General features: G+C 33.3%; 18 protein-coding genes across 24 annotated transcripts in view; 9 read left to right on the top strand and 9 right to left on the bottom strand.

The window, feature by feature from the left end:
• Positions 1-717, top strand: part of LOC126670313 (uncharacterized) — a 3,159-nt gene extending 2,442 nt beyond the window's left edge. For all 4 annotated transcript variants that reach the window (XM_050364016.2, XM_050364015.2, XM_050364017.2 and 1 more), the window contains 2 exons: positions 219-285; positions 379-717. In XM_050364016.2, the coding sequence (XP_050219973.1) occupies positions 219-285; positions 379-432 (121 nt within the window). In that variant the 3' untranslated portion in view covers positions 433-717. The remainder of the gene's footprint in view (positions 1-218; positions 286-378) is intronic.
• A 6,773-nt stretch (positions 718-7,490) lies between these two features.
• Positions 7,491-10,936, top strand: LOC126667685 (EIN3-binding F-box protein 1-like). The gene is made up of 2 exons (XM_050360731.2): positions 7,491-7,846; positions 8,317-10,936. Exons 1-2 carry the CDS (start codon positions 7,822-7,824, stop codon positions 10,194-10,196), a joined length of 1,905 nt encoding a protein of 634 aa, XP_050216688.1. The 5' UTR covers positions 7,491-7,821; the 3' UTR covers positions 10,197-10,936.
• A 934-nt stretch (positions 10,937-11,870) lies between these two features.
• Positions 11,871-13,775, top strand: LOC126667839 (uncharacterized). Its single transcript, XM_050360930.2, has 3 exons — positions 11,871-12,478; positions 12,681-12,853; positions 13,453-13,775. The coding sequence occupies exons 1-3, from the start codon at positions 12,005-12,007 to the stop codon at positions 13,601-13,603; spliced, it is 798 nt and encodes a 265-aa protein (XP_050216887.1). The 5' UTR covers positions 11,871-12,004; the 3' UTR covers positions 13,604-13,775.
• Positions 13,776-14,121: 346 nt separating this feature from the next.
• LOC126667838 (protein WVD2-like 5) lies at positions 14,122-18,119 on the bottom strand. Of its 2 annotated transcripts, none has more exons than XM_050360928.2 (9): positions 17,831-18,119; positions 17,109-17,321; positions 16,802-17,023; positions 16,663-16,703; positions 16,383-16,460; positions 16,203-16,302; positions 16,032-16,103; positions 15,331-15,441; positions 14,122-14,916 (listed from the first exon to the last, which is right to left on the bottom strand). In XM_050360928.2, exons 2-9 carry the CDS (start codon positions 17,313-17,315, stop codon positions 14,542-14,544), a joined length of 1,206 nt encoding a protein of 401 aa, XP_050216885.1. In that variant the 5' UTR covers positions 17,316-17,321; positions 17,831-18,119; the 3' UTR covers positions 14,122-14,541. The 2 variants fall into 2 exon arrangements, with proteins under 2 accessions (XP_050216885.1, XP_050216886.1); XM_050360929.2 differs by having other exon boundaries at positions 16,383-16,451; positions 17,831-18,118.
• Positions 18,120-23,728: 5,609 nt separating this feature from the next.
• LOC126666904 (putative L-ascorbate peroxidase 6) lies at positions 23,729-27,321 on the bottom strand. The gene is made up of 10 exons (XM_050359810.2): positions 27,081-27,321; positions 26,880-26,997; positions 26,333-26,454; positions 25,559-25,629; positions 25,369-25,411; positions 25,179-25,275; positions 24,960-25,043; positions 24,687-24,808; positions 24,461-24,527; positions 23,729-24,130 (listed from the first exon to the last, which is right to left on the bottom strand). Exons 1-10 carry the CDS (start codon positions 27,268-27,270, stop codon positions 24,028-24,030), a joined length of 1,017 nt encoding a protein of 338 aa, XP_050215767.1. The 5' UTR covers positions 27,271-27,321; the 3' UTR covers positions 23,729-24,027.
• Positions 27,322-27,700: 379 nt separating this feature from the next.
• Positions 27,701-30,933, bottom strand: LOC126670054 (G-type lectin S-receptor-like serine/threonine-protein kinase SD2-5). Its single transcript, XM_050363708.1, has one exon. The coding sequence runs from the start codon at positions 30,299-30,301 to the stop codon at positions 27,848-27,850; it is 2,454 nt and encodes an 817-aa protein (XP_050219665.1). The 5' UTR covers positions 30,302-30,933; the 3' UTR covers positions 27,701-27,847.
• A 9,810-nt stretch (positions 30,934-40,743) lies between these two features.
• LOC126667302 (uncharacterized) lies at positions 40,744-43,396 on the top strand. Its single transcript, XM_050360273.2, has 3 exons — positions 40,744-41,240; positions 41,339-41,500; positions 41,921-43,396. The coding sequence occupies exons 1-3, from the start codon at positions 40,857-40,859 to the stop codon at positions 43,211-43,213; spliced, it is 1,839 nt and encodes a 612-aa protein (XP_050216230.1). The 5' UTR covers positions 40,744-40,856; the 3' UTR covers positions 43,214-43,396.
• A 365-nt stretch (positions 43,397-43,761) lies between these two features.
• On the bottom strand, positions 43,762-46,419 carry LOC126670598 (uncharacterized). The gene is made up of 4 exons (XM_050364369.2): positions 45,675-46,419; positions 45,467-45,581; positions 45,148-45,262; positions 43,762-44,871 (listed from the first exon to the last, which is right to left on the bottom strand). Exons 1-4 carry the CDS (start codon positions 45,773-45,775, stop codon positions 44,066-44,068), a joined length of 1,137 nt encoding a protein of 378 aa, XP_050220326.1. The 5' UTR covers positions 45,776-46,419; the 3' UTR covers positions 43,762-44,065.
• Positions 46,420-59,772: 13,353 nt separating this feature from the next.
• LOC126670351 (glycosyltransferase BC10) lies at positions 59,773-61,135 on the top strand. The gene has a single exon (XM_050364059.2). The coding sequence runs from the start codon at positions 59,830-59,832 to the stop codon at positions 61,003-61,005; it is 1,176 nt and encodes a 391-aa protein (XP_050220016.1). The 5' UTR covers positions 59,773-59,829; the 3' UTR covers positions 61,006-61,135.
• Positions 61,136-65,880: 4,745 nt separating this feature from the next.
• LOC126667747 (probable clathrin assembly protein At4g32285) lies at positions 65,881-68,698 on the bottom strand. Its single transcript, XM_050360809.2, has 2 exons — positions 68,288-68,698; positions 65,881-68,177 (listed from the first exon to the last, which is right to left on the bottom strand). Exon 2 carries the CDS (start codon positions 68,147-68,149, stop codon positions 66,128-66,130), a length of 2,022 nt encoding a protein of 673 aa, XP_050216766.1. The 5' UTR covers positions 68,150-68,177; positions 68,288-68,698; the 3' UTR covers positions 65,881-66,127.
• A 7,122-nt stretch (positions 68,699-75,820) lies between these two features.
• On the bottom strand, positions 75,821-81,208 carry LOC126668687 (uncharacterized). Its single transcript, XM_050361870.1, has 2 exons — positions 76,562-81,208; positions 75,821-76,462 (listed from the first exon to the last, which is right to left on the bottom strand). The coding sequence occupies exons 1-2, from the start codon at positions 81,206-81,208 to the stop codon at positions 75,821-75,823; spliced, it is 5,289 nt and encodes a 1,762-aa protein (XP_050217827.1).
• Positions 81,209-83,546: 2,338 nt separating this feature from the next.
• Positions 83,547-94,923, bottom strand: LOC126668686 (probable LRR receptor-like serine/threonine-protein kinase At1g56140). The gene is made up of 22 exons (XM_050361869.1): positions 94,547-94,923; positions 92,179-92,541; positions 91,992-92,038; positions 88,502-88,678; positions 88,253-88,409; positions 87,277-87,348; positions 87,124-87,195; positions 86,952-87,023; positions 86,775-86,846; positions 86,622-86,693; positions 86,457-86,528; positions 86,301-86,372; positions 86,106-86,177; positions 85,947-86,018; positions 85,729-85,800; positions 85,556-85,624; positions 85,372-85,437; positions 85,230-85,274; positions 85,072-85,136; positions 84,598-84,977; positions 84,317-84,512; positions 83,547-83,875 (listed from the first exon to the last, which is right to left on the bottom strand). Exons 1-22 carry the CDS (start codon positions 94,906-94,908, stop codon positions 83,709-83,711), a joined length of 2,814 nt encoding a protein of 937 aa, XP_050217826.1. The 5' UTR covers positions 94,909-94,923; the 3' UTR covers positions 83,547-83,708.
• Positions 94,924-102,270: 7,347 nt separating this feature from the next.
• On the bottom strand, positions 102,271-105,993 carry LOC126670206 (uncharacterized). 2 transcript variants are annotated; one of them, XM_050363877.2, is made up of 6 exons: positions 105,518-105,993; positions 105,112-105,361; positions 104,937-105,021; positions 104,755-104,809; positions 104,140-104,278; positions 102,271-103,900 (listed from the first exon to the last, which is right to left on the bottom strand). In XM_050363877.2, the coding sequence occupies exons 2-6, from the start codon at positions 105,286-105,288 to the stop codon at positions 103,799-103,801; spliced, it is 558 nt and encodes a 185-aa protein (XP_050219834.1). In that variant the 5' UTR covers positions 105,289-105,361; positions 105,518-105,993; the 3' UTR covers positions 102,271-103,798. The 2 variants fall into 2 exon arrangements, with proteins under 2 accessions (XP_050219834.1, XP_050219833.1); XM_050363876.2 differs by having other exon boundaries at positions 105,112-105,339.
• A 618-nt stretch (positions 105,994-106,611) lies between these two features.
• LOC126670724 (UDP-N-acetylglucosamine transporter UGNT1) lies at positions 106,612-110,483 on the top strand. Its single transcript, XM_050364541.2, has 10 exons — positions 106,612-106,993; positions 107,473-107,549; positions 107,701-107,862; positions 107,961-108,094; positions 108,611-108,741; positions 108,856-108,900; positions 109,005-109,102; positions 109,556-109,663; positions 109,864-109,920; positions 110,036-110,483. The coding sequence occupies exons 1-10, from the start codon at positions 106,798-106,800 to the stop codon at positions 110,108-110,110; spliced, it is 1,083 nt and encodes a 360-aa protein (XP_050220498.1). The 5' UTR covers positions 106,612-106,797; the 3' UTR covers positions 110,111-110,483.
• Positions 110,484-111,637: 1,154 nt separating this feature from the next.
• On the top strand, positions 111,638-114,399 carry LOC126669606 (uncharacterized). Its single transcript, XM_050363108.2, has 5 exons — positions 111,638-112,606; positions 112,704-112,803; positions 113,179-113,278; positions 113,627-113,715; positions 113,851-114,399. The coding sequence occupies exons 1-5, from the start codon at positions 112,417-112,419 to the stop codon at positions 114,167-114,169; spliced, it is 798 nt and encodes a 265-aa protein (XP_050219065.1). The 5' UTR covers positions 111,638-112,416; the 3' UTR covers positions 114,170-114,399.
• A 409-nt stretch (positions 114,400-114,808) lies between these two features.
• Positions 114,809-115,676, top strand: LOC126669999 (ATP synthase subunit b', chloroplastic). The gene has a single exon (XM_050363651.2). It carries the CDS (start codon positions 114,917-114,919, stop codon positions 115,565-115,567), a length of 651 nt encoding a protein of 216 aa, XP_050219608.1. The 5' UTR covers positions 114,809-114,916; the 3' UTR covers positions 115,568-115,676.
• Positions 115,677-116,858: 1,182 nt separating this feature from the next.
• Positions 116,859-120,256, top strand: LOC126669371 (uncharacterized). Of its 2 annotated transcripts, XM_050362826.2 has the most exons (6): positions 116,859-117,053; positions 117,234-117,271; positions 117,386-117,766; positions 117,868-117,959; positions 118,041-118,514; positions 119,039-120,256. In XM_050362826.2, exons 3-6 carry the CDS (start codon positions 117,398-117,400, stop codon positions 119,985-119,987), a joined length of 1,884 nt encoding a protein of 627 aa, XP_050218783.1. In that variant the 5' UTR covers positions 116,859-117,053; positions 117,234-117,271; positions 117,386-117,397; the 3' UTR covers positions 119,988-120,256. The 2 variants fall into 2 exon arrangements, with proteins under 2 accessions (XP_050218783.1, XP_050218782.1); XM_050362825.2 differs by having other exon boundaries at positions 116,859-117,271.
• Positions 120,257-120,559: 303 nt separating this feature from the next.
• LOC126669650 (uncharacterized) lies at positions 120,560-123,638 on the bottom strand. Its single transcript, XM_050363173.2, has 2 exons — positions 123,476-123,638; positions 120,560-122,957 (listed from the first exon to the last, which is right to left on the bottom strand). The coding sequence occupies exons 1-2, from the start codon at positions 123,515-123,517 to the stop codon at positions 120,720-120,722; spliced, it is 2,280 nt and encodes a 759-aa protein (XP_050219130.1). The 5' UTR covers positions 123,518-123,638; the 3' UTR covers positions 120,560-120,719.
• Between the last annotated feature and the right edge of the window lie 5,487 nt (positions 123,639-129,125).

Genomic DNA, 129,125 nt, shown 5'->3' with positions numbered 1-129,125 from the left:
AAATGTGTTGTACTGCATTAATCAGTAGTATATAGTCCGCAAACAAAATTCGTAATATAACGGACTGCATTTTTATTCTTCATTTTTTCCTATACTTAACTATTTTTTCGTTTGCAATAGCTTTGAACATTGCTTACAAGAAATTTGCATTCACATTTGCATTTTGGCTGCAGCATTCTTTCTCATCTCATTGCCACTTAAACTAATGTGTTTTACAGTTGGAATGCTACGTATGAAAGTCTACTCGGGACAAGCAAGCCTTTCCCGCAACGTATTCCCCTAGCTGTAAGTTTGCTACTGTTCCTTAATTATTTTTTTTGCATTTCCGAGTTTTTCATGTAGCTCTCCGAGTCTGATTCTCGTGGTTCTCAATGGCAGGAAATGGTAGATTTTCTTGTTGATGTTTGGGAACAGGAGGGTCTGTATGACTGATTAAGCTGGAGTTTTACAGACTCGAGCTTTACGTTGGTATAGTCTCTTATGCAATACAGAGCCTTTGAATTAGAGCTGATCATGCCCTGTGAATTCTGTAGCATTTAATTTCCTCCAATGCCCGTTTTGATTAGCCAGAAAGATTGGTTATTGTTGTTGTATGTTGGCTGCTCTAATAGGAAATTTTTGTTGTTGACTACAGAAGTGCCAGTTCTCTGCAATGTTTTTAACCTGGATTTTGTGTTGCAAACTTCAATTCATTTTTAAAACTGAGGAATTTGTAAATCCAGATTCTCATCTTTGCGAAATATGGTTTATATTAACGTAGTAGTTATTTAATGAGGTTTATCGATGTTTTAAAAACCGAATCAGTGGCTGAATGTGTGTGGCTTACGGTTCAAGATTTGGTTCAAGAAACAATTAATATGGTTTAACCGGTTTAATAGTTTTCAGTCTTGTGATTTTTTTTATTCAAATAGTTTGAATTGTGTATTTGGTTCTTAGGAAATAATTGAACTAGAGTGACTTTTGATTTGCAGTTGAACTAGCCTATCCGTTTCGGATCTTACATTGATTTTTATATAACAACATAATAATTATAAAATAAAAAGGCAAGAATAACAAAAATAGATTAAAATCGGCTAATTTTGTTAAAAAAATTGTTTTTACAAAAAACAAATGTGTTTGGCATCTAAATTTTTTTCATCCAAATTTTTTTTATCCACAATTAGAAGTTGTTGTTTTGTACTTTGATCCTTTCTTTATTAGAAATGTATTAGTAAAGTATCTTTGAGGTATTTGATATGTATTTACAATGTCTTTTTATATGCAAAAGGAGAAAAATAAGTGGATTTTTCTTTTTAAATAAAAGATACAAAATTTAGACTACAAACTAAATTCAAATTCAAATTCAAATATTAACTAATTTGGCCACTATACATAAATATTTGAGAAATTCTGTAATGCCATTAAAAAAATGTTGAAACAATAATTCAAATTTTGACAACTCTAATGGGATGTATATGGATGGAAAAATATTGGTTTCTAAGTGTAGTTTTGTGGTAAATCCAAATAAAAAAAATGTTAGTGTAATGAGTGAGAAATGGTATGTTATTTTGTCAAAGGTGAAGAGAGAAACATTGAATTAGGAGAGCAATATTGTCTTGAAATTGAACCTTCTCCTTCAAACATTAAAAGTGGTTGTGGGCTATCATCATCTTCTATTGTTTCTTTTGTTTGAATAATATGCCCCCACACCCAACTCACCCTAACCATTTTTTTTCTTTCTAAACTTTAATTCATCTAATTTGAATTATTTTAATATAATGGGATCACATCACATGACTCTTTGTTTCAGCTTTACCTAACAATTTTATTTCAAAATGTTATTATGAACATTCTTGGTATTTTCCATCCATATTCATTCCATTAGAGTTATTAATCCTTAAATAATTTTATCTACATTTTTTAATGGTAATATAGAATTTCTCACATATTTTATGTATAGTGGCCATGTTAGTTAACATTTGAATTTGAAATTTAGTATGTATAAATAGGAGTGGGCATTCGCTCGGTTTTAATTAAAACAAAATTTAGTTTTTTTTAAATAAATAATTAACTTATTTTTAATCTTTAATTGAAGATATCAAATTTTATTCTAACCAAACTTAATTGTTGTTAATCAAAAAATTAAAGTGTATACACAAAATAAAATGAATAAAATAATCGGTTTATTTAGTCAGTTGAATCGAAATGATAAAGTCATGACATAAACTAAAAATATATTTATTTGATTAATTTGATCAGTTGGTTAAAAAATCAAAACTGAATCATTGATCGGATTAAATAAAATAAAAATTATACAATATTTAACAAATTAATTTATCATATAATCATTTATTTTGGTCTAATGGAAATTTTCCTCATCCGTATACATAATTTTTTCTCTTCCATATACTTTTTCTATGAACTCTTTTATAAAAAATCAAAATATTAATTTTTTTTATTCATTTACTAAACTAAATATTTTTGTTATAATTAATCATATAAATGTATATGTATAATTTAAATAAGAATAATTATTTTAAATCTAATTGTTTTTCTTAATTTTCAACAAAATTAAATTTCTACAAAACTAATTTATTTTATAATATTTTAATTTTAGTTGTAATTTTTTCTATGTATTTTGTATATTATATTAATGAATGTAGTTATTGAATTTGTGATATGTGTGTTTATATTTTAATAAAAAATTATATGAATAATATTAAATTTTATAAATTCATTTGAGGAACTTAATTTGAATAAAAACAAAATATTTACCGCGTATGTCATACACACATTAACAGAAGGACTGACTTTCAACAAAATTAAAGTGTATGCTTGTAGGTAAACAAAAAATAGTTCAAGATAAAAAATGAAAATCAAGAAAAAATACACGACGCCAGCTATGCATTTTTCCTTACTACAATGAATAAAAAGATCTAAAACCAAAAATTTTATATTTGAACACACTCCTATGATTAAACTAAACATGTGAAAATTTATCATTAGAATCTTTAAACGATCTAATCGAATTGATTAACTGTATAATTCCAATCTAATTAGCATTAATTAATAAAAATGAATCCTTACCTTCAACCAAAGCAAATCAATTGTAGAATGTGCAACGTGCATCATTTTAAAAAATAAAACAAGTGGGTTTAGTACAAATATGCAGTCAAATGGAGCAGACATGCATGCACTTGTTTATTAGATGGAGTGGGTTGCGAGCAAATTGGCCGGTTAAACCGAATTAATTGATATAATTAATTAATTTTAATTAAATCGCTTATTTCAGTCAATTCGATTAATACATTTGTTTGGTTCAGTTTTTTTGTTAGATATTTTGTTTGATTCAGTTATCGTTGATGTATTTAAGACCCGACTAATCAAATAACTTTTGTATTTTTATTAATTTAAAATAATTAACCGACTAATTTGATTGGTTTAGTTTTATATTTTTATATTTTTTGTTAAATTTATTTCAATTAAAATTATCAATTTATTCAGTTTATTTAAATAAATTTAATATTTTAGTTTTAATTTAAATTGATCGATTTTTATCCCGTACTGCGTCCAATGTATAATAGCCTCGTGAATAACATGAGATTGTTGTTATATTTATATAATAATTAAAGATGTTGCTAGTATTAGCAAATAAATTAAAGGTGACGATGCTTTAAGGAAAGAGAAGAAGCAATGCATCTAACCCATATTGGTCAAAAAGAGATGGATTAATTTATAATTCATTTGAAATTAAAATGTAAATGAAATAGAAGTACCAATTGGCCATACATTAAAACAAAAATTAACCTAGAAAGTTTCATTATTATTGTTAAGCAATATTTTCCTGTCTGTCATTGCAAGTTGCAATGGCAGCCAACCAATTCTTGCAGGCAGGCATCCATGCCTTTTCTCATGGACGAATTTTAGAAGAGCTTATTGATAAATAATTGTCCATCTTATAATTCTGAATCTTTTAAAAAATATTAATAAATATAATAAAATTATATCACTTTAAAATTAATAATTTATTCATCTTAAAATTTATATTTTAACAATTTTTTTAACTTTTCATACAGTCTTACTTATAAAAAAAATAAAAAATCGATCGCCGCTCTCATAATTCTTTCTATTCTATAAATAATTGAGATTATTTTTAATACAGTTCAATTTATTTATAATGAAAACATTATTATTTCCTCCGTATATAAAATTATATTTATTTAACGTATACATATTAATAAGTTTACTTGATTTAATTAAAATTTATTAAATAATTAACATTTCCATTAATTAGTTATTCGAAATAATTCATAAATACATTTAAAAATATTTTAATGTTGAATTATAAAAAAACTTTAATTATTGTAGTTATTCAAGTCATAATAATTTGGTACATTAAACTAATTCAATTAAAATTATTTTTAATATTTATGTAATTATTATTTTTAAATAAAAATACATTTATAATTTGAAACATTTGAAATCGAAATTAGTCTATTCTTTTATGAATGGAAATAGTAGAAAAAATTATGCCACACATCCTGGGATATATATCTGTCATCTTTTAATTAATAGCTCAAGTTGTGTGATTAAGTAATTAATAATTAAACAATTGGTTGATTAGCTCTGGTACAGTCGATTTTCAGAGGAAATGATAGCTGCTCGGTCTTTAAAAGCTATAAATCACAAGGTAAAGATTAATGGCTTAATTCCTTAAAAACCCCCCACTTTGCATTTTTTTTCGTTTATACCCTGACCTTGTAAAAACACCATTTGTACCCAATTTTGGGTTTTTATGTTTCATCCCTACCCAAAAGCGTTAAATTGTACTCTTTTCATTTGGAAAAGAGTTTAAAACATACTTTTTTCTATTTTAAAATATACAAATAAATCCTTAAACTTAAAAAAATAATTAAATACATCCAAATAATAATTAATTTTTTTAATTTTATAAAATAAAAAAAATTATTATTTTTTTTAATTTTTTTTCGGAAATATTTTTTTATAAAATTAAAAAAATATAAAATATTCGGAAATATTTTTTAAAAAGATTAAAAAAATTATTATTATTTTTAATTTTTTGAAGAAGATGGTATTTTTGTACTATTAATAATATTAATATCTAATTAGTATATAAGTTAAAAATGAATGATTGTTTTAAACTATTTTTCAAATGAAAAAAGTACAATTTAATGCTTTTGGGTAGAGATGAAACATAAAAACTCAAAACTGGGTATAAATGGTGTTTTTACAAGGTCAGGGTATAAACGAAAAAAAATACAAGGTGGGGGTTTTTTCAGGAATTAAGCCAAGATTAATTGAGAGTTTGTCTTTTATATTTTGAAATTAAATGATTGACATATTAGCATATATATTTAACATAGATAAATATTTTTAGTCAGAAAGTACAATTCATTTAAATTATTTGGGAATAGTACATAAATATTTTAAATTTTTCTGGGCCACATGAATCTTTAACTTTTTTAAATGGTGCAATTAAGCTCTCATATTTGAAAAACAAATCATAAATAACTAAAAATGTGAAGGGTTAGATGTCTAAAAAAATAAACTAAAAAGGTATCGCTATTTTTTAAAAAAATTAAAGAGTTTTGCTGCAACATTTAAACGTTTGATGGTCTAAATAGAAAAAAGAAAGTAGAAAAATTTATATGATTTTTTTTTTGAATAATTTGAAGAGCTTTTTTACCTTTATTTTAATTTTAATTATTTTCCTAATTTCTAATTTTATTTTTAATTTCACAAATTTGAATTTTTTTTTTTGAGTTGTATATTGACTAATAATAGTAAAATTATAATTTTAGTTAAATGTTAAAATTGAGTTTATAAGGTGAAATATTAAATGTACTTTATTTTTTTTAATCGTTGAGTTGTTTTTTCAATTATCGTGAAGGGGAGCGCTTAAGAGAATTCACGACCTGCTAAATTGTTTAGTTTATATCATTTGAATTATAGGTCATTGATTTAATTTTTGAGTTTATATTTAAATTATTTAATTGATACTATAAATATTGATGTATAATATCATTACTTTTTTTTTGAAAAAAACAGAAAGAAAATACTTTATTCTAATTGAGGACTTGGTAATAAATTTTGATTTTCATGAGAACCTGGTGGGTTGAGTATGAATCTGTTAAACTTGTGGTAGTAATATACGAAGATGAGAGAATAAGGAGGCAAAAAGGTTAATCAATTTCTATAATTGCACAAGCAAAAAATTGATGTACCTCTGCCAGCTTTTCTAATAATTAATGTAACATGATGCTATAAACATACAAAATTACCTAAGGACCAAACTGTTATGAAATTCTTTGAATCTGACCCATCAATATTACAATGTTTAGCTGAATACTTTATTTAATTAAAACATATAATTGTACCATTCAATGTATTTTCTTAATTGCCATCATTTCTGTTTCTTTGTTTGGATTATATTTCCATATCTTTGGCAGAATAGCAATATATCTGTTCTGGTTACAGGATACCCTTACTTTCTTACCCAAACACCAGGGAATCCAAATTTAACAATTTATTTTAGGATTAATTTCAAAAATAAATAAATTGGTTAGCCCATCCTTTTATATCTCCCATTTGAAAATTCATTTATTTACTCTTTTTATAATTGGATAATTTAACTAATTTTATATTTTGTATATTTAATGATTCGAGTATAAAAATAAAATAATTTTAATCCTTAAACATAATTTTTTTTAAATAAATTGAAAACTTTAAAATGAAATTAAATTTCCAAATAAAACAAAACTAGTGGGGATGTACCAAAATAAAATAAAAAGAAATTAATCAAAAATCATTATAATATCTACTATTTATAAAACAAATAATTTGAGGCGTGAATGTCACACCTATAGGGGCGCATGAAAACCACACGCTTTCAACAATGGCGGCGTACGCGAGTCATACGCCGCTAACAAATAGAATAATTTTTAGTAATGGTGCATGCAAACCGCGCGCCATTGGTAATGGCGGCGCATGGCATGCACGCATTATTTATATCATAAACAAATTGTTTTATATCTTTTAATTTCAAATTTAAAAATAAACAAATTAGTTTTTTTTTCTTAGAAATACTATGCATTTATAAAGTTATTTTTGAATTTAGATTTTTTTAAAATTAATCATTAATTTTAAATAATTAGATAAAATTTGTTGACAGTTCTATTACATTTTTAACAATATCACCGAATTAGTATTGTAAAAGTAAAATTATTTTTTAATGTTTATAAAAATGAAATATTACAAAAATTAGATTAAATTAATAATTTAAAAAATGAAATGAAATTAATGACTATTAAAACTAAATAAAGTTAGAATACTTGGAGATAGGAGTTTAGAAATAAACTCAAATAGAGCCAAATAAACCAAAACGTAAACTCACATCCAAACAAACCCAAAATAAAAAAAAAAACCCACTAAAACAAAGTCTGGTATTCGGTTTTGGTGGGGTTAAGAATAAAGAAAGAAATGGCAGTTTTGAATGGCAAATACATTGCATGTGGGCAACACTTGCGTGTATTGTCATGTACCATAACCTTCACTCCTAACTACATTAAACTTAATTGACTTGCTCAACTCATCCCCTTCATTCATTTCTTTTCTCTCCAAAAAAAAATCCATCTTTTTTTTTGCCCTATCTCAATAGGGTTTTGAAGCTCTAATCCCTCTCATGCATTCAGCTTTTCAAGCTCTAAATTGCGATTTGATTACGTTTTTGGCTGTTGGGTCTCTCTTTTTTGCTCTCTTTGGAGGGTTTTTTGGTGTCAAACGGTGCGGATTTTATCTCCCGGGGTTTTTTGAGCTGTACGGATGTCTAAGCTCTTTGGATTCGCTGGTGAGTTTATAAAGTTTTAATCTTTTTGTTTAATTTTATGTGGGTATTTAGATCAGGTGTAAAGATTTGATCTTTATGATGTTTAGTTTATAAAGTTTTGATCATTTTGTCAATTTTTTGCTTGGTTTATGTGGTCTTTTTTAGCTTGTTTTTGATTGGTTTTGTAGTAGATCAGGTGTAGAGATTTGGCCTTATATGATGTTTAGTATATTGTTTTTGCTTAATTAGACCGTTAAAGAACTTTACTCTTATGTGGTTGAGTTTGTTTTGTGGATTTGTTGTGTTTGAATTCTAGATTGAATTTGTTAGGGTTGTTTGTATCTTGCTTTGAATTATAAGTTTGATTAGAATTTTTGTAGTTGTTTAGATCTGATAGTTATTAGTTTATTTGTATAGATTTGATTGTTATATTGAAAGTATTGGATCTGAGAACATAAAGTTGATGGAAGATGGTGATTTTGGTTTTTCAGGAGATGATGATTTTTTCCCTGGGGGATCAATATACACAAACCCTAAGGAGCCGAGCCTCTTTTTGTCCCTTGGTCGCCATGTGGATGTGTATTTTCCTTCTAACAAGAGGTCTCGTATCAGTGCTCCATTTGTGTTCAGCGGGGAGAGATTTGAGCAGAAAAGGCAGACTTCTATCGAAGTTTTGCCAGATGAGTGTCTCTTTGAAATCTTCAGACATTTGCAAGGAGAGGAAAGGAGTGCCTGCGCTTGCGTTTCGAAGCGTTGGCTTGGTCTTCTGAGCAATTTGTCCAGGGATGAGCTTTGCAGCAAGGACAGTGCAGTGCAAGTTGAAGATCAGGAAATTGAGGGTGATGGTTTTCTCTCGAGGAGCGTGGAGGGAAAGAAGGCAAGTGATATTAGACTTGCTGCTATTGCGGTTGGGACAGCTAGCCGAGGAGGTCTGGGAAAGCTTTCCATCCGTGGAAGCCACAGAGTGACAGCTGTTGGCCTGAGGGCAATTGCTCGCGGCTGCCCTTCTCTGAAGGCTCTTTCCTTGTGGAATTTGCCTTCTGTCAGTGATGAAGGTCTCTTTGTGATTGCTACCGGATGCAATATGCTAGAGAAGCTTGATCTATGTGGATGTCCTGCGATATCTGACAAGGGTTTGCTTGAGCTTGCCAAGAACTGCCCTAATTTGACTGATATAACCATAGAATCTTGCTCAAACATTGGGAATGAAGGCCTACAAGCTATTGGCAAGTATTGTGCTAATCTAAAATCCATCTCAATCAAGGACTGCTCAGCTGTTGGGGATCAGGGAATTGCAAGCCTTGTATCGTCAACCACTTATGTTCTGACAAAGGTGAAGCTTCAGGCTCTGAATATTACTGATGTATCTTTAGCTGTCATTGGACACTATGGCAAGGCAGTTACTGATATTGTCCTCACCAGTCTCCCAAACGTGAGTGAGAGGGGTTTTTGGGTCATGGGCAATGGTCATGGCTTACAGAAGTTGAAATCATTCACAGTTACATCTTGCCAAGGAATGACAGACGCTGGACTTGAAGCTGTAGGAAAGGGTTGCCCAAATTTAAGGCAGTTCTGCCTCCGCAAATGTGCCTTCTTATCTGACAATGGACTGGTCTCATTTGTAAAAACTTCAGGATCACTGGAGAGCGTGCAGTTGGAGGAGTGCCACAGGATCACCCAGCTTGGGTTTTTTGGTTCTCTTTTGAACTGTGGTACAAAACTGAAGGCTTTTTCTCTGGTGAACTGTTTAGGATTTAGAGACCTAAATCTGGGATTACCTCAGCTGTCTCCTTGTGAATCTCTGCGATCATTGACCATTCGCAACTGCCCAGGTTTTGGTGATGCTAGCCTGGCTCTTTTGGGTAAGCTGTGCCCTCAATTACAGCATGTAGAGTTGAGTGGGCTTCAGGGAGTTTCTGATGCTGGATTTATCCCATTACTCGAGAGCAGTGGTGCCGGTATGGTGAAGGTCAATCTCAGCGGTTGTGTGAATTTGTCTGACAAATCTGTGTTAGCATTGACTGAGCAGCACGGTTGGACTCTTGAGGTTCTCAATCTTGAAGGGTGCGGAAAAATCAGTGATTCAAGTCTGGCTGCTATTGCAGAGAACTGTTTCCTGATCAGTGAGCTTGATGTCTCCAAATGTGCCATCTCTGATTCTGGGCTTGTGTTTTTGGCTTGTTCAAAGCAGATTAATTTGCAGATCTTTTCAGCATCTGGTTGCTCTATGATATCAGATAAGAGCTTACCCGCCCTTGTGAAACTCGGCCATAGCCTCCTAGGATTGAATCTCCAGCACTGCAATGCCATCAGCGCCAGCACCATTGACTTACTCGTGGAGCGCTTGTGGAGGTGTGATATCCTTTCTTAAACATGACTTATATCCGTTTCCAAACCACGGGGTTCATAACAATCAGCCTCGAGATCTAGTTAGCTTTTGTGGGTAGCCGCAACATGTGAAGTTTTTGGGTCCATCCACCATGGGTCTTCCAATCTTTTAGTGCCCAGTTTCCTTTTTCCTGGAGTTTTGGCCATCAATACCTTTTTTTTGCAGGCTTCCTTAATTAGGGAGAACCTGTTAAAAGTTTTTTTTCACCCATAGGGGTGTAACTTTCAGCATGGCCAGAGCTCCTGAGAATACAGTCTACTGGGTTCTGTTTCTTTAGCCTTTTTTGTTATCATTGTTTCCTGTTTCAGGGTTTTGACGGCTGGTGGGTCCATGGCCAGCGTCGAGTCAGTCTGTTGATTTGGAGTCTTTAATGTTTTTGTTATCATGTTTGAATCATGATGATGGCTCAGTCTTGTTTAGCTCAAACGGTGGAGCTTGAAAGTGCATTGTTGTTGTGGTTGCTGTAAGCAGTTGGAGAAATGGTGCCTTGTGGTATGTGGGCTTTGGTTTGGCAATGGCAGCAAATTATTGAGTCTGCCATGACAACCTTTCTTCTTCATGGAGAGGTTTTTTTTTTACCAAAGCCCTTTTTTTACAGGCATGATTTCTTCAGGAACTGTGTTTTGCAACCACTTAATTATGTAATGAAAATATCGATCCACCCTTTTTGTTGTATGCTTCTTTATTTAATAATATGAATAAAATCTATGTAGTTGTGTAAATGTGGATGTATCAAGTTTCTTCCTTTGATGTTTTTAACTGTTTATGCTGAGAAAATAAAATGATAGTTGGAATCTGATAAAGATGAAAACAGTAGCACTATGGTCAAATCATCATTGCTCATACAACTGATAATAGGGTCAGTTAAGAATATCAATCTTGAGTGTTTTTATACTTGCACATTTGTTCTTTAATGCTCCAATAAGAGTGTAATTTTATGCCCTACAATAACCAACCTTTAATATGTTTACGTTTGGTTCGTATTTAGTTTGTTCGCTTACATGTTAAACGAGCTGAATTTGTATCCTTTTGTTTAAACGAGCTCATTTGAACTCGGCTCATCTAGTACATAAATGAACGACCGATTTATTTATTTAAGTTCGGCTTAGTTAAATAGATAAATATAAAACTAAGTTCGAGCTCGGTTCGACCCTACTAATATATTAGCCATAAGACAAAAAAAGCTATGGCACCATCTCATAAGTAGGAAAACAAACCTTAATTGTAAATGCAATTAAATTCATAAATCACCTTTTTTTTATTTGAAATGAATCATAAATCACCTTAATTGTAAATACAACTAAATTCATAAATCCAAAGGCTTAGATGAGGAGTACTGAACCTTCAAACGCAGTGTTTAACCTTTCCTATTTTCATTTTGCTAGTTGTCTTTTTATTAGCAATTTTGATCGAACCGTCCTAAATCCCCATAACTCCAATTTAGTATGCCAATCCCACGGTGAAATACAACCCACGTCGGTTCATACATTACAGAAATAGTCAACTCTGTTTACCATAATTGGCTACGAACTTTATATCTTTACCTGTATTTAAACAAATCTATTTATACTCCACTCCATGCATGTCAGCCGCACGATCAAAATCATACGGCTACAATCATCTCTCAGAATGAACTATAAATATGTCATCTTCTCCATCTCTTTCAGCAGAAGAAAGAATCAATCTTTTCCGCATTTTATAATCATATCTCTGAGACCCATTACAGGGTTTCAAGAGAAGAATCAGAAAACAAAACACAAACAACAAATAAAATTTCATCAGAATCAAAAATGTTACTAAGAAGTTCTTCAACGCCAGTCTTGAAATCATATGGTCGCCAATTACCACCTGAAGCGGATCATCACGGCCACGGATATGGCTTCTCTCCAACCCGACATCATGTATCCATGCCCCTTCAACGGACAGTGTCGGAGAGCGAGCTGAAGCTGTGTTCTTTCCTCGGCAATGGCGACAAAGAGAAAATATTACCCGGAAGCTGTGTCAGGTCTGCAGTTATCGTCAGGGAGAAGGAAGAGATGAATGTTTGCATGAAAACAGCGTCGTCGCTTCTTTCTGATAACGAAGTTGTTGTTTCGGACGGCGGAGGATTTGGCGGCGGCGGTGTAAGCGGTGGTGGTGGTGGGAATGGTGGCGGATCTTGGGATTTTGGGAATGAGCAAATGGATATTTATTATCAAGGCATGATTGAGACGTATCCTGGTGATAGTCTTCTTCTTGCTAACTATGCTAAATTCTTGAAAGAGGTAGTAAAATTATTAAATTATGAATTTTAACGTGTTTTACCGAATGGATTTTAAATTTTGACAATATCATAAACGAATTATTAATCATTTTGTAATTTGGAAATACCGATTTGAAATTCGTATTGTAATTACGAAATACGTTAAAGTTAATGATTTGTTTTGAATTATTGCTTCTTGGTTTTGATGGAATTTGATTTTTAAGGTACGAGGTGATATTGTGAAAGCTGAGAAGATCTGTGAGAGAGCTATTGTCACCAACCGAAATGATGGAAATGTTCTATCCATGTATGGAGATCTTATTTGGAATAATCATAAGAATAGTGATCGTGCTCAGACTTATTTTGATCAAGCCGTTCGGTCCTCTCCTGATGACTGGTAACTCATTAATCGATTTCCCAAATGCTGTTTCGTTTTAGTTTTAAGACGATGTTGCTGAAAAAGTTACGGAACTTTACTTTATCGAGTTTTGCATTTCTGTAGGGGTGTCACGAACATGATTCTAAACTGAAAAGAATTATGAACTAGGGTTGAGGTTAAACATATTCGCGCCTTAAACGGATCAATTCGTTGATAACGCAACTTAAAACATGTCGTGTATTAAGGTTGATATGCGAGTTTATTTAACCTGTTGATGACGACTTAAAAGATATGTTGATATGACTCATTTTCAATTCATTCGTAATAAATGGGTTTGAATCACGTTGTTACTAGCTATGATTCGTAATGAATCAAATGAATTATGCAGGCTAACGCACATAACCTGCTTAATTTTCATGTCGTGTTCATGTTGACCCTAATCGTGCCATCGAATGGGTCAACCCACCAACCTGTTTCCACACCCCTATGGTTCAGTGTTTCATTTTCTAAAAACTCGAAACTTTATATTTATGAACGGGTTAAACATTCTTTCTTTGCTGGATGAAGGGAGTAGATTCTAGATTACAAATGTAACGGTTTGATATGTGTTATTGCAGTCATGTTATGGCCTCTTATGCTAAATTCCTGTGGGAAGTTCCTGATGAAGAGGATGAAGAAGAAAATCAAAAGAATGAACTCCCATTCAGCAAATACTCAACACCATACAATCTTTCGCAAGAACATACTCATTTTGCTGCTGCTTCTTAAAACCTGGACATGTACATATATTTGTTCTTCAACAGCACTGTGGCAGAAAATGATAGCTTCAAGAATAGTTCTGTGAAAGAGAGTTTCTATCCGTACTATTATTGTCGTGCTTCTATGGTTTATATTGCCATCTAATCTTAATATAAAACAAAAGTTTCAATCTTGTCTCTAACTTGTATCCTAAGTCTTTTTATTTAATTAAATCGCATCTGCATTGAGCTAAATTGGATATAAAAGAAACTATAGAATAAATGGTCACCACGTCCCTCAATTTATGTCATGACCAATTCACTCATGCTTGACCATTATTGCGGTCCCTAAACACATTTATTTTTGTACAATTTTGGGTTTCTTGATTGAAAACTAGAGTATCATTACTAATCGAGTAAAATGGCTAAATATGAGTTCATAGACATTTGACCATGACTCGCAAGTTTAGGGACCTCAATGACCCTTTTCCTGGCTATATAAGAAAACAAAAGTTGCAGTAAAAGAACAAAATGTAAAACAAAACATGATAACATCAAACAAGCCTTCATCAAAATATTGAGATGTTTGATAAAATGATCCAAATAAACATCACTTGTGATTTCAAGCTATCTAGCAGTAGACATAAGCAAAATTTCAAACAAATATTTTCAATCAGCAAGCAGAGATGAAGGGTGTTTAGCAACATAAATAAATAAAGAAAACTATTGGCAGATTGGTAAGCATACAGTGCTTCAAGCAGAACGAAGAATCCTAATGAGTGATCGCCAGCAGCAACCTTGAAAGCAGGCACACACCATCAATTTTGCTACCAGACTATTGACAAACACAACCGTCACAATTCATACCGCAATATCCTTTGTTGCGAGATGATTCAAATCTTGACCTCTTATTAAAGGACATGAATTCTACACTTCTGTAAGAGCATCGGATTTCTAATGCTGCTCTGCTTAATGCTCGGGCTGCAATTGCTCTCCAACCACTAGCTCCCCATCTGTTGGAGCCAAATCCTGCTCTTGCACAGGAAAAGAACCTTCGTTGATTTGATCACAAGAGGTTGCATTTTCCTCATTTGTACCTACAGATGATACAGTTTTTTCATCCGTAACCGCACTGGATAAACTTGTCTTCTGAGAAGGCAGTTTAGGGAGGGACTTCCGCTGAGGCTTCTTTGATTGGATAGGGGAGGGTCCTTTCACAGGGTTGTTCTGAGATAATTTCTGATCCAAACTTAACCTAGCCAATCGACCACTCTGCCCATCATTTTCTTCAGAATCCAACTTCTTTCGACCTAACTTGGGAGATTTAGGTCTTGTTATAGGAATCTGCATCGTGCAAATAAACATACTAAGTTGGTAACAAAATACTTTGCATGAAAATATAGCTCGTGATGCAAGAAAAGCACAAATACCATGAACACATAGCATGCACATCCTCAAACAGTTCACATTAATTATCTTAAGCTACTAACCTACTACTAACACTATTAACAAAATTTGACCGACAGTAGCAAAGTAAGAAGATGCAAGAAGTAATATGCTTTTGCCAAATAGCATACGCCATACAGTTACTTAACTATAAAGCAGAACCGCATAAACATGAGACTCTACATAAATCATAAACACGGATACCCAATTCCTGCATACTTGCATGAGCTATAATACTTCGGGTCTTTGAAAAAATAAATAACACTAGCATTACAAACAACCATGCTCTAGCAATCAGAAAAACAAACTTGCCTTCTTTAGTTCAGTCTTAGGTGGCACCGGCTCTTGATAGAAGCTGGGCATGGGTGTTGCTTTAAATGCCAACTTCTTCCTAAGCATCTTGATCTCAGCTTCTTGAGTTTCCTATAAGATTGAAATTTTGAAGGGCGTCTTAATGGAAAATTAGAGAGGATAGGCTCTACAAACTATTCGAGCTAAAACTGATAACTGTTCTATACAATTAGAGAACTGTTTATGAGAATATTAGACAAAAATTTAGACATTTCTAGTCAAAAAAAAAAAAACACCTACTTGACTTGTCTTACCATGTTATCAGGAATGGCTCACCTCAAGTTCAAATTCCCTCCATTTCCCTCAAGTACACTTAGATGAATGACACCTAAATTTTTTTATCTAATATAATATATTTTTTATCATGTTATCTATTGATAAGACAAAAAATGACAAACTAATTAATCCTTTTTTTGTTTAGAGTAAAAAAAGGAATCAATTTGAATTAAAACAAGAGTTCAAGTCCTTCTATCCCCATTATTTTTCCAAGTTCATTACAATTTACTCACAAAAAGTAAAATCCCTTTCCTTTTTTTGTTTGTCCACAAGTTTTTTTTTCTACATAGAAAAAAATGGAATTGAATTATACATATAATAAAAATTATAGGAATAACATTAACATGTATACTAAAAGACAATGCAATTATATAAGAATAGGATACCTTGGACTTTGCTTGCATGTTATTCTTTTCTGCCTCCTTTGCTTGAATCTTTTCCTCAAGTTTAGAGTAATACTGTTCAACATCAAAGTAAAAAAATTATGTTGACCTTGAAAGTCCTTACAGAAGACTCCTACTCCTACCAACTCAAAAACGTTCAAGTTCAAATCCAACCTCTTTCCTTTTCTCAGCCCTTTCGTCACACTTAAAGCTAAAACCATAATTTGGAAGGACACCTGCCTTCCGAGGTTTTGCGTCCTCTGAAGTTGGACTTCTAAATAATAATTAAAGAAGAGTTGGAAGAGATCGAATTAATAATGATAAAATATAAATGAAGACTACATAAAAGGATACAAAATAGTTTGTGTTTCCTCCTCCACTTTAGCCGGTTCTTTCTTCAGAGATCTCAATTTTGTTGTGTCCCTGTGTCCACTAACAACAGTTAACAAAGACAAAAAACATGGACAGAGGAGCAAAATCACAAAAAAATGTGCATATGCAAATTAACAACTACTTCAAAATAATCAGATTCTCGTTATCAAGTTTGGCAATGCGCACTTTCATATCTCTCTATCCCCCTCCTCTAGAAATTAATAGAGAAAAGGTAGAAGTAGAACTACAAACAATTACATACTTGAGGCCTTCAGAAGATGTCACATCAGACTTTGCAGAATGCTGTTAGGAGCAAACAACATCGGATATAAAGATAAGTAACATTGCACAATAATGATTTTAACAAAATACAGTAAGTTCTTAATAATGTGAACAATTACCTTTGATGCCTGTTCATTGAATGATTTGATTTTCAAAGGTTGTTTTGACTGTAAATTTGAATGAATTGAACCATTTGCCCCAGCAACTTTTATATCCTTGCTTTTCTTCAACAAATTGGCCGAGGCATTTTGGGGTTTTGATGACTTTTCACTTTTGCTCTTTCCAGGACCCTTCAGTGATTTGGAATGCTCTGAATGACCCTCGTTTTTTGTATCCCCTTCCTACAAAACATAGTTGAAAGTATTCTTATCATACACAGCTTAATCTCTTCAACAAACAAACAGCATCAAAGGATGCACTACCTACCTGAGATCCTGTCAATCCATTTGATCCTTCACTGACCTCCTCAGCGTACGAGTTCGCCTTATCTTCTTCCAACTTCGAAGCATTTTCTAAATTTCCATTTGAAACAACACCAATCTTCTCCGGAGATGCAAGACTTTGCTCATGAATACCATTTCGATGGGACGTCTCAAGCCCATCAACCAGCATAACATTACTTTCGAAATCCATCACACACTAAACACAAAATAAATACATAACACTCCTATTAGAAAAACATTAAACTAACAAAATCAAACTACTAGAACTCCACCTAATGATATTATTATAAAGATTGCTTCTTTAGTTCAAAGTTTTTAATACACAACTGCCAGCTACCTACTGCTACTACTAGATTATAGACTGTACCAATTAGGGTAATAAAAAGTTGAGAACTTTATACATAAACACATGTCCATGAAAAGAAAAAACAAAACCCTACTCCAAAACTCTTATATTTCACAACTTTCTAATGCTAACATATTTCAAAAACACAGCAGAACACATTCAACCAAGAAATAAGGGCAAATCTGTAATTTCAACACTGATCTGCTCATGAACATATAAACACACAAAGAGAAAAAAACTTGAACAAAACCTTACATTACAGTAAAAATAAAACCCAAAAAAGATAAAGGCTTTTTTCTTTTGGTTACTCTATTTTCTCAGCAGCCAAACAAAACCTTACATTATCTTTATCTCTTTACCTTGGAAAGCGTGCGAAAATCAAAATTTCATCAGAGAAAGGATCTGCAAGAGAAAGAAAGCTGAGTCGTGTTCCGGCGAGCTCAAAGGATCCGAACCCGAGAGAGAGGATCCGAATAATTAACCGTAAATAGTTAGAGTGTGAGTGTGGAATGCAAATGGGTAGTAAGATTTGGATTTAGAAATCAGAAGCGGACGATTTGAAATCCATGGTCACACTCGGTATTTTAGAGAGAGAAAGAAGAGAGAGAGAGAGTGAGAGAGTGGGGTTTATTACAGGACTGGATAAAAATCTTATTTAAGAATAATGCGGTTATTTCTTATTTTTACAGTTTTTTACTTTTTTTTGTTTATGTAGTAAATGGTAATCGTGGGAACGGTTAAGTAACGCCGTGACGGAGTGCTGTAAGCCTGTAACTCTGTAACTGCCTGTCTCTGTAACTAATTTATTCTTATTTTTTTTTGTTTTTATTTTGTCTTACCAAATTGTCAATCCATGCATGGCTCACGTTCTCGCATTTCAAATTAATTCTTTCAAAATTTGTCCAAAATTATTATAATATTCAATTTTAAAAAAAATTAGCAATTTTTTAGCCAATAATTATAATGATTTATAAAAAGAGTTGTTTAATTTTTTCTATATATAATTAAAGAAAAAAACGTTTGCAGGAGTAATTGAACATACGGCTTTAGCATCGGGGATGGGTCCAGGAGGTCGCGGAGGGTCGACCCTCCTCGCCGGAGAAAATTAAGGACTACTACTACTAGTAAAGCTATATTATAATAAAATACAAAAATAGGGATGGCCTACAAGTGTTAGTTGCGTTTTCTGAAACTGCACTTAAATTGTCGTTATTTACCGGTATTTGATTATCCGAACGCGAAAAATTTGGACCACCTGAGAGTTATAGTGCTGGTTGCACCCATAGCTTAGCATAATGTTTAACTTATTAATCCAAGCCATTGTGATTTATCGCATATTCATTTGAGTTTCTTCCATAATTTAATAATAACAAATTATAAAAAATACTTTATATAAATTTACTATGAGCAAAATCATATTATTTAAAATTTTGAATTTATGAAATGCAGTCCACGTTAGAAAATAATCAAAAATATGTACCCTTATCCATGTCATTGGAACCGAAACCAATTTAAGATTGTCATATGGGTCGAGTCAATTTTTGCATGTTTGATGACCCAAAGAAGAGGGTAAAAAAATAGTGAAACTCTTTTATAGAATGAGACCAAACTTAAATTGGATACAAAATTGTACATGAAACTTAATTACACAGCCAAAATTGCCACTTGGACAAGAATAATCAATAGAATAAATAAATTATTTATTCATATTTTTTCTTTTTTCATTTTGCCATACAAATATGGAGTTAAGAATTAAATGCAGATTAGGGAATTGCATGACGAAATTAAAAGCAAAAATGGTAATGTGATCGCACACCGACCACTTTGCCAATGCTGTCTGGGTTGGCGGTGTGCTTCAACAGACCACCGTGTTTTGCGGTTCACTACAGCCTCTTAGTTACCCATTTCTTTTGTTGGTAGCACCTTTGATTTCCAAGAATTTGTCTTGTGTAATTCAGATCCGATCCGCGTCGCGCATCTGGCATGTTGGATGAGTTTGCTAGCAGGAATTTTTTGCATTCACAATACTCAAATCAGAGACTTTGTTTAAGCGATAACAAACCGTTTACCACTTGTACTAACCCTTATTTCCCATTTTTAAAATTAGTTAGCCGTTTTTTACACCCTTTAAAGCTATGCCTGAACTGAATTTCAACTCGATTCATTTAAATTTTATAATATTTAAATTCGGCTCACATACACCGTTCAGAATTTGGAATGTGCTTTTGAGTGGTTGTGGTTTGTTGTGGGTAGCTCCCAATTCTGTAAATGATTTTATTTTCATTTGGAAAGGGTTTAGTCGAAGTCGTTATAATGATCTTTGGATAGCAATTTGCCTTTACTCTTGTTGGGAAATTTGAAAAGCGCGGAATCGAAGGATCTTCAAGAAAGAAAACACGGATATTGTTTACTTGGTCAATTCTAGCATCTCTAAAGCGGTGGATTTCTATAAGAGTGTTCATAGTCAATTCCCATACTCGGATAATGATGTAATCTGTAGTCTAGACTCTTTATTCTTTCATTAAGTTGTCTAGATAGTGCTTGACTTCCGTTTTAAATTTTTTGCTTGCCACGCCTTGTGGCTTTTAATAAAATCCTTGATTTATCAAAAAAAAAAATGTTAAACGAGCTGAACAGAAATTCATGACGGCCCAAAGTCGAATTCATTTATTTAAATAATAAACAAGTCGAGATCGAGCTTTTAAAAGTTAAACGAGTTGAGTTTAAACTAGTTCATTATTTGCTTATGTGACAGTCATATTATTGGTACATTAAATCTCAACGTTTTAAAATTTTGCAAATAAAATCCCAACGTTTTGCATTTTTGCAACTTGTAGTTTAAAAAAGATGACAAAATGGCTGGAATTATAACTGGGATTACAATTTGTAAAATTGAAAAGATTAGGATTTGTTTCGTAAAATTTTAAACGTTAGGTTTAAATCGTTAAAAAGGTGAAACGTTGAGATTTGTTTCGCCAATACCCCATTAGTAATTTATTAGACAATTTATTAGCTAATAATCGAATTCAAAAAATAAACCAAGTTGAGTTCATAATTGTGTTTATATACGAGCCCGAGTTCTTAATCAAGTTCATATGCAAATCAACTCGCAGAATTATAATTAAGTTATCTGCCGAACTCATAATCGACATCATATGAGCAAGATAACGAACTAATATACGAGTTGTTTATGAACATAAACGAGTTGAATATCAAATTTAACTCATTTAAATAATTCATTTACATAATGAACGATTTCATGTCGAAACTCTGATGGAACCTAGCACCGAATCACTCGAGCGGCTCAGTTTGTTTACGGTCACATCAAAAGCATTGCATTTACAAAGTTGGAAAAATAATTAAGCACGGTAAATTTTTACCTAGGGTAGATCCATAAAAAAAATGCATAAAAATATATTTACTTAATTTAATTCATATTTTTTTTTTAAATCTGGCCTCAATAAGAATTATGCATACTGACAATGCATATACAGATATACTATCATTTACATTACTAAATTGGTTGATCTTAATTTAAACATGAAACAAATTTGAAGATATCCTTCCAAAATGAGGAGGCAAAAACAATTACAAAGCATCCATCCTAATCTACACAAAATTGTGATTAGGCAGAAAGTTACTGTCTAAGTTGTAAATTAGTTGGCTAAACCAATCACAATAAACAAACAAATTCTTAGCTTTCAGTGCACTCTCCTCTAGAGGTTGAGCATAAAAATTATAGTCTTTTAAAAAAATTAGATATTAACAATATCAATTTATAAAATTATTGAATAAACCCATGCTCTTGTCATTTTTTTTTTCACAATTACAATCCATTAAAACAAAATCAAAGTACAATCAAGAAAGTCATATGATAAACTTTAACAATATAATCTTTCCACTCTACTTTTATCAAATATTTAATAAACAACAAAGGAATCAAGCAAAATTAATCGAAAATGAGAAGACTCAAGCCGTGGATCTCGCTAAGGTTGCCAACTTCGGCCACAAACGATGAACAAAGTCCCGTTGTGTGCGAGGGTCTTGATTATGAAACACTTCCGATTACACCTTCAAACCGCTAGATCCGTTGAAGTTTAGTATTTTTGATCATCTTGTCAATGAAATTCTACGAAATTAGATAGATAAACTTTCAAGATCTTAGATCTACAAGAAATTGACTATAAAACCCGAACAATCGCTATAGATTCTTAATAGATCTAAGAAGACAAGCATAAAAAAACACAAAAACATAAAATTTCAATCAAAGAACGATAAGATCCATCTCGGAAAAACTACCTAGCGAAGAACTTTTATTGAAATAAAAAGTAGATCTAGAAATTATGTAGTATTTATGGGCGGAGAGGAGGTGAGTTTCGATCGAAACCGAATAATCACCTCCTCCCACCCTTTAAAGGATGAAGATGAGAAGAAGGTTTTTTTAGAGAGAAGGAAGAGCAAAAGTTTTAGAGAGGCTCTTGTCATTGCTACATAGATTAGTTAGTTAAACACTCCAAAATTTTAAGAAATTGACTACTCAATTCCTTAATTTATTGTAATAAAAGATTAACTTGTCAACCTAAGACATCATATTTGTGCTTACCAGTTCCTGATTTCACCCATCTCATTCATATTTTTTTCAATTTACCATTAATTGAGGTCAAATTAGTATGCTGCTGATCCAGTTTATCTCCAAGACATTCTCTAAGCATTTGCACGTGTAGGGTGGGGGTCATTGCTTCCATCAAATTGGTTCCCAACACGTGGCTTGTTTCATCATCAAATAACCGTTAAATCGATAATAGTTCATTTTACTCCCTTAAATTGGTACAATATATCAAAAATATTCAAATTGTTGGTTTTGAACAAATAATCCCACAGTTTAGAAAAGTTGGATCATTTTACCCTAAACTTTTCAAACAATGGATATTCTGAAAATGTTTTGGTAGTCTTTTTGTTAAATTTGGAGTAAAATGATCTTGTTTTGCAAAGTTTTGAGTTTGGTTGTTCAAAACCACCAACTTATACATTTTAATATTTTATGCCATAAACTTGCACCCAATAGTCAATTAACATCAAAATTATTATTTAATCGATTAGCTCCTTGATTCTACCTTGACCAATTTTTGAAAACAATTGTAGGGGATAATTGACCTAAGATTTAGTTAATTTATCATAATTTGGGATAACTAAAAAAATTAACAGATTCATGGAACTATTTGATAAAAAAAAGTTAATTTAGTATCAACGCTCATAACATGCAAATTTAGGGGACGAAATAATAATTAAATCTTTGTTATACTATAGAAGATAATATTTCCATGCATTATGCTCGACTGAATCACAAAAGACATACATATTTATAGTATTTCAAAAATAAATAGACGAGTTAACAGACGTAAGGTAATTATGAAGGATCAGAATGAGATACAAATGAAAAAGACAGCAAAAGATTTTATGTAATTTCTCAAACAATTATCTATTAATTACAATTAAATCTTTTGCCAACTATTGAAGCAATAGAGAATTAAGAAACCAATATGTATCTTTCAGATAAGTTAATGGGCATGGCCCATTATATTCTTTTCTGTATTAACTTATGATTAAACAAAATATATTTTTAATCTAAATTATAAAAATACAAAAAAATAATGAATCTAATAAATAAGACTCTACAAATTAAATTTGATTATGATAAAAGACAATAAAGGAATCTGATAGCTTTTTCTTTCTATATGTATACTTAATTGTATTTTTGTGGATGTACATCCAAATAGCATTTTCTAATGTTCCTCAATATAAGGCAGAGGAGCCTTTAATCATATTTTTTTAAGTAAAGGGATTTATTCTATAAAAAAAAAAGTAAAGGGGTTTAAATTTAAAAGGTGCATTTTAATGTTCATTGTCTGCAATTTTTAGTTTTTTTAAAAAGTATTTACTTTCATAGAAAATTCCCAAAAATGAAGTGAAATATGTGGCTCTATGTTATTTCTCTCTTAACTTTGTTTTGTTTTCCAAGAGGAGATGAGTCAATGGGTTAATAATTATGTAATTTAATTGAAATTCTGAGTTTGAAAAAGATAAGGGTGTGAATAATTTATGATATTGAATAACCAGTTATAGTTGATTCAGTGGTTCGTACAAGTAAAATGCATACTTTGATTTCATAATTATGGGAAAATATATTAAATTATTGAATTACTTAATATTACATAACATATATGCTTTTATTTTAGTTAAAGAAATAATAGGAGATATTAAGCATGAAATATATAGATAAGAGACTTATAATTAGTGTTTGTGAACATCATAGAATGGGATTTGAACTTGAGCTTTTAGCCTTGACCCGCAAGAAAATAAAATTCTCACATGTTTCTTACAGGGAACCCTCCGATCCCGTTCTCGATCCAATGTACAGACAAGGTATGTTCGTCGTACCTTTCATGACTCGTTCAAGAATAAAGAGCTGTGGAACCGGTCCAACCGGCAACTACGGCTGTATTCATTATTATACGACATAATCTTAAAAAAAGGATTTTTTTTTTTTTTTAAAGTATCACAAGCTTTTCCACCTTGCACCAGAATTCACAAGTTTGATATATGCAGTTTTGAAATCTTCAAAAAACGAATTCTGATCATCCGCATACTTTTTGATCCATCTGCATCAAACATAAGTTATCTCTGAGTTGATCAATAACAAAAAATTAGAATATCATTTATGTTACAATTTCACGGAGACAAGAGTTTCTTTTTAGTTTCAGTACATGAAGTCTGATGCATATGTGGAGTGTGCAAAAATCAAACCTAACTGAATAACCAACCGAACTTACAAATTCAGTTCGGTTCGGTTTGAGAACATAAAAAATGTTTTTTCGGTTTGGTTAAGTTTCAGTCAGTTATTTTAGTACAAACTGAACTGAATGCACACTCCTACATATGCTGGATTGAAAAACTGGTATGAGTCGCGAGGTATTTGGAGTATAACCAACCTTAAACATTCATCATCCTCAACAAGTGCACGATCTGAAGGAAGTCCGATCATGCTCGACATTCCACCTACATTTGAAAATCAAAAGCAATAGATTAAACTCAGGCCAATAACTCGACCTCAGGATGATATTCAGATGCAAAAGTACGTAATAATTCGATATATCAAGGGGGAACCATCTGATACAGCTGCGTAATAGAAAAAATGTTTTTGTAATACTTTTTTACCTGAAGACATCCATGGCTTATCCAGAAGAATTTTATAGTAAGAATTGTCAAAAATAGTTGGATTTCCAAAGCCTTTGCCCCCTATTGTATGAGCTCCAGATAATGCAACAAGTTCTTGTGTTCTGTCAAAGAAGATTAGTTTTCTTCAGAAAAAATCACTATCCGAAACTAAATCATGGTAAACATACAAAAATTATTTTTCTTGCAATCATCATTTGACCAAAATTGAAATAAAAACAACACAAGATGTCGATGAAAATTCTGTACACTCACGATAATCCTTTTCTTTGAAAAGATTGTTTCAAACCAGCAGCAGCTAGAGTCTCCTCGGGAAGTTTGCCTTCAGCATCAGGCTCCCTGGGAGAAGGCATTTGATTTAGTAACCGGGAACGGGAATTTTTACGCAGGTTCTGAATTTATATTTTCTGTCACTTGGTATCAAATATTATTCCATGCAAAACTGTAAAGAAAGAAAGGAGCAATCCTTCTTACTGTGAATCTAGTCTACCCAATAAAATCGGAATTGTTGGACCTCCACAAATTGAAACAGCTTCAGCTCCAGCCACAACGATCATGTCTGCCCAGGATACTAATAAAGGAAAAATCCAATCGTGCATAAGAAAGAACCGCACTATTTAGCCTATAAAAAAAGCCTTTCACATAGCATCATATTAATAATCACCTTTTTGTACTGCATCCACTTCCCTCTTTGCTTTCTCAAGAATCTAAACAACAATGCACCCACTTTGGAGTTAGCTAGAAGGAGATTGCATAACCAGTCTGGATTTATGTCCAAGAAAACAAGTTCTTTTTAGCAGTTTACATGTTTGTGATAATTAGGAATGAAAGCACGAGAAGTTGACAAGACAAACCTTCAAGGATTTCTTTAAACCTGTATTTTCGGGTCTATCGAGTTCAAAAATAATAGAACCATTCATACCCCCTGCAGTATTAAACGTTCCAAAGTTCAGAGCATGTAGAACATAATTCACTACTGACACGGAATTCTTTAAAGAAAATAGCAGATTAGTAAGAGAGCAGATTGTGGTAAAAACAAATGTCTAATGCACTTGAAAATTGAGCTCAACAACTTCAGCAAAATACTTTGGATTATCCAGCAACATTCACTTACCAAACCCAACTAAAATTTAAAGTAGAGATCATTTTTGCCACGCCATGGCACCGTTAAATCAAATGCAAATGAAATTAACCATCACAAGCTAACTAGTTGCTTCTATAGCATTACTAGTAGTAGTGAATTAACTTGGCGGTCTACTAAAAGTGCTATAGCATCGTAAAAGTAGCTTTGGCTATATCTATTGACCAAGAATTCATCTTAACTGCAACTTTTGTTCGTAACCTAAAGCTGACTTTTTGTATTGCACGTAAACTTATGCGTCTTACGTTTTGATGTCTCATTTTTAGAAATGCTTCTGAAACACCGAAAGTTTATATTTACAACTTATTCTTATAAAAAAATATCACCTTGGCATTTTACATTTCGATGTTTTCCGTGTTAGAGTTTTTATTTCCATGTAACATGGCATTTAAGAAAACATTAAATCGAACCATAAGATGAAACTCCTTGATAATTTAAAATCATGTAATGATGTAAACTAGATAACTTTAAAAGCAAACATAAATACCTGAACTCTCAACCATGTCAAAGGTTCCCGCGTCATGAAAAACAAGACGAAGAACACCAGCCGCCTTGCCTTTGGACATCACCTTCCTCACCTCTTCCCTCATGAGGGCATATAAGGTATCCCTGGCATTTTTAAGCAACATTTGAATGTCTAAATTTGAGGATCACTTTGGCAATAAATTTATATAAGATAAATCTTCTTCTAATCTTCAACATTACTGAATTGTATTCAGATGCCATTTTCAGTTGAACTAATTCTTGGTGACGAGGACTCACTCACCCGAGCCGAAGCCCAGGATCACTCTCAAATCCTGGGAATTGGACCGCCCGCAAGCCCACATACCTGGCGATTCCGGGCTATAATGGCCAGCAATCCAGTACCAACCACTCCATTAGAAAGGGTGTAGCCAGGGTTTGATCCCGCTACCATGGTGCCCAAATGCTAAGGCTTATACCACTAAACCAAACCCGTCCGGGCTTCGGTTGAACTAATTATTTACGAATAACAGTTAAACACAATTGAAAATCTTAGTACTTTGTTCACTTACTCAGCTGCTGCCTTGGCACTAAAACCCTCTATGGATTCATGAAAATGAAGTAGAAACGGTAACGTGGATAGTGAGATAAGGATTCTCCTTCTACGAGAAACAGAGTCGCGATTTTTGACTGTAGACACAGAAATAAAAAACGAATTAGCATAATTGTTTTTACTATTTCTGGGTATAATTATAAAAATTGTTATTAATTACTTGGGAAAATGCAAGCTTGGAGAGGTTTGGCTCGAAATCTGACCGTTGAGAGACATGGGTGTCCTGATTTAGCGGGAAATTTGAATTGAAGGTGGGAAAAAGATGAGGAAGTGGAACAGAGAAGAGAGGATTTTGGGTCGAGGATATTCAAAGATGCCATCTTTACCGGATGGTTTACAAATTCTAACATTTTATTAAGTTGGAGAGATGATGACTGGCTGCGGTTGACTGTAGGAAACACTTTTAAAATCATTTTTTAAGTCAAAATTTATATTGAATATCATAAAGGGATGTAGGGAAAAAGATCCAACTGATTCAATCAAAAAATTATTATTTCATTTTAATTTTTAAAATTATTAACCCAAAATTAACTAAACTAATGAAGTTTTAATCTCAAAATTTACGATGGTATTCGATACTAATATTATAGCAGAGTACTAACAAGGTAGATAACTTTACTAATTTCTTACTAAATAATTATTCCATAGGGCGGTTATGCCACGTTAATTTTAGAACAAGTATTTGTAATATTGAAATATTTATTTATTGTTATTTTTTTTACCATTAGATTCTTAGCATTATAAATTATAATGTCTCGTTAGTTAGTTGCACAGATGATGTGACATAACCGTTGTATTGAATAATAATTCTTACTATAGTTATACAGAATATCTCACCATTAATTAATATACAGAATTACTATAAGTAGGTGTATACATTAGTAGTAGCTTAACTCAAAAATCTAATCTGAACAGACTGAACAAATGCTATCTGGGGCCAGAAAGCTGCACAGAAGACAGATATGCCAGACTATTACAGTCCGAAGTTCCTGAAGAAGTTCCTTCTTCACTTGTCGCTTTCAAGAAGCTCGAAAAAAGGCGATACCCTAACGGTGAAGAAGTTGGTGGCTGAGAAACAACACAGAGACCTTCGAGCATTTGTACAACTTTCGACATTGTTGGTCTCAAATACATATCTTCCTGTATGCACCACAATGCAACTTTAATAGAATTTGAGACTCGCTTATCAGTGTCATCCAAGTTCAGTTCAGAATCAAGAATGTCTCTCAGTTTGCCTTCTTCCATCATCTTAAACGCGTATGACGGGAAATACGATGTCTCGGAAGATTCGGTTGCTACAAAGTTTTTCCGTCCGCTTATGATCTCAAGCAACAACATTCCATAGCTGTAAACATCGCTTTTCTCGGATATGGCGTAATTCGTGATCCATTCTGGTGCAAGGTACCCTCTTGTGCCTCTCATGGTTGTGAAAACATGGCTTTGTTCTCGAGTCATTAACTTAGCCAATCCAAAATCAGAGACTTTAGCGATGAAATTATCGTCGAGGAGTACGTTTTCGGGTTTTATGTCGCAGTGGATAATCTTTACATCACAGTCTTCATGCAGGTAAGCTAGTCCTTTAGCTGTTCCTAATGCAATATTGAATCTTGTTTCCCACTCCAACAGCGGCTCTTCTTTGTTTCTCTTGAATATCCATTTATCCAGCGATCCATTCGCCATGAACTCGTAAGCAAGCATCCGGTGAGTACCTTCAGCACAGAATCCTTTTAGTCTAACCAAATGGTGATGGTGTATGCTGCCGATGATGCTGACCTCAGCTCGGAATTCTTTCTTCCCCTGCCCTATGCCTTCTAACTTCTTGACTGCCAATCGGGTTTTGTCTGGAAGAACCCCTTGATAAACTGAACCGAACCCTCCTTGACCTAGCTTCACCGAGAAGTTATTTGTTGCTGTTTGAAGATCCCTGTAGCTATATCGAAGTGGCATACCAGATAAACTCTCCAAAAAATTATCGTCTTCCGACGAGTCATGGGGAGATTCTGGATATCTTTTCTTATAACTATGATATCGAAACGCCACATAAAGTAAACCACAAATGACTAGTACCGTAGCAATGATTATTATAACAACATACGGAAAACCCTTTTTGCTGCTTTCACTGGCTCCATTGCTCGAGCCACTGCCTCCTCCATGGCTCGAGACTTTGATGTACGTAACAAAACTCGAGCTTGGGCCGGAGTTTTTTAAACTTCCTACTCGGTCAAACAGGAAACAATTTCCAGTACTGTTCTGGAAAAACAGAGCAACACACGAACAATTCTTGCTGCAGGACAATTTGCAGCCTTCGAAATCAGTTTTCGAAGAGGGCGGAACAAACCCTAACGCAAAATAATCAAGGCCATTCCCTCCACTCACTAGCTCCGTAGAACTCTGTGAGCTATCACATGAAGAGACAATACCTGTTTTGCAATTTGGGCCAAGAGACGAAGGGCATTGGCATACATTGTTATCAGAACAAACATAATATGCATCACAAGATTCCGGCCTACTACAAACATCACTTGGTATTTTTTCTGGTGCAGCATTGCCTCCATTATCGAGATTGTTGAAAGAAATAAAGCCATCATTTCCTATAACCGCAATCCAAGTAGCATTCCTAGATTTATTATCCGCACCAGCAAAGATAAACTGCCATAACAAGACGTTGTTTCTGTCATAAAATCTCCATGAATTCCCATTCAAAGACGCTAGATTTACCGTCCCGCCATCTTCATTAATCGTCTTGCGATTATCATTCTTCACAGACCAATAAGGCTGTGGAGTTTTATAACCAGCAGAAAGAATCATATCACCAGACCTAATCTCAAGAACATAGGTCAAATTATTCGGACTAGGATCACTAACAAGTTTCATTCCCTCACGAAACTCCTGGTTCGACAAAAGAGTATCCGTCGGATGGCTAAAACTCTGCCATAGTACACTATTCTCATCCCCAAGCATAACAAGGTTTCCTGAATCCTGCAATTCTATTGCAGAAACCTTTTTACCACTCGTAATAGGCGACCAGATCGGCTTTCCTCCCTTCTGTAACGACACGGTACCATCATCACCGAATAAGAACTTATCAGAATTCGAAACAGGGGAGTTTCTATTGGCAGACCATACAGGATTTAGGGTTTTCAGATGAATGATACATAGCATGTACAATGTGACATCTTGAGTAGCTTGGAAGCCAAATGCAAAATTTGAATTATTAGATATAAGAAACAAACCGTTCTTATCAATCCAATTCATTTGAGACCCTCCATACGGAGGGTAAATCTTGCCAAAACTTTGGATGCTAGCCGTACAATCATCGCATATAAAGAGAAAAACCAAGCAAATTGAACCTATAAAACAAGTGAAACTAGAAGAACCCATAATTGCACTACAAAACTCAAAACTCAAAACTTTTTCTTTAGATTTCAAGAAATTTTACATACTAAAATGAGCCCAAATCTTTAAAACTTCAGAATTCAGATAATTTTGAGAATTCAGACAAACCTTTAAGCCAATCATATATGTTTGTTGATGGACTTCAAACTCATTAATGAACAGAACTTCTGCACACAAAATAAAGTCTCAAAACTACTGGCAAACACCCAATTCAACTACACTTCATTTGACCATTAAGTTACAGAGAAAAACAAGATACAGAGGAGATGAATTCTGCTGTACAAATTAAATGAGAAAGAGACAAGTAAAGGGTAGTATTGGAAATACAAAAAGAAGTGAAATTGCAGACATGGGTCTCTGTTTTTGTTGAGGAGAAAGATCTGAGGTGGGTGTTTTTTGAAAAAAAAAATCTTTTTCTGGGTAGCTCAGCAACTATCAAAAAATTTGATTTTTTTAATGTTGCAAAATTGTACTAATGGATTGACACATTCATCAAAAATGGTTTGTTTCTGACTCGAGATACGCAAGTGTAAAAAGGGTTTAATGGTCTTTTTGTAAAGGTGACATGATCCCTTTGACTCAGGGCAGAAAATAAAACAGACAATGGCTCTGTTTTTTTATCAACAAGAAGATGTGAAAGGGAGACCATTAATCATAACAATGCTTATTTAGATGTATAATTACTATTTGTGTTTTTTTTTTATTTGGCTAAAAGGTCCATAATTATTTAATTTTGCTATACAATTAACTCTCAAATTTGAAAATTACTTCATAGTTACAATCAGCAATATGTCCAAAATTTTGGAAGTATTTTTGATAGTGATGTTTTTCAAAGGAAAAAAAACAATTGTATTTGAAGAAAAAGACATTATAACTTACTTTGTGTGATTTTTTTTTGAAAAATAAAAAATATAGATACCATTTTCATACCATTTCAAAAATGTTGTATTATATATATATATTTTTTAAAAAATAATTTATTTCATAATTTTAATTAATAATATCTCATAAATTGTGTATAAAACTGAGGCGTAAAAATAGTAAATTAAAGGTATAATTTGAGAGGGTAAAATTTATAATATGAGTTGATGTTGAATAAAACTAAATAAAATATTTTAAAAAGTAATTATAATAGACATAAAGTAAAAAAAATGAATTAGTGATATCGAGAAGTGTGGTTGATGATTTATTTTGAGATTGATAACTGTCTGACACGACAAATTTGATAATTAACTTTCAATTACGAATTGATAAATTATATGCTCTATAATTTTAGCTCAAGCATTTGGCATGATTAATTTTTTCCATAACTTTTTTATTAAAATTAGGGTTAATGAAAAAAAAAAGTCAAACGTTTGTCGAAGTTCTCATATTGTCCAAATTTTTAAAATGTTTTGATAATATCCGAAAATGTATTATATCATTTAAAAAATATCTCACTCCGATAAAAGATTATACTGATGTAGATGTGTCTCTAACGTGGACAATTAGTATTTGCCATGTATGAAGATATTTTTAAGGTTTGAATACAATGAAGATTTTCGCTAAACATTTAATTTTTTTTTGTTCATTATGTGCATTTTATACTTAATATTTTCATAAATGGTAAATAGGTGTTAGTCCAAATCAGTGATATATCAGTATCAACATATTCCTTTTTGTGTTGGGATTTTTTTATGTAATATAATATTAGTTATTATCAAGAAGTTTTAAAAATTTGAACAAAATCTAAATTTTTGATAAATTTTTGGCCTTTATGTCATTAGGCCTTAAAAATCAAAACGCTTTAACACTCACCCTTTTAAAATACTACTATAAATTACGTTACTGTGAGTCTGTGACACACAACATGTTGATATAACTAACAAGTTTGTCAAATGTCATTATTGCATCACATAGTGTAGGGTGGTGCACAAAAAAAATCCATATACTTATATGATGTAATCAATTTAATGTATTAAAAACCCATCAAGATAAGAAGAATTAAATAATTAGTGAGAGTTGAAAATTTGACATGATGACACCAATGGTTTTATATCATTTAAAGGGTGTGCAAGTGATTTGATTGTCATTTTTGTATTCATCTCCTACTGTTTTTTATTTATTTTTTTTATCATTTAGTGAGGGGATTATTTTGGACATTTGTATAAATATTTTTATATATTTAACTGTGCGCTTATTTAGTGGTTAAGTGAAATGGTTCTCTCCCTTTTTCTTTCATTATCTATTTTAAAAAAAATGAAATTCTGATAAATACAGTGATTTTTGATTAAAATTAATCTTATTTTCTATTAGTTTTTTTGAATAATCGAGAGAAGGGAAGCGTTTGTATAAAAAATTAAACTCACAGTCTAATAGAATTTTGATTAGCGCTTAGAATATCTGAACTACGACTCATCTGTTATTTCTTCTTAGTTATACGTAAATAATACGTTGGACAAAAACATATTAAGAATAGTTTATAACTTTTCAATAATATTGTTGTATGAGTTTTTGAACTTTTTTTTATGAGACTATGGTGTCTCCTTAGGAGTATATTTAATTGGGAAAAATTAAAAAATATTGAAAAAGGGGAAAATAATCCCAAAAATATGGATGTCCCTCATTAATTGGGGTTAATACTTAATCAGTTTTTTAAATTTCTTTTAACACGTATTTTTTTAAACCTTTCTCACCCAACACTTGTTTTTGAAAAACACAAATTCTCAAACTCAACAAACTCTTCTCAGATCAATTAAATTTTAATTCAGATTTTCCAAATCAATATGGAAAAATCATTGAGTAATCTTCTTTTTCTTTTTTAATTTTGTAATTTAAAAAAAGTGATTTCAAATTTTTCAGATCTAAATAAAGACTTGTAATCGATTTCAACTGAAATTGATTTCATAGCAAAGAAGCTAAAATTGATTTCAGCTTTGTTATATATTCTAATTGATTATGCCGGTGCTCTGTTGCTGAACCGATCAGCAACTTGTTGCGTCGAGGAGTCCCTGTAATTGAAGTTTTTTTGTGTTCTATGCAGTTTCGTCACCATTTCTTTGATTGAGGATTAGTAAATTGGCTCCATTTAAACAAGAAGGCTCACTTTTGGCTTTTCTTAAACAATCTTGCATAATCAACCACCGTGAAAATTCATTTATTTGCAAAATGCTGAAAACTAGTAGTATAATGACGATGCTAGTGGTTAAATTAGTTACCTTTTGTAACTTTTCATTATAGTTCTTTTGATAATTTTTTTTATACTTTAACATAATTTTCTGGACTTTTAAGATATAGAACTAAAACATTATTCACAGGATATTAATAAGGTGGAATTGGTTTTTCTTATTCCATATTATGAGCAATTATGTTCATAAGTTATGTTTAAATTATATAGCACGATAATAAAAAACGCAAATTTTTATTCGATGTCATGAGCAATTATGTTCATAAGTTATGTTTAAGCTATGTAGCACGGTAATGAAAAACGCAAATTCATAGTATATTTTTTGTATATTTTAAATCCACCATCATATAATTTTAATATATTATCTCTTTTGTAAACGTTACCGTAATTTAAAGATCAAAATGATAAATTATATCCAAATTAATTAATTTTAATATTATATCAAGAACATTGTTCGTATGATTCTCAAATTGCTATATGTATCGATTATTAAAAAAACTCATATTTGGTCATTATGCCATTAATAATATAGGTGTAGGGAAGGACTGAAAAATGAGTTATAGTTGCGATTTAATTTAATGCAAAGTTGTACACATGTGGACTAAATTAATTTTTGACACAGTTAATAATATTAATATTATATTGCTCCGAAGCTTCTTTGGTTCCTTGCAACCAAACCCAGCTCATTCCTCATAAGTCATGCCCATCCCAATTCCCAACAGGGTCTTTTATGTCATTTGATCAGTAGGTCCCAATTCATATCTTCAATATTCATTTTCACCAATGGACTCTCAAACTTTTCTTTTCCTAAAAAAATAAATGTAATTTATACTCCCTCCGTCCCACTTTAGAAGTCCCATTTGACTTTACACACAGATTAAGAAAATATTAATTATTTTTGTCTTTTCATGTTTTTTCATGGTTTGCCCCTATTAATAATAGTGGAATTTTCCATAGAGTTCTTTTAAGATAACTAAAATAAGGGTAAAATAGGGTATTCAATGCAAAAATATTCTAAAAATAGTAATTGGACTTTTTAAATGGGACATCCCAAAATAGAATATGAGACTTCTTAAACGGGACGGAGGGAGTATTTACGATTTCATTAACTTAAATAGTTTAGATACAATTTAATTAGCATTTACATTTTTAGTATGATTACATCTTCAATTCATAAATTTATATTATAAAAATTGAACCTTATTTTAAAATAACAAATTTGAAAGGAATAAAAATGAATAATAAGCATGTACTAATTTGGAATTTTTAGAAGGTAGTGACACAATGAATCGGGGTATTTTGGGGTCAATAACAATTAATACTAGCAAATTCTGCTCAACGAAAATACATCTGCAAGGAAATTTGAAAATTGAGTAATACATCCTCTGTTAAAAAACGATAGTTCACTTTTTTCTCACACAATATAAAAAAATACAATTAATAATCTAATTTTTTTTAACTTTATCTTTATTTTTTTATTATATGATTATTAAATGTTATGACTAATTTAATTTTTAAACTAATAGCATTAAATATTAAATTTCAATTAAAGGTAATATAAAAAAATCAACACTCTAAAGTGTAAAGATGTAATTTACTAGGAACATGGACAACTATTTGGAAAAAAGGAAAGAAGGGGGAAAGTGGATTAGTATTTTAACACAAATGAAATATTTTGTTAATAGAAGCAGAACTATAATAGAGTGACAATAGCTCCTTCTATTTTAGAGGAAGGTTTCGAGTTCGAACTCTTCACATATTTTAATTCTCATATCTTCAACCATTTATTATATTATCTAAAAACTAATAGTAACAATTATTAAAAGAACTCCACATCATAAAAATTATACAAATATAAAGTTTTTAGGCGTAATTTTAGAGTATTTGTTGTGAGGTTAATTAAATTCATAAATTGTTTGTTATAGATAAGTTTATTCGTTCAAATTGGGATTTACTCCCTCACACGCTCGTAAGTTCAGCAATTTGGTATTTAATTGTTATTATAAGACCAATAATTCGGTATTCATTGTTAGGTTCTTAATTAATTCTTATTCATAAAGTAGTACTGAAAATATTTTTATTTGCATTTTCGGTTCTTAATCCTGTCTAGAGTTGTGATTAAATTAATAAATGGAGATATCAGAAGCTGAAATGCAGTGCACACAACACAAAAAAGTTTTAGTATAGAAAACCTAAGCTTCATGCATTGATCTTCGTTCTTGTTCTTGGATCACTATAAATATTCTTTTATGTTGCGCATTAATTATTCCACCACAACTAATTTTATAATTTAATTTTATACAGTACTACTGATAATTAATTAGTTTCTGCCAACCAAAAATAATTACTCGTAAAATAGCCTACACTACAGCATTTTATGGGTTGGTCACATGGGTTGCTCATTTCATGCATCTTCTTAATTATTTCTCTCCTACTTTTTTTCTTTTTTATATTCAATTCATACAGCTTCTCTGAGAACGTACACATCCACTAGAGTGTTAAATGTTTTCCAATTATTGTGTAAGAAAAATCACAATATAACAACAATTCAATATAGACCATTATTTTTAAATTAAACATTTCTAGGGCATACTAGTTTTTTATTTTATTTTTGTGTATTTTGAAATAATATTTAAAGAAATATGATACTTAGACTATTACCTTAAATATACATTATGAATTTTATTATAGAAACAAACATAAATAGGAACAAATGTGAGCTTTTGATAATACAGCAAGGTGCAATATTCATATTCCCAGAATCATATCTTATAAATACATCAACATTTTGTTTGAATGTTATAGTAATATTAATTCACAATATAATATTGTTACTGAAAAAAAATAAAAATCTGTTGAGATACTATATATATATGCGAATAGAACCATATCATGTACAAGGATTTGGTGCGAAACATATGCATTATGCATTGCATATATCACTATGTAATTAATCCAACCATTTTAGACTATTTTTTGCTGATTAGTGAAGTTTGATTTTTTTTTTATTTAAAATTGATTACCGAAGATTTCTAATTGGAAAAAAAAAATCATTTCCTCCTAAACTGAACCAACAAAATAAAATCTGTCCAATTATGTTATTATTTGGGATTTGGGTATTTAATTAAGTAAATATTTGTAAAATTATTAACGTGGACTGGTAATGTTATTTTTACTAAAAGTTAATTGTAAATTGAAGCACAAACGTTAGCGTGATTTTCAACTACAATACGAATTTTGAAATTTGATAATATCAATAAGCAACTTTTATTTTTTGGCAAACTGGTACACCGAATTATCACGCAACAACACGTGACTGTATTTAACAGTGTCCAAATTAGTGTTTTTTTAGCTCGGTGTACCAATTTACCAAAAAACGAAAGTTGGTTATTGACATTGTCAAATTTTAAACTTCGTGTTATAATTGCAAATCAGAATAATTCGTGATTTAGATTGCAATAAACCCTTCTACTAAATCTCTTGTGAAATAAAATGTTGTTATTATTTATGTTAGATTATTCTTTCATTAGATGGACAGTGACACTAGTAGTACTAATCAACTTTAGTTATCAGTAGAAATGAGTTAGGTATTCTTGAATGCTTGCAAGTTTCAAAAAAGGGAGCAAAGTGGGTTTGAAATAACTGCAGAATTTGAAGAAAAAATCATGTGATATGACCCTCCAAATTACCTTTTATTACGTATGAAGCATATAAATGCGTGGGAAGAAACCTAAACATATAAAATCAGAACAAAGAATTATTTGGATCCTTAAATTTATGGAACTGAGTCAACTGACTCATATAAATTAAGTTTGTTTAATTTGACAACTTAGTTTATAATTTATGAAAATAAGCCCAAAATATATATTCTTTACAGCACATAAAAAAAACAACTATGAAAATATAAATAGAAATATATTAAAATTGATATAACATATTAGATAAAATCACAAATATATTTAAATCTACATAGAATATATAAAAAAAATATCAGAAGTACATATATTACTTCTAAGCAGTTATTGATGCGTCAAAAGCCATTTAAACGGAATATATTTAATGTCATCAGATCAGAAAGTGATCGTTAAATCGGGTTTTTAAGTCTCATAAAAAAGCAGCCCAAGAATGAAGTTAAAATAGTCTGCAATTACTAATTAAGTTTCTAATTTTTAATGTATAGTAGCAAACTAGCATTGTTGATTGGGATATCTCCATGACTCATACTCATCTTTTGAATTGGTCCAGTTTACCTAAAATATGGTATCCTGTTTATCTATGCTTTTCAAAAAATTTGTTGTTTTTTCTTTACCTTCTACACCACTTTCTAGTCCAAATTACCTAACAACTAAGTTATATTTCAATCAATATTTTATTGAAACATTGTTGATTGGAACATCTACATGAATATTTTATTTTGCCTTTTCAAAATTCTCAACCCCTTGCAGAAATTCATTAAATTGGTAATTATTTGTTTGTGACTAGTCACTATAAATGCAAACTAGGGGGATTACAAAGTGATCTAAAATAACCAGCATAAGAATTGTAATAACATTAATTGTAAGGATATTTTATATTTTCCTTAACAACTATTTCTTGTAAGGGTATTTATTTTATAAATTATGCATGCTGTGTTATATGTAGACCTAGTCAATAAACTTGTACACAAAGAAATTAAAATATTTTAATTAATACTATTTGATATTATTTAGTAATGTATCATAATTTTAGTAATTTCTATGAATAACGTAATTGACATAATCTATTTAAAAATTTATAGATATTTCTTTCACATTACGTGCTATGCACGAGGCTCGTAACGTGACTCGTAAATTCATATATTAATCAAATTAATTATAGTTATACCATATAGTTTATCTATAATCAATATTAAATTGATTAGAGCTTTTTGTTCTGAAATAACTATAATTACTTTAATTTTTTGATTTTTATAATTTATGACCTGAATAATATTTACTTATCATTCATTATAATAATACCAATGTATTTTATGTATAATAGTAAATTTCTTAAATATTTTTGTTAAACTAACAAATATCCTGCATTGGAATATTTTTTATATTAATTAAAATTATATAAATAATTATATATTTTATTTATAATTAATCTTAAATTAGTTAGAATTTTGATTCGATTATGAAATATTCTATGAGTTGGATTAAGACTATTAATTATACTAATAAATAAAATAGTAGGCAGTGAATACTATTGTATTAATTAAATTTATTATAATTATATTAATATATTTTAAAATAATAATCAATATTAAATTAGTTAGATTTTTTATTGGATTATTAAATATTTTATAAGTTAAATTAAATTTATTATAATTATTTTATTTTATTTTATTTATGATTTATACTGAATTAGTTAAAAACAATTTTTTTTTGAATTATAAAATATTTTATAAAATGAATTAGCATTATTAATTTTATTGATTAATTATATTCATTGAAAAGGTATTAATATATTAACGTCAAAGTGCTTAGTATGGATATAGATTAGGTTACAATTCCTCCACTGCAATCTCAATAGAAATGGATAGCTCCGACTAAGGCCCATCTTTAGCCTGTAAACCAAGTGGGGCAAAGTCATAAACCATGCGTTGGGCTAGAAAAGTTTTCGAATTCTTGAATAGCCCATTATATAAATAAATTAAATATAAATATTCAATAATAAGTAGCACCGACCACACTCGATGATTTGGTCGCTGAAATACACCTAAATGATTACTGATTGTTGTTATTTTAAAAATTCAATTTATTTAATTTGATGGAAATTTTAGAAAATTATAAATTTTTAGGTACATTCGGTCCATTTGCTTTTGAAAACTAAGAGAGTTATAACTTATACCGGAAAATGACAATTTTTTTCTCTTTTATTATCAAAAGTACTTTCTTTTTGGCTATTTTCTCAATATATAATTAAAAACAATTACCACTAAAATATGTTTTCAGGGGAATAACAATATAAAACTTATATTTTTTCTGTCGCCGTATAAAATTGTCTTTTTATGTGGAAGATGATATTTTTACTTTATTATTTATTGTTTTTTCTTTTTCTATTTTTAGTATTTTTAGTTTTACTGAAGAGTAACCTTTTTTTTAAGTTGATTATTAATGAAATAATATGTACAATTAGTGGCGAAACCACATGCGGGCATTTGCCCTTCTTATTTAAAAAAAATATACAAATTTCTATATAAAGTTAAATTTTATTTGTATTAATTATCTATAAAATATGATATATTGACCTTTTAGTTTTATAAATTTTACATATAATAGTATATTTTACTTCTCTTAGTTTTAATTTCTGGCTACATCCCTGGATTACAATATACTATAATTTATTTGATAAACTATAAAGCTTATTTTATCCATTAATAATATAATAAAATTTATTTAAATAGAGTATTTTAAAAAAATCAATTTATTTCAACCATCAACTTTTTTATCGTTTTCAACTAGTTCTTTATATTTTTAAGTGTTGTATTTAAATTTATTTCTATGTTATTTAATAAATTTATATATCATAATATTTCTTTTTTGATGTTGCTTAATTTTTATAATTCGAATGCAATTTGGATTTATCTTAGCAAGTATGTTTTGTTGCTTTAAATATAAATAAGATCAATCATTTTGTATGATTTTTTGTTCAAAACATATAAATAACTGAAAATATGATTAAAAAATTATAAAAATGTTGAGTATATATAATTTTTTCTCCTCATCTAAAATATTCAGCATATGAACAATGCTGTTTTTTATTGTCGAAAAACAAATGGCTATTTAGGCACGTGACTATATATCTATTCACACGTGTAAGAACAATATAAGTTTAAAAAACTGGGATTCTAAGATAGCAGATTTAGGACCAAACCCAAAGCTTAACCATAAGACAGCTCAAAACCACAAAAAAAAACAAACTAAAAATCCTTCCCGCCAAGTCTGCGCGTTTGATCAACGCGTCAAACGCTATCTGTTTCATGTTGACGTGTCAGCTTCCAAAAATCAACTTATTCGCACAAGCTAACCAATAATTAACCGCCACATCATACTAGAAATCTGTCATCGCGCGCGCTTTATTTATAGCATACCGTTAGATAAAAAAATATTTATTGTTAATATTAAAATATAACAACACGTATTTTGACAATTTAAAATAAAAAATGAACTCAGGAGTTGGTAAAATAATTTAACAAAATGTTATTAAAAATATTAACTAATTAAGAACAAGTCTCAGCTGTAACATACTTTGTTAAGGCATCTCTTCAATTAGTTAACTTAGCTACCTTATATATATACATAAATTGTCATTCCAGTTGGACCAACAAAAATCAGAAAAATTAACAAAAACATGAAGTTGATGAATTTATCGTCGTGGATAGCTCCGGCAAGCGGGAAACAGGCGACGGGGACGAAGAAACTACACGTTAAGGTGAAACCGCTCAAGCTCGAAGGATTAGTTATAAAGAATAACGGTCAAGATCTAGAGAAGGAAAAATTAGTGGTGGTGGAGATGAAATGGAAGGGACCTAATAGTCATAATAAGTTGTTTCTTCCATTAATTCATAGAGGTTTTTTAAATAAATATCTTCAAAGGAATTTTACCAGTCATAAGTTCTTGAACAAAGAAGATAATCTTGTTGAATGGGATGAAGAATTTGAGAATATTTGTAATTTCTTGGTTGATTCCAAGAATTGTTACTGTTCTTGGCGGGTGTCGTTCAAGATTTTTTATGTGAGTTAAATTTGTTTATGAATTTTTCCATTAATGCATGGTGATTATTTATTAGCTTGGGATTGATTTTTTTTTTATTATTATGTATAAATATGCAGGGTGAGGATGCAAAATCAAGGACTAAATTGACAAAGATTGGAAAAGTTTCGTTGAATATAGCAGAATTATTGGCTTCTTCTTCAAAGATTGATGCTTTGGTAGAGAAAAAGTTACCAGTTCTTCTACAGATGAATGGTGTTAAAACCCAAGCTACACTCTCGGTAAGTAAATTTTTTATCATTAAAATTGTTTAATTTTGCTGCATTTATTTTTTCCTTAGATTCATTCATTTTAGAGTGTTTCCAAAAGGTCTAAGTTGATTAATTTAGAATTTAAAAAGAAAAAGTTGATTAATTTAGAGTGTTTTAAAAGAAAAGTTTCATTTTAATAAAAATGCTTCAATGACCAATTCATATGCTAACATCAAGCATCTAGATGCTTTTTAAAAGATAAATAAATGGTGAAATATAATATTACAAGTGAATTATAGTCTTCAATTGGATAATCATTTTATAATAAATAATTTTCCTTAAATTTATTTTTAATAATTTAGTAAATTGACCCCTGAATAACAAATTAATAATATATGATTTGACTTTCGTTATTTTGACTTTGTCATGTTCTTGTTTTTTTTTATACAGATATTCATGAGTTTTGCTGAAGTCAGAAATTGTATTGTAGCATCAGAAATCGTCCAAAACTCGGCCGAGTTGTGTCATAATCAACCAATCACTAAAATTCCTAAAACTCAAAGGTCCCCAACACTCCCCAGTCAGAAAAACAAACTATATAACTCAGTGAGTTCATGCACCTCGAAAAACCCGACTCGGTATAACTCAGCCCACTGGCCTGGAAAAATGTATTTATCTAAAAGCAAGAATGAGAGTTCAGACAGACAATGCAACTCGGAACTCATAGTTAAGTTACAAAGTAAGAAACGGTGGAGTTTCGCGTTGTCGAAAAGAAAACGAGAATCTTCCATTGATCAGAAGGTTAATTTTGATCAGAAAAATGCTGAAGAAATGCAATTTCCTGATTCTCAAAACTGCAGTTCTTGGAGGGAAAAAGAGTTGGTAAGTAGAGATGGGCAAACGAAACTTAAAGCCAACGTGTTCTTTGCTTCGTTCGATCAGCGAAGTGAAAAGGCGGCCGGAGAGAGCGCCTGCGCTGCACTCGTTGCCGTCATCGCACATTGGCTCCAATCAAATCAAGACGCGATGCCAACGACATCACAATTCGATAGTCTCATAGCAGAAGGCTCTTCGGAATGGAGAAAGCTCTGCAACAATGACTTTTATACGAATTCTTTTCCGGATAACCACTTTGATCTCGAGACAGTATTGAGAGCTGAGCTTCGACCTGTCAACATATTGCACAATAAATCTTATACCGGGATTTTCAACCCGGAGAAATTCGAGAATTTAAAAGGAGCCAAGTCTTTCGATGAGATATGGGAAGAGATTGATAGCATCACCGAAGATTATGATCAAAGAATCTATATCGTGAGTTGGAATGATCATTTCTTCGTGTTGAAGGCGGACTCCAAAGCCTACTACATCATTGACTCTTTAGGTGAGAGGCTATTCGAGGGTTGTAGTCAGGCATACATCTTAAAGTTTGACCACTCGAGTTTGATGTACGGAAAGGCAGCAAAAGATCAAGAACTCGAGTCGCAGGAAATAACAGCAAATGCCTCGGAAGATGAAGACGGAAGCGAAAAGATTATATGCAAAGGGAAAGAATGTTGTAGAGAGTTCATTACAAGATTTCTTGCTGCTATACCAATTAGAGAACTAGAAGAGCAAGAGAAAAAGGGTTCAGTTCCTACATTTTCTCTTCTACAAAGATTGCAGATAGATTTTCATTACTGCTCTTCTACTTCGTCCTCTTCCGCTGCATCTCCGATTTCCTCTTTGTGCTCTAGCGATGAATGAACCAATCGGTGTACCCGAATTGTGTGTGTATATATAGCATCTAATTCCATTTTGCGCTGGAATTATTACATATCTCTTTAGCCACAGATAGCTAAACAGAAATGCCGGTATAGAAAATGCTGTAACAGAAAACGGCAAGAGTGTACTTTTTACAAGAAGGGTTATAAATTTAAAGTTTTGAAATATCGGAAGCGTTTCCAAAAATAAAAACGAAACTCCAAAACATAGAACTCGACGAATATTCTGTCAAAATTACATTACTTTTTTTTATGTTACAATTGACTGAAAATACTGAGAATGAACCTCCTCCATCCATATTATTTGACCTAACCTAACCTAATTATTGAAAGAAAATTCTTGCAAAGAACAAATGGCCCACAGATGGCCCTATATTTTTGGCTTCATGAGCACCTGATGGCTACAAAATATTGACCACCACTCATACAATCAAAAAAGGAAGGGAAAAAAGTATTATCCATATCCTTAATTAATACCAAAATAGAAATGGGTCCAGAATTAGAACACAATCCTAAAGCATAAATACAAAATCAGACCAAAATAGTATAGAACTAAGATTCTCAGATTTAAACAAAAAACAAACAAAAAATTTTATGCACATTGTAAAGAACAAGACTCTTCTGTTAATTTTTCTCCTAGATCAGTTCTTCTAATTTACATTTGTTATTTTTACATCTCACATTTGTACAACATTGCACCAAGCAACTTCACACTGCCGAGGGAAACTACAAGTACAGCTAAATTATAAAAAAATGCTTTAGTAAATGAACCTGCACTCTCCGTTCTGGCTAAGGAGAATCCATTAGTTTCATTTTGTGAGTCGAATAGAATTGGTCAGTCTAAATCCTTCCGCTTTTCATTTTGCCTCTTTAAATCACTACACGGAAGCTTTGAATGCCACCTGTATGCCTGATCATCCACAGGGTAACCAAAAACCGCCTTGCGCTTTTTCATTATCTCATCTACACTTCCACCTTCACTCAGTTTTCTTGAACGCGAATCTAGTGGAAAAGAGAACTTCTCATCTAAAACTGGCGTCTGATTGTTGAAATTGACTCCCTTTTGCGAAGAATCGTGACTGTTATCATCAATATCCTGGAGCTGCGGATTTTGAGCACTAGACAAAGAAGCAGAAAGAGAGCCCAATCGCAGTGATAAATCACATCCAGTTTCATGTTGTTCCATTGGACTATCCTGAGGATCGTGTTGACTCAATTTCGCAGCAGCATCCTCATCAATACCCACCTTTCCGGTTTCTATTGTGCTAGAAATAGATTCTGGAATAACTCCTAAACCTTGCTGGGCCTCTATGCAACTTCCATAGTACAAAGGATAAGTGGAGTACAAGTTTGATACAGGATAACGTTCAATAGGAAAAGACTGGTTATAGTGCGATAGACAGCCAGTATTAGTTGCCATGAGAAGGTTGTGTATTTCGAATCCGGGATGAGTAGAGTTCATGACTATGGGTTTTACAAAGTTTGAAAAGTTAGCTACGCAATGTGGAGCGCTTATCTGATTTGGCATGCCAGGAGTGAGAGTGTTTGGATCTTGACTGCCGGGAGTTAGGTAACACCTCGGATTACAATTCCGTTGGCTCCTAGATGTTCTTCTTGGAGTGCATCCCAAATTCAGTGCAGCTGAGCAGCATTGCAATTAAAAGAGACGAGGATTACACACACGACAAGTCACCAAATGGCATTCTTCAACAAACAATTACCATGGTATAATCAACTGTAGTAATCTAATCTCCCTCTCGACTTTATCAAGTCAAAAGGGAGGTGGGCACATTAATTCTACATTTTGATCACTTTTTGCATTGGACTGAAAATTAAGTGCACCAAAAACTTCCACAAAGCTCAATTAAAGGAACACATTTTGCAGAAAGGAAGTAAATGTCAGGGAGGGTAGAGTACCTTCAATGCAAGGTTGTAGAAGATCTCCAGTTTCGGTACTCTCATCTCGTCGAATGATTGTATTAATAGCATCATTTGTTCTATCCCAAAGAGTTTTAAGATCCATATACTCAGCCTATGCAGCATTTCAAAGCCAAATCATCAAGCTTTATTACAGCAAGAGTATCAACAAAACCAACTAAACCATCAGAAAATCTTAGGTTAGAGTACCATATATTGAAAAACTGTATAAAGTCTGAATCTTTATTCATAAACCATAAGAACCCAAGAACCACATAACACAAAATCAGCCTGATTAAGAGGATCAAATAAATTATACCTCAGAATTGGCTTTGGAATACATAATTTCTTCTGCTTTCAAAACAACAACAGGAAGTTTCTCCTGCCATTCTTTGTTCTTCTTAGTAGCTGAGCTATGAACCTCACTAGCAACTCTAATCAAAATACACATATAGCAGAATGAAAAAACTAGCATTTACCAAAAGTAAACCAAAGAATGACACAAACATAAAAAATAGAATGCAAACCTGAAAATTTCTTGAATGAGAGAGCCTCTAATGGGTTGATGTCTATCACTATGCCAAGCTCTTCTAACACATTCATAAGGTCTAGGGCCTGGTCTTGGCATCTTCACTAACCAGAGCTAACACAAATAAAAAACAGAGTCCTCTGTTTCTTGAAAAGTAAATGATTAACTTCTACTCACAAACCATGAAAGAACCAAAATATATGTAAGTGAGAAATGGACAGAAGGGTAGAGAGAGAAAGTAGAGAGAGAAAGAGATGGGGTTTGGTTTACTTTATTTTCTGTGAGAAACTCAATTATTTCAAAGGGTTTCAATTGATGAGTTTGGTGTGTCCCCCACTCATCCACATGCCTGCTTCCCCTAACCCCAAGAGTCCTTCTCTTTCTCTCTCTAACTCTTTCTCTCTCTACATTCTTTTATATTTTATTTAAATGGTTTTTTTGGCCCTTTTTTAAGCCTTTCTTTATCCTTTTTCTTCTTTAATATACTGTTCTGCCATTGTTTTGTAAGCCTTTACAGTGAGTAGAGGCTGGGGTTTGCTGAGATAGAGCCGACAGCGACAAATTTTATCAGCAACTCCCTCATCCCCTGCCACCACATCTCATGAATTGTCATCAAATACAAAAGAAAAAGATTATCATCACAATCTTTGTGGGCTCATCTTTTTATCTTCTTCCCATTCCTCAAGTTTCACTGCAATTTAATCCAAATTCAATCCTCAAATGTGTTAAAGTTTCTATCTTTGATCTAATTATAGTTGTTGGTGTGGCCAAAATCAAGTTTTAAACCTAAGGTATACCAAAGATTCCATCTTTAATCAAATTTTTGTGGTTGGTGTGGCCAAAATCAAGTTTTAAACCTAAAATGTACCAAAAATTCAATCTTCAATCAAATTTTAGTTGTGGGCTTGGCCAAAATCAAGTTTTAAACATAAAATATACTAAAGATCCCATTTTTAATCAAATTTTAGTTGTGGGTTTGGCCAAAATCAAGTTTAAAACCTAAAATGTAGTACTAAAGATTCCATTTTTAATCAAATTTAAGTTATGGGTTTATCTAGAATCAAGTTTTTTTTTCTGGGTTAACATTGATAATTCAAATATGTTAACCCAAAATGAAAGCAATTAAACTCATGCTTAGGCATTTAATTACTTAACCCAGAAGAAGTGAAAAAGAAGGGTTCTTTGAATTGACTAGGGAGTTAGGATGAGGGAGCAAAATTAAGCAAATGTCACATTCAAAACTTTTTGAAAGCATTACTGCGCTTAGATTTTCATGTGGGGTAAAAAAAATGTCATCAATTCTCTGCTCTAATCCAAAGCTAGCTCTGCTACTGGATCCTGCCAATAAAACAAATTATTAAAGTGAAGTAGTGAAAAAAGAATCATTTTTTTTTACTTAAGCATTGAGAATTGAGAAATTTCTTGCAAAATTTAGATCTTTGATTGCTACTATTTCTTCCCTTTTTCAGCAATCTTTTGCAGTAATTTTCTCTCATGCACCTATCAATATGCTCTGTATAACCCTTCAAAAATAAATTACATTCAGAGTCAAATTCCAACATTATTATCATATTCCGATTGGAATTCTAATCTTTGAATCTTCAATGAACATATTAAGAACTATAGCATAATTATTTATGATCATGGACTTTTCAGTTAATTTATCATTTGACAACTAGTTTTCAATTAATTGGTAAAGAAGGTTAAACCAACTCAAAATGTTGGAGTAAAATATCAAGATCACAAACATTAAATTTAAAAATTTCATGATGGACAAAAAATAATTTATTTTTCCTTTATGGGGAAGACAAGGACATGGCGGGGGATGGTGCAGAGAGAAAGCTAGTGAGTGATGATCTGAAAAAAGAAGGGGGGAAATGGTAGAATAAATGAAAGTAGGCGCATGATCGTCTTCGTGAAGATATGTGGTTGGTGGGTTCATATATAATTGATGATACTGTGGAACCATTCATTCTTACTGCCATTCTTTGGATCTTCTATATTATTTCTTCTATATAACAATTAAATATTTATCTTTTCTTTTTTATTACTTTTTTTTTGAGGAAAATTGCACTTGCATTAATTAATGAATCAACGATACAAGTTCATTGACGGGGAACGGAACTCTCCCATCAATCACGCAATCTTTACCGAAAAAAATTCCCCATTTAGCTAAGGCATGAGTTACATGGTTACAATCTCTTCTCGTATAAACGAACGCCACCTCACGATTGTTGCAGCTCGATATACAGTCTTCCACTATAAGCTGAGCATAGTCCCAAGCGTTGTGAGGAAATCTGAACCTGTTTATCACATTAAGAGCATCAGACTCACAACACACCTTAGCAAAAGGCAGATCTGCAGAAATACGAAGCCCAAGCTCAATAGCAGCAGCTTCAGCTATCTCTGCATTCACTATTCCATGCAGCACAGTAGTACCACAACGAACAACGGCGCCTGAAGAGTCACGGCAGACTGCACTAAGCACTGCTAAATTCTTCTCAGTCGATATAGCTGCGTCGGAATTTATCTTCAGAATTCCAGGTTGTGGAGGGCTCCAACATTGCCCAGGATCTGTCACAGGAGCTTTCTTTGTCTCACCAGGTGTCTTGAGCATGGAGTAAATTCCGCTGAACAGGACGTAGGGAGGAAGACGACGGTTTTCAAAGACGACATCATTCCGATCATTCCAAATGGACCAAAGACTCAAGACAAACAATTGAGCCTCATCTCTTTTAAGCGAATTCAACATGAACAACACCCAATCTCCAACTGAGGTGTGAGAAAAATTATCCACTTTTAAATTAAGCGGAGATAGCAACCACAATCCCCGGACTTCTTCACATTCCTTCAGACAATGGATAATCGTTTCCTCATAGCCTTTACACCTTGGGCAGTTTATGGAAACCGGCAACTGCCTCTTAACAAGATTCGAGTTGCACGGTAGCGAATTATGGCAGATTCTCCAAAGGAAGTGCTTGACTTTAGGCGGAACATCACAACTCCAGATCTTATTCCATATCCCACCATCAGTAGACAACTCGGACGGGCCAGCTGAATGTTGCTGAAGTAAGCTAACCGCACGGTAATAACCTGACTTAACCGAATAAACACCCGATTTATTGATAGGCCAAAACAACTTGTCCGGCGGTAATCTGCGGCTGATGGGGAGCTGCACAATGTCAGAGACCACCTGAGCAGAGAATGAGTTCCTGAGTTTGTCAACATCCCAACGCTTCAATTCCTTGTCAATGAAGAAACTCACAGTACAGTTGTCATCAAGGTTAACCGGGCCAATCGGTTTCAAATTATGAGAAGACACAATCCAGTTATCCTTTTTTGCTATCACAGATTTCCCATCTCCAATTCTCCACGCTATCCCTGAATCGATTACTCTTTTGCCTGCAAGAATACTTCGCCATACGAAACTAGCTTTACGGACAGGAGTTGCTTGCATGAAATCCTTCAAAGGAAAATATTTAGCACGAAACACTCTGCTGCACAAAGAATTCGGACATTGAATAATTCGCCAAGCTTGTTTGGCTAACATGGCCAAATTAAACGCTCTTAAATTGCGAAATCCCAGACCGCCGACCTTCTTCGCCTTGCAAATTGTATCCCATCTAACCCAAGGGATCTTCCGCTTATCATCTGAGCCACTCCACCAAAAACGGGAAATAGATCGCTGTAATTCATTGCAAAAAGAAGACGGTAACTCAAAGCAACTCATAATATACGTGGGAATCGATTGAGCTATCGATTTAATAAGAACCTCTCTGCCTGCTTTCGATAAGAATTTTTCCTTCCACCCAGAGATTCTCTTGTGCAACCTATCTCGCAGGAAAGCAAAAATGGGTTTCTTAGCACGACCCACCATAGTTGGCATACCGAGGTACTTATTAAACTTCTCCACAAGACGCACCCCTAACACTTGCTGAATTGAGGCTCGTTTGTTCTGAGGGACACCCTTGCTAAACATAAGTTCAGACTTATCAAAGTTCACACACTGGCCCGTGGCTTGCTCGAACTCACGGATGACATCTCTAAGCCGCAGACTCTCTACGTTAGTCGCTCTTGCGAAGAGGATGCTATCGTCGGCAAAGAACAAATGATCCACCCTTGGACCGCCTCGGCAGACCCGGCTCCCTGAGAGGTGACCCCGCTGAATTTCTCTCCGCAGTAATGCTGACAGCCCCTCCATGCAGATAAGGAAAAGGTACGGCGAAAGTGGATCTCCCTGCCGCAGGCCTCGTTGCGGTTGTAAAAATCCACACGGAGCGCCATTAATCAAGAACGAGAAAGTGACAGATGTGATGCATGCCATAATAACTTTAATAAAGCAACTTGGAAAACCCAGTCGCTTCATAGATTTCTCAAGAAAACTCCATTCAACTCTGTCATACGCTTTACTCATATCTAATTTGAGCGCCATTGAACCATTCTTACTTTTAGAGCGTTTAGTCATTGTGTGAAACATCTCGAAAGCCACAAGTGCGTTATCTGTGATAAGTCGTCCCGGAACGAAAGCGCTCTGAGACTCGTGGATTAACGAGGGGAGAACAACCTTAAGCCTGTTAGCAATAACCTTAGAGATCAGCTTGTATACGACATTACAGAGGCTAATCGGTCTAAAGTCCTTCATAGTTTCCGGGGAGGCTATTTTCGGAATAAGAGTCACAAAGGTATGATTCATATTCGTCGGCATCAGTCCGGTCTCGAAAAATTGCAGGATACATTTTACGACTTCATTACCCACAATACTCCAATAAGAACTGTAAAAGATCGCCGGCATACAATCAGGACCCGGCGCTTTCGTGGCTCCCATTTGCTTCAAAGCATGACGAATTTCCTCTTCCCTATAAGGCTGCTGTAACATCTCTGCTTGCTCCTCCGAGATGACGGAATCATAACAATCAATAATAGGATCCTAGTTAGAGGGATTAGCCGAAGAAAAGAGCTGTTGGAAATAATCTAAAACAATCCTTTGCACTGCTTGCCCATTCTGCCAATTTCCTTCTTCGTCTCTTAAACGATTAATGGTGTTGTTCTTCTTTCGGGTTGAAGCTTTCTGATGGAAAAACTTAGTGTTTCTATCTCCAAACTTTAACCACTCAGCCCGCGATCTTTGCTTCCACATAACTTCCTCTTGGTCTAAGAGATTGTCGAGATCAGCCTGCAATCTGGTTTCTTCGCTATCCCTACTCATCACACCATCTGAAGCTTGGACCTGCTTTAGCGCTTCGCTCTTTGATTTAATCTGCTTTCGAATACTACCCAGGTTTTGATCAGCCCAGCTTTTCAGATTCTCCCCACAACTCGCAATCTTGGACATCAGCGAGGCACCATCACTCGTGTGAGAACCCCAGGCAGCCACAACCCCCTCTCTGAAACCGTCGTGGTTCATCCAAAACTGCTCAAACCGAAAAGGTTTAGCTGCTTTAGACCTCAGAGCTTCCTCCCTTGAAAAACCGTCCTTTATCATGAGGATAATAGGACAATGATCCGACCGAAACCTTGCCAAATGGTTAACAGTCCAGTCCATGAAAGTGTCTTGCCATAGAGAATTCGCCAAAAACCTGTCCAAGCGAATTTGAATCTTCTGATCTCCCCCGCGCCGATTTGTCCATGTGAATGTTGAACCGGAAAAACCCATATCAGTAACGTTACATTCTTCAATGGAGTTTCTGAACATGTCGAGCTCCCTTGAGTCACTAATGCGCCCTCCTTGTTTTTCACTATGAAGCAAGTGCATATTAAAATCCCCAAACATCAAGAGAGGGAGAGAAACATTAGCACATATGTCTTGCATTAGCTCGCATGTCAAAACCTTATTATTTGATTCCGACCACCCATACAATCCGACACCCTGCCAAACTATGTCACGGCTACCATCTTTAACCTTGAACCCAATATGGTTTTGAGAGGAACCATCAACCTGAAGCTGTAACTTATTAAGCCAAAAAAGAGCTAGACCCCCCCTTCTACTGACAGGGTCCACAATAAAGGAATTAAAAAGCGGAAAACTATTGCGAATACTATCGAACTCACTACTAGCTAGTTTCGTCTCCATTAAAAAGAAAATGCTCGGGGAATTATTCTGAATAAAAAATTTTAGCGCACGAACCGTCCAAGGATTCCCCGCACCTTGGAGGTTCCAACTGATGATTTTCATTGCGTCCGGCGAGACTGTTTCACAGTCTCCGCCGATATCTCAATATTGTCGAATTTATCCAACAACCCATCTCTTGCTTTCTTAGAGAAAAGATTATTCGGATCACTAGAGATTTGAGCCTCAGAGAGGGTTCGTTTCGAGACTCCTCCGACACTAGAGCTCTCACTTCCTCCCTCTCCATTCCTTTTCAGACCTTTATTTCGAGTCCAGGTGGTTTTTTTCCCCATTTTCACGCTATCCTGATTATTGGTACTCGCAATATGTATAATCTGATGTGAACTTTGCACCTGAGACACATTGACATCCACAAACCCATAGTTATCAGCCATTGGGAAATTCTGTTTGGCCTGATTACTACCTTGGCCGTCCTCCATCAATGTGGCGCTCTTCTCCCCAACGTTCCACTGTGCATCTGCTACCTCATTACCATCCTCTATCCCCAAGTCCAGCTCTCTTCTAGCAGTTGGGTGCATACTAGCTTCATTACCCACATTGCCATCAATATCCGCTCTCCTACTTCTCATCTTTTCCTGGTTATTATGAACATCTTTCTTTTGGCCCATAAGAAGACGTTTTCTTGGCGTTGCTCGCAGCACAGGACCATATGGCCAGTCGTTTACCTCAGTTTCATCCGGCTTCGTTTCACAATCAGCCACCGTGTGATCTAAATAACCACACCAGTAGCAAAAATTAAGAATTCTTTCATATTTGAAAGATATCCAGCACTGCTCCCCCACCGGATTAATCACCTTTGTACCTCTTATCAGAGGCTTCATAACATTAATCATAACCCTAACCCTGCAATATCTGTTCCACAGCCCTTCCGCTTCACTGTTCCACTCTATGATATTCCCCACCTTACCACAAATCTTTCTAATCGCAGCTTTTCCCCTGCAGTTCAATGGGAGGTCGTATATACGGATCCAGATAGGGCACAAATCCAAGCTCATATTGTTCGGTTGCATATTGCCAACCATGGGTTCAAATATTATCAGTTGTTTATCAAAATGCCACGGTGCCTCACTCAAAACCCTAGCCCTATCTGTTTTGGAGAAAAATTCACACACGAATAGGTTATCCCCTATGTCTCGCATCTCAAATCCCTTCGCCATTCTCCACGCACTAGTAAGCGCGTTACGCATATGATTTAGGTTGTAGGGTTTTGTTGTAAGCAGCTTACCCACAAGGCTGAGGTCAACCTTAGTCTCAATCTCCTCATCAACTACGTCTTCTAGGTTAACAATCGTACATTCCTCCTCCGTTAATCTCAAGTTAGCGTATAACTCAGCCAACTCCCCTTCCATCCTCCACAACCACCTCAAGATAACCGAAAAGTAAACAAGATAACAGAAGCACGAAACTAGTTCGAACAGAAACTTCAAAACGAAGAAGAAACCTTCAGCGTGAAGGAAAAAACCCTAACCCTAGACTTCTAGGGTAGAGGAGAGAGCTCCACAAAAATAGGGAGAGTCTTTTCAAAAATGATATTTTTTCTTTTTTATTACTTTATTAGTTAGTATAAATTACTAGTAATATTTATATTTAATTCTTTTATATATTTGTCAAATATGTATCTTTCCATAATTTTTGCTCTTACTTCTCTCTAAAAAAGATCTCTTCTTCTTCATCTTTTAAAGGGCGGGAGAGGATGATTTTCCGGTCTCCGCCCATATTACTAATTATTATAGATCTATTTGTTTTAATTCAATAAATCTTAATTTAAAGTCTAAGTTTTTGATTTGGGTCTTGTTAATTCTCTTGTTGGAATAAAGTTAAGGTCTTTTATACCTCCTTTACTTAGATTTCTTAGATCTCACAAGAAATTTTAGTGTTTGTTTGAGCTTTAACTTTAAAAATCTTGTAGATCTAAGAAATTAAAAGGGTATGGATCTATCTTTTTAGAGTTTAAATGAAGATGAAGATCGAAGATCAGAAATAGTAGGTTTCAAAGGATCAAGCGGGTTGAATGGAAGATCGGAAAAGGAAAATATCGAAACACCCTCTCAACGGAATCGTTGTGTTAAAGTTTGGGGATTTATGTCTAGAATTTTCTTTTTTTGGTTATTTTTTGCTTGTATTTTTATTGTTCCCTATTATTTTATTCTAATATTTGAAAGATCATATATAGGTTCATTGTTATATGACTTTCACGTTTTGTAAGTTGAATCTTCATAATCGACTCTATTATTTGGGAAAAAAAATGTATCTTTCCATATTTGTTGCTTGATTAACTCTAATTATAGATAATACTTCTCCAACAATTGATTTTTTTCTCTCTCTAAAAAAAACGCTCCCCCTTCTCTCTAAACTTCAACCCAACACTCATAGCTTTGAGGGGGTGGTGTTCTTGGCCTTATGGCCGAAAAACCACCTCTTCCACCACCTTTCTTTGTTATTTTCAGTTTTAATTAGTTTTTATCTTCAGTAATTATTCCATTAATGGAATATTTTGTGTTTTTGTCGGTTCATTTTTAAAAGCTATTTAAAAAATCTTGATTTTTCAAGGTATTTTAATTTGCATGTTTAGAATTTATGATCCAAATAAGAATTTTTCAAACCTTTTGCCTTGCATGTCAAAAAAATTTGTTTAGATGATGATATATGAATCTCTAAATATTGAAGTTTTTCTTCAATATTATATATTATTTGGTTGTTTTTTATTTAATATTTATTTTATGCAATATATGATATTTTATCTTTTTGATCCAGCTTGAAGGACATGTGTTAAAATTTGAAATTTTAAAAAATTCAAGCGGTTTAGCGGCAATCGATCAAGGTTCAATTTAAGAACTCTGTACCAACAGGACTTTGTTCATCGTTGTGCGCCAAAATGGCATCTTAGCGGGATTTCGGCTTAATTTATCTTTTTTCGATTATTATCATTCACTTGTATTATTGCTTCATATTTTGTTTTTAGATTAAAGTTTTTAAAAGACCATATATTATTTGTTGTTATATGGATTTATTTTCTCTATATATGAAAAAAAAACTCTAATTATAGATGATCTTATGAAGTCTAATAAGTTTAATCACCTAAAAATGCCAACCTATACATTATGTGTTAATTATATCCAAACATTTAAAAATTACCAGATTTAGCCAAAATTTATATATTTTATATTATTTTTTAGTCATTTTTGAATCGAACTGATATTTTTAACACCCTATCGTGCATGTAACTGCTAACAAGCAATTGGCTGACATGACAACTGACTTGTTTAAATTGGGTTTGATTATAATTGACACAAGATGCATATTTTTAGTATTTTAAGGTGAATAAACCTAATTCTAAAATCAAACTAATTTTTAAATTCAATAATTAATAAATTAATTATATTATAATAAAATTTATATATATTAAAAAATTAACATTTTTTTATTTAAAGCTAATTAAAATCAATATATTTTTTACTAAACTGAATTAATTCTAATAAATTAGTTTTACAATATTTAATGGATATATAATTGATTTAAATTCTATTAAAAACAAAAAACGTCATGTTCATCTTAAAATGTTTTCAAAATTCCAATCCCTATTTCGTCGACATTGCTGCCGTTTGAACCCAATTGTACGTCTTCCGATGAATAAAGTAAGAGTAATATACACAAGAAACATATGATAATGTTCATAATTGAACTGCATACACATAAACAGAAAAGAAATTACTTAATAGACTGCTTAATTAAAGAATCAGTGTAATTTTTCCTCACTCCTTTTTCTCTATAAAGTGAAGCCCGTGATATAGAAATAATCAAATAACCAATCAAAACTTTTCATGGTGGTATAATCAATTTATACCATGATGTTTATAAAGTATAAACTCGTAAGTCATTTTATTATGCATAGTCAAAAACTAACCTTAATTTAGTATAAACTCGTAAGTCGTTCTATTATGCATAGTCAAAAACTAACCTTAGTTTACACATAACTATTATTTTTATTACCTAAACTCAACACTTATCAGTCATAACAAGATCTCAACTACATCAAAAATAATAAATCAACCTCATAATTATCATGAACATTATTGAATCATTTTTTTAATCAAAAATGGCTAAAAAAATAAAATTATCCTTTAATTTTAATTATTAATTAAGTTAATTACATATTCATGCAAATAAATAGCTTTAGTAAAAAACAGATTAATTTTAATTAGTATTAAATATAAAATATTAATTATTTTTTAAATATATATGAATTTTATAAATGATATAAATAATTTACTAATTATTGAATTTAAAAATTGGTTTGATTTTAAAATTAGGTTTATTCTTCTAACAATACCAAACCTATTTCTTTTATGTCAATTATAACCAAATTTAATTTAAATATGTCAACTATCATGTAAGCCAATTGCTTAGTTGACAGTAACGTGGACGATAGGGTTTCAAGAAAATAGTTTGATAAAAAAATGGCTAAAAGAAACATAATATATAAGATTTGGCTAAATCTGATGATTTTTAAAGGTTTGGTTATAGCAAACATAAGACGTATAAGTTTTTCATTTTTTGATAATTAATCAAACTGATATCGTTATGCAAAGTAAGCACTCGCATAATTGCCTCTAAAAGCATAACAGTGGCCACTAAAGTCATACTTCCAAGCACATCCGGTAGTAGTACGAACGTACCAACCGCTAAGGCAAGCGCTCCAGTGACCCGAACTATATGGAAGACTAGTGAAATAGTCCGTACAACTAGGAGAACACGACATACAGTATGAAACAAGACAAACAATGAAGACGTAAGCCTTAGGGAATTTCGTGGCGGAGCTCACAAACTATACAAGGCGGAAGTAAACCCAGATGTGCAGTGGTAGCTATACATAGATGGGGTAAAGAACGAGAAAGGAGCAGAAGTAGGAGTCATCCTAAAGGAACCATATAAGATACAAATCTACTACGCAATTAATTTAAATATTGCTGCAACAAACAATGTCGCAAAATATAAAACAGTCTTAATCGGATTACCATTGGTTGTAGAAGTGAGAACGGAAAAACATATGAAACCATGAAAACAATAACTAAGGATATTTGTTGCATCAAAACAATAATGAACAACAATTCATAACAGAGTATTAATGTTTACATTACCAAACAACATTACAGATAATTTCGTAAGTAACCGGCAAGCCACTAAAATTACAAAGATCTATACCAAATAATATTATAAATTTTTAAGGCAGAAGGTACAAAAAAGCCCTCAAGTTTTTCTCAAAAGTACAGATCGGCCTTTTTACTTTATCTGGGCACAATTAAGCCCTCGTGTTTTTTAAAATTGAACAATTGAACCCTTATTATTTTAAAATCGAACAAATAAACCCTTTTAATTTATTTTTGGGGACACTTACCCCCTCAAATTTTTGATAAATATTTTAAATATTAAAATTATTTTTGAACTTTTTTCCTATATGATTATGAGAGACATGTCAGCCATTAACGAGTGTTTCTAATGATGTTGGATGAAAGAGGTTATTTGTTCTATTTGAAAATGAAGAGGGCTTAATTATAACCCAAAAAAATAAAAGGGTTGATTTGTACTTTTGTGAAAACTACGAGTGTTTTTTTATATCTTTTATCAAGTTTCAACCCGTATTTTTGTAAAAATAAAATTTCAATTTGTGTTTTAATAAATTAAAGTTTAAATAAGTATTGTTTGCAACAACAAAATCTTATCTGTATCCATATTGTTTTTTTGAAATCACATGTTTCACTAATTTCCTATTTGATTTTAAATTTAAGTTTGAAGATCTCAATCACTTTTTTTCAATCAAAAAGTGTCGAGGACTTGTATAGTCCTAGCGTTTACTATATTTTGGCCCAAAATAAGATAGAGAAAATTAATTTAACATGATGTCATATAACGTTATGATTCAAAAAAAGAGTTATGAGGCGGTGAGAATAAACGAAAAGCAGTGGTCCTTCAAACAGGCGTGGATCTTCAAATTCTTCCTTGTTCCTGGTACGGCCATATTTGGTTTATGTAATATGTGCGGAATGGAATAGCAATTTCGTATAAAATGACAATTCTTTTCTTTAGTTCATGGAATAGATATTCCAAATAATTGCTATTATATGATTTTATGGAATAAACATTCCTCTAAAAAAATTAATAAATGACTATTTCATTTCTTATGTAATAACTATTTTATTTTATTTTATTTTATTCCATGAATAAAATATGGCATTAGTAATTTTGATGGTCGTTGAAGGTGATTTTTTGATTTTAGACCAGGAATTCACCTTCCAGCCATCTATATATACAATTCTATTAGGTTTTTTTTTGGTAAAACAAAACTTTCTATGTATGAAGTTTTGTGCGGTACTTTTTAATATCATTTTATAAGGTTTTATTAATTTTGACTGCATAATTCTTTGAATTGATGAAGACTATTACGCATTTGTTCAACTTTTAAATTAAATTTTTTTGATGATTTAAAGTTTCAATCTCATTGGAGCATATTTGGAGCGGGGTACATATGAAGATAAAAGCTTTAAGAATGCAAATTGCGTAAAAAAATTAATACTACTTGAATTCTTCTAATTTATTAGAGTTGTCAAAATTTCATTCTATTATTTTGTTTTATTTTTTATAGATCAATTTTTCGAGTTTAATTTATTTTTAATATTTTATACCGACTGATTTACAATGTTCATCGATATTTTATCAATATATGATCTATCTTTGAAAAAAAAGATACTTTATTCCTTCATTATTACATAATAAGAAAAAATAGAATATGTGGGCACAAGCACAAGCTTTTCTCCATCTCTTATTAACATAATGTACAAACATTCAACTACTCCTTCTACTTTTCATTATTATATATGACCCTCTCAACAGTAATATTACAAAATCTTGGTCTTAGATTTGGTAACACTATCTATATGCTTCGTTCTTTCAACAACAAATTAATATCAAATAAAATAATCTTACATAGATATGGTAATATATTATCGATGTAACATATTTAATATGAATACTATTATTATTCTTAAGTAAATTTTGAATAATGCTATTTAATTATTAATATGCCTTTTTATTGTACCGTCTTACATGATAATAAATAAATTGAAATATTTGTTTTAGCTATATTTTTTTTTTAAAATTGGATAAATAAAAAATTACAACGTTAGATGGTACAATAAAGACAGATAGTAGAGAGGATTAAAAAAGAATTTTCTATAAACTTTTTATAAAAAAGTGTTATCACTTTGTTTATTTCTTTCTTTCTTTCATTTTATTTTTTTTCTATTTTCTAAATAAAATTAACATTTGTATATATATATATATATATATATATATATATATATATATATATATATATATATATATATATATATCTTTAAAAACATTTTGAAAGAAAAAGTAAAATAAAAAGTGCTACTACAAATTAAGTGGCAGACCTAGACACAAACATTTTGATGAACCATTATAAATTATAGTTTCAATTGTAGTTTAAAAAATATCTAATTATATAAAATATATATTTATATTTTATTATTATTGTATTAAATTAATATAATTATATAAATTAGATATTAGATATCAAAATATAAGTTAAATATAATACAAAAGACTGACATAAGACATTGTATTAAGGAACTGAACCTAAATTTTATTACCAAATGTACTTTCTAAAATACATATAGCTATGATCAATCAAATTACTTATAAAAAATTACAAGGAAATACTCAGGATTTGTATGCTTCCAATCCAACGTCTCAATTCGCATCTGGCAAAATAAATGTTTTGATTTTTTTCCTTATAGTATTATCGTTTACATTAACTTTGTACCTTAAATAATAAAGTAATTTGATACTAATAGCTAATAAAGTAATTGGACATTAATAATATGTTCATAATTTGGACCATTTATTAACAAAAAAACTTTATTATACCAATAAAATGCTGTGGGATGTTACATAAATCAGCCTAAGCATAACTCATTCACTCTAACTATACCAAAAAAATCAAAAAATGTTCTCTCCCACTCCACTTTCCCTTTTCTGTGCTTTATTCCTTTTCTTACCCTTGACCTTTGTCGTCACTAATAATATCACCACCACCACCACCACCGCTAAAACCACCGCACCCATCTCCACCATCACTAGTCGGCGTTCTCTAGAAACCATTTCTTTGAAAAAATATCACTCTACTCAAAACCATCACCAAAAACTATTAATCAAAACTGTAATTCCACTTACACCGCCGCCGCCGCTCCCGGAAGATGACCGGTCGCTTCTAAAATTGGCGGCGAGAGTAAATCCGAGACCTCTATTACATCCTAAGAAAGTAGCCTTCTTGTTTCTGACCACCACTCCACTTCAATTTGCTCCACTGTGGGAACTGTTTTTTAGCCAAGCTTCAAAAAATCTGTTCAACATCTATATCCATGCAGATCCAACTCGTACATACGACCCGCCGTTTTCCGGTGTGTTTTTCAACCGAGTTATCCCTTCTAAACCTACTCAACGCTACTCCCCGACCCTCATCTCAGCGGCGCGTCGTTTACTTGCGCACGCGCTTTTACATGACCCTTCTAATGCTATGTTTGCTATTCTCTCACCTTCTTGCATTCCTCTGCACTCTTTTAAGTTCACTTATGAAACCCTAATCCGGTCGAGGAAAAGCTTCATCGAAATACTGAAAAACGAGGAACGGACGTTCGAGAGATGGGCGGCGCGTGGAATGGACGCGATGCTACCGGAGGTGAAACTGGAGGATTTTAGAATGGGGTCGCAGTTTTGGGTGCTGACACGTAAGCATGCGAGGATTGTCGTTGATGAAGAGAGGATATGGTTAAAGTTTAATCAAACGTGCGTGGAGAGACACGCGTGTTATCCAGAGGAGAATTACTTTCCTACCCTTATCCACATGAGGGATCCACGTGGGACTGTGTCGGCCTCTTTAACCCACGTGGATTGGGAAGGTAGTTTCGACGGTCACCCGCGTATGTACGAGGCGGATGAGGTGGAACTAGAGCTGATCATGGCCATGAGAAATAGTAGACCTAGGTATGGTTACGATGGAATCAACGGCTCAGATTTGCCTGTGACGAAACAAAACGATCCGTTCTTGTTCGCGAGGAAATTCTCTCCTGAGTCGATTGAAGGTTTGATGAGTATAGCAAAGGAGGCAATTTTAAAGGATTAGGATTAGGATAGAGGGGGGTGAATGGCATTGTTGTAAAACATAAGGTCCTGTAGTGTCAAATGTATAAAAGATATGGGAACTTTTGTAATATGCCATGCAATTGTACAAAAACCTTCAATTTTTGGTTTTATTTGTTTCGACTTTCGTGTTATGTATAGATATTAGAGAGTGTAATATTTCAAAGGCTTGTCCCCCCGAAAACTCCCCATTTTTTAACTTCATTTGTTTGCATCCTTACTTTACAGAAGAAAAAGGATCATTTTACCCATTTAATTTAGCATAAAATATCAAAAACGTTAAATTTAGTAAAATAAGATCATTTTTATTCTGAATTTGGCAAAATCTGTACAAAACTTTTCTCCCCACTCTCACCTAAGAAAGTGAAATACACTCCGGTTTTTAATAGTGGTTTCGATTTTTTAAAGTGATTTTTGATAGAAAAAGGTTTTAAATGATCCTAATTTTTTAAACATTTTAAATTAATACCTAATAATTTAAAAATTAATAATTTAATCCCTCTAATTTAAATCTTTATATAACAAATTAATCCCCAAATTTTACATGTATGAATTATCTCCCAGATAAAATTTGTAATAAAAAATTGTTTTTTTTTAAAGCTAAACAGACTCATGGGTTCATCAAAAAATTGATAATTGTTCATCAAATTGATAAATAATTTTTGTTCCTCAAAATAATAAACAAACCCTCTGGGTTTGTTAGCGAGGAGCGGAGCTGCTGCTCCTCTTCTGAAAAGAGGAATAACAACTCCCTTTTCAGACAAGTGTTTTTGTATCGGTTTTGTCAAGTTCAGGATAAAAGTGATGGTTTTTCTACTTTTGTTTGTGGGTGGGGTTGGGGGGGGGGGGGGTTAAATGATCCTTTATTCCTTTACAAAACTTCTAATTTTGCCCAAATATCACCTTTCGTCTTTCAATAAACAGCGTCTGATTGTCATATCGTTATCACTATGACGTTATCATATCATTATCATAACACTGCAGCGAAAAACGATTTTTTATTAAGAAAAGTGCTTGATTATCATTTCGGTATCACTAACGTTAGCATATCTATATCCTTAACGTTATCATATCAATATCATAATATTATACGGTTATGATAATAATATGATAAGATTATGATAATAGTATGATAAAGTTATGATATAGTACGTCATGATAATATTATGATAATATTTTTTGATACTGTTATGATAAATTATATTGTGATAATGCTATGATAAAAAATTACGATATAGTTATGATAAAAGTACGTCATGATAATATTATGATATAGTTATGATAAAAGATAAATAATGTTATGATAACAGTATGATAAATTTGATGATAATAATATGATACTGTTTGATAATAATATGATAAGTTATAATAAAATGTTATGATAATATACTATTATGATAACGTAGGTCATGATAATGTTATGATAATATACTGTTATGATAAAGTACGTCATGATTATGTTATGATAATATAGTGTTATGACAAAATACGTCATGATAATGTTATGATAGCAGTATGATAATCAAACATTATTTTCCATAGAATTTTTTTTTATTTTCTGCAGTATTATGATAACGACATGATAATGTAGTGATAATGATATGATAACCAGACACTGTTTTTTCACAGAAAATCGTTTTTTTTTTGCAGAAAATTATTTTTTTCAGATGAAAATCGTTTTTTCTACATATTTTTAGATCTGAAAACTGAAAAATTGTAAGATCGATATTTTTTAGGTCTGTAAGTTAAAAAATAAACTATAAAAATTACAGAATCGATAATTTAAATCTCAAATAATAGTGGAACGGCGGCGGAGGCGATGGCGGAGGTGATGGCGGAGAAATAATGAAGAAGGAGAGAACAAAAATGGAGGGAGAGAGAGAGAGAGAGAGAGAGAGGCTGTCAGTTATATGGGAGTAAAATTCTGAATATTTTGACACGGAGAGTACAAAAATAATTAGACAAAAAATCATGAGATATTTTTAATATCTTTTCCAAACTGAGGTAGTATTTTCTATTTTTTTCTTATTTTAGGTAAACACCTAATAAGCCCATATTAAAATCTCAACAATAAAACCATTTTCCTTAAGGTTATTTCAAAAATACTAAATTTCACATCAACTTTTATTCAATCTTACCGTTTTAGTTCCGCAAAATTAATTAAATTAAACTTTTATCAAAATATTCACCAATTTTTAACAAAAAAAGTTAATGAAAAATCGAGGTGTTCTTCAAGAAAGAACAGTCCAGATCTAGAATGTTCTTTCTTGAGAAGAACAGCCATCATCGGAATTGTTTTTTCGGCGGTTGGTTGGTGGTGGCTAAATTTCTTGAAAAATATTTTTATCCGGTTTAAAATCGAAGGATACGTAATTTTTTTAATAAATTTAAATTAAAAATAATATAAAATTTAATTAAATTAATTTTGCAGAGTAAAGGCGGTGAGATATGGTTTGATTCAAAATTTAAATTTAATTTTATATTTAAAAAAGTAATTTTTTTAAATTGATTTAAATTTAATATGAAATTTATTAACTTTTAAAATTTTAATGAAGATGGTTTTTTTTTTCATGGTTAATATCTTCACTTGCACATATAGCAGGTAGTGATATCTTAATCCAACAACCATATTAGGTGATCAATAACCTAATTTTGGTTTTGACTAATTACCCATTTTAGTTTTCTCCAATTTCTCATTTCATGAATGTAAACTTACAATTCTTTTGGCCCATATTGGAGGAGCCAGTACTTGAATTAGCGATGATGTAAAGTTTTTACACACAATCTTTGTTGCTAAAACTGACATGAGTTGTGTATGGATACAGTTCATGAAAAGTGGCCCCATAAAGATGACAATCCAGTTCTTTTTATGCCCACTACCACTACTTCCTTGCTCTCATCATTACATTGTGCTACACCCTACAGTTCATCTACGATATTTATGAAGATTTAGATTTATAAATTGAATTACTGATTTAATAGTATCTATAAAAATCATCTAGAAACATAATTTATTTACAGACAAATACATTTATTTAAATAGACAATATAAATAAGTGAAAACAAGGGAAAAATCAAAATGAACAAGCTTTTTGAACCTTTCAGGAGTATATAATCTCATACAAATCATGCATTAGCCAAAGCAAAACTTTTAATCGAAGCAAGATGATCGGGAGTAGAAACCCAAAATAGACCCTTTTATCGGAGTGTTTATCCCATACATTAGTTGTGCCATGTCATTTTTACAATAAGTCAATGAGCATTTACGATAGGAAATTTTTTAATTATTATTTAATTTTTTAATTATCAATTTTTCCACTGACTAACGCATCATTAGTTGTTGTACGAACGACACGCCGCAACGGCTGCGTGCAATAATTTTTCCTTTTATCAAATCAAATCAGATTAATACTAAACTCCCTCCATTTCTAAATATACGGCTTTCTAGATTTTTAATTTTTTTTTCCATAATGTATGACTTTTTAAGTTTTAAAATTTATTTTTATCAAAAATAAGCTTATTATTTTTACACTTTTCATTCTTAAACACGTGAAAAAGAGAGAAATATTTTTGAAAGAGAGTGAACCAATCTTTACTAGATAAGTGTATAAAATATATTTTTACCTTGTGATGAAAGAAAAAATAGCCTTTTTTTCAGGAGCAGACCTAGGAAGAGCGTAAGGTGGGCAATCGCCCCCTTATAATTTTGAGTCCCTTTAAAAAACGTTGATATGAAATTGAAAAATATAATTTTATCACCTTAAATTATATAGTTTGCCCACCTTAAAATTTATTTGTTTTCAATTTTACTCATCTTATAAAGTTTCAATATAATTTTGACCACCTTATAAAATATTTCTGGATCCGCTACTGCCCTTTTTAATATGCAAATGACATATGTATTAAATAGGAATAATTTAGAAAGTTTTGTATGTATTAATTGCATTTTTCATATTTGTGCCTTCTTCCAGAACGTCATACATTTAAAAATAGAGGGAGTATAATTTTAGTTTAAGTTTATATATAAATGAATGAAGTCAAATTAAATATTTAAAATTTAAATTATTTCAACTGTCAATATTAGGCATAATTGCGTTTTCATATATCCTATAGAATAACTAAAATTAAAATTTTGTTGAGTGGAATAAAATCAAATTAATTCAAATCCAACCATACACAACCTTAATCTATACCACCACCATCCACCAGACCACTCAGTCGTAGAGGGCTTGATGAACAAGGAATAAGAAAAATTAGGACAAGAAATTAACAAACATAAAAGCTTAAAGTAGATGGAATCCAATGCCCTTCTTTACAATATAAAAGTGCAATTTTTTAAGGATTTACAAAACAGATTATTACAAGTTTCTAGACACCTTTACATGGATTTAAGTCCCCTGTTTCTCAGAAACTATATATACCCGTTGATACTGCCCAAATAAAAGTACAAAAATGTAACTTCAATTGTTAATCACGCTGCCTTTAATCTATTTATAATCGAATCCATATCTACCCAAAACATAGTTTAAGTTTAAAAATCCAACTGGATTTTAGCAATGCCATATGCTTTTAAATTTGTCATTTTCCCAAATTTGTAACGCTAAATTTCAAAATAAAAGAACACACATCTACTTTTTCATAGAATGACCAATCATTTGTTTTAAAGGACAAAATTAGCCACGGCACATATGTCTAAATTTGGGTTCAAAAACATAAAACACAGATTGCAGTAGGGTACATTCAGCTCAAACCAAAAATAGATAATTTTTTTTAATCGTGTCAAATCGGCCGAAACGAATTTATCAGTTAAGTTCGGTTTTCACACACGCCTAGATAGCAGTAAGTTTCTAAGTTCGTGTTTTCAAACAAAGAAAATGCTAGTATTACAGATCACAAAATATGAATTACAGGTCTCCCAAAATTACCCACAATCATTAATTCATAGAATTTCAGTCTCTCCCTTCCCCTCTCGATCCCATTTTGTGCACAAATTGCAGGACATCACATCCTTGAAAAAGGACTCAAGGAAAAACAAAACAAAACTATAAAGATCATCAACATAACATTAACAAAGAGAATTCATCTATGGATAAACAGAATAAAAATCAGTAAGGATTGTAGTAATACCCGCCGGGTTGCCCCATTCCATTGACGGGCGGCATTCCGTAAGGCATCATCGGCATTGGCCCCGGATTGTAGTATCCGGCTCCATTGCCGCTGATTTTGGCCAAACTAGTTTGACCTTGCATTCCATCCCTAGCATACTGGTTCCAAACTCCTTGCTCCTGTACAAGTAAATGCTGCTTCTTCTCCATATCGGACATTTGCACGTAAGATGGCGGCGGAATGCACAACGAAGCAGCGAATGGATCCTGATTAAATGTTTCAACTGTTCCATCTGGCGCGGGCAGAGCCAACACAGGAGTTGCGCTCTTCCCAGTAGCCGGCAGCGCGACGCTGCTAGCACTACCTCCACTCAATTGTGCAGTGCTAACATGTTGCCTCACAATTCCTTGATCATACATGCCATTTAACAGCAGTGGATCAAGACCACCGCCCAAATCTGCCTTTTGCTTTGATAAATTACTTGCTGTCTCAACCAATGCCAATTCCCAATCTGCCTTGCCTTGTTCAGCAGCTGGGTTTTGCCAAGCTGAGGTCACTTGAGAATCTCCGTCGGATGGGAACGCTTCCCATGAGCCATTTCCGCTATTAGCAGCTGGCCCAGCAAACAAAGCCAGAGCAAATCTATTGCCTTGATCATCAGCAGAGACAGTTTCATCTCTTAGATTTACCAAATCGTCAGTAAACTGCGGTTTCTGAGGTTTAGGCTGCTCTGGCTCAGGAGGTGGAGGTGCCGGAGTGTAATTCTCCGGTGGAGGCAACGCCTTAATTTCGTTCATGTCAGGCACAGGCTCTTCCTCTTCTTGAGCAACAGGAGGAGGGGCCTCTATTTGTTTCCTCTCAGGACTCTTGGATTGTTTCGCTCTATCTCTCACAAACTCCTCCAAAGTCTCCAATAGTTTACTTGTGATTTTCTGCACATCAGGATACTCTGATGATCTCGCCACGCCGACATCTTTGCACCAATTATAGAACATAATTAGCTCATCGATCTGTTTTGCCGCGCTTGCATAAGCCTCAAAAGCTTTAACACAATCAGGATACTCCATATCAAAGAATTTATCAAGCAAAACAGCCAAAACCTCACAAATATCAGCATACAACTGAAAACTCTCTCTAACGACAGGATAAAGCGCAACCAATATCAGCCTACTGTTCTTCGCTAACCCCGTTGGCCGACACGACAACACCCTATCCAACAACCTTTGCAAATGTGTCATTTTACCGAAAATCCTCTCGACTTTCATTTCCCTCAATGGAGTCATCGATTTCCTCTCATCTCGCGAAACTGTATCACTCATGTCGCCAAAAGACCTAGATCTCCTCATTCCAGAATTACCTCCATACCCCTGATCACCACCCCCTCTATGATCACCGTAATCACTATACTCATAAGAACGCTGGGGCGGTGACCTAAAATCACCTCTACCACCACCGCCTCCACCACCACCATATCTTTCAATTTCATAACCATGTGCACTATTACCACCACTTCCACCGCCACCTCCTCCGCCGCCCGAGGGCTTTCCTTTATGGTCAAACAAAATCAATTCAAGTTTCTGATCCAAATACATAGCATAAGTCCTGACAAAAGCCGAGTGATCCCACGAACTAGAATGCGCTTCATCTCGAAAATCAGACATATTCAACAACCTAGTACCTCTCCTCGTGGCATACAAAATCTCCTCCTGAAGAAGCGGATCTCCTTCATTTAACAACCTATGAACAAGCATCAACGCTTTTAACGCAACAATCCAGTCTCTGGTTTTCCCCAGACGCTTCGAAACCGCAGCAACACACGCGTGAACATAACCTCGTGAATACGAGGTTAAATTTAAGATCTCACGTATGTACTTCTCGTTCGCCGGATCATCGTCGTGGCTTGTCGCTTTAACTATCGCAACTTCTAGCTCCGGCGCCATGTTGCTAGCTACTTTAGCTATTCCTATGCTGGTCTGATCCTTAACGGTCCCGATCGCTTTCCTTATCGTGCTCGGCGCCATCTTGACCGTCGGATCAAAACAAAATGATCTACATAATTATAATTAATGCAATTTAATTGAATTATTCTCAGTTCCAAATTCTAATCAAATAAAATTTCAGTTTATAATTAATGAAGATTTAATTCAAATCTTACTTACCTTCTCTGTTTTTTTATACGGTGCTCGGTGTAGATCCGGCAACAGAAATTCCCGGGTTCGCGGAAAACGGCGTCGGATCTACCAAAACACAGCAGTTAAGATGCCAAAACGGCGACTGGATTTTCTTTTAATTTCTTCTCTAGATTCTCTCGTCCGAAAACGAAAGGAAATGAAATGAAACGAGAGAAAAAAGCGGATTTGTATGAGGCTATGTCCGGAGAACACGTGGAGGAAAAGAAGCCGTTGATTTGATCAGAGATCTAGAAATAGATGAGGGAGACAGCTAGATCGCCGGAAGTGACGGGGATGTGTTTTGGGGAGCTTGTCTGAAGATTAAAAATGATGAGGAGAGAAAGGGGGAGGAGATTTGTTAGGATAAGTGCGGGATTATTTTAATTAGTGTACGATGCGTATGATGTTCGTTGATTGTGACTGTATTAGTATATTTTTACGGTTCAGGGGTTTCTATTTGTTGTCGGTGTGGAGGTTGATCTGGTCGATTGGCCCCACGTAGTAAGGTGGACAGCTGGCAGAATGGGTAAGTTTGGAAATGGAATTGTGGGGATTTGATTGATTATTCATCCATTTTCATAAGTCAAATATGGAAGTACTGGAATAACTTATGGTAATAATTACATTTGAAGATGGTCAGTAAATTAAAGTCATAGTTAAATTCATTATGAAATTAATACTCATACTTAGTGATACAAGTCGATCTTTAAGGGGTCGCCTGTACTATTTTTCCTGCACAAGTAACAAATATAAGCTCAAAGGACCTCAGGCTTGCTCAGCCTGAAAGCCACTCCGATGCTTAAGTCAGAGAGGGTTTTTTGGTAGGTGTTTGCACTGACCCAAAAAGAGCTCATATGGGCTAATTCGGGTTTTTTGAGCCCAAAAGCCATCAACTATCTTTTTGTTCCTATCTTAGTTTAATAGTTATCTTTTTTAGTCATTATCTTATTTTTAGTCATTATCTTTGTTATTTAGCTTAGTATTTATCTAAATAAGAGATTGTATCTCATTAGACTAAGTTTTCTATTTAGGGTTTGTTCCCTATAAATAGCTAGCTTTAGGTTTGTATTCTCTACAACTCAAATTATCAATCAAACACAAACTTCAAAGCCCTGTGCTTTTCTATCCCCAACCCCCGTGGTTGGTTAATTTAGGAGTAGGAGTAGTTCAAATATTAATCTCGCCTGGGTTTCTTAACCTCCAGATTAATGTTTTAATTTAGATAAATCAAACCCTGTTCAACTTTTCGGACCGAACCGGTTAAAGCATCGATCCACACAGTACCCATCTATAAATTCAAAGATTCGAGCTTGGAAATATTTTCCTGCGAACATCTTTTGGCGACTCCACTGGGGACGCGTTTATGGTGAGCACAAAAACCGGAACTACGAAGAAAAGTTACAGGTGCACTCGTTCAAATAGCCGAGTCCAATCCGAAGTAGGTTGCACATCGTCAGGAGATTCAGACTCAAACTTGGAGTAGATAATGACAAAGGGCGACAAGTCAGGGTTACAACCGCAAAAGGGGACCGACGTACCCCCCGTTGTGACAACGACCGTCGAGTTTCAGCCGCAAAAGGGGACCGACGTACCCCCCGCTGGGACGACGACTGTCGACCTCGGAGTCAAGCATCTGAACTAAGTACATGAGAAGGAGACAAATGACTATGTCTGTAGCTTACCTCCCATTCGCCCCTCACTATCAAGTGCCGATTTTATAACCATACGTGATGAGGTAGCCCAGAAAAATCGGCGGGTATTTGATAAGGCGAGGAATCGGATGGAAGGAGCCATCGAAACAATTCAGAGGGAGAAAAAGGCGGATCTTGAAAGTTTAACGAGTGTTATGAAATTACTGGGACAATATATCGCCGAGACTGCAAATAGAAAGGCCGAGTTATCTTAACACTGAATTAGATTTGGAGTTCAAGGAGTATCGGCCGAGGAAGGCGTGACATGATTATGGCGGTACAAAGTTGTTAATCGGCCTGAATTTAGAAGGGTACACAAATGTATCCTTGTTGGCCGATTAAAATCTAATTTTGACAAGATATTGATTCGAATATTCTTGATAAAATTAGACAATTTATTTGCATGGTTAAAAGGTCGTCCAATTAAAATTGAAGTCGAGATTGAAAGAATCAAAGGGAGAAATATGTGCAGCAAGTGCATGCCAACATGGCGATCAATAATCATACAAGTGAAATGATAGGCCCCCATGATGCATCAAAAAAGAATATGTAAGTGGTTTTCAACAATTTATTTTACAAAGTCTTACACTAGGCGGGCCATATTCCTCTTTTTGCATGGACCATGATTTTGAAAGTTGCTGAGTTTCATTTCTACGTTATGGACGGGTGATTAAATTTGGTAATTAATTTATAATATGATTGTCCACTTGTAAATCGGCATGAAGGAAAATTCTTTTGAATTTAGTGGCCAGTAAAATCGCATCAAATTGATACTTGGAAGTTCAATGTCTTTCTTATTCATATTATGAAGACGGTCAAATCATACATCGCGGTTGATTTATTTCTAGGATCGGCCAACTGTGTTTATTTTCATTTTATTATGGCCGATCTAGTGCAGTGATCAATTAATTTGGTTTTGTGATTGTACGTATGGAACAAATATTTTGATCGGCCAAATATTTATAAGTCTCAATAAGACCGATCAAATGTGCTGTTACAAATATCGCCCAAAACAAATGTGCTAGCGTTGATTCAGATTTTCGGTTTAAGTGACCGATTATTAAATGATTTTGACATGCGATAAAATTACGTCTCTTCGTTTTTTTTGACATCCAGCTAAAAAGACACGCGATAAAAATACGTCTTCTCACCTTACTTGACATTCAGCTAAAAAGACGTGGGGGGCATTGTTTGCACTGACCCAAAAAGAGCTCATATGGGCTAATTCGGGTTTTTTGAGCCCAAAAGCCATCAACTATCTTTTTGTTCCTATCTTAGTTTAATAGTTATCTTTTTTAGTCATTATCTTATTTTTAGTCATTATCTTTGTTATTTAGCTTAGTATTTATCTAAATAAGAGATTGTATCTCATTAGACTAAGTTTTCTATTTAGGGTTTGTTCCCTATAAATAGCTAGCTTTAGGTTTGTATTCTCTACAACTCAAATTATCAATCAAACACAAACTTCAAAGCCCTGTGCTTTTCTATCCCCAACCCCCGTGGTTGGTTAATTTAGGAGTAGGAGTAGTTCAAATATTAATCTCGCCTGGGTTTCTTAACCTCCAGATTAATGTTTTAATTTAGATAAATCAAACCCTGTTCAACTTTTCGGACCGAACCGGTTAAAGCATCGATCCACACAGTACCCATCTATAAATTCAAAGATTCGAGCTTGGAAATATTTTCCTGCGAACAGTAGGTAAATGAATGTAAGAGTATTTAAGTCTGATTTCTGCTTACCCTTCTCAGCGTTCGGTGGCTTCCTTTTATAATGAGTTTAAGGCGGTGGTTATCTGGTAAATCGTGGGTTTGCCCCACGATTATTGATAATGGTGAAGGCACGTTTCCGATTATCCCGGGTAGTGGGTGTCAGGGAACGGAGTGGATGAGGTCGCCTAGATGGCAGACCGGGATGAGTCCGCCCGAGATAGATATGGGCGATGGGAGATTTGGAGGCTCGTTGGGCGAGCATAGCATTCGTTAGGCGATGCTTGGAGTTCGAATATTATTAGGTCGGTATCAGATGTCCCCCCCTTATAATCTTGCTAAGTCAAAGACTTGAAGCGCCAATTTTCAAAATTCGAATTTCCGAAATTTTCGAAACAACTTGAATTTCAAACGTTTCCTGCAACGGTTACGAATCTGAAGCGTTTTTTGACTATAAAAGAACGCGACTTTTGGTTTTCCATTGATTATTTCGAGGAGTTTCCTGCTGTCAGGCATTCGAGTGTATAAAAGAGGTACATATTCTTTAATTAAAAGTTTTTTACTCTTAATTTTTCTCTCTGCTTTTCTGTTAATTTTCTCTTTGATTCTGTATTTCTGTTGACGTATTTCTCCAGCCAGGTTTTCTTCGAGTTACATAGCACCAGACTTTCTCTTTTAATCAGTAAGTGGTTTAGCTATTTTTGTTTGTCTTCTTGTTTCCTTCTTCTTGTTTGCCTTCAGATAGTATATTCTTAGGATGTCTACATTAAGGATTTCAATGTCTTCCCCTTCTTCTTCCTCTTCTTCTGAGAGTTCTGCCAGTGACCCTACTTACCCTGCTCCTCTTGCCACCCTTGTTGAGTTGTCATCTGACGAGGAAGGGTTGTCTCAGAAGGTGATCCCTGATAGTGAGGAGGGTGTTGATGACAGAGGGCCAGAGGGCGAGGTTCCCCTTGAGGACGTTGGTGGAGATGAGGGTGGAGATGGTGAACTGGGTGATGACGAAGGAGACGAGGAGGATTTTGTTTTTAAAAGACGTAAAGTCTCCTCTGGGACATCTTCTAGTAAGAAAAAGCCCTTGTCTGAGTGGCCTATCAATCTGGGTCAAGAAGCCCTAGTTTGGATTAGGGCGAGGTACGAAATTCCCCCCTTCATCAGCCTTCGGATTCCATCTGAGGGTTCGGCTGTTAGCCAGGTCTTGAAGGATGATGAACAGTTGCTTTTTGTTGACGATTTTGAGGCGGGTTTGAGGCTACCACTCGACCTCTTTACCCAAGAAGTGTTCGATAATTTTAAGATCCCCTTGGGTCAACTCCATCCTAATGCCCACCGTCACTTGACCGGAGTTTTTATTCGTGGTCTCCAACTGAAGAGACAGGTGGGCTACGAGATTGTTAGGGCGATCTATTCTCTGGGGAGGAAGAAAAGCGACGAGTTCTTCTACTTGCAACCCGGGAGATCTCCCTTCACTGGCCTTCCCAATTCTTTGAAGCGGTGGAAAGGTAACTTCGTCATCGCCAAGAAGGAAGGGGGTTGGGGCTCCATTCCGAATGTTTTTGTGGAAGGGCCCCTTAAGTTGGAAAAGGCGAACCTGAGCGAGGTTGATAAAGAGACGTTGCGTCTGCTTCGAGGTGGCGCTAAGGTGCACGTAGTGAATCTGATAAATTCCTATTTCGGCTGGGACCAAAGTGTCGCCTCCAAGAGAAATAAGAGAGTGCAGGGTGAAAAAGGGGGAAAGAGGAAGAAGAGTGAGGACAAGAGGGAGACATCGCCCGATAATGGAGACGAGTTCCCTGATATGGGCGAACCACTGCTTTCTTCCCCTCTTAATATTTCTTCTATGCCTCTTAGTCCTTCTGGTACCTTGTTTGTACCATGAAGTTTTTATTCCCTTTTAATTTTTGTGAAGCGTTTTTTTGAATTTTCTTTCCTTTGACTTTTCAGTGCCGAACTTCAAGGAACTTCAGCAGAAGGTCATGGAGGACAGGAGAGCTCGTCGAGAGGCTCGAGAGAGGGAGGCCCTTCCCCAAGCTGATCCCAAGCCGTCTTCTGAGGCTAAGAAGGCGCCTGCTAAGAAAGGAGGCGATGTTCCTTCCACGGCTGGAGGCAAGCCACCTTCTTCTCAGAAGGGTGATGATTCTGCTCCCACTCCTAGGGTGGTGCTACCGGGTTTCCAGATAAAGGAACCTGTCACTGGCCCTCCTCCTCCTGCTGTTCCCTCTTACACTGGTAAGGGGAAGGATAAGATGGAGGTTCCTGCGAAGGAGAAGCTTTCCCGACCCCTTCCTCCGGCTCCCCAAACTGCCCCGGCTGCTTCGACCGGTAGCAAAAGGCGAGCTCCTTCTTCAGGGGGCGAAGATACTGAGGGGGAGGGACCTTCGATGAAAAGGCCTAAGAGGGATGTGATGGTGACTCAGGTCGACCTGCTCCTTCAGAAGTATGGGGCCGATGCCACTGTACGTTGTCCTGCCGTTGCCCATGACATCTTCCGGGGTTCCTGCTGCCCTTCGGACGTTGACTATTATTTGAAGAGGCCGGACCACGCACTGATGGACGATTGTTTTTCCAACCTGGCAAAGGTTTGAATTTTCTATCTTTAGCATTTTGCCTTCTTCTTCCCGTGATGGTTATTTTCTAACTCAGTTTTATTTTATGTTTAGGTTGCCTATGCCATCCGTCAATACCGCTCCAACCGTCTTAACGACGATGAGAGGCAGGTGAAGTTGAAGACGGAGTACAAGCTGTTGAAGGGAAAGTATGACTCCCTTCGCAGCGAACATGGCGGGTGTACTCAGAAGCTGGACTCTCTTCGTGCTGATGTTGATAGATTATCCAGGGAGAGGGAGAGTGCTGTGAAGCAGCAGCGGGTGCTGTCTGAGGAGGTCGCCCGCCTTAAGAAGGAAAATAAAAATCTGGCGGCAGAGGTGGTGTTGAAAAGCACTGATTATGACGATCTCAAGAAGGAGTTCGATACCACCGTCACGGCCCTTAACGATAAAGTCTCAGTTGCTGAGAAGAGGCTTTATTTGAAGCGAGGCAGGCTGATTCGTGAGAAGGAGAGGCGTCGCCGTAACACCGCCCAGCTAGCCAATGATCTGACTGACTTCACTGAAGCCATCGTGGGTACCTACTTGGAGCGTCATCCTGATGGGGACGTTGAATTCTTATATGGCTTTCCCGAGGGGGTTAACAGTGAGAGTGAGCCAGATTCTCCCCAAGACTTGTTTGTCTCCATCAAGTCTGAAGATGGTGGAGGTGCTGCTGAGGTTGCCGAACAGTCTGCCCAAGGGGTCCAGGGACCTGCCAAGGCTGGCGAGAAGCCTCTTGTTCCCGGTTTGGGGGGTAGTCCTGAGGAGAAGGACTTCGGCTTGCTTATATCTTCGGAGCGGCCTTTTGCTGCTCTGGACTTATTGGATCGGCCTTCTGACCTGGAGTCCATCCTTCCAGGGTCCGATCCTCTTAGTCTTGCCGATGTCCCTTCTCCCACCCGTTCTGGCAACATTCATGTCGATGCTTCTTCTTCAGCCAGGCGGGATTCGCAGGAGGGGCTATCTGTCCCCAATACCTTGGAGGGGAACAAGGAGGCTGCCCCGGAGAAGGTTGAGCCAGAGATCATCAAGCTTTAGATTCCCCTTTTTTTTTTTTGTTGTGCACTTTGTACATTTGTATCTTTTCTTTTGTTAGGAATTTTATTTTCCTTTGTAATTTCATGAGGGGCATTTGCCCTCTTTTTAATATATATCTTTTTTATTTTTTTATTTTTGAGACAGTTAGCTTCTATGTTCTCTTTATTTTAGGCGATATATATATTTCGACTGTGTATTTTCCTTTTTTGGGAATGAACTCGTCAGTTCTCCTCTTTGGAAATATTTTAAGTAATCAACAACTATGGTAAAGAGATGATATCTGTGGAAATTCCTTGTCCGAGCAAGGGTAAATTAAAATACTTGCATAAATTCAAATACAGTAATGTGATGAAATATCACTTGTAGAAATTGAAATAATGCTGTGATTAAACATCACTTGGAGGAATTGAAATACAATATTGAAACTGAACACTGCTTGACTAATTATACTACTTCTTAAGGAATAACTAATCATGTCTGATGGCGACCCATTGTGACTAAATTTTCCTCAAGTTGTTGGCGTTCCATGTCCTTGGTATGATTCTTCCCATGGAGTTGGTGAGTTTAAATGTTCCTTCTTTGATGACCTCGCTGATGGTGTAAGGTCCTTCCCAGTTTGGCTGCAGTTTTCCACTTCCTGCTTCTCCTTTTTTGACTTCGGTTTTTCGCATGACTAGGTCGCCTAGTTTGAATTTTCTTTTCTTTACATGGCTGTTGAAATGTTTGGCCATCTTTTGTCTGTAGGCTTCCATCCTGATGTCTGATCTGTTGATTTTTTCAACCAGGAGATCTAGATTGTTCCTGAGCTCTTCTTCGTTTTCTTCTAGGTTTAGCTGGTTGTCTTCTGTCCTTGGCGTGGGTGCGCCGATCTCTACAGGGATTACAGCCTCCGTTCCATAGGCTAGGGCGAATGGTGTTTCGCCCGTTGATTCTCTAGGGGTGGTACGGTAATTCCATAGGACACTGTAGAGTTCTTCTACCCATCTTCCTTTGCACTCGTCTAGTCTTCTTTTTAGTCCGGCCAGTAGGATTCTGTTGGCCACTTCGGTTTGCCCATTCGATTGTGGATGGTAAACCGAAGTGAACCTTAGGTCGATTTGATACTCGGCACAAAACTTTCTAAACTTTGCTGAGTCGAACTGCTTTCCGTTGTCTGTGATCAGCACCTTCGGTATTCCAAACCTGCACAAGATAGATCTAAAGAAAAAGTTAGTTATGCGTTGTTGTGTGATTTTTGCCAGTGGTTCCGCTTCTATCCATTTGGTGAAGTGGTCGATTGCCACTACTAGGAACTTCCGTTGTCCTGTCGCCAAAGGGAGAGGTCCCAGGATGTCCATACCCCACTGGGCGAACGGCCATGCACTGCCGATGGGTTTCATTTCTGAAGCTTGCTTTCTTGGTACCAAGGCATGTTGCTGGCAAGGCCAGCATCCCCTTACTAGCGTTGTAGCTTGTTCTTTCATCGTGGGCCAATAATAGCCTTGTAGTAGTGCTTTCCTGACCAGTGTTGATGCTCCGTCATGTGCTCCGCAGGTCCCCTCATGTAATTCTTTCATGATGTACTCCCCTTCTTCTTTGTTCACACATCTTAGCCAGGGATGGGTGAATGACCGTTTGTACAGCTGGCCGTTGTATATTCCGAACTTTGATGAAAGTATCACTATCCTTTTGGCTTCCTTCTTATCCTCGGGGAGTATTCCATTAGCCAGGTATGCTGTGAGGGGGGACATCCAGGTTTCTTCCCCTTCTACCATCAGTACTTCGCCTTCTTCAACTTCTTCTTGAAAGCTAGGTTGTCGTTTGATTTCATGAGGAATGTTTCTCATTGGGTCGTAATTCTTCGTTGCTGCCCACTTTGCCAATTCGTCGGATCTTCCATTCATTGCTCTGGGTATTTGCTGTAGCGACCAGGATCGCCCATTATTGGCAAAGAAGGTTTTGGCCTGCTTGGCGTACTTCTTCAATGTAGCTTCCTTTACCTCGAAGTTCCCCGAGACTTGGTTCACGACCAGTTGTGAATCACTGCAGATCTGGACTTCGGAGATGTTGAGCTCTTCGCATAGTTGCAACCCTGTTATCAGCGCCTCATATTCCGCAACGTTGTTGGAGGCTGGAAACTCGAGTCTTGCTGAGTATTCCATTTGGATTTTTCCTGGTCCTTTGAGCACGACTCCGATGCCTGCTCCTTCTCCGCAAACTGCTCCATCGACGTGCATCTCCCAGGGAGTCGTTTTGTCCTCCATGGGTTCTTTGAATGTTAGTTCAGCGAAGAAGTCGGCTAGTGCTTGTGCTTTCAGTGCTTTCCGAGCTTCATAGATAACGCCCAGACTTCCTATTTTGACGGCCCATTCTGCTATGCGTCCACTTGTTTCTGCCTTCTGGAGGATTTTTCGTAGTGGTTGGTCGGTCCGTACAATGACTTGGTGTCCTTCGAAGTAATGTCGGAGCTTGATGGTGGCGGTGTATACGCATAGCGCCAGCTTCTCCAACTTCGGGTATCTCAGCTCCGCATCTCTGAGTACTTTGCTAATATAGTAGATCGGGTATTGTTCGCCTCCTTTTTCCGACACCAATACTGCTGCTATTGTTTCGTCAGAGCAAGAGATGTATAAATATAACACGTCGCCCGGATCCGGTCTCGCCAACAGTGGGGGCGAGGATAGGAAGCTTTTCAATTCTTCAAACGCCTGCTGGCATTCTGCGGTCCATGTGAAGTTCTTGATCTGTTTCAGGGTTTTGAAGAAAGGCAGGCATCGTTTTGCCGAGCAGGACATGAATCGACCTAGAGCAGTGATCCGGCCGTTGAGCTTCTGGACTTCATGTATGCTCCGTGGCGGTGTCATTTTTAAGACCGCTTCGATTTTATCTGGGTTAGCCTCGATACCCCTCTGAGAGACCATGTACCCCAAGAACTTGCCTGCCGGTACTCCGAACACGCACTTTTCCGGATTGAGTTTTAGCTGGTATCTCTTTAACGTCTCCAGGACTATCTTCACATCTGTTGGGTGGTCTTCAGCTCGGATGCTCTTGATAATCATGTCATCCACATAAACTTCCATGTGTTTTCCTATCTGATCTCTGAATATTGAGTTCACCAGCCGCTGATATGTGGCTCCTGCGTTCTTCAAACCGAAGGGCATCATCTTGTAACAAAATAATCCCTGGTCCGTTATGAAGGCCGTCTTCTCCTGATCTTCAGGTGCCATGGGTATCTGGTGATATCCCGCCTTGGCATCTAGGAATGTGTAGAGGGCGTGACCTGCTGTGGAGTCTACTAACTGATCAATGTGTGGAAGTGGGAAACTATCTTTGGGACATGCTTTATTCAGATCTGTGAAGTCCACGCACATTCGGTAAGTGCCATTGGACTTTTTTACCATCACCACATTTGCTACCCACTTGGGGTAATAGGCGTCTTTGATCACGTTTGCTGCTTTTAACCGGGCGATCTCTTCTGCGATGGCGAGTTGTTTTTCGGGCGAGTGCCTTCTCTTCTTTTGTATCACTGCCTTCGCGTCGGTCGCTATGTTTAACCGATGACATATGACGTCCGGGTCTACTCCGATCAATTCGTCTGTTGTCCAGGCAAAGGAGTCTCCAAGCGATCTGAGGTTTTCGGTCAGAGATCGTCTGATTTTTTCTTCCAGCTCATCTCCCACTTCTATCTCCTTTCCTGGGGATAATTCGATTTTCTCAGTTCGCCCATAATGCTCCGCCCTTTCCTTCTTCTCTGGAGGTTCCATTGTTAGTACTGGCAAGGTTATATGTACCTTCCTGAGAGCTGTAAAGTATGCTTCTCTGGCTGACTTTTGGCATCCTCTGACTTCGGCATCGCCTTCTCTGGTTGGGATTTTCATCAGTAGGTACCTCATGCAAATGGATGCGCATGTATCGTGCAAGAGTGGCCTTCCGAGAATTGCATTGTATGCGAAATCCATATTGACCACCATGAATTCTGCTCGGATCTCTTTGTAGATCTCTCCATCCCCCAGTTGGATGTTTATCTCCAGTGATCCTTCCACCTGTACAGATTTGCCTCCTAGTCCCACTAGTGGAGTAGTAACATGTGTCAAATTTTCTTTCTTGAGCCCAATTCTGCCGAACACCTCCATCGTGATCATGTTTACCGAACTTCCCGTGTCTACGAGCATCCGAGATACCTCGAAATTGTTGAGTCGCCCCTTGACAACTAGGGCGTCCTCATGGGGGACTGATAAGCCATGACTATCGACCTCCGAAAAAGATACGCTTCTGAATTTCTTAGCATTCGGTGCACCTGGGCTAACCGAGTAGACTGTTCTTGCAGCTTTCTTCCTTGTAGTATTGCTGTCTCCTCCGGTCGATCCGCCCATTATTACATTAACCACGCCTGCTGGCTCTGGTCTGGGTCTTCTGGCGATTTCTTCTTTCCGCTCTTTCTTTCTTTCTGATTCTGTCTCTCTGGCTTCGGTGTCCCTTTTTACGAACTGGGAAAGGGATCCCCTTTCTATCAATTTCTCTATCTCCTCCTTCAGGTGCCAGCATTCATCTGTGGTGTGGCCGTTGTCTCTGTGAAATTCACAGTATTTGCTATTGTCTCTTTTGCTGGCTGATGCAACGTTCATCTTCCTTGGCCATCTGACCTTCTCTCGGCTGTCTTTTACCCAAAACAGTACGTTGGTTCTGGTTGTGTTCAGGGGCGTATATCGCCTATCTTCGTCTTTTTTCCTTTTGTTTCTGAAATGGTCATTGCCTTTTTCTCCGAACCTATTTCCTATGGGCGATCTGTCCCCATTTCTTCTTTCTGCAAACGTTCGTTCTTCTACCCGTCCGAGGCGATTCTCTATTTCTCTCTGGCCATCATCCACCCTGATCTGTGTATGTGCGATGGTCATCAGTGTGGTAAATGATTTTGGTGATTTAGCCAATAATTCCTTTCGTAGGTCGGAGTTGGTAGTTCCATTGAGTAATGCTGTGTAGGCGATCTCCTGGCTCAGGTCTTCTATCTGCATCGCCTCCTTATTGAATCTTTCTACGTACTTCCTGAGTGTCTCTCCTTCCCATTGCATGATGGCCAGCAGATCTGTGGATAGCTTCTTTTGAGGGATGCATGCTACGAATCTAGCCTGAAAAAGTCCTGAGAATTGTTTGAACGTCAGTACTGATCCTGGCTTTAAACTCTGGTACCATTCCTGCGCCAGACCTTTTAAGGTAGTAGGAAAAAGTTTACATAGTACGTGATCCAAGTTTGTCTGAACATTGATCACCGCTTGGAATTTGTGAATATGGCTCTTGGGACAGCCTGTTCCATCGTACGACTCCAAATTTGGGGGGTATCTGAACTTTGTAGGGAACTCGTGAGAGATGATGAAATCTGCGAGTGGTGAGTCACTTCGAAGAGAGATGTCCACGTCTTCACATCTTATTCCAAGCCTGCTCATGACTTGGCGGACTTTTTCCTCCAGATGCTCTTCTCCGCCTTTGAGGGTGTGTTGTTCATCCATCCAACGTTCTTCGTCTGGAATTATGATGGGGGCATTTTGTTTCCTTGCGGAATTTTCAGGGGCATCTTCCTCTCGCATTGGTTCTTTTCCCTTGTCCATGGTTGACGTTGACTTCTGTACTGGTGATTTCGCTGATCCCTGTTCTGGCGATTTTAACGAGATACTCTGTTTGATATCTTTGAGTAGACTGGTGATTTCTAGGAAAGCCTTGAACATTGCTTGGTTGTTGATTGGCCCTTCATCTGGTGCTATGGCTATCGGAGGCATCGTCTGTCTTATCGCCAGGGGGTCGCTGGTTTCTCCTTCTTCGCTGGTTGGGGGAAACAGATTTAGGGCCGGTGGTTCTGTTTCCCTGTCTTCTCGGTTGGTAGCTGGTAGAGTATTATCTTGTGGGGGATCCATTCTTGAAAAAGCAAATTCTGAAAAGTATCTAAAAGGAACGACGAAACTAATAAGTTCCACGCTCACCGCACCAAATGATACAAGTCGATCTTTAAGGGGTCGCCTGTACTATTTTTCCTGCACAAGTAACAAATATAAGCTCAAAGGACCTCAGGCTTGCTCAGCCTGAAAGCCACTCCGATGCTTAAGTCAGAGAGGGTTTTTTGGTAGGTAAATGAATGTAAGAGTATTTAAGTCTGATTTCTGCTTACCCTTCTCAGCGTTCGGTGGCTTCCTTTTATAATGAGTTTAAGGCGGTGGTTATCTGGTAAATCGTGGGTTTGCCCCACGATTATTGATAATGGTGAAGGCACGTTTCCGATTATCCCGGGTAGTGGGTGTCAGGGAACGGAGTGGATGAGGTCGCCTAGATGGCAGACCGGGATGAGTCCGCCCGAGATAGATATGGGCGATGGGAGATTTGGAGGCTCGTTGGGCGAGCATAGCATTCGTTAGGCGATGCTTGGAGTTCGAATATTATTAGGTCGGTATCACTTAGAAACTAGTAGTAGAAGATTAAGAATATAAGTCATAAATCAATAGAATTACATGTAATAAAAGAGCTGAAATTCTAATTCCTTTTTCTATTTGAAGCTTTCTTTTACCAATAGCTTTTTTTGTTTATAACACTAAATATACAATGTGTAATTATTAAATTATTCAATATGAAAGGATTATAAGAGATAATATATGATATAAAATTATTAAGAATTTAGTTTATGAATATAAGATATCTGATATGGATAAAATACCATCACTATATATTACTCTTATTAACCATGATGATATTAAGAATTTGTGTCATCTCCATTTTTATAAAATAAAAAATAAAAACAAGAATGATAACTATTCAAGTGATATAAGTGTTGGGCAATAAACTATTAAAATTGCGAGTTCAATTCTTTCTACAAGTGCTAAAAAATGAGAACTATCGAAAATCATATTTTAAAACAAGTACACACATTACTCACAGAAGGCAACTTCTTTTGTACTTTTTCAGTTTTAATAAAAAAAATAATTAAAATTGTCAATTTTAATTTATTTTTAATAAATACATTTCAAATAAAAATTACATTTATGGTTTTGATGTTTTGTCATGAGTCTATTTTAACCTTTAATATTTTTTGCGCAAATATGGCTCTATTTTTTTTATTTCTCACTATTTTAACATCCGACTTAACAGATGTTAAAACACTAGCTAGTTTTCCTGATTGTAATTAAAAAATTCATAAGACATTGACATAGCAATAAGCAAATGGAGAAAACATGCATATATGATCCTAATATTTTACATAAGTCCACTTTGGCCCTTATGTTTTTTGAAGTGCAAATATGACTCCAATATTTTATTTTCTTCCAATTTTAACAAATGACTAGACGAGTGTTTAAATTATTATATTTAAATTTATAAATGTATTATTAAATTAACTTTACATTGAATTTTATAATTTATTTTTTATTTTTATTCTTTTAATAAGTTAATAAAGGATAGATTTGAAAAATAAATATATAAACACTCTCTTAATTTATTGACAAATTTTATGAACCAAAGACATTTCATCAAAGCGGCATATATTATGATTAAGAGGGATTAATATTCATATATTAATTTTTACTATTATACTAATACAATTATAATTAACTACAGTACTTATCCGTAGTAAAAATAAATAATGAACCTAAACTCCTTTTTAAGTTAGAGATAATTTGAACAAAAACGATTTAAAAATTAAAAGTAAAGAAAAAACACTTAAACACACACTTTTTCTTCAATCTTCATAACTCTATAATAAGGAAAATTAATGGGTGTTTAAACACATGTTAAGTCGGTTGTTAAAATTGTGAATAAACAAAAATTAGGATCATATTTGCACTTCAAAAAATATTAAAAGTCAATGTAGACCCATGATAAAATATTAGGATGATATATATGCACCTTTTTCCGTTTACTTATTGTCATGTCACCGTTTTATTGCCTTTTTTAATTACATATCAGCAAAGCTAATGAGTGTTTAAATATCCATTAAGTCGGATATTAAAATTGTGAGGAAAGAAAACGCTAGGATCATATTTGCGCTTCCAAAACATTAAGGGTCAAAGTATACCTATGATAAAATATTAGAGTAATACATGCACCTTTTCCCTTTCACATATAGTAAACACTCAATTTGAAAGTTATTCATCCAAAAACAATACTTTTTTCAAGTCTTTATAAAAATATTAGTCATTTTGGATGACTAGACCATTGAGTTGAATAAATGTCTATAATTAAAAGTCAAATATGGAAAATAGACTTAAATTGACAAATTTAAAAGCTTTAGTTAAAAATTAAAATTATAATATCAGTTTTCTCCATCACCTTAACATCTCTTATATTATACAATTTAAATAAAAACACACAAATGAAAATAAAAAACTGAATCTTGGGTATTGTAGGAGCCAATTGTTGCATTAAAATTGGCTAGGTAGGTTTCTTTGGATTTGGATGTGTTTTTGTAGATTGTTTAGTCCACAATAGATATATTATAGATGAGATGATCACTACCCCAGCTGCACATCCTACTGCTATTCCCACTATTTTTCCCACTTTTTTCTTCTGGCTCTTGGAAGATTCTTTACCATCAGAAACTGTAAAATGTATAGCAAAGTTAGAAATGAAAAGGAAAAACATTTATTCAGTAATGACCAAATATACAGTTTTGATCCTCATGTCAAACTCGATTTTTAATTTGAATTTTAATGATAGTTTTTCACCACGTTATATGGTACATTCGTGACATTTTATTCAGTTTTCAGTTTGGATGTAAATTATTTCTTCAATTTGAAATTTAAAGTCATAAAAATTACAAAATGAACCATGTGTCATTGTCACGTAAATGCTACGTATTGTTCACGCCGGCATGAGTAACAACAGAATAAAAATTTGTTAAAGGAGGGTCCATTTTGTTATTTTTTTAATAACGTCAGATGCCACTTTGAAATAAATAAATCATTATAATGCAATTTAAAAACCGACAAATTATTCTTTAATGGAAGTTGTAATCTAAAAAAAGGTGTAATTTATAGAACCTTGAGAAACATGAATTGCTGAGACTAAAGGTCCGTAGGTGCTTTGTTGTGGTATGCAGCAAGTTCCTTTACCAGCCCAAAAGAAGTGAATGTCCATGATTGTGTTCGTCACATTTGCTTCAAAGCTTTTAATCAATGCTCTTTTCGATCCTCCGGCTTCTTTTTGTATGTTCAAGTCTTCAGCCACTTTCTTCCCCTGTACTTAATCATGTCTCACTCGTTATATATTTATCGGATACTCGGGCTGTGCAATTGGTTAATTACTTGCAATGCAAGCATACCTGAATATAAACATCGAATAAGCGCCTGCCGAGGCCTTTCCAGGACCGGGAGTCATCATCATCCATTGCGATCTCTGCAAAGTGAAGCTCAATTCTGTATCTCCCATTCTTTAATCCCAGACCATAGTACCTAAGCGAGCTTGGCGAAATCCTAGCAGTTTGATACAGTTCAGACTCTAAAGTTCCTGTGATTTGAGACTGTGTCTGTACTATGTACTTCGGTGCAGGGTTCGAGATGAAATTCCCAGTATTGCTTACAGCCCACATATTCTGAGAGCTTGCGTATAGTGACGCAGCTCCGAGGGTTTCCACATCATCATCATATTTAACATCAGATGCAGATATTTGGCTTTTGCCTCCACACTTGATAGAAAATGAAGCTGCAATAAAAAGAGCATCAACTGAATAATTCTCAAGAACTTTGATAAATTTCATGTGTTTTTTTATGTTTGTATATAGTTCAACTTCACTTACTTGATGGAATTTTATAGCTGCATTGTGTATCAGCTTGAAGGCACCGTAACATCCCGGAAACCTTGCTGTTTCCACCGTTACAATATTAATTAAAGAAAAGCAAACAGAGAAAAACCATTTGATTTCAATGGAAGTTAAAGAAAGCAACATAATAGTACCTTTCTTGTAGACCATTTGCATTAATGGAAGTTCCAACAGTAACCCTGGAGAACACACAACATCATATCATATGTTCAGCAATCAGAGTTTGAGCATACATAAAGTGGTTTTATAAGAGAAGATAAATGTTTAATAACTTACATGGATAATCCAAGTTTTGCAAAATTCTGTGGCAGGTTTCCAGAGAGAGGATTGAATGAAACATCTCTGCCAGCACGTGATCAACGAAAAAATGTAGTTCATTCAAGTGGATTTGGTTGAATGATATTGGTTTAGGATGATACATTATCTTGCGTAAATTTAAACTTAAGCCGGGGTTACTCACAATGCAAGTAGCTGTGGACCGATGAGATCTGCAGGTAGCTCTCCGCTCAAGGTATTGCTTCCGAGATACCTAGGATATGATCATTTTTTTAAGACAATCTAATAGACCATACCATACAACTTCCTTAACAAGTAGAAGAACATATAAGTACAACAGAACAATCAAAACCTTACAGATATTGCAATGAAGTCAAATTCTGGAAAGAGGTTGGTACTCGTCCTGTCAATTTGTTGAAACTAAAGTCCCTGTCATAAATGAATAAAAAGGAAATTATTCTCTCTTAATGTCAAGAAAATTAAGATTATGATTTGAAGTTCAAAATTTGTTGCTGAAACAAAATCAAGCATATCAGTATCCATATATGAATAAAAAGAAATGTCTATACTCTTACAGTTGTTTTAACTTAGTAAATGTGCCGAGTCTTTCTGGAATTCGTCCAGAAATTAGACTGTTTCTCAAGATCCTGCAGCCAAAATACAGAAATTTCAACATTGGGGAGCTTTCAGAAGCAGGACGATTGTAGGAAATTTAAGATGGAAAAAAATCTTACAATACAGATAGATTTGTTTGGTTTGTCAAGAACTCGAGAGAAGAATCTTCACCGCTAAGATCACCAATTCTCCTAAAAACAACAAACAGGTATCATACTACTCCAATCACAACAAATTTCTGATGAAAAATGCAGAGTTGATGAGAACAAATAGAAATGAAAGATTAGATTTAAATCCTATTTCAAAGGCCTTACAGGTCTTCCAAGTTGTTAAGTGCACTGAAACTACTTGGTATCGGACCTTGAAGCAACGTACCTTGAAGTCTCCTGCGGATTTTCCAAATGCAACATAGTTAGCTAATCAAAATTTATCAATGTTGCAGAGTAAAGAAGAAGCTAAAGCATGCATACAGGACCCTGAGTTCTGTGAGAGTCCCGAAAAATTCTGGAAGCTTTCCGGTGAAGGCATTATCCGATGCCCATCTAAAAGACGAACATTTCAAAAGTGTACTGATGAGTAACTAAATCAAATTCACTTATCAACAACAATTTTCAATGATTTATAAAGAGATATACAGGATCTGAAGAGATTTCAGTAGTGCAAATTCTTGAGGAATTGGCCCTCTTACTCCACTGCTGTCAATATACCTGAAGAGAAGCACTAGTTAAAATTGATGTCTACTGAAACACCTACACCTACAGTTTCAGGATGTGTTCTATACAACTTACAATTGCTGTAAGGAGGTCAAGTTCCCGAGTGAAGTAGGCAATTGTCCGAAGAAATTGTTTGAGCTAAAACTTCTGTAAATGTGGCATGAAATTGAGTTAAATTCCAATTTATCAATCAGAGAATGAGTACAACTAAACATAAAGATTGAATTAATTATCTTGAAGACAAACCCTTACAAAGAAAGCAACTTGGTTAGATTTCCGAGCTCCGGAGGCAGCGGACCTGTCAGATTGTTGATACCTAAGCTACTGTTCGAATATCAAACACACAGAAGACAACTATGAATACAGAAAAAACAAGTGAAAGAACTTACAAGCTGTACAAATACAAAATTATAAGAATATTTACAGGTACTCCATATTTGATAATTGACCAATTTCAGCAGGGATAGCCCCATTTAATACATTTTGGCCCAGATTCCTGCATCATAATTACTCAATATTTATATATCATTCTCAGATTAAAAGGTAACTGAAAATTCTAATAAATCAGATGCCTTACAAGTCCATTAGCTTCTTAAGCACAAACAGTTCACTAGGTATCTCACCAACAATGTCCAAAGCATATATCTTCCTGAAATCATGGAACATAATTGTTTATCAGAAAAGCTCAATTGGTAATAAAGTCGTCTTCAGTTCGTGAACAAGTTGGGAAATTCGCGAGTCACTCGAGTCTACTCGAAAAATTAGATTCGAGCTCGAGTTACTCGAGTAAACGAGCCTCTGACACACATTAAATAATAATTTATTTACTTACTATGTTGGCTTTTCAGTTCTTTAAATTTAGCTGTATATTGTATATCATCTTAATTGGAGATGGATTCCATATTTATAGTAAAATAAATAAATCAAATGCATCAAATATGATAATCTTTTCAATAATTTTTTTTGTTCTTTACTGAACTCGAGTCGAGCTTCAGTAGCTCGGATGTCATTCGAGGTCGAGCTCAAATTTTAAGAATTTAAGCCAAGCTCAAACCCGAGCTAGAGCTTGTATATGTTAGATTCCATCTTAAAACCAATTGGTATTAAGTGGAGGTGCCAACTAATATATAAACACATGTCCACTCACACACACAACCAATGTGGGATTTCCCACTTTAACACTCCCCCTCACGCGTAGCGTGTACGGGCCGAGCAACAAAGTCCCCCCTCACGTAAATCTCACGTGGGCCGGGCCGAACTCAAATTGTGTGAATGGACAAGACTTTGATACTATGTTAGATTCCATCTTAAAACCAATTGGTATTAAGTGGAGGTGTCCAACTAATATATAAACACATGTCCACTCACACACACAACCAACCAATGTGGGATTTCCCACTTTAACAGTATAAAACATTCGAGCTCGAGCTCGAGCTAGGCATCACTCGGCCTCGGCTCGGCTCGACTGGTTTACAACCCTCTCCAGCCCGATGAATCAAACAAAAAAAGAATTAGCCATCATAAATAATTATTAAAGTGATTGTAAAACTGACAAGTGAGTGATGTGGCATGTAGTTGCAGTGCAGTCACAAGCAATTCTAGGATTTGCATTTTCATTAGCCCATGATGCATTCTGAATACAAGGATCAGTACTGATATTCAATTTGCTTCTCAAGTTCCAATAATCTATCAGTTTATTTAATGCAGCCACTGAATAACAAAAAAAGAAAATTAAAAACCATTAAAATCACAAAAAAGTTGGCAAAAAATAATTCATAAAAACAGAGTTAATTAAGACAAACCTTCATTAGGATCAGTTGCAGGCTGTGCATAAACAACCTGAACAAACATCAAAATCAGAAAGATACAGAAGCTTAATTTCTCCATTAAAAAGTCAGACATAAACCCAAGTAGAGAATTAAGGCTTTTAAGTATTAAATTATGAAAGCAACAAAACAAGAGAGTAAAGCCACGAAGTCAATAATTCGAACCTTGAATATGTAATTAAGTTAAAAAGTATTATCTTGACTCTTCCTTGAGGATGAGAATGAAGTGTGAACTAACACACAGGTTTTGAATACCCACAAGTTGCATCAACTTGTTGTTTCTTTCACTTTCAGTCTATGTAGCACGGACAGAGGAAAACGGGACACTTAGACACTCATACAGTGAAACGACGTTATTTTAAAGTTTTCTATAGTAAAACTGAATTTCCGTGTCCGAAAAGTCAAGTGTTCGACATGTTTTCAAAACGGAAAACGTTGATAGAGTGAAGTGTCAGTGCTCCCTGACTTTAAGTAATAGTAGTTAATTGTAGAATTCTTCCTTGAATGGTTTAGAATAGTCTACTTTGTTATGATATTATAATTATAAGAAAAGATCATTTTTGTCCTTTCTATTTGTATTTCTCTGTGTATTTCATGAAATTGGGTGGAGAAGTTTAGCGGAAAATCTGGCAATAATGTGACAAGAAAATTAATTAAATATTTGCAGGAGATTGTTTCTGAAAAGACTAATGCTATTTAACTTACCTATTTAATCCACCCGACGTGACATTAAGAAAATGAATAAATTAAAAGTTGGTATTTAAGATATATATTTTTGAAGAGTAATTATATGAATTAAATGTTTTCACATAAGAAGGGACAATAAAAGTGGTACAAAATAATGGGATAAATAATATTTTTTTTTTGAAAATGAAGCTCCTTTTTATATTAAAATCTTCCGAGCCTTGTTTTTTTTTTTTTTAAGAGAGTGAACCCAAGTAATCATGAACTTCAGTGCCATTAAGTTTAATTTTGCCAAAATGACTTGATTTATATTTAGAGGTAATGTTATAAAAATTCACTAACTTTACATGTTTTATCAATTTAATCACGTTATTTAAAATTTCTTATAAACATATACTAAATTTCATTTTTTTCCAAATTCATATATGGTGCTGATGTAACACAGTGCAATTTGCTGAAATGTAAATCATTTTTAATCAATGAATGACTGACATGTCAGCACCGTGTATGAATTTGGGTTAAAATAAAAGTTGGTATATGTTTATGAAAAGTTTTTAAAAAACGTGATTAAATTGAGAAAACCTATAAAGTTGGTGAATTTTTATTACAATAACTCTTACATTTATCATTTTTGTGCTAAAATAAGTTAATTTTTACTATTTTTCTTTATTTCTCTCTTGAACATATTCTAATTTTGAAAATCTCTAATCTAAATTCTGATCTTTATTTTTTTTATGGATCCAAACCAATATGTTAAAAATTGAAAAATTCATAAAAAAAAATGTGTAAAATTTTCTAATATCTAATTGATTGGATATATGAATAAATATTTACTAAATTTAGGTAAGAAGTCTTTATTTTAACCAATGCAATATTTATTTTACAATTAGGAGATAACAATAAAGTGACAGTAGGATTCCATAAAAAAAGGTGATAGTAGGAAATTAGGAATAGATTTAATTGACAACTCCTCGTTTTAAGATTTTTTTGGTTGGCGTTGAAACGGATTTCATGACTGTAAATTTTAATATGGGGTGATAGTAGAGGTGGCAAATGGGTGGGTTTGGGTGGGTATGGGTTAGGTTTAAATGGGTAGGGTTATAAATGGGTAATTTACCCATTTATGACCCGTTTTAATTTTATATGGATACCCATACCCATGTAACCCTATATGACCCTAACCCACCCATTAACCCACTTTATATGTGTAATGTTAGAAATTGTATCATTAAAAAAAATGTTAGAAATTGACTTTTTAAAATTTAATTGTACATTTTGTTAGAAAAAAAGTATTTTCCGACAAAAAAAAGTATTTTCTGGAAAAAAAAAATTTCCGAAAAAAAAATTTCTGGAAAATAATATTTTCCGAAAAAAAAAAATTCCTGGGAAAAAAATATTTTCTGAAAAAAAAAAAAATTCTGGAAAATAATATTTTCCGAAAAAAAAAATATTTTCTGAAAAAAAATAATCTGGAAAATAATATTTTCCGGAAAAAAAAAATATTTTCTGGAAAAAAAATATTTTCGAAAACAATATTTTCGAAAATAAATATTTTCTGAAAAATAATATTTTCCGAAAAAAAAAATATTTTTTGGAAAAAAAATTATTTTGGTTCTTTATGACTTTTAAATATTGATTTTAAAATTTAAAATTTATTTGATATTCTAAAAAACTTCAAATACTCTAAAATTGATATGTGTCATTCAACTAATTTTGCCTATTAAATCATTATGGGTAGAGTGTGGGTACCCATGTCAAACCCTTTTATAACCCTTATTTTAATGGGTAGGAAGATTTTTACCCATTTACTACCCATTTAACATATAACTACCCTTTTATAACCCATACCCTTTATATAATGGGTGGGTAAATGGGTATGGGTGAAAATTGCCACCTCTAGGTGATAGAGTGATTTTGACCGAGAGTGCATTTTATTAGCGAATTAGTTTGATAATTTATTTTTTATTACCGTAAGTAAATTTACAAACAAGATTGCATACTTATTGGCGTAAAACGTCTATTTTATGCCGGGTCATCAAATATAATTTTCTATTTTTGTTATAAACATTAATGATCTTAACATTTGTAATTCTACCAATTTATAAAAATAGCAATTACAAAAAGATGGATAATTGATTCCGACTATCATTGAACTTTTAAATTTTTTCATTTCAGTCACTAAACTATTTTTTTGTTCTTTTTTATCATTGAACTTTCATTTTTTTTTTATTTTGGCATTTCCGGTAAAAAATGCTTGGGTGGCAGTCGGAAATTGACATGTGACAATCGGATTTTGCTAATTTTATTTTGAAAATTTATCTGCATAATTTTACTTTGAAAATGAGTTTTTAATTAGGTAAATTATGCACATATGGCAAGTTTTCAGGTAAAAAATTAACTCTGATTGCTAGCTATTTTTAGCTGGAAAATACCAAAATGAAAAAAAAAATTATAGTTCAGAGATAAAAAAAAACAGTTTCGTGACTAAAATGAAAAAACTCAAAAATTCAGTGATTTTCAGAATCACTTAACCCAAAAAATTGAACATGACATTAAACTACCCACATGAAACTACATACTATAATAATCCATCACAAAACTCTTGTTAACAAGCTAATTACTTACTCCACTAAACTTTTACAATAATGCTTCATCAACTAATTTAACTTACACTCATTTACTACAACTAATACTTATTTATCCAAATTGATTAATTCCATAACATCTCTTAAATTTCTTGCAACTACATAAAATTACTAATTAAATTTCTTGCAACTTCAGCCCCTATTTCTGTGCAACTCCAGACATTGCACTGATTCAATGAAACTCCTGCAAATATAACATTACGCATCGTCAAAATTTGTATCGATCTATCACCATTCAGAATAATTATTATTATCCCGAAAAATATATAGAAAAATAATACTAATTTTTGACTTAATCTCGAGTAGTATGGAAAGTAAACATACTGCCAAGGAACATCTCCGGCGAGTAGCCAGTCTCCGTCTTCATCTTGGTACGTCATAGTATAGTTCGAGCTGTAGTCATTCTTGCATTGATAATCACCAAACATTCTAATCAAGAAATTTTGAAGTGTTTGGTAAGATTGAAAAAGCCTTAGATCAATTTTTCTAGCAATTCCTACTCCTTCCATTTTCACCTTCACATACTTGGAATTTGTCCCACATGCCGTACCATTATTCATGTTATTATTTTCATTTCCAGCGGCGGCAACACGGCCATCACCACCTTGTTGCCGGTGGTGGTGAAGTAGTTTCTTTCTCCATGATTTAATGGGCGGCCACCCCACTATTTGATCTTCTTCCTCATTCCTATTGATATTGAGTATCATTAGTTTCTGAATATAAGGCATAACTACTAAACAAAATCCAGATTTTATTGTAATCTACTAAGTCTATCACAATTGTTTAATTTAATCAATTTTAATTTGATTTAGCATGTTTTTCATTTTTAACACAAACTTTCATCTTTACTAATTTAAAACACGAACTATTAGTTATTTATAACTTAAAACACGGAGTATCAAATGATCAAATATATTGGTGATGTGTAGGGGTGAGCAAGAACCGAACCAAACCGAAAAACCGAACCGAACCGAATTTTGATATTTGGTTCGGTTTTTCGGTGAAAACGGTTTGGTTCGGTTTCTACTCTAGGTAAAGTTTGGTGTTCGGTGTTCGGTTTGGTTTGGGTGTTTTGAAAACCGAACCGACCGAAAAACCGAATTAACCGAACTTTAATATAAAATATATATATTTTTAAAAAATAATATACATATATATTTATATTTATATGTTTTTTGTATTTATATCTTAATTATTGTTGATATATAAGTTAATAATTGTTATTTAAACATATATGGAAGTTTATTATACTCTAATTATTTAATATTTCAATTAATTTTAATATAAAAATTTTAAAAAAAATAAAAAGTGGTGAAATTCGGTTTTAACCGAACCGAACCGAAATTTTCGGTTCGGTTCGGTTCGGTTTTTTCACCTCCAAACTAAAAATTCGGTTCGGTTCGGTTTGGGAATTTCCCAAACCGAAAACCGAAAAATTTCCAACCGAACCGAACCGAACCGACCGATGCTCACCCCTAGTGATGTGGATATCAATATATATATATAAGTATACATATATTATCAATACTACTGTTTCAACATACATATCAGTATACAGAGGCGGATTTAGGTTAGTGATGGTGGGGTCCATGGACCCCACCTTTTCTTGAAAGAAAAAATTTATTTATATATGTATTTATTAAAACCTATTAATATATCATATCTACTAAATTTAACCAAAATCATTTATACTAGTTTATCAAATCATATCATAATATTAAAACACAAAATATGATTATTCAAATCATTTATCTTTTACATAATTTAATATATTTTTTGTTAATTAAAAAAAATGTAATTAAAATTAAATAAAATTCTTTTAAAATCTTATGTTGTTGTATATATCAAATTATAAATTATAAATTTTTCTTTAAATTAAGATGCACATTACAAATTATTGAAAACAAACTAAAATTTTAGAAAATCAAATATAAAATTTTTTACATCTAAATTATTTATTAGATCATTTTTATAGTATAAACATATAGTAAAATTATATTTATTTGTTCTATTTTTTATTTGCTAATTACTACTAAAATTTAAAAGTGTAGATTTATTTAGTTATTTTATAAAAAAATTATAGTTAATTATGTTAGGATATTATATAGATAAAATGAATATACAGTTGAATATAAAAATTAAATATTTTAATTATCTGACTCCAAACAAAAATAAAATGACGAATAATGCTCTATTGATGTAAAAAATGAACAATGTAAATAACTGTATAATTTTTAAGCATTTAACTGAAATAAAAATTTATTGAGAATAATTATTTAAAAATATTATTTATTATTTAATATTATTTAATTTAAAATTTTAATTTTTAATATATACACGGACTCCACCATCTCAAATTTTTGGATCCGCCACTGTCAGTATAATTTGATCGGAAAACAGCTCGGTATTTGAATTGCAAAAAATTGATAGCTCATGTTTTAAATTTGCAAAAGTGAAAGTTCATATTAATTAACATCGCAAAAATACGCTTAAATTCATTATCCATATTGCAATTAACTCTTAAATACTTTATCTGAATTATATATGTGCTATAAATGAAATATAAATATTAAAATCAGATTAAAATTAATAAAACTTAAAAGTATAATTAAAATTGATAAAATCAATAAAAGTTGGATTTTTTTAAAAAGATTATGTCTAATTTTAATGATAATTAATTACAAATACATACTTGAGAGGGAAAGAAAATTTCTTTTGTTTGTGCTGATCATCATCATCATCTTGATCATTAGGTTGACCACTCCATAAAAGCAAATTAGGCAAATTAATACTTCCATTAAACTCATCATTATTACCATTCTTCTCTTCAAGCCTACGCTTCTTCTTCTTCTTCATGTCGAATACACATTCTTCATTATTTCTGCATGGTTCGAACCCTACCATCTTTTTCGGCTCGAACCGGTCGGAGAAATTGTGAGTCGAGAGTGAAAGAGCAAGCTCAAGCTCCATAATAAGTAAATAAAGGAACGTAAAGAAATGAGAAATGGAGGGGTGAAAGTGAATAATAAGTTGATGGTTGGGAGTGAGAGGCATTTATATAAGTGGGAAAGTGAGAAGGAGACAGAGGAATGAAGAAGTTAGAGACAGCATGGAAGTTGGGTCGGGGAAAAGGCTGGCAGTGATTCGGACAATTCACCAATCAGTGCACCAACGTGTTAAGACCGCTTAGCCCGTCTTGCCTTCTTCTCTCTTCCAAGTCCTACTTAACGATCGATTAAACACTTTTACGGAAAATTCTAAAACGTAAGTGAATTGATAAGACGCTTTTTTAACTTAAATGAGGTGAATTTGAACGGTACTCAAGTATGCATATGTTTAAAACTAATTAGGGCTTGAGTGTCTCCCACAATAAGCTTATACTACTCGAATTGAGATTAGTCTAAATGTGGAAGGTTTAAAAGTATCGTCTCACAATTGAGATCCGTTCAGAAAATATCATGGACCCTATACCAAAAACAAAAAACTTTTACAGGCTATTACAATTTTAATCAAAGTTTTTATTTTTATCATTTTATTACAATTCTAACAAATTATTTTCTAATAATTAGTTTAATTGTTCCGTTTTTTAAAATTTAAAATTTTAACTTCTAATATAAAAAATAGCGTTAAAATTTTATTCGAAATTCTCTAACTTTTCAGTGGTTGATGTAAAAAAACTAATTTGTAGCTAAAAATGGCAAAAACAAAACTAATTAAAACTAATATGTATTGTTGTATTGAGGTAAAAAAATTGAAAAAATAAACTAATTAACAAATGGCTAGAATGAAATGTTAAAATTAAGCTATTATTAAAAAAAATTAAAAAAATTAGTTTAAACTGCAACAGTCCGCTAAGATTTGTATATTTTGCTATTAGGCTTTTTAATTAAATTTGAATAATTTTAATCGATTAACTTTTTTGATTTAAAAAATTTTCAAAAAAATAAATTTTTTTTTTAAGAATTGAACTGTTGCCTAAAATTAAAATATGTTCGTCGAAATTAAATTAAAATTGGCGTCTTGAAATATTACACCATAAATGAAAAAATAGAAAAAGATTGAATAGTGATTGTAACTTAATTTTGACCTATAGATAGATGGTATAATTTCCACATGTTAGAGCAGGGAGTTTGAATGAGATGAATTAGGAACCAATTAAATTTCAGTATTTTTCAAAGTTTATAAAGTATATACCATAAGGTTTCTTGACTATAGTTGCATTTAGTATACCCCAGTTTCTTGATGACTGGTTGATTTGATTAAGCTCCTTCTTATTACATCCAAGAAAGTGAAAGGGAATAACAAATTAAGGTTTGATCTCATGGAGTGAAACGACTTTAATAATTAGAGACAAATATAAAGAGCAAGTTGATTAATTTATTAAAATCCAAAAGTAACCAAGATATTTTTTGTTATCCCTATTTTACTTTAGTGATTGATGGAAACCAAGAAGGATTGATTTCATATTTATAAGATTCAATTAAATTCACAAATCTTTTGATCATAATCGTTCAAAAAATACTAATTTTAAATTTACGTTAATATCAACGAGTTATAACTCAAATTCCCTTTCCAATTATAAAAAAATTATATTAATATATAAGAGTTTAATCATTAAAAAATTTTAAACTTTTTTTATTTTTTTTATTTATGGCACAACTTTCTAAAAACGTTAATTTTAACATAATTTTGATAAACACATTTATATTGTACTTATAGAGGCCTTTTTGCCTTTTCATTCATAATCATATATATTTAATTTTTTTCAATTGAAAGATACTTAATAAAATTAGACTATAATTGATAAAATTAAAAAAATTGTTCGTTATAGGAAAAATTAAAAAGCTGGCTAGAATTGAGTTTATTTATCGAAATTAGATCAAAATTAATGTTTTTAAATTTTTTAACTATAAATTAAAAAAAGTTGATAAGGTTTATATTTGAGTGATTATGCCATATATAAAAAACGTATCATAACTTGATGAATGTGATAAGCAAAATATCTCAGAAAGATATCAAATCTTCAATTTATGCTTTGGTTAAGCTTAATTAGTAATGCTAGCTAGCTTAATACTTTCATGACTAAAAAAGATTATAAAAATAAAACAATGTGTGCAAACTAACATAATAACTAAACTAATTTTTACATTAGAAACATATAGGAGTATGCACATGATTTGGTTGATAAACATGTCTTAAAATGTCGGGAGAAACATACCATGATGCATGAACTCTATCATTCAAGAATCTCCCAAATAATAGGTAAGCTACCCCAAAACATTCTCTTCATCTCCTTCTTCAATTATAATTCCATACAGAGTAGCCAGAAACTGTTTTAAAATAGATAAATTTCCTATTTTAGTATAAAATAAAACGGATTAATGGACCGGAAAATCTTTTTTTTTTGTAGTTCTAATTAAAATTTTAAAATTGTGCAATTTTAATCTAATTTTAACGCTCACAACTAATTTGCTCGAATCTGACCTAAATTATAAAAGGTTAAAGCTTTAGTTATAATTGCAATAGTAAAAGGTCAAAAAGAAACCCATAAATTCCACATAAGCATGGAGGTTGCGCCAATCAGTTTTTTAAGAACCGGACTGGACCGATCGGTCGAACGTGTTAAATCGAAAACCGGCCAGTGATCTAGTCTAAAACTGTAAAAACCAGATCTTTTGGTTAAACTTGGTTGGATCGGATTGAACCAAATTGAATCGGTAAAAAACTTGTGTTGAACCAGTAAATTATTTTTTTAATCTATTAAACCAGTTGAACCGGCCATTGAACCGGTTCAACTGTAACCTTGCGGTTTGGCCATCAGTTCAGTTTTTAAAACATTGGCACCAATTGAGCACATACTAAATGGACTGAAATCGCTGCAAATGTTTGAAATTGAGATAAAACTTATAGTTTTAAAGCTTAATTAAAATTACAAAAAATCGTAAAAGTTTAAGGTTTTTTTACTCCCAAATAAAAACATAAAATGACCTTTCATTTAAAAAATTTAATATTTGTAAACTTGGCTAATTAATATGATATTCCATATGAATATAAAAAAATACTATCAATTGTTCATCATTTATTGCTAGGGATTGCAATGGAAAGGGGATTTTCCATTTTCCGTGGGGACCCGCTCCTAATGGGACGGGGAATCCCCACCAATTACCCCCATGGATACGGGGATGGGGAAAAATCATACCCCAACCACATGGATGGGGAGGGGACGGGAAATATAGTCTCCATTCCCGTCCTCATGGAAACTCGATTTATATTTATGCATATTTATATTATGTTATAAGTTTTAGTATGTTATTTATAATTTTAAATAATTAACTTTTTTTATTAGTTTCTATTTAGTTATAAATATATAATATTATAAAAATAATGTGGTAATTTCCTAAAATACATGTTTTGGCATTTTATTTACAACTTTACATTACAAGTTTTGACTTTTCTTTTCTGACTTTTTTCATTTACGAAAAATACTTTTTTAATTTCATAAATACCTTTTTCGGTTTTTAATTTCGATTTTTGGTTTTTTCGGTTCGGTCGACCGAACCGACCGACAATTTTTTTATATAGTGTAAGATTAGTGTATACATAATGTTAATTTTTATTCTTTTATAGATTTTTTCCTGGAATTTTTTATTTTATTTTTTATAGTGTAACAGTAGTGTATATATAGTGTTTTTATGGTGTTTATATAGTATAAAATTAGTGTATAAGTGGTGTATAAGTGGTGTATAAGTAGTGTATTTATGGCATTTTGTAGTGTTTTTTGTGGTTTATACCATGAAACACTGCAACTATACCATAAACACTGCAAATACACCATAAACACTGTAAATGCACCATCAATATACTAAAAAACGACAGAAATACACTATTAATACACCAAAAATACACTAAAACATAAAGATATTATAAAATTATTACAAATACACCATAAATCAATATTTTCTTTACAAAATCAGTAGCAATAAACAAATCTATGAATAAGAGAAGACAAAATAAATAATTATATGAATAATAAAACAATTTTATAAATAAAAAATTATAGATCTACAATAATTTATTTACAAAATATTTAAATATTACAAAAAATCTAAAAAATTACACAAATCTAAAAACGAGTCGAGAAATCCATAGCGCGAACGGAAAAGACGAACAGACTAGCGCAAACGGAAAAGACGAACGGAAAAACGACCGAGAGAAATCTATCGAAAGTAGACGAACGGAAGCGCGACCGGAAAGATGAAGGGAAAAGACGAACGGAAAAGTAATCGGAGGAGATTAACTGAAAATCAAATGAAAAAAAAGAAGAAAAGAAGAGAGAAGAAGAGAGAGAAAAAAAAGGTGGCTATGTAAAAGTTTAACCTAAATTGAGATAAGACTTCTTTATATAGTGGGTATTTTTGATAAATAAGTTAGCTTATTAGATAACATAGGATAAGAGGAAAAGATGAGTCAAAATAGTGTAAATACTTTATCCAAAACAGGTATTAGAAAAATATTCCCAAAAATAATAGTATTTTTTATAATTAATTTTTTTTTAAAATATCTTATGAAAATAATAAAATTATTTATAAATTATATTTAATTGTAATGAGAACGGGAATCCTCATGGGGATGGGAAATTCATGGGGATGAGGATGATTTTATCCCCATTAATTAAACGGGGACGGGGATGGGATTCTTCATAGACGCGGGGATGGGGATGGCTTCTCCGTCCCCACCCTGCCCCATTACCATCCCTATTTATTGCACCTATTAAAAAAGAAAACTTAACTAATTGTCCCAACTCGATTTCTTATAGTAATAAGGATTCTTTTTGTCGGGATTAAGTTATGCAATTGTAGTTTCAATAATGTAAGAAAGAGAGCATAGAAATGAACTTAGACAGCATAACCCAACAGCACCAACACCAACACTACTAATAATAATGATGTAGTTTTGGTTCCACACCTCAAATTTAGAGTGTGAAGTTCACGTGACAGCCAGTGTGGGCACAAGGTGCTAGCCATCGAGCCCAGCATGGTTCGTGTGGGTCGACCGACAGGTTTAAACCAGCTATAGTATACTATATGCAGCTGTAAGTGTTTCTGATAACTATAATCAATCTGGCTCGTGTGCTTGTGGAACCCATCAACCTCTAACTTGTAGTAAATTAATGAACCAACGTTAATCTTTTATTTTTTGTATAAATATAGCTGGCATTTGGGACTTAAATAGTGTTATTGAAGTAGATGTGTAGATCACTTGGTAACATATTGGATCCATAATTAGTGAATGTAGGTAATAGAAGATGGAGATAAAGAGAATAATAAAATATAAAATGCAAAAAAAAAAACAATTGTACTGATATTTTGACTAGTAAAATTCTCTTTCTAATGATATCAATATCGACGTTGAGCTGCAATTTTCCGATTACACTTACATATGCGTATGGTGATATTTGTTCATTATATAGATAACTGTTATTTGAGTTAGCCGACAAAGTTAAGGTATTCATAATTATTAAAGGTCAAAGGCGCTCCGAGACGCCAAGGGATTCTACAAGCCCATCATACAATAATATTTTATTAAAGTATAAATGTACTAAATCCTCTTTGGTGAAGATGAAAAGCTAATGTTACAAGGTGCACCTCGTCGCTTCTTTGCAAGTGAGGCGTCCTGCGCCTGCAGCACGTCTAAGATAGCTATAACTTGATCAAATACCACATGAATGAAACTAAGGACATATATATGAGTTAATATTATTGATTGAATAAAAATATCTACCCGTGACAAGATATTTAACCGTGTGGATCTTTAGTTATGCATAAAATGTATAATTATTATATAGTATTATTGAATTTGAACAGAAAAAAGTTATGAGTTATACGGGAATGACATAATGGAGGAAGTTTCACCAATTCAGTACCCACATGGCTTTATATGGAGTGGTTATTGTCACTAGTAATAATCATTCTATTTTAGTGACATTTTGCATCAAACAAAGATACATTAATATGGCAATTTAATTATTTTTAGTGGAATCAAATGGAACCTAACTCCAAATTTTTGCCTAATAAAGATAAGCAACTTGAACCTAACTACATGATTTGTTTCTCAATAATCATCAACTAAAACTATGTATTGTCAATAAAATTGTCAAAACATAACCCCACCGAAATCAAACCAAACTCATTCAATTCAATCCGTGGGGTTATTTACTAAAAAAAATAGAACTATTTTTATATTGATTTTAGCCACTATATGTGAAGTTATGTCATATATTAGCTATAAAAGTTCAACTAATAATTAATTTTACTTCTAATTCAGTCTTTTAAGTGAGAGTTCCATTTTTTTTTAATGTCTTCCGACTCAAATGAGATTAAATTCATTAAAATGCACATTAGATAGGTCGGCTAATGTTATTGAATGATATTAAATTTCAAATAACATCTTTATTGATTATTTAACGTCCAAACCACAAAATTTCAGTTTCGTACTAACTATGCTCCTAGGAATTTAACCTATTTGTTTTAGAGGTTTAATTTAAAATTGAGAATGGTTGAAAGCTGATCAAACAGTTAAAATAAAAAGATTCAAAATTGAAACTATTGTCATTACCGGTTAGATTTTATACAACGTTAATAGCATTATTTGAACTAAATGGATACTAAATTACTTGTGCAACTATAAGCATAACACAATCACATTTACCCTATGGTAATTAATTGACAAATTGGATGACCCACATGCTTAATTCGAAACACAAGTGGGGAGCTTTTCGAGTCTCTGTACCCAAAAGCATTCCACCATATAAGGTCCCATTTTATTCCAAGGTATGACTAAAAAAGCATGCAAGAATAATGATAGCCCTTCAATAAAGAAATTTTTCTATTGTTTTATTTTTATAAAATTCAAGATATTTTATTGTTGCAAAATATAAATGCAACAATTTCATAATCACAAATTAAAATGAAAAATAGCATGTGGAAGCAGTGTCATGCACTCGAGGTGCGCAATAGGCGAGGCACCTAAGGCGCTAGCCTGGGTGCCTCATTTCCCACGAAGCGGGAGGCAAATTTCCAAAGGCGTACACTTTTTTGGCAATTTGAAAATAGAACAAAACCCTTATTTCGGACCTCCGTTGAATACTTATTCTACACTCCCTCAAATCCAATTACACCATATTATCCAAAAAAACTTAAAAAATCTAAAACCTTATAGTATTACTTTTTTTTGGTGGGGGTGGGGGGTTATGCTTGTTTTTAATATTTTAAATTTAAAAAGTACATTAGTAATTTTATTCTGGCACCTTAGGCCTTTAATAATATTGGTTGAGAGAGAGACGTTTAGCTACCATTGGTACAATTACCCCTCATTTTCCCGAGCTTCGAGTTCAAGGATAAGAGATAATAAAGATAGTTAACAAAAAAAACACAACTTTGATTGATCTAGACCGCCATACTTCTATTCAAATGTCATATTCAATCAAAGATCACCCAATTACTCACTCTCAAATGAAAACAACTCCTAAACTTGGCAGATTGATGCAATATGTCTACATATCTCCCTACCAATGTTTTATATCTCTTCAGGTCACACGTGGTGCAGTGGGGTTCTCCTGAAGGACACCTTCCTTTAACAATAGGGCTAGTCCTGCCTTATCAGTGGGTCTGTTTGTTGCTATCCTTATTAAGACAAGCTTTATCATCTCTCTTCATATTAATGCAGCAGCATCCTAGGCTACCCTTTGTGTTCCCTTCAACAAATAATGATCCATTCTCATGGATCTTTTGTATTTTCTTGATCTAATATAACATTGAAGCTAAAGGTTTTCCACCAATGGCCTAATTAGTCTCATTTACATCACTTGATTGTTTAATTCTTCATGACCAGCTGCAAATAAAGTGTCAAAACGGGTTGGTAAACCGTGTTCGTGTCGACCCATGCTGATGACATCAACATGATTAGAGCCAATACGAATACAACTAATTTAATAATCGTGTCAACACGAATACGGCATGGTATTTAAACAGATTATATATCACTGTAAGAATCCGTTCAAACTGATGGGTCGATAATGGATCATAACTGCACAATCCATTTAACTCATGTATTATAAATGACTTGAATATGGATCATATCAACACGACACGTTCAATTAACCAATTTATTTAAAAGGTTGAACATAAGTCGTACCAACACAGCATATTAACATATTTATTAATAACGTGTTGGATTGACATAAGACGTTTTATGTTGTGTGATAAATGAATTGAGTTTACATCTCACCCTTGACACAGCATGTTTTAAGCCGTGTCATAAACGGGTTGACTCGTTTACAAATATGTTTCATGTCAACCTTACTCCATTATGTTTCCGTGTTAGGTGAATTGTGTTCGCATGTCATGACAGATTTTGACACCCCTAGCTGAAAATATCTTTTCATTTTGCATTGTTTTTGCACATGATTTGGTTTGACTAGAAGTAAAACTCAGTTATTCATATTTTGATACTTCTCTTTCTCGAGTTAGAGTTTATCTTTCTCATTTCTATCCAAAGGTTCTCAAATAGTTGCTAATTTACAATCTGATATGACATTATTTTACAAACTACTGAAATGTTTTACATGATCAGGAACCCTAAACTTTAAAGAAATCACTATTATCTACCAGCCTATCAATGTTGGACCATCGTGCTACCATAGCAAGCTAAAGACAGTATCTACTCAAAATTCAGTAGTAAAGCAAGCTGAATGCAGATGTTCAATCAAGGGCATAATGTGGCTAAGAGAGTTCTAGTGAAAAAATGGCTATCGTGTATGATGTATCATGGTGTAAGAATGATATGAAATAAATTGATAGACAAAGCTATAGAAAGATAATGTTGAGGAGTTTCGAGATTGAGGTAAACATCATCACTTATCTTGATCTGAAATTCTGAGGTACTGTTAGCCATCTGTTGCGGATGTGCCTGGGTTTTCTTTGCAACCAGAGGAGCGACATAGGGCCTTCCAGATATGTATCAGCATCTTAACAGGCGGCCGTAATTCCTAAACGTGAAATTTGTGTTAAATAAACAGTAAAAGATTGTCTATAAAACAACAAAAGTACATAGACACCATTAAACATCAAATAAATTCCTATATCATTTCTCATGATCCATAAATTTTCTTGTAAAATGTAACTCCATAACACATTGTTTCATCTGCTCAATCATAGCTAATGAATGAGACAAAATCAGTAACACAATTTTAAAAGTTAGTTTCTTAGATGTTCAAAATTTACATACCTTAAATACCAATAATAGTTCTGCTTCCCCACGCAAAATCAAAGACAAGCTCCAGTAACAAGTAACTGGATTCACACATTCTATCAGCACGGGTTTCAAAATCTTGTCAATTGGAACAAAACGACGTTCAATTCTTCCACTGCGCACACAGTAATGATGTTTTAATGCAAGTGAAAGGAAATATTGAAATAAATTGTCTTTTGACAGATGGCTAATAGCTACTAAAAGCATAGACCAACTGTTTGGCATAAGTTAATTTTGCTTCAATGTAATGGCAGCAGAACAATATTTCCTCATAGTAAAAACACCAAAGAAACATCACTGGAACAAAAGATAAAGAAGTGACTGAGATGTTTGTTACAAGAGAACCAAAATCAAGAACAACAACAACAATGATTCTTGATTTCATATCATTGGATAATTTCTCCAACTTAAACTTCACTACAGAGCCAACTCATAAAGCATATGCAAATAATGCAGAATATTATCAGATCACTGAATACAAGTGTGTAAAGCAATACCATAAATGAAATTAGCAAAAGATACCATATGCAGCTTTGTACATAAGTAAAATTCAATGTGCATTCACATATATTATAGGCTTAGTAACGGTACCTCATATAGTGTGTTTCGAGTTGGACTCCAAAAGCTGGCATTACAACGACAGACTCTGAGCCATTCCAACAACAGATGAAAAATTAGGACCCAACATTGCAGGTATTCCATATTCCCAATAACATTCTAAAGTTTAAAACATTAAAGTAAAATGCACCAATATCACAAAATATCTCTCTCACCCTTCACAACAGGCTTCAAAACCAACAATTTGACAAAAATTGCACTTAAAAGAAAGATCCATAGAAGAATGCTGATTGATATATCCTATAAATCAATGGCCATTATATTAGTCAGTAGTTCAAACGCTAGAATTAACATGATTAGCTTAGTACAAACAAAAACATACACACACACCTTGACTTTAAAGAGAACTAAAGTGTTTACTAAAAGAACAAAAGCTACGAGGCAGATGATGAATCGCTTTCGATTGCTGCTTCCAAGAACGACAATGTGCGTGTCGATTGCTTCAGAAGGATATTTTGAATCATGAATGTAAGTGTATCTGTGATTTCTAATTGTGAATTCAGCCATTGTTACATATATTTGCTGGATTCAGATGATGATTAGACATACAAATTATACCTGCATTGAAGAAAAAAAATAACTGTACACACTCATCAACTCAGATTACTACTAAAAATAAATTTTCCTTTCTACAGTTGAACAACACTCTTTAATATAATTAATATAAAAATACTGAAACCATAAATTACACTAATTGATTAAAATAATAAAACCATGGCAAAATCAGTAATCTTACTCGTTATTCTCTCCGCCGTCGTTCTTTCAGCGTCGCCGTCAGTGAAGCGAGTGATTTGACTGGACAGATTAAAGTTTTTGATTGGGTGGTTTTTGTTAAGGCTTGGGTTAATGTCTTGGTGATAAACAGTTGATCAGTCTGCACAGATCAGATCCACATCAAATTTCAACCGAAAAAGGGTATTCTCGGCAACAAACGGCCGCTTTCTGGAGTGTCGGGTTTAAGATGTGAAAAGATCGAATCACCCTGAGAATGTGCAATTGATGTGGTGAGTAAATTGAAATTTGGGTATATTTTCAATGATGTTCAGGGGTTAAATCTTCATCATTATTTTGATATAATCAAGCATCCCATGGATTTGGGTACTATTAACAAGAAATTGGCTGATGATTCGCCTCTCCATTTTGCTGCTCATGTTACATTGAGTTTTGCTAATGAGCTGATTAAGAAGTGATTAGGCAAGTTTTTTATTAGGGAAAGTTTAATCAATTCAAATTCAAATAAATTGTGTTCAACTTAGGTAAGAATAATTATATTCATAGTTTTCTGAATTTTGTAATTTTCAATATTTAATTTAAATGTTAAAAATTAATTTAAAAAAAATATTTAAGAAAACATCATAAATTGTGTTTAAAATTGGCACTGCCAAATAAAAGAGTAATGTTATATAACCCTCCTTTTTAACCCACCTGACGTGGCAACAAACTAATGGATGTATTAAAAGTTGTTTTTTGAGATATACACTTTTTGAGGGGAATTGGACGAATTAAATGCTGTCACATAAGGAGGGATAATGAAGGAAGTACAAAATGATGGGTTAAATAGCATTTTCCCAAATAAAATTAAGTTGGTACCATTAAATGTGCCCATCGAATTTACTAAAATAAAATGTGTTTAAGTTTTTTTTTTTTGAATTAAGAAGACAAATAAATAATATATATTTTATTATAATTTTTTCTAAAACTACATAAATTAAATTATGTGAACAAAATTATTATTGATTTTCATATTAATAATAAATATTTTAATGTTAAATTGAAAAATTGCTAACCATTTCGCTATACTTACTCCTACTAGTAGCACCCAACTTTGAACATAACAAATATATTAACGAAATGTGAAATGATAATAAAATGGACTGCTGTGCTAACTCCAAACCGAGTTCCGAGTCAGACGATTTAACCGGCGGATTTGACAATAAAATCAAAGCATAAAATTCAATTTTTCTGGTCATCATTTTCTTTCAGGAAGAAGCGAACAAATCAACAAACTCAACAGAAATGTCACCAATGGCAGCAAATTCATCAAACAATTCAATACTCCCGTTGTCAATTACTCCGACCACCACCAGTAGCAACGACGACAAAGAAGAGAAAGAAAAGCTGATTAAAGGAATCGGAGACGACAAGCTTTTTAAAGGATCCGCCATGACTAAACGAGGAGCTTACGCTGCTATCTCTTACATGTCTTGTGCCGGTACTTAACTTAACCGTTTTTTCAAATTTTTTTCTAAATTTCCGTTCATATAATCGTTACCGTTCACGCTGCTGTGTTGATTTTCTGTTCTGACGTATATTGTTATTAGGTTTTGCAAATTTTGAATTTAATTTGAATGATTTTACAAGTTTTGGTTATACTTGAATTATTATCAAATTAACAGCACATAAACAATGTATTTAATCTGAATTATTTAGTCTTCTTGCAGTTTATATTTTATCTTAGGAGTTTAATTGGGAAAATTATACGGCACAACCGTTGCGCCATGTCAATAGTGCAACAAACTAATAACTGCCTTAGCCATGTAGAATATTTAAAGATAAAAAGAAATAAGTAATAATTAAAAGATTTTCTATCGCAAATACTCATTGGCTTGTTGTAAGTATGACATGACGCAACTGTGGTGTGAGATAAACTCTCGTCTAATTGATATACTTACTTGAATTTTGTTTTGGCAGTGCTTTTGATAATATTCAACAAAGCAGCTCTTTCTTCTTATAACTTCCCTAGTGCAAATGTTATTACACTCTTTCAGGTGCATGTTTACTAAATTATTATAACGCGTTTAGCGGTTTCTAATTATCAATTTTCTATGATTTAGATGTTTTCATGCCTTTTTCGATTGCCGAAGTTCTTTTTTTTTCCTGGAAAAATCATATTTACAGTTTTGTTTTGTGTTTTTATAGATGATAAGTTCGGTCTCTTTTCTATATGCGTTGAGACGCTGGAAGGTTATCTCTTTCAATGTGGGTGAATCTTTATCTAATTCCGATAGTAGCACCACTTTTGTACCGTTGCAGACATTGATGCACACCCTTCCACTTTCGGTTGCATATTTGCTTTACATGGTATGGATCTCACTATGTGTTTGGAACATTTTGCTAAATTTATATTCTTTTTACAAGTGACTAATGCCCACAGATGATTTCAATTTTCTCTTTGAAAGCTAGTCACGATGGAGTCTGTTCGTGGAGTTAATGTTCCTATGTACACCACCCTTAGGCGGACTACAGTAGCATTTACAATGGTTATGGAGTACTTTCTGGCAGGACAGAGATATACACCTCCCGTTGTTGGAAGGTAAAGTGGCATTGAGCTGCTGTTTATTTTTTCACTGAATATTGACACTCGAGAATAAAGATTTTAAGAGTATATTTGTGTGAGTTAAAACAACGATTAGGTTAGTGAACTGCAATAGCTTGCTTGGTGTAGCTTTGAGGGGAACGAATCAAAGCTCACTTTGAAGGAAGATCAAACCTATTCCAACATAAACTCTGGGCTTTTTAAGGACATCAACTGCATGAATTTTATACTTGAGTATATGTTTTCGTTCCAAAAATTCCATTATTTTCCTAATTTGAGACCTGCAAAATGGTCCATCTGGTAGAAAGTTTGCAATTTATGACCTTCAATTTTTGGCATCGCAAAAGGCTACGTGAACTCCTTAAACATTAGGTGTTTCTCTACTTGAAAATATCTGTTTGATGGCTATCAAGAAACTGAATCAGCTTTTGGTTGTGGAAAAATTCAATATTGTATTGTGATGTGATGCTTCTGATTGCTTCATTCAACTGAAATTGTTAAGGATTTTATCAGTGTGGGAGTGATTATTATTGGTGCATTTATTGCGGGAGCTCGGGATTTGTCTTTTGACTTCTATGGATATGGTGTTGTCTTCTTAGCCAACATTACGACAGCAATTTATCTTGCAACTATTAGCCGCATTGGTAGCATCCTCTCTTTGGCATTTTCTCTTTCTTTTCCTTGAAATTATAATTCCTTAACCATCTCAAAATCTCTATTGTTAAGCATCTAACATATCTTTTTTGTTTTTGTTCCAGGGAAATCCAGCGGCCTCAACAGCTTTGGACTTATGTGGTGCAATGGTTAGTCAACATATCTAATTTGAATTCCATATGATGCCATCTATGCCTTCTTAAATTCTCTGTTATATGTCTGAATACCTTTTCTTTTTGCCTTGCCATAATAGGGATTTTATGCGGACCAGTTTTATTATTTTGGACATTTATTCGTGGTGATCTGGGGATGACAATGAATTTCCCATATCTTTTTGCTCCTGGTTTTATGGTACAATAACTAATAGAATTGACTCTTTTCTTTCCCGCATTACTTTTCTTAATGCTTATGTTGCAGCACGGTAATTTAGCCCCATTTTGCATATATGAAGTTTCTTCATTGTAATTTTGTTACAAATCCTGGACTTTGTACATGTGTGCTAAGATTGAATCAATAACAAGTGTCAAGTGTGTCTCGACTCTTTATATAATTAGTAATTATCTACTCAAAATATATTGTATTGCAGCTACCTACTGCATGGAGGATATTTTTGTATAAAGGCTTAAATCTTAGCATTTGTTTTTAATTATTTTTATCCACGTTCTTGTAATTTTCCGTGGTGGACAACATTACCCTTTCCTAGTATTTATCTTCTTATTCTGTTGTTTCCTGTTTCTATGACTCTAAATACAGTTTGTGCATGATTCTGCAGATTCTGACCACATGACATCTTGCTTTCTGCAGGTTGTGCTACTTCTTTCTTGTATACTGGCTTTCTTCTTGAATTACAGTATTTTTCTGAATACTACTCTTAATTCAGCACTCACACAGACAATTTGTGGTAACCTGAAGGTATGTTTATTGGTTTTTTATTCTGCCACTTGTCAAACCCTGAATTCCATTGGAACCGTATTATAGCTGAATTGATTCTCGTACTTTTTTTGGACCAGTTTATGAAATTTATGGTTTCCTGTGTATTTGTCTTGGTCTTCTAATAAAATTCATATGAGCCTTGTCACTTATATTTCATGTTTCTTATTCTGTTACTATAGGACCTGTTTACCATTGGTCTAGGCTGGATGATTTTTGGCGGGCTTCCCTTTGATATTGTGAGTTAAACTCTCCTTACTTTCTTTCCGTTCCCCACATACTCTACAGATATCAGTTAAATATGCTTCAGTTCATTTTGTAAGTTAAGATTAATTAATTACGTGCTTCTTACAGTTCAACGTTATTGGACAAATGCTTGGATTTTTCGGCTCCGGTTTGTATGCCTACTATAAGCTGATAGGGAGGTAATGGTTGAAACCATGTGTACATACTGTAAGTTAATGGTTGTCGATAACTCTGCTCTAATTCCTAGCTACTGTTATTCATGAGTTGCTCGAAGAGATTATTTAGTTGCATCAAGGCGATTTCTAATGAGTAGGGAGTTACTAATCCGACTTTCTAATCAAGGCTTACGTTGGCAAGCATCGACATCACGAGAATGAAGCTTGCTTTCTTTGTTCTCATTTTTTTGTTACCATACAGAACATATAAAATGCAGAATATTTAGGAGACACATTACATTGTTTTACAATATAAGATTCTTTGCCTTCTCTAATGGACGAACATTACAGGCTATTCAGTACATGATCATGCTGATTTAATAATTATTCTTTCCTTATCATCCCTTTTAATTAATGTCTCCCTATCCCCATAACATACCTTTCTTTTTCCTTCTTATTTTCTCCTCCTTTCTTTCTCAATACTATGTTAATTGTGTTGATAGTATTATTTTTTGTCAATAATTTTCTAGTCATACCTCTAATTCAACCCACAGACTATGAGAATTGATTGAGAAACAAAATAAAATTGACAAAAAAGTTGAGTAAATAAAGAGTAATGATTTTAACTATTTTGTCCATATTTATTTCTTCTGTATGACAATTAGGATTAAGTATTAACTTAAAAAAGAAAAAAAATATTAGCATAAATACATAGCATAACCTATATATATTGTTTTAAAATCAAACAATGTCATTCTTCACTTTTTCTTCGGTTATTGTCTTTATTATTCCATTCATTTAATTCATGTTGTTAGTCAACTAAGTCAAACGAGTAAATTTAAATTTAGTTCTTCAATTCATTTTTAACATAAGTATAAACAAAAGTTGTTTATTTATGAAATTTAATAATTTTATTGATTTTATTATTATAAGGCAAAATATATTCTAAGGTCTTTATACTTTTCATTTTTTTCTTTGTGTCCTTAAGATTTTTTTTATTTGGTCTTAATATTTTCGAAAACAGTTTTGTGAGGTCCTTTTGTTAACAAAAATGCAAAAATGTCATAAACCAAGAAAAATTATTTTTAAAAGTATAAGGGCAAAGTAAAGAAATAAAAGGACTTTATAAAACTGTTTTTAAAAGTACATGGAGCAAGTAGATAAATAAAAACGCCTAAGGACGAAATAAAGAAAAAATGGAAAGTACAAGGATCTTAGGATAGATTAAGCCTTATTATAATGATTTTATATTTTTTTAATAATGAATATTTTAGTTTTTAAAGTTTTTTTTTTAAAAAGAAGTAAGCAAAGCTAGAAAATTGAAAAAAATTAAGAAAATATTTAAAAGTTAAAATAAAAATTTATAAAGTAAGTTTCATTTGAAGTCATCAAAATATAAGATCTCATAAAAATATTATATTAATATTTATGTTTAAAATAATTTTAAGGATTGTAGTGATATTTAATTTTATTAATTAAATTTTTTTGATTTAATTGATTGATACTAAAATAAAAAAATTACTAATATATTAAAAAAAATAAAGATAGAGGATAACATTGTTATAATTTTGTATAAAAACTGCAAATATGGATTATATTATATGTAAAGGATGTTATAGTATTTTTTTTTTTGATTTTATGTAATATATTAATTTGGAAGAAAGGGTCAATGTGCCCCCGAATTTGTTAGCCGGTGTCATTTAATCCAGTTTTTACTTTTTTTGGCAACTAACCTCAAAACCCTTTATTTTTTAGTCGGATAATCTTATAATTGTATTTTTAAAACGCGTGAAATACAAATAGATGGTGAAGGATGCGAAAAATAAATTAGAAAGTTCACTAATTGTTGCAATAAAATTATCCTAAACCTATTTTTGCAATAAAAATATAAATTATGGGTATGAGATTATCTGACCAAAAAATGAAGAATTTTTGGATTAGTTGCTAAAAAAAATAAAAATTGAATTAAATGCTTTATGTCATAAAATTAGGGGGCGCTTTGATCCTTTATTCTATTAATTTGTATTTTCATTTTTTTTTCTTTTCTTTTTTTACAAAAAAAGACAGAAATAAAATAGGCGCCATATCGACATTGATGAGTGATCTGGTGAAAGAAAATGAAAAACAAAAACCGTTAAAAACCGTCACCTTCTTCTTCACGCCCCCAACGATCAAAGCAATTCCAGATTCTCTCTCTTTTCCGACAAACATAAACTCGCCAAACAAAAACATTTCAAAAATCGAACAAATCCTTAACCTGTCGGTTTGCTCCATTTTTGCGTGTTCGTTTATTTCAAGAATCTACAACCTTAAACAAGCAATTTAATTATAAGAATGAGTCTTGTGGGTCTGGCCATCGACGTGGACGATAATTTTCCGAACAAACTTTCCGTCGGTCTTCAACGGCGGTCGAGTTCTTTGCCGTCAATGTCCCATCTTACATTAGTGGATAGTATTTCATATTGTATGCTACCTGAAGAGCCTCTTAAACTCTCCATTCTTAAATTGGATGGCTCCACTTTCGGTAATTTTTTTATGTTATTTTTGCTTGACAAATTTATATGAAATTATGATGATTTTGAAATTATTTTTGTTCTTGTTTTCTGGTTTTGTTATAATAGATATTGATGTTAAGAAAACGGCCACCGTAGCGGATCTTAAAGAGGCGGTTGAGATTGTATTCAGTCATATGCCTCAAAAAGGTCCAGACAAAATTTCATGGTAAACTATATAATATGCAATTATACATTTGTTTTCAGAATTAACTGCTTTTGTTTGTTTTCATCGTTTAAATTTTAGATACTTCATTCAAACAACGTTTTCTGTTTTGGAAACGTGTCGGAAACTTTACGTTTCAGATATAAACTTAATTTTTGTTCATAGAAAACCTTAATGTAACACTTTTTCGCTGTATCTGTATCTGTGTCAAGTGTCCTGTTTTTCCGTGTCTACTTAGGAGAGAAATTGCTTTTAAAAGTAAGTTTTGACTTGACTGATTTCTTTCATTCCGTTTTCTCCATTTTTGAGATGCTTTTGAATGTTTCTTCACCTTTGATTATGTGTTTCATTCTTTTCTTTGTTCTTGTTGGTATCAAGGCCGCATGTTTGGAGCCATTTTTGCTTGATGTTTGAAGGTCAGAAGTTAGTTACCGAAACTGACAGCATCAGATATTATGGCATCAGAGATGGTGATCAGGTTTGTATTTAATATTATTGCTCGTACTGTGTTATTATTGAACAAAAAGCTAGTTTCTAGACCGGATTCACGGAGGACCACTCTCACAAGAAGGAACTTTAGGGTATCATAGTTTCATAAGAGAGTTTCATATAGACTCGGATTTCCGAATAAATGTATGTTAGAGAATTCCTTGTCGTGTACAGCATTGCCATTTCGAAATGTTTTGTTTGAGTTTCAAAGTAGTAGGATTTACAAATTAATTAAGCTCATTAATGCAAATATAGTAGCTCTGTTCGAGTGTTTCTGCTTGCTTCGTATTTGTTACAATTATCAGAATGACTTGATGATGTCTTCATATTTCTGCAGCTTCAATTTGTTCGGCACATCTCAACGAGTTATAATCTCAGAAAGAAAAGATCATCGAAACACATTGCTGCTTCAGAACATCACAGAATGTAAGGCTCTTTATAAAGCCTATCCTGTTTTATTGAACATGTGAAGTATAGTATCATGCTCATCTTTTTTTCAGTTGCACAGAACTGTTCTTATCATCACCTAAACTATAAATTGATGCAATTGGTAATTTGCAGTTCTCTATCGAGTCGCTATATCTACGAAGAGAGAGATCATGACAACAAGGACGATGATGATCATTGTGATATGGAGACTGGAGTTTCCAATGAAAACAATGACATAGATGACATTTTTAAACACAAAGATTCGAGGTGGGCTGGATTCGTTCAACGATTGTTCCCATACTCGAGATTGCCCACCTCAGAAAGAAATTCAAAAGGTTCTTCCCCATCTAGATCTACATGTAGTTTGTTGGGCAATTTTAAAAAGGTGATACAGTTTTGTGGTGATAGAGATAGTCATTATTCTCAAAAGAATGAATGGAGAGGGGACTAAGTTATGGATCATCTTTTCATATGTATCTTTTGGTAATGTTGCTTCATTTGGATATATTAAATGTTTACATTTTAGATGATATGATCCAAGTCTCTCCCATCTATTGCCCAGGCCATGTTCATGTTAAAATTTTGACTATAAATGGCAAAACGCATATTTGGATCCATGTATTTATAAACTTTTTGATACTGTATTCGTCAATATTGAATTCTTACACTTTTGATTTTGTAGGCATTTGGTCTTTCCGCAACGAAAATTAAATGTGTGTACTTCTTTAACTTTATATTTTTATTTTTGTTGATATTAAGTCTCTAATTTATTTTTTATCGGAATTGTTCTCGTTAACGCTTTCCGTAAAAAAAGAGATCAATGTCCTTAGAACTCGGTATTGATAAATACATGGACCCAAATGGTTCTACTGTTGTTTAGATCATTCATTAAAACAGATTAGAGTTAATTATGTTTTTGTGAGAGTGAAGAGCTTGACCCAATGAAGAATCCGAATACCCATTTTTTATAATCCAATTACCCATTTTAGTCATACACACGTGTGCACGTGCAAACAAGGTGCCACTTCACACCCTCCACAAGATTTTCTCCATAATCAATTTGTGTGGCAAACAAATAAGATAAGCCCTTCATCTTAAATTTCCACACAAAAATAATTTCAATATCTTCACCATCTTTTCAATCTCAAAATCACCACCACATTTCCAATCTTATTGTTCAATTCCACCCCTACCAGCCATGGCCGCCGCCGTGATCATGGCCTCTACAAAACCACTCATCTCACTCTCCTCCACCCTCCCCACCACCACCACCACCGCCACCAAACCCAAACTCCACCTCCCCCACTTCACAAAACTACCAAAAATCACCAAAACCCAATTAACATCTCTGAAATCAATCTCCCTCCTCGCCGCCACCTCATTCACATTCGCACCGCCGTCACTCGCCGTTGAAATAGAAAAGGCCGCTCTCTTCGACTTCAACTTAACCCTCCCAATCATGATGGTCCAGTTCTTGCTACTCATGGTGGGCCTCGACAAGCTTTACTTCAGCCCACTGGGTAACTTCATGGACGAACGAGATAAGTCCATTAAAGAAAAGCTGAGCAGCGTTAAGGACACTTCGTCGGAGGTGAAGCAGCTGGAGGAGCAAGCTGCGGCGGTTATGAGGGCGGCGAGAGCGGAGATTTCGGCGGCGCTTAGTAAGATGAAGAAGGAAACTCAGGCCGAGTTGGAGGAGAAACTCGCTGAGGAGAAGAAGAAAATTGAAGCGGAATTGCAAGAGGCGTTGGTGAATTTGGAGAATCAGAAGGAGGAGACAATTAAGTCTCTTGATTCTCAGATTGCTGCTCTTAGTGATGGCATTGTTAAGAAGGTTCTTCCTGTTTAATAATTCTGTTTTTTTTTTAGTTTATGATTTGATGTTTATATGTGTTGTCCAATACTTTTTAATGGGTTTGTAATAATTATAATTAATGAGAGAATTTTAATTGTAATCACTCGTTTTTCTTTTGTGGGTTTGTCAAGATTTTGAGTTAGTTAATTAAGTATTGCTTTGAACCTAAAATCATGATTTTATGTTTTAGTCAATTGCTGTGTTTCTTCTTTATGATTAGGAAGAAAAACGCTTGTGAGAAGAATTGAACCTACGGTTTATTTCATAATTTGTATACTAATTTGTATATTGTTATCGATAGAGACAAAGAAACCATAGTTGTTAAGTTTCTATCTTTTGATTTTTTGCGTAGATTAATTATTTGATATGGTATTATAGTTTCTGTAATCGAGGTATGGACTTTGATCCTCGATTCCTCTTTTGATTAACTTAATGCAAGGGAAACGCTCATTCGATGAAATTGTAGTCGGAGCTTCACCTAGCAACTTAAAATTTTGGATGGATTGGTTATTCTACTTGGATCGAGTTTTTGAGTGAATTGGTTATTCGACGGATGACAAGAGGGTTTTGACAGTTTATTGAGCTTTGTTAACTTTGCATTGTTCTTTGTTTTCACAAATCAATGAATCATTCATCTTATTGTATATGCAATAAGTCTTGAAAAGGGTATTAAGTAATCCAAAGAGTTAGCCAAATTTGAGCAACTTTCGAACGACAGTGGCTGGTTCATAGAGTTTTCAGTTGGTAGAAGCCGTGAAGCAACTGCCATTGTTTAAGCTGATGCAGTGGCACTCTACAGCGACTGATTCTTCAAGTGTTTTTTGTGTAATTTGTTTTGGTAACTATGATACAACTCAAGAGCTATTAGAAACCGACTCAAAAAGATACTCGAGATCAAGCTATTCGAGCTAATTACTGAATCGAGTTTAAGCATCAAAATATTCATCGTGCATGCTTAATCAAATTTTTATTTATTTGTTTTCTTTACCTTTCATAATAATATATATTTATAATAATATTTATTCAGATTATCGAATCGAATTTGGTCGAATCGGATTTAAATCTCAATTATTCAACTCCGGTTCAAGTTCAAACTCCTGAATAAATTAAGACGAATTTCAATTTTAAAATTTTATAATTGAGTCGAGGTCGAGTTCGACGCTAGATTTCTGTTATCCTCCTAGCAATGCGAAGAAGTATTACCACAAAAATTCTCACTATTACTTTGCTAACTTTATTATTCACTAAAGAAAGATTGGATTATTTTATGAAAGAAAAAAAGATTCAAACATAATGTGATCTTATGATCCTTAATTTTATCAACAACTTCCTTGTCTGCTTAACATGTATTGAAGAACTCACTCACAAAACTCGGTTCATAAACAAATGAACTCACCCAACGTTGGAGAAAATCGAAAATCTAGAATCTAGAAACAGCCAAACAGGGCCCAATTAGAACGATTCAGATACCGCTACAGTAGTATCTCTCTCGCTTTCACTTTCAGCGACCAAAATAATTATTCTACTTCCAAAAAATTATTAATAATCTCTGTCTCTTCTCCTCTGCCCTCTAATTTTTCTCAATCCAATCACGTAATTTCAATTTTTAATTTATGGGTATCTAATCCTTAAATTAAATTAATTTTCTTTCTGTTTTCAGCTTAATAATTCGTCGACTTCTCTGCTCCTATTACCAAAGTAAGTATTTTTTCCCTTGTTTAATTCTTATTTCATGCTTTTTTTAGATATATAAATTTAGAAATTTGGAGCTGTTGAATTTGAATTCTGTTTTTTTTTTTCTTTATATGTCAGAATTACTGTAAAATGGCTGGAAAAGTTGTTCCTGCTCAGCCTGTTACCTCTTTTGAGTATGAACTTCTTGAAGATGATGATCCTGACCACTTTAGAACTGTTGTAGCTTCATCAAATCAGTCAACTCCTTGGATTGACCCTGCAAAATTGAAGCTTAGACACCGAATCGGGCGGGGTCCTTTCGGTGATGTTTGGTTAGCTACTCATCATGAATCAACTCAAGATTATGATGAGTTTCATGAAGTTGCTGTTAAGATGTTGCATCCTGTCAAGGAGGATTGTATGAGGGTTTTGTTGGATAAGTTTCGGAATTTGTTTCGAGAGTCTAGAGAGGTCGAAGGTGTGTGTTTGATTCATGGAATTTCTGTTATCAATGGGAAGGTGAGTGGTTTTGTTGTATATTGATGTGCTATGAGAAGTTTTGATTTTCATATGTGAGTGTTCAGTGTTAATTGTGTTGCTTTTCTTATATGTAATTGTAGATTTGCATCGTTATGAAGTTTTATGAGGGATCCATTGGCGATAAAATGGCTAATCTCAAAGGAGGGAAGCTGTCGCTGGCTGATGTGTTGAGGTTCTTTGAATTATATCCTTGCTCTTCTTTTTCTAATTAATGTTTATGGTAGAGATCCTCAGTATTTGCTGATATTTGCAGGTACGGGATTCAATTAGCACAGGGAATTTCGGAAATGCATGCAAAAGAACTCCTTGTTCTGAACCTTAAACCTTCGAACTTTCTTCTTAATGAAACTGACCATGCAGTTTTAGGAGATGTTGGCATCCCATACTTACTACTTGGAATCCCACTGCCAAGTTCAGATTTGTCTCGCAAGCTAGGAACCCCTAACTACATGGCTCCAGAACAATGGCAACCAGAAGTAAGAGGCCCATTATCTGTAGAAACCGACTCATGGGGATTTGCGTGCAGCATTATAGAGATGTTGACAGGCGTTCAGCCTTGGCGTGGAAGCGGAGTTGAAGAAATATATGATGCAGTGGTTAGAAAACAAGAGAAACCGCACATTCCAGAAGGTCTACCTTCTCCAGTGGAAAATATTCTCCGCAGTTGCTTTGATTATGACTTCAGGAATCGACCCTTAATGAGAGACATTTTACGCGTGTTTAAAAGGTAATTAGCTTTTGAATGTCTTTTTTCATTTTTTCGTGTATTGTTAAAGCAGGAATTAGATAGTTGATTGCTTGCATATAGATTTGAATGGTTTAGGGCATGCCGAGAAACTTGTTGAGTTTATTCGTACAGTTTTCAAACCTCTCATATAGGCCAAAGGTCTTTGTTATTTGTAATGGAAACCAATTGGTTAAGATGTATCATCTGATCCAAAGTTTAATTGGGAACGTAAAAACAATTACATAGGCTTGTTTATATTTGGGAACATTTTCTTGTAGGATTTGCTTTTTATGCTGTTATGCACTTTCCAAGAGATATTGTTAAATTATTTATTGACTGCTATAGACGATTGGATTGGAGGAGATTGCTCTGATTTAACAGTCACTATTGTTTCCATATGAAAAATAAACCTTTGAATGGTATTCCTTCGTTAGTTTTTTAATCAGTGGAATAAGAATTTCTCTTGTTTGGCAATTATTATTTTATCTTGGCAAGTTTCTTATGTATCGAAGCGCAATTTGCAGTTCACAGAATGCAGTTTATGGCGATGGAGGCTGGACCGGATATGGGAGCATAATCTTAGACAAACCAGGTATCGCAGGTTACTCGGAGTGGTTTCTTTTGAAGGATCATCTGCAAGTTGGTGATACGGTCCGCTCCAGAAAGCCACCTAATTTTCGCAAGTCTGAAAATATGGATGTTCCAGAAGCCATAGTGGTGGGATTAGAAGGTGATGCAGATCAAAATGCTTTTGTTTTGGTGAGGGTCCATGGTATTCATGACCCGTTAAGGGTTTCAGTACCCTCTTTGGAACGAGTCACTTTTGGCTTGGCGGCGGGGGATTGGGTACGTTTGAAGGACGACGATAAAAAGCACTCACCTGTGGGTATTCTTCATTCGATTAACCGTGACGGAACTGCAGTAGTGGCATTCATAGGAATGGAAACTTTTTGGAAAGGGAATTCCTCAGAGCTTCAAATGGCGAAATCTTATTTTGTGGGTGAATTTGTGAGGTTGAAAGTTAATGTTGTCAGCTCGCGATTTGACTGGCCTCGCAAACGACAAGGGGCTTGGGCTACTGGGAAGATTTGGCAGATTCTGCCAAACGGCTGCCTTCTTGTCAAGTTCCCTGGCAGGATAACTTTCCGGGACGAACATAGTACGTTCTTAGCCGATCCAGCTGAAGTAGAAGAGGTTTCGTTTACTACTTCCCTCGGAATGGTTAAAAAGTATCAACATCTTGAGGATTTACATTGGGCTGTGAGACCACTTCTGATAGCTTTAGGTCTTTTTACTGCCATGAGAATAGGTTTTTTCGCAGGGAAGAAAATGGGCAAATCCAAAGGGAAGAAACAACAGACTACCATAGTGCAAAACGACGGCCAACATACCGATAGCCTAAGTAGCAGTAGTAGCGGTAACCAAGCTTGGTTTCCACCATCGGTGGCAAACATCCTCGGTGCTGCCCGGTAGTTGATCTTTTTAAGCTTTCAAAAACTTGTATATAGTTAATAATAGCTATAAACTGATAAAGTGCATACTGTTTCTCCTCAGTTGTTGTAGGGCTGCTGTTGCTAAAATAATAGCTTACAATCTGCATGCATGCTTTATTGTTAATAGAAATTAGGAGTGTGATCAAATCGAGTCGAAATATTGTTAAGCTCGTGCTCACATCAAGTTTCATTTTAGTTGTTTGAACTCGAACTTAGTAGAATAATTGAGACTCGAATTTGATTCAATTATCTGTATATATTTTTAAAATTAAATTTTAGTATAAATAAATGTATCATTGTAAATGTGTATAAATTATAAAGGATAAAAGAATAAATTAATTAAAATTTGATTAAGATCGCGAGCTCATTCAGCTGAGCTGATTTTGAGTCGATTACATTTCTAGTATAAATGTCAGTTAAATAAATGTAGGGAGTTGTGCAGCTTTTGTTTTTGAAAAGAAATCAATCTGTCACTTTGTTAACCTGTCTACATTTCAAATCCTAGAATATAATAACACCGAATCTAATACAGAATCTAATAATGGAAGAATATGACAAAGGAACATCTATAATTGTATTATATATCAGTTTGATCATGAAGCCCGTGAAGAGTACATACACTATCATTTTACACTCATCAATTTTACAAGAATCAGTGCTGCTGCAACTGATTTCATTGAAGACAAGTTATATACAGTATCGGCAACTCAGCTTAAGAATCCGAACGATTTGAGCCAACAGAAACTCCGGCTTCTTCCACTAGCTGCTCTGTCAAAGCGGACAATCGAGCCACTTCGGTCTTAACCTCATTCAGACACTTGTTCTCAAACATGTTTTTCCCATGATCTAACTCATTTTGCAAGAGCATAACCATATCAGCATCAGCTTCAATGCTCATGCTAGCTTTATTTACAAATTGTTGGCTCATCTCTACAAGTTTATGTAAAGCAGTGGTTGCTGCTTCAACTTCAAGTCGAGCTGCCTCGAGCTGAAGCTTTTCAGTAATCAGATCACCGACGCTTTTCTGACCGATACTTTCTTGAGACAAAGCATAAAGCTTCTTCAGATCGTTATTAGCATCTTCATCTCTTTCATCCTTAAGATTTTTAAGCTCTGTTTCTCTCATATCTAATTTCCCAAGAATTGCTTTGAGCTCCTCGTCTTTTGTCGTAAGAGCTTTCTGAAAAGCTGAAACTTCCGTCTCTTTCATTCTTAACTCTTCTCGAGTGAGCTTGAGCTCAGTTTCAAGCTGTTCCTTCTGCAGCCTAAAATCATCTGTTGCCCTGTTTAATGGCGTAAGTGCAGTATAATCTTCATCCTTAATTGAGACGACGAGTTTGTCAGTAAGCTCTACTATCCGTTGAACTACAGTTTCAGCTTCGGATATTTTCGACTTCGTTTCATTCAATTCATCTTGCATTATCTGAACATGCTCCTCTTTTTCCTTTAGCATGTTTGTTGCTTGAATTAGCTGGTCTTCCTTACTGCTCAAAAGCATTTTTAGCTCTGCAACTTCCTCGTTTACTTCTTCCAACTTTTTCTTTGCGCTAATCAGTTGCATATCTTTCTCATCTAACAGAAGACGAAGCGAAACTTGAGCAGATTTCAAATCCCGAAGTTCGAATCTAGCCTCCACTAACTCCGACTCTTTATCCTGAATAAGACTACGAATTTGCTCAAATTCTGTATTTTTCCTCTCCATGTCCTGATGTAGAGAAGAAATCTCTTCCATTGCTTCCTTTAAAATAGATTTTTCCTTTTTCAACTCCACGTGTAAATCTTCTGTAAACTCCTTTTCCGTAGATAAGTCTCGTTCAAGCTCCTTGTTTCGAGCCTCTGCAACCCTAAGTTTTACCCTCTCACTCTCAACTTCTATTTGGGCATCTTGCAAACTGGTCATGTAAGAAATTACACTATTCCTCTCTTCTTCGAGTTCCGCCAATTGTGTTTTCAGTAATTGGTCCTGTTCTTGCATTCGCTTTCTAGAAGATGCCAGAACTTTCTGTGAAGAAATCAACTCGGACCTCACATCAACTAATAGCTTTTTAACTCTTCTGAAATCCTCCGTAGTTTCATTAGTTTCTGCTATTTGATTAACTGTTTCATCTGCCAACTTCTTCAGTGCTTTCTGTGCTATTAACCATTCCATTGTCTGCTTCTCCAATTTAGCATCTGCAACTTTCAACTTCTCTTCATCGAGTTTCCTCAGATTCATAAGAACTTTCAGCTCTTCTTCTTTCTCACGGACAACATTTTCAAGTTCTCGAAGTTCAGTTTCTTGTTTCTTCACAACTTGGTTAGCTTCCTCCAAGAGTTGAGATTTGCATTTCAGTTCAGCATCAATTTTCTCAGCTCCCTCGCTCTTACTGATCAACTCGGTTTTCATTCTGTTCAACTCATATTCCTTCAAGGATAATGCTGAATTCGCAGCAAAAATAGCCGTCTCTCGCTCTTTAAGTTGAAGCCTCAAATCTTCTATTTGTCTAGCTTGAGAAGCTAACTTATGATTCGCGAGTTTAATCTCGCCTTCTAGATTTTCATGCTTGGAATAAGCATCAGCAATTTCTTTCTCTCGTAGCTCCAACTTCTCCTTGGCACGATTTAAATCAGTATGCTCCGATAAAACTTGTTTTTCTGCATCTTGAAGATCTTCTTCCTTCTTTCTCAACGCATTCAAAACAGCAAGAAGATCAGATTCCAAGATTTCGAGATTAAAGCCGGGATGAGCGTCAGCGGTAAGGTGTGAATGTGAACCTGATGTTCCCATTTGTTCTTCAAGTTTCTGTGTCTGTGAAAATAATCTTTCAAGAAGAATTCTTGCAGGTTCAGCTGCCCCATTGTCATCGATACTCGAATTCTTTAAGACTGATTTAAGTGAAGATATTCTTGATTTTGAAAGTGTTATACAACCCACTCTTTTTTGCCTCAAGTTGAACTTTGGCGAACACAACTGCCGCAAAGCAAAACATACAGAAAATAAACACCTATAACATAAATTAAGTAAGCTGAAACAACATAAGTAACACGAACACGGATACGGGAAAACAGGACACTTGGGCATGGACACAATAATACAGTCCTATATTAAAGTTTCTACGTTGAAAATAAAATTTCGTGTTCGAAAGTTTCAAACTCTTCCCGAAACGGGAAACGTTGATCGAATGAAGTGTCACGTAGGAAACAACAATCACAATTCACACATCCTAATTTCCCACTTAAAAATTCTTGAAAATGCTTCAAAATATCAAAAAAAGAATCAAAATTTAATCCTTTTTGAAAGTCCACAAAAACACTACTAATTTATTCTGACTGCAAACAATGAAATTGACATATGAATTCTTAAACATAATTAATCCAAACAAGGACCCTCAAAACTTATGCAATTTCTCTAACTATAAACACAAATTTAAAGAGCTAAGTTGAGCAAAACACAGCCGTATAAGACACGGAGAGCAAAAAAGAACAAACCTTGGGAGGAAGATAGGAGCGAACAGCAGCTGAAAACCCCATAAATCTTTAAAATCATTTGTAATACAACAACACTAACATTTTTAGCGGAAATTAAATTTCATTTAAATTAATTAAAAAAAAAGTGAAGCTCGTACTAATAAATTAAATTGGAGCAGAATCAAGACTACGCCTTTTTCTGCGGGTCAAGTTAGCATCAGCCACATGTTTTTTCTGGGCAAAAAGTACAAAAAAAGAAACCCTTGTAGTTTTCAGAAAAGTATAGATCAATCCTTTTATTTTTTTTGGTTTCAATAAAAATCTCTTTATTTTCAAATAGAACAAATAACCTCTTTCGTCCAATACAATTACAAACACTCGTTAATGACTGACATGTCTCTCAAAATCATATAAGAAAAAAGTTCAAAAATAATTTAAATGTTTAAAATATTTATCAAAGGTTTGAGGGGCTAAGTGTCCCAAAAGTAAACTAAAAGGATTTATTTGTTCAATTTTAAAACAACGAGGGTTTAATTAATCAAATTTAAAAATACGAGGGCTTAATATTGCTTAAAAAACTAAAAGGGCTCATCTGTACTATTGAAAAAAGTCGAGGGTATTCTTTATACCTTTTGCCTTTTTTCTATTTCCTGTTTTCTGAATAACAAAGATTCATTTACCCCTCAAACTTGTTACAAGTGATCCAAATGTCCAAATTAGTAGTTTGTGAGCAAATAAACCCATAGCTTGATAAATTTGGATCACTTTACACTGAATTTTTTAAAATGGGTATTTTATTGTTGTGTTATTTTTACAAGATTTAGAATTAAATAGTTCAATTTCTTCTAGTAATGGATTTATTTGTCCAAAATTATCAATTTAAATGTTTTTTTATCTTTTATGGGAAATTGGAGGGTTGAAATGAACTTTTATTGGGTTTTAATATACATGTTCATGAGCCGGGCTTGGTCCGGGCCCGCTAATTTTTTTTTATATATATAAATTCAAACTCGACCCGATTCTAGTTCGAACTTCATATTCCCTACCAAAAATTGGCTTTTACAGTTGATATACGCGGACTGAAGCATTTTCGGGCTTACATGAAGAATTGTATCAAAATAAAAGCCGAGTCTGCCCGTAAAATGACGGCTTTTTCAGGTACTTGGGACGAAAAGTTATTATCCAAGTTCAGCCCTAAGTGTCGGGTCTAGGCGAATACTCAAGCCCATGGACAGGTTTAGTTTTGGGAGATTTATATATTTACCTAAAAAACAAAAATATTTGCACTTTTTATCCCAATACGGAAAAGTTACAAAAAATATCTCATTTTTTTTCATACATATGTTTTTACTCTCGTTATTAAAAATAATTATGATTTTACCCCGTTATCATAAAAGCAGTAGAGACATTATCATCTCGGTATCATAATTTTTCTGTAAAAAATTAGTTTTTGTACGTTATCATACTATTATCGTTAACTTTGTCATGCTACTATCATAGCCTATTTTTATAAAAATTATCATAACATTATCATAACAGTATCATAAAAAATTATCATGACGTACTTTAAATATTCGATGGATTTTTTTTACTCAATTCAATTTTGGTTAAAATATAATGTTTGATCAAGATTAAATATTTGATCGATTAATTTAAATTTAAAAATTTAAATTTAAATTTTAACCGATTAAATGTTCATCCCTAATTGTGAAGGCATAAATTGATGGATAATTGAATAATTTCCGTGTTGATGTTTTAATACTCAACAACATAAAGGTGCTTTGTGTTTGTATGGTCAAAATTGTCTGTAATCTAAGAATAGTATTCAATTTAATAGACGCGCCATGTTATTTATACAATAAATTAACAATAATTTGTCTAGTATATTTAGTGATAAAAGAATAAATAATTAAAAAATTAAATTTTTTATCACTAATATTTATTGATTTGTTATATAAATGACGTGATATCACCATTTTATGAGATAAATATTCGGTAATTTATTTATTTGCTCACGGAAATCTTATAAAATCCTTTGGGCTAGACGTATGTGCTTATGTTCTCAAGGACTAGGCCCATAAAAATTGAACCGATTGATAACCCAGAATTGCTTCTGATCCATGTTCATACTATCCATGTTGACATTTATCCATTCAACTAGGTTGAGCTTTGATTAGAATTTCATCAAATTAAATTAAATAATTTATTTTTATTTACTAATTCAATTATTAATTAGTCACTACAATTTTTTTAATTAACTAAATCAATTAAGATTTTAAAAATATAAAATTAAACCAACTGAATTAATCAATTTATTTCATGAAACTGATAAAATATGTAAAAATAGATAGTAACTAAAATATATTTTTTAATTTGACTATTTTTTTTTCAAAACTCTTAATGAACTGATTAAACAGAACTAGTACGATTAATCATATTTTTTAATTTAATTTAATTGAAATAGATCAATTGTTCCAATTTAGCCTACTGTTTGCTTATCCTTACATTCAACTATTTTTAAAATTGACATATTCCTTTGCATACTAAACATGTTGATTAAATATATTGTTGAGCTATTTTTTCTGTTCATCTCTAAAGATAAATTTTTTAAAATGTACGTGGATATATCTAAATTTAAAAAATTTAGATATAGATGTTCCTTCCTTATGTAATAGAAATATTTGAATTTATAAATTGTTTTTAAGTAAACTTTATTAATTATATTATCTGTGAACAAAGTCAATCATCTTCAAATATGTCATTAAAAATTTGAAAAATTTAATAAATAAAATTATATTATCATTTCATCTGTTCTAATAAAGGTCAACTTTTTTATTATCACAAGTTTAATAAAATACAATTAATAATATTAATATTTACGGTTTATAATATTATAGTTTGAAACGGTTTGTTTTTAAAAAAATAAAATAATGAATTGAGTGTATCTAGTTAGTGAAATTTAATTCAAGTAGCTAGATGTTAGAGCATCTATATTGCATGTTGTATTTTTTATGCTATTTTTAACACAAAATAAGATAAAATGCTATATATAGCACATATTATTGAAATTCACTCCATTGCAAAATGCTAAACTAAATGCTAAATTTATAATTTTATAAGTGATTATCATTATTGATGGCAAATCTGTAAATAATTTATATATAATAAAATTTGGCATATAACTTTCTAACAAATCTGGCACAAAATTTAACATATGCTAAATTTAGCACATGAAATAGAAGTGCAATGCAGATGTGTTTTTTTATAGTAAATGCTAAATTATAGCATTATTGAGATTTTGATTTTGAGTTTCAAGTTAAAATTTATTTAACGTAATATATATTTAATACTCATAGATTGAATTTTGTCCTAAGAAATATATTTAATTTCAATTTTAATTTAGATTTGGCATCATAAATATTATTATCCAAAGAATGACTTTCCTAAAGTATCACGTATCAAAGAAAACGGCCCTCGTCCTCAACCTTAGCTAGGTTTAATAAGACACCAAAATCATCATTTATTATTTTTCGGAGTGTTTATCACACACAACGGATGTGACACGTTAATTTTACAACAAGTCAATAAGCATTTGGGATAGAAAAACTTTATTTATTTCTCATTATTTTATCATTAAATATTTGCACATGACTTTGTTGCATGAATGGCGTGGCGCAACCGTTGCGTTGTATAATTATTTTATTTTTCGTCATAAACTTAACGGGTCTAATTAAAAATTAAAAGTGGAAAAGGAGAAAAATAATAAACAAAATAACAGCCAAAGATACTTATCTATTTTAGAGATAGTGATATGTAAAGTGGATATAAATGAAGATCCAGCTGCTGAGGTTTGCTTTTTCTCTATTTCTATGATAAATAATTTGGTGGCCCGACTTTCATGCCCCAATTTAATCCATTAAAAAACTAATGGCCATTTTGATAAAATAATAAACTTCCTTACCATTTTTTTTACCAAAGATATATCTTCATAGAAAAAAATCATCGTTTTAAACAAGTCTTAATTTTAGCCATAATAATTGAGCTAGCGGATTGACACAAAAAAATAGATTCTTTAAGGTCTTTTTTGGCAATAATATGAGCCACCCAATTATAAAAACACTTAACAAAATTAAAAGAATGTGATACCAATTCTCGACATAGGACACGACAATCTTGAATAATGTCACAATCCTTATCTATAACCAAATTGCCTTTCATTGCCTCAATGATACCCTTACCATTTCATAGTTGTAATTTAGGAACTCTAAAACAACATGGTTACGTATAATTTGGATGAGAGTAAGTATATCAAAGAAATAAAAGATTTCAAAAACAACACATACAAAATATATATATATATATATATATATATATATTTTAATTGGTATATTTGTAGGATAGTGCATTTGTCGGTTAGGTTTTGAATCGGCCTAAAAATCAAAACCGGTTGGTTTTTTGGTAAACTGGATAACGAACTGAAATTAAAAAATCGGTTTGGTTCGGTCGACAACCAATTTATAATAGATCTGATAAAATAATACAACCATCTTCCTTAATCCAATGGAACATCATATTTCATTGTTACCGTTCATCCCTGTTCGAACATTCACCTTATAATATGTTATTTTTTTAGCTATAAAGAAAAAAACAATGAATGATAAACCCATGATTGGTGCTTGTACCACTATAGTAATTTGTATAGAAGAAAAAATATTTAATATACATAATGTCATTTTGAACAGTTCGATTTTATAATATTTTTCTAAATAAAAACTAAAACTGAACCAAAAATCTTTAGAATCAAAACCTGCATGTCTGGTTTGATTCAGTTAAATTTTTTGGCTACACCTGATTTTTACACATTCTTATTATATTATACTCCTTCCGTCCCACAAATATAAACCATTTAGACAAACACAAGATTTAGGGCCCCTTTAGAATGAATGAATTCCTTAAAATTATGTGGAATTCATTTGCAATTCTAATTTTTTGTGTTTGGAATAAATGAACCTATTAATACAATTCTTGAAATTGAAATTCTGGAACTGGTTTTAGTTATAATTTGAGGAATTGCAAATCCAACTAAAATAGGTGGAATTTGCAAATGAATTTCAAAAATTTAAAAGAACAATCTTATTTGATTAATTTATCCTTATTTTATAAAACTTTTTTTTTATTTTCTTTCACTTTTTATTTTTATTACTATTTTTTTCTTTCTATCTTTTCTTTCTAATTTTTGTCTCCATCTTTTTTTATGTAGTATATTTTTATTTTCAATTTTTAAAAGTCATTAGTAATTATTTTATACATCTTAATCATAATACTAGCGACTTTAATATTATTCGTTTTAAATATTTGTATATGTATATAATATTTAATAAGCTGATATTATAAAAAAAAATTATTTCTATTTTTTGGACATTTTTAACAAAATTTCTATAAGATTAATATGAGAATAAGGTTACAAAAAATTCAATTCTAGAATTCATTCCAAATATAAATATATTGAATTCATTTCAATTCTAAATTTTATATTTTTTTATTTCAAACGGTATAATTTATTTGTAAATGATTTTCATATAGAATTCATTTATAAATGAATTCCAATTCACAATTGGTGTGGCTAGATGCGAGACTTGTAAACGTTATATAAGTCGTTATTTTATCAATG

This window comes from Mercurialis annua, linkage group LG2 (assembly GCF_937616625.2).
Source record: "Mercurialis annua linkage group LG2, ddMerAnnu1.2, whole genome shotgun sequence".
In the NCBI taxonomy this organism is placed as follows: Eukaryota; Viridiplantae; Streptophyta; class Magnoliopsida; order Malpighiales; family Euphorbiaceae; genus Mercurialis; species Mercurialis annua.
This window is presented reverse-complemented; position numbering and strand designations above follow the sequence as displayed.

Bases quoted from the DNA above. Each gene is read 5' to 3' on its own strand.
- LOC126667685 (XM_050360731.2), top strand. From the start codon at position 7,822: ATGTCTAAGCTCTTTGGATTCGCTG. The intron at 7,847-8,316 runs GTGAGTTTATAA...TTGGTTTTTCAG, and splicing joins TAAGCTCTTTGGATTCGCTG to GAGATGATGATTTTTTCCCT.
- LOC126667839 (XM_050360930.2), top strand. From the start codon at position 12,005: ATGTTACTAAGAAGTTCTTCAACGCCAGTCTTGAAATCATATGGTCGC. The intron at 12,479-12,680 runs GTAGTAAAATTA...TTGATTTTTAAG, and splicing joins ATGCTAAATTCTTGAAAGAG to GTACGAGGTGATATTGTGAA. The intron at 12,854-13,452 runs GTAACTCATTAA...GTGTTATTGCAG, and splicing joins CGGTCCTCTCCTGATGACTG to TCATGTTATGGCCTCTTATG.
- LOC126667838 (XM_050360928.2), bottom strand. From the start codon at position 17,315: ATGGATTTCGAAAGTAATGTTATGCTGGTTGATGGGCTTGAGACGTCC. The intron at 17,024-17,108 runs GTAGGTAGTGCA...TATGTTTTGTAG, and splicing joins ATGGATTGACAGGATCTCAG to GAAGGGGATACAAAAAACGA. The intron at 14,917-15,330 runs GCAAGTTTGTTT...TGCACGATGCAG, and splicing joins CTAAGACTGAACTAAAGAAG to ATTCCTATAACAAGACCTAA.
- LOC126666904 (XM_050359810.2), bottom strand. From the start codon at position 27,270: ATGTTAGAATTTGTAAACCATCCGGTAAAGATGGCATCTTTGAATATC. The intron at 26,998-27,080 runs GTAATTAATAAC...CTGTGTCTACAG, and splicing joins CCAAGCTTGCATTTTCCCAA to TCAAAAATCGCGACTCTGTT. The intron at 24,131-24,460 runs GTTGGTTATACT...TGTTTGATGCAG, and splicing joins GAGGATGATGAATGTTTAAG to ATGGATCAAAAAGTATGCGG.
- LOC126670054 (XM_050363708.1), bottom strand. From the start codon at position 30,301: ATGGGTTCTTCTAGTTTCACTTGTTTTATAGGTTCAATTTGCTTGGTT.
- LOC126667302 (XM_050360273.2), top strand. From the start codon at position 40,857: ATGAAGTTGATGAATTTATCGTCGTGGATAGCTCCGGCAAGCGGGAAA. The intron at 41,241-41,338 runs GTGAGTTAAATT...ATAAATATGCAG, and splicing joins TGTCGTTCAAGATTTTTTAT to GGTGAGGATGCAAAATCAAG. The intron at 41,501-41,920 runs GTAAGTAAATTT...TTTTTTATACAG, and splicing joins AAACCCAAGCTACACTCTCG to ATATTCATGAGTTTTGCTGA.
- LOC126670598 (XM_050364369.2), bottom strand. From the start codon at position 45,775: ATGCCAAGACCAGGCCCTAGACCTTATGAATGTGTTAGAAGAGCTTGG. The intron at 45,582-45,674 runs GTTTGCATTCTA...TATTTTGATTAG, and splicing joins CTCATTCAAGAAATTTTCAG to AGTTGCTAGTGAGGTTCATA. The intron at 45,263-45,466 runs GTATAATTTATT...AATGCTGCATAG, and splicing joins ATTCCAAAGCCAATTCTGAG to GCTGAGTATATGGATCTTAA.
- LOC126670351 (XM_050364059.2), top strand. From the start codon at position 59,830: ATGTTCTCTCCCACTCCACTTTCCCTTTTCTGTGCTTTATTCCTTTTC.
- LOC126667747 (XM_050360809.2), bottom strand. From the start codon at position 68,149: ATGGCGCCGAGCACGATAAGGAAAGCGATCGGGACCGTTAAGGATCAG.
- LOC126668687 (XM_050361870.1), bottom strand. From the start codon at position 81,208: ATGGATCCCCCACAAGATAATACTCTACCAGCTACCAACCGAGAAGAC. The intron at 76,463-76,561 runs GCAAAAATCACA...AACGGAAAGCAG, and splicing joins GGATAGAAGCGGAACCACTG to TTCGACTCAGCAAAGTTTAG.
- LOC126668686 (XM_050361869.1), bottom strand. From the start codon at position 94,908: ATGCCTCTCACTCCCAACCATCAACTTATTATTCACTTTCACCCCTCC. The intron at 87,349-88,252 runs GTCAGTTTTACA...CCATGATTTCAG, and splicing joins ACATGCCACATCACTCACTT to GAAGATATATGCTTTGGACA. The intron at 85,625-85,728 runs GTAAGGTTTTGA...ATCATATCCTAG, and splicing joins TTGACTTCATTGCAATATCT to GTATCTCGGAAGCAATACCT.
- LOC126670206 (XM_050363877.2), bottom strand. From the start codon at position 105,288: ATGGCTGAATTCACAATTAGAAATCACAGATACACTTACATTCATGAT. The intron at 104,810-104,936 runs GTGAGAGAGATA...GGAATGGCTCAG, and splicing joins TTTGAAGCCTGTTGTGAAGG to AGTCTGTCGTTGTAATGCCA. The intron at 104,279-104,754 runs GTACCGTTACTA...CTGTGTGCGCAG, and splicing joins CTCGAAACACACTATATGAG to TGGAAGAATTGAACGTCGTT.
- LOC126670724 (XM_050364541.2), top strand. From the start codon at position 106,798: ATGTCACCAATGGCAGCAAATTCATCAAACAATTCAATACTCCCGTTG. The intron at 106,994-107,472 runs GTACTTAACTTA...TTGTTTTGGCAG, and splicing joins CTCTTACATGTCTTGTGCCG to TGCTTTTGATAATATTCAAC. The intron at 108,742-108,855 runs GTAGCATCCTCT...TTTTTGTTCCAG, and splicing joins TGCAACTATTAGCCGCATTG to GGAAATCCAGCGGCCTCAAC.
- LOC126669606 (XM_050363108.2), top strand. From the start codon at position 112,417: ATGAGTCTTGTGGGTCTGGCCATCGACGTGGACGATAATTTTCCGAAC. The intron at 112,607-112,703 runs GTAATTTTTTTA...TTGTTATAATAG, and splicing joins ATTGGATGGCTCCACTTTCG to ATATTGATGTTAAGAAAACG. The intron at 113,279-113,626 runs GTTTGTATTTAA...ATATTTCTGCAG, and splicing joins GCATCAGAGATGGTGATCAG to CTTCAATTTGTTCGGCACAT.
- LOC126669999 (XM_050363651.2), top strand. From the start codon at position 114,917: ATGGCCGCCGCCGTGATCATGGCCTCTACAAAACCACTCATCTCACTC.
- LOC126669371 (XM_050362826.2), top strand. From the start codon at position 117,398: ATGGCTGGAAAAGTTGTTCCTGCTCAGCCTGTTACCTCTTTTGAGTAT. The intron at 117,767-117,867 runs GTGAGTGGTTTT...ATGTAATTGTAG, and splicing joins TTTCTGTTATCAATGGGAAG to ATTTGCATCGTTATGAAGTT. The intron at 118,515-119,038 runs GTAATTAGCTTT...CGCAATTTGCAG, and splicing joins ATTTTACGCGTGTTTAAAAG to TTCACAGAATGCAGTTTATG.
- LOC126669650 (XM_050363173.2), bottom strand. From the start codon at position 123,517: ATGGGGTTTTCAGCTGCTGTTCGCTCCTATCTTCCTCCCAAG. The intron at 122,958-123,475 runs GTTTGTTCTTTT...GCTTTGCGGCAG, and splicing joins GCTCCTATCTTCCTCCCAAG to TTGTGTTCGCCAAAGTTCAA.